General features: G+C 46.1%; 1 protein-coding gene and 1 long non-coding RNA gene across 4 annotated transcripts; one reads left to right on the top strand and one right to left on the bottom strand.

The window, feature by feature from the left end:
- Positions 1-15106: 15106 nt before the first annotated feature.
- On the bottom strand, positions 15107-118246 carry ADCY9 (adenylate cyclase 9). Of its 3 annotated transcripts, none has more exons than XM_081554915.1 (12): positions 118125-118202; positions 117594-117762; positions 115570-117303; positions 52432-52622; positions 42760-42864; positions 41968-42185; positions 37357-37459; positions 34406-34614; positions 33136-33295; positions 32074-32225; positions 24904-24945; positions 15107-19334 (listed from the first exon to the last, which is right to left on the bottom strand). In XM_081554915.1, exons 3-12 carry the CDS (start codon positions 117260-117262, stop codon positions 18143-18145), a joined length of 4065 nt encoding a protein of 1354 aa, XP_081411041.1. In that variant the 5' UTR covers positions 117263-117303; positions 117594-117762; positions 118125-118202; the 3' UTR covers positions 15107-18142. The 3 variants fall into 3 exon arrangements, with proteins under 3 accessions (XP_081411041.1, XP_081411040.1, XP_081411039.1); XM_081554914.1 differs by having other exon boundaries at positions 118130-118202; XM_081554913.1 differs by having other exon boundaries at positions 117594-118246.
- A 125-nt stretch (positions 118247-118371) lies between these two features.
- On the top strand, positions 118372-119094 carry LOC145531731 (uncharacterized). Its single transcript, XR_014072696.1, has 2 exons — positions 118372-118639; positions 118894-119094. It is a non-coding gene; the product is annotated as an uncharacterized LOC145531731 (long non-coding RNA).
- Positions 119095-133476: the final 14382 nt, after the last annotated feature.

Below are 133476 nucleotides of genomic sequence, written 5' to 3'. Positions count from 1 at the left end.
GGCTTCCACTGCAGGGCGGCATATGTTCCATTCCTGGTCAGGGAACTAAGATCCCGCATTAACTGTCCAGCGGCAAAACAAAAATCACCCCAGCAAAGGTGGAAAATACTGATGCTCAGGCCCCCCATACCACCCTCTCTCCCCTTCGATTGGTCTGGGGTGGGGCCCTTTAAGAAGTCCCCCACCCTGCCAACCCTCCCGTCCAGTGATTCCAGTGAACCACCAAGGTTAAGGGGCCACAGAAGCATTTTGATGGTTTCTACGGATGAATTAGGGGCTGGGAGTACACTGTGCACTTGGACTCGGACTTTTAATGCTAGAACCCCCCTGGATGATCTCAGGGCCACTCCCTCCTGCTTCTCTGCAAGAGACGGATGCTGAAGAGCTGAGGCTGGGCCCTGCTCCCAGTCCAGCGGCCCAGGCGCTGCGCATCAGAAACCCCTGCAGGACGCGGGGCAGAATCCTCGCGAGCGCAGGGCGGACTCGCGCTGTTCCTCCTGCTTTCGTTTATCCAGGGACCTGGGACTCAGGTGTTTCGGATTGGGGCCGGTGGGGCCCGCGGGGAGGGCCGGCTCCGGGCACTGTCAGCACTAGGTGGCGCCCGCCGGCCGGCCCTGCCCGGCTCCTGGGAATCCTTGGAGCGCTGGGGAATCCTGGCAGAGTGGCGGGGGGAGGGGGAGAGGGCGGTTCCTCGCTTCTTTTGCAGGACTGTCGGGAGGATCACGTGCCAGAACTTCTCAAGACACAGCCCTTGCCCCGCCTCTGAAGAAGGTGGGCTGTGTGTTAAGGTCGTTTCCTCCAGCCTCATCTAATTGCGGGGCTGGAGGAGGGGTGCGGGGGGACCGGAGGCTGTTTTTCTTCGGGTGGGTTGTTCCTCTCTGTTAGCAAATCTGAAAGATTCTTAGAAGTTTTCCTCCTCAACACGTACCACAGAGGACTGCAGATTGGCAAGAAAATCACATTTTTAAAACACAGGAAATTTATCCGAACCAAAGTCAAGTTTTCTCCACTAAAATGTAAGGAGAGGAGCGTCCCAATGAGGACCGAGACACTGTAAAGCCCCTACCCAAAAAGGATCTAGTTTTGTTCAGGGTTATTTTCATGCAGAGTGCTTTAGGTGTTTTATAACAACTTTAGAACCAGGGAACCATCAGTGTGGTTGCTGTTAACAGGGGCCTCTCCCTAATGCAAAACATCCCAGAAAATCCAACAGCCAAACACTTTTGAAGTAAGGTGTCATCTTGCAGTTCTGAATACTTGAAATATTTCCTTTTGAGAAACTTGAGTTTGCTTTTGTAAAACGGTCTTTCTTTATGCTACCAGTTATTTCTTTTTCTCCCTCCCCGTTATATTTTAGGAATTTCTTCAACTAACATTTATTTTGCCAATTTCTGAGTCAGACCCTGGAAAATACACAATCACAAAACAATAAGTAGTAGGAAACTCACCTACTCCATCATCACAATCCAATTTTAGAACATTTCTATCCCCTAAATTTCGCTGGTGATTAATTGCAGTCTATCCTCATCTTCATCCCTAGCCCTCGGGCAAACCCTGATCTTCCTTCTATCTCTATTGACATTTCGTGTTAATGGAAGTACAGCATATGTGGTCTTTTGTGTCTGGTTTCTTTCACTGAGCATGGTGTTTGCAAAGTTTATCTGTGTTATAGAGTGTGTCAGTGCTTCATTCTTCTTTACGGATGAGTAACAGTCCATTGAATGGATGGGTCCCATTTTGCTTATGTTGATGACATAAGCAAACTAAGCAACTAAGCATTTGCTTAGTTGATGACACATTTAGGTTATTTGTATTTTGGGGCTTTTATGAATAACACATCTATGCGCAGTCACATTCAAACCTTTGTGTAGACAGATGTTTTCATGTCTCTTCTGAAGGCAGCTACGCTCACCACTATACCACCAATGTTGCACTTCATGTCTCTTTGGTAAGTATCTAGAAATGGAAATTACTGGATATTATGGTATATTTATGCTTAACATCTTTAAACACTGTCAATTTTTTTCCCACAGTGGCTGTACCATTTTAAATTCCCATCAGCAATGCAATTTCAGTCCTCCACATGCTTGCCAACATTGATTTCTTTTTGATGATACCCTTCCTAGTGGGTGTGAAGTGGCACCTAATTGGAGTTGTTGTTGTTGTTGTTGTTTTTTTTAGTCTATTTTATTTCTTTTTGGCCATGCCATGGGCTTGTGGGATCTTAATTCCCTGATCAGGGATTGAACCTGGGTCCTTGGCAATGAAAGCACAGAATCCTAACCACTAGACTGCTCGGGAATTCCCACCTAACTGTAGTTTTAACTTAGTTTCCTAATGAATGATAATGTTGAGCATCTTTTCAAGTGCTTATTGGCCATTTGAATATTTTTGTTGAAATGTCTGTTCAAATCTTTTGTCCACTTTAAAAAGTAAATTTTTAGTTTTATTATAATGTTAGATTTATAGAAAAGCTGATGAGAGTACAGACTGTTCATATACTTCACTTCCAGTTTCCTCTGTTACTAACATCTGACATGATTGTGGTACCTTTGTCACAATTAACTGAAGTTCACACTTTGTTGCTGATTTCTTTAGTTTTTACCTGAACCCCCATTTCTGTTCCAGGGTTCCATCCAGGACACCTCGTTACAGTTAGTTGTCATATCTCCTCAGGCTCCTCTTGGCTGTAACAGTTTCTCAGGCTTTCTTTTTAAAGCTTGAGTTTTGATAACCTTAGCAGTTTTGAGGAGGACTGGTCAGATATTTCATGAAATGTCCGTAACTGGGATCTGTCTGATGTTTTTCTTATGATCGGCATGGGGTTATGGGTTCTTGAGCCGAAGACCTTGGAGGTAAAGGGCCTGTTGCATCCGCTCCAGCTGCTGAAACAAGTACCGCAGACCAAGAGGCTTAAACAGTGGTTTATTCTCTCACAGTCTTGTAGGCTGAAAGTCTATGCTCAAGGTGTCCACAGGGCTGGTTTCTCCTGAGGCCTCTCTCCTTGGTTTATAGGCAGCCATCTTCTCCCTGTGTCCTCACTTGTTCCTCTCAGTCCTAATCTCCTCTTATAAGGACACCAGTCATATTGGAAGAGGGCCCATCCCAATGACCCCATTTAACCTGGTTGTTGTTTAGTCGGTAAGTCATGTCTGACTCTTTGCAACCCCATGGACTGTAGCCCACCAGGCTTCCCTGTCCATGGGGCTTCCTGGGCAAGAATACTGGAGTGGGTTGCCATTTCCTTCTCTAGGGGATCTTCCTGACCCAGGGATCAAACCCAGGTCAGATCCTGCCTGCTTGGCTGGCAGATTCTTTACCGTTGAGCCACCTGGAAGCCTTAATCATCTCCTTAAAGATCCTCTCTCCAAATACATTCACATTCAGAGGTACTGGGAGTTAGGACTTCAATATATGAATTTTTAGGGGACACAGTTGAGCCCATAAGCATGCCGGTCTTATCATATTGAGGGTCCATGCTGTCAACATGGCTTATAACTGCCGACTTATCACCTGGATCACCTGGCTGAGGTATGTTGGTCAGATTTCTCAGCTGTACGGTTATTCCTTTGTTTCCATTTTCCATACTGTGCTCTTTGCAGCAAAACTGTGAGGTGCAGCCCAAGCTTCACGACTTTTGTTTCAGCAGTAGAATCTCAGGACACTAAAAGCACACTAAACAGACATATCGGACTTCAGTGAAGTGAAAACTGTGTATCAGTGGACATTATCAAGAACGTAAAGAGACAACCTACAGAACAGGAGAAAATACTTGCAAATTCTGTGTCTGATAAGGGCCTAGTATCAAGACTATACAAAGAACATAACTCAACAACAAAAAGACAGAACTCTAGCTTTTACAAGTAAGTGCTGTAATGAAGAACCATATGCACAAGGTGTTTTGCATGTTTGAGCAGATCTGCAGAATGAATTTCCAGAAGGGTGTGGGATTTTCTGATTTTGCCCACTGTTGCCAAATTGTCATCCACTGAGGGTGAACTGTGGTGCTGGAGAAGACTCTTGAGAGTCCCTTGGGCAGCATGGAGATCAAACCAGTCAATCCTAAAGGAAATCAATCCTGAATATTCATTGGAAGGATTGATGCTGAGGCTGAAGCTCCAATACTTTGGCAACCTGATGCAAAGAACTGACTATTGGAAAAGACCTTGATGCTGGGAAAGATTGAAGGCAGGAGGAGAAGGGGATGACAGAGGATAAGATGATTGGATGGTATCGTTGACTCTATGGTCATGAGTTTGAGCAAACTCTGGGGGTTGGTGATGGACAGGGAAGCCTGGCGTGCTGCAGTCCATGGAATTGCAAAGAGTCAGACACGACTGAGTGACTGAACTGAACTGAGGGTGTACCAGTCAGATCCCACCAGAATTTATTTCCAAACCTACTCTGACATATGCCAACACTGACAAGAATGCCGAATGAAGTGTTATTCATCAAAGCTCCAAACGGGAAACAGTCCAGTGACCCTCAGCAGGAGAATGGAGAAATAAATCACAGCCTCACCAAACAATGGAATAGTACAAAGCAACGAAAAAGGACAGAGTTCTGCTACCCATAAGGTGGAGGAATCTCTCAGGCATGTCAGTGCCCGAAGGAAACCAGATACAAAACAGTGCTTCCTGTGGGATTCCAGTGAGATGAATCACCTGTGAAGTTGAAAGGAAGAAGTCATCTACAATGACAGAGATCAAAACAGGGATTCCCTTCGATGGGGGGGTTTTGATGACACGACACAAGATCGTCTCCTACGCTGCTCAGAATGCCCTGTACTTTGATCCATATGATAGTTAGGTGGGTGTATACCTACATATAAAACTCACTGAGCTGTGTGTGCTTCACTGATGCTATATCTCAATAAAAAGTTTTTTTTTTTTTTTTTTTTAAAAAAAGCACCAACACTGATGTGCAAACAGCAGGGCCAGGGCCACGGGGAGGGTCCTTGGAATGGAGGGTTGCAGAGAGGCCCTGTGTCTCTTTTGTCTCGTCTTGACCGGCTGCTTGCTCCAGGCATCAGGAGGGGAGGCTCGCAGTCTCTCCGCTGCCCAGGACCCCCCAGCAGCTCAGAGGTGCAGGGGTGCTGCTGTCTCACTGCCCAGCCCCACCTCCCCCTGCCCGGAGGGCTCTGCACCAGCTGTGGAGCAGCTGCCTGGTTTATATACAGCCTTGGGCTCCGCATGAAAGGAGCCTCATTCAGCGGCTCCTTCCTCCTGCCTTCAACTCTGCTCCTGAGCTGCCCTCCCTGCACCGCAAGCTTTAATGTTTCTGGAACATTCCAGGTCCCACTGCTGGGCTACACATGGCTGTGGGGGGTGGGGGCGGGATCTCCCCTGCAGAGCCAGTTCCTGGGGCTCTTCTCTCCTGACGTGACCTCAGCTCTCTCAGACTCAGGCCAGGCCCTGGGGTCTTGGGCCCTCAGCTGCCAGGCTGTCTTCTGGGTGAAGGAACACTCACGGGAGGCTGGGGAGCACTCAGTCACTTCCCGGGAAGCTTGATGGTGGTCCTGGCCCCGCCCCTTCAGGATCTCCTGAGCCCCTGGCTAAAGAGGCTGCCAGCCTGTCCCCTTCGCTTCTCCTATGCCTGGTGCAGGTCCCCGGCCCTGGAGCTCCTGGGTCCAGGAGAGCTTAGTGAGGGGCTAGACCCTCCCACCTCACCCACCCCTCTTCCAGTGGGCCTTCAGGAGCCTTTAGTCTTTCCTCCAAGCTCTGTTAGGCCCAAGTCAGTCTTGTTCCTCTAAGCCAGGGTGCTCCCTCCACCACCCCACATCCGAAGTGGGGGCACCTCGCCAGCTGAGCAGGGAAGGAACCAACTCCAGTGCCTTCCGGGGTTCAGCTCAAAACTCCATGAGAGGACCACCTCCGCCCCCTGGGACCACCCCCCCCACACACACACACACACAACAAGGTGTGAAACTCCAGCTCTTCGGTGTCACCAGTGGCAGAACACTTATTGTAGGAGATGTGTTCTGAAAATGGGATCCAGAAGTGGATTTAAAAATCAAATCTACTTTAAAAGCAGTGAAAAAATTTGCCTTCTCTTGCTCTCTCTCTCCCTTTTTCTTTTCTCCCCCCGCCCACTTTCCTCTCTCTTTCCTTCCTTTCTTCTTCCTTCCTTCTTTCTGGACTTCCTTCCTTCCCCCTTCCCTTCCTTCCTTCCTAAACTGGAGGATCCCCTACCTTGGGGGCCGGTCAGGGATGCCAGATGTACGTGGATGTTTCTGGGCTCAAGCTGAGTGAGTGGAGGCCCCCAGGAGGTGGGATCGCCCAGCTCTGTGGACTGAGCAGCCCCGACTGGGAACGGACCGTTTGTTCTGGAGCTGAGGAAGCCCCCTTCTCCGCTGGGGGTTTTCTGTGGCCTGTGTGCCGCCGACTGGTCAGGATCCCCCTTGGGCCTGGCCTGTGTGGAGTGCATGGGGGCCAAGGAGTTATTGGCAGAAACACAAGAGCAAAATTAGCTTTCGTCCTCTGAGTCTGTGGCCGCCGGCCAGCATCTCCTTCCAATGCGAACCTTCTCATTTTCATTCTGGAAGTTTTTTGTCAGGTTTATTGCAAATGAAAGGGAGAGCAGACAGAAACAAAGTGACATTTGCTGAGCTGGCTGGATTGTTTCTAAATCTATTGTGAAGAGCACACGAGTGTGTGTGTGTGTGTGTGTGTGTATGTATGTGTGTGCACCTTTCCAGGGCACTCGCCTTGGTGGGGGCTTGAACTCAAGTTGCAGACGGGCCTTATTTTATGACCAGCCTGGGGTCCTTGTGCTTGTGCCTGTCCCTGTGTGCGTGATACGTGGGCATGAGGCCGACAGATGGCGAGTGCCATTGTCAGCCACCACTGGAAACATATGCAGGACAGATGGGCACTAAATCCACTGGATAATGGAGAATTCTAATCAATTTCATTGGCATCAAAATTTTATGTTCCTGTAACTTATGAAAGCCATGAAATTAAACTGACTGCTTCACAACAGACCAGAGTGAGTAATCTGACTGAAAAAAAAAGAAAAAGCCCTCCAGAAAAACTAATTGATAAACCAAAACTCAGACTAATCCCCTTTTAAAAATAGAGACTGGGATCCTTCAGTCTTAACATTTGTTGCCAGATCCCTTTGGCTATGAGAGTTGGTTATACAAGGTACTTTCCTGTTTTCCGGAAGAAGTGTGGCCTAGGGATGCTGGCTGCGTCTCTCTGGTTGGTGATGGACAAGGAAGGCCCCCATCCCCGAGCACGTGGGGAAGGTCTGGGGGCCACCAGGTGACGATACTAGTGTCAGGAGAGCCACCAGGCCACCAAAGGAATGCTACTTAAAGGAATGCTTTCTGACTTCCATGTTTTCTTCGTGGACAAAACCCTTTTTGCCAGCAGGGCATTTCTTAATACAAAACATCTAAATACCGTTCTCCTCTCCTCCCGTGCCCATCACTTGCTGGCTAGGAGGGTAAGGCTTTTCTCCTAATAGATGGTTGGTTTGAATTTAAAAATGAAAGAAGAGTTCATTCGGTCTTCTCCCGGGAGGTGCGCAGCTTCTCTGTGTATCTTGCTAACCAGCTTCACACACCTGTTCACCCAACACCAGCTAAAACAAAGTCAAGCTCAGATGAAGAGCGACATACTCCATGGTTGGTGCAGCAACCCTGACCCCATCACATGGGGAAAGCACGTTTTATGATTCCTTGGCTGGTGGGCTGTTTTCAGAATACTCTTACAACCCAGGGAATTAGCTGTCATGCGTCTAAGCAAAAAGATTGGGAAACTGGGCCAGTGAATAAACGCTTACTTTGGATCTGTACTACTAATCAAAAAAAAAAAAAAATCGCTGGAAAAAATGAGCCCCTTTCTTCTATTTTGGCTCAAAACAGTCCAAAGAAAATAAGTTTTGTCTCCCTCCTGTCCATGAGCTCAGCTCAGGACTGAATAAACTTCAGCAAAATCACAGCAAAAGCTCATTCTCCACCCCGCCCCAACTCCCTGCATCCTTGTTTCTTACCACGGAGGCCTCTCTGGCTCTTTCTCAGCAGGAGAGACCCCCAGGAGTGGGGGCCACTTCTTTGTCCTCTTTCTCTACTTGCCTGTCTGTGCATGTCCTGCTGGAGGGAAGGGGCTCCTGAACCTTCTGATACTGACAGTGGCCCTTGGGGACCTGGACACTCGCAGCAGCTCTGCATTCTGGATACTTCTTCTCAAGCCAAAGGGAGCTTACGGCAGCCTGGTGGGAAGCAGGCTGGACCCAGGCTGCAGCCCCTTCTCCCTGAAATGCCTGAGTCTGGATTAAATTGGAACAATCGGATTTTGACCCCTTGGGCTGCACGGTGAAGCCACACACTGTGAGCTCTGTGAATGGCACTGCATTAAAAAGAGATCTCAGGAGGGTGGTGGGGGGAGATCCAAGAAGGAGGGGATATATGTATACATGAGGCTTCCCAGGTGGCACTAATGGTAAAGAACCCAGCTGACAATGCAGATGTAAGAGATTCGGGTTCAAACCCTGAATCGGGAAGATTCTCTGGAGAAGGAAATGGCAACCCACTCCAGTATTCTTGCCTGGGAAATTCCATGGACAGAAGAGCCTGGCGGGCTACAGTCCAGGGGGTCACAAAGAATCGGACACAACTGAAGCAACTTCGCACACATAGCTGATTCACTTTGTTGTACAGCAGAAACTAACACAACACTGTAAAGCAATTATACTCCAATAAAAAAAACAAAATAAAATAAATCTCAGAAGTCTCACAGATAAATTCATTTTCTGGTTGATAATTTAAGGTAAGCACATTTTCCACTTGGAAATTGTGCCATGCCTAGAATAAACAAACAACAAAATTTGAGTTAATTATACTGTATTTTAAATTATTTTCCCAGCTTTTCTGAATGTATCACATAATGTTTTTTTCTGATACAGTAAAACATCTGAATATACAATAGATTACAAGGTCTGTAGTGATGAATTAAGATAATGTGCTTTTTAATCTATTTACAGATACAGCTTGATAGTTCACAGATACAATTCTTCCCGTTTTTTGGTTGTTGACAGCACAGAAGAAGTTTCTTACATTATTTTTAAAATGTATAATTAGGCTCCTTCCCTTTATCTGGAAGGAAATGGAGTTCCCCTCTCAGCAGTGCTTTCATCTTGTGGAAAAGAGACGACGGGAAAGTGCAGATGAGAAGAAGGCTAGAAGGGAAGAGAGGAAGAACCACGAACAGGTTCAACAAAACGTGACGATTAAAAAAGTAAACTATCCATGCTCTGGAATGGAAGGACGATTTCCTCCCTTCCATGAGTGCTGTCTGTTCTCCACAAACACGTGCAGTGTGCAAGAATGCCCGTTCTAGGATGGAGCGTGCAACCACCCAGGGCCAAAACGTTGCTGGAACAAAACCGCTGTTGCCCCTTCATGGTGATACAACGAAGTAAACAAGGAAAACACACCCCGGTGACCTGTCAGGACAAAGCTGTCAGGATGGGGTGACACTGCCCTGCCACGTTACAGAACTGGTTTTGGTAGGGGCATGGGTGCATGGATCGAGATGGTGGATGTTGGTTTTAGTAACTGGATCATCTCGGGGACAAGCTCCATGCTAAAACAATGTCTGTTACGAATCATGAAATTGACACAGGGTTTTCTAGAGGATGTTAAGGCTTTGGGTTTTTCACTGGTGCTTGTTTGTGTGTTATTGGTGCTTCGGTTGAATGCAGTGGTGTGAAGCAGGTGCACCCAGAGGCCTCTCCTGGCATAACCCACCGGATGGCTTATGATGTGGGGCAGCGGTGGCCCCCAAGGGGCTGGGCCCCTGCTGTGTTAGGTCACAGAACGCTGGAGTCCCCACTTCGCCAACATCCACTTTTCCAGGTATTCCCAGCTGGTCCTCTTCTCTGTCTCTGACCACCCCCAGGTCCAAGGATAGCTTTGGGGACTCCAGGACCGTGTGTGCCATTGGTGGGGGTCTATTTGGCTTCCACAAGGGCCTGAGAGTCTGGCTTGCTGCTGCCTGGGCCAGCCCAGGACTGGAGGGATGAAGAATCTCTTTGTGAGCCTGGATCAGGCCCCAAGCCCCATCTTGCTGCTCGGGCAGCTTCTTGAGGCTAAAACTGGAAGGGACTGGCAGATGGTCTTCTGAAGGGTGATGGGTGCCACAGGCCTGCCCCAGACCTGACAGCAGCTTGTGCTGAGGGGTTTGCAGCATCTCAAGCTGGGCCAGAGCATGGGGCTGCCTTCCTGTACTGCAGAGGGATGAGAGAGGAAAGCCAGTCTCCTCCTGGTGGCCAGATTGTCTCAGGCACGTGAGATGGTCACGCTGGCGCTACAGAGTTCCTGCCAAAGGTCACCCACGAGGCTGTTGCTATGGGAACAGATGCAGGAGGTCTTTTGTTTGCAATGGTGACAGAAACCCCTGGTTGGGAGGAAGACAGACAAACTTTTTCGGAGTCTCGGTAACTACTGAATGCCGAGTTCACAAGAACACGCCAGGTTTTCTCTGAAAGCACGTGGGTCTGAGTCTATTGTAATTCTGCCAACATAACGGACAGTGGCAGGAGAAGATGAGGAAATTTGGAAATGAGCTGCTGAAGGGACTGAAGCGGCACACTGTATTGGCCACGTAAGAAAAGTGACTTGAAGAATGTGGATCACTGTCCATGTGATTCATGCAGTAAATTCATTTTGTCTCATTTGAAATATTTTGGCAAAAGGATGCTTTTATCCTAAAGTATCTGGATAAGTGCTTCAAATCTCTTTTTTCTTCCAAGTAATTTTACCTTTCTTCTTAGATTTAGGTTTTAGTTGAATCAATTTCCGAAAGCTCGCATAAGTCACATTCTTCAATATTAAAAAATAAACAGCCAACTGAATCCAAAAGCTCTCTAGGTATTATGGTAGATTAGGGTCTTTAGGAGTCTCTGGAAGTCCTTGACTGAAATTTTGGGAAAGCACAACTTGCATGCAATTAATAGAAACAGGAGACCAAGGACAACATTCAGCCATGCTCTTCTGTGCTAAGTGAACACTCTAAGTGTATCTGAGATGCCACCAGAAGTCTTTACTCTTGAGGAAGAAGAGACGTCATTCTGGCAAATCAAAATGACCAAAGACAAGTTATACCAACTCACCATTTTGCCGAGATTTGCTTCCAAAAGGCAAACTATCTGTTTCCTCTGTCCTTTGTAAATAGTCAACAAAGTTGGTTTTGGCATGGAAATTGTGAATTATTTTATAACATTTCAAGTCAAATGGCTAAATAATGTTTTTTTTTCTCTTTTCCCTCTAATACTTCCGTGAAATACTGTTGGAGATGTACATACAGATATATAAAGGCATTTCAAAAACAACATAACATTACATATAATAAATTTATTGTGCAATCAACAGTTTGGGAAAAAATGGATCTTGTGTTAAAGGGACGTGATCTAGTTCTGTTACATTAGCAGGACACACATGACACCAATATAATCTGTGTTTCACATGGACCTTTCTGAAGGCATCCACGTGTTGCAAACTTTGCCTCCATTCCCTGACGGTCTTGGTTAGCAGATAGACACAAGTCCATACAGACACTTGAGTAACTTGAAAACTTCTCCATTCTAAGCAGATACTAGACAATAATATCTTAAACATTCTACACATAATTCAAGTAGCCAGTCTTACAAAAAGAAGGGGAGAGGGAGACAAGGGGAAACGGATTTACCTTGCTAGTCACTTGCTGACCTACTGCCTAATTTCACTATTTAAACGCACAGTGTCTCACCCCACCACCTGGATTCTTTGTTCTTTTCTTGCAAAGGTAGGGGCTGTCAAGCCATGAGATGGTCTAGATTGACAGGGTGATCTGTCTCTGGCTGTGAAGCTGGGAGTCACTGGCAAGGACTGGCTGAGGATGGCCAGCTGCTCAGAGACTCTGAACCTGAGCTTTCAAACCTGTTGAACAGAAGAAAACTCCTCCACCTTCAGTGAGGTATGGTGAGGACAGAAGGGGTTCCAGGTGCTTTGAGTTCCTTGGCAGAAAACTGTCATAGAATGAGAGGCTGCATTATGTGTAGAGGCACATTTGCATATGTGAGAACTTAATTTTGTGGCTGAAGAGTTCCTTTCTTTAAATCAATAAAGCTCAAAGTGTTGCCGTAGGTTTATCTGTACTCCTGAGGTTTGGGAGGGAGGCGGCGTAACACTGAAACCTACTTGGGAGGTTGAAGGTGATGGTAGGCAGTGGGTGGGGGCTGCAGGTAGAGGGGAGGGAGGCACAAGTGTCCCTGGAGAGGAGTGGCCTCTGTGAGACCAAGACCAGAGCTGGGGATTGGAGGCTGCGAAGCAGGGAGGGCTGGAGATGGAAGCCTTGGGCGCCAGGGTGTCTGTGCCCAGGGGACTCCCAGGGGAGCGTGCGCAGCCACGTCACTCCCCTTCGGCTTCTTTACCAGAATCACATGGACAAGTCCAAATGGTTCCTCCTTTCTGTGATCACTCCTCTTGCCCTGTCAACCTACAGGGTAAGAATTTTGCTTGCTGAGAAGATGGAGGAGGTCAGAGGAAGACGGAGGAGGAGCAGCTCTGAGAACGCTGCAGCCCGCTGTAGGCCCCTCGGAAGGAGGTGGGATGGGCAGAGGCTGTGGTCCTCTGACCCCCAACAAGTCCCCGGGAGGTGGCGGGGGCATGCTTCACTGAGGGTGTGGCTCCTGAAAGGCTGCCCCCAGCCTGGTTCGTCCAGGCCAGTGCCTTGTCCTGCCCAGCTCTGAGACCCCAGGTCGCCATCCGGAGAGGCCTGTTTTAAAAATAAAATATACGACCAATGTGGAGTGCCCCCTCCCTCACGGAGGGACCGACACAGTACTGGTGCAGCTGGTTTCTCTGAATGGTACCTCATCTGTTGCCCTTTCTTCACGGAGAGACTGAATACTCCGTGAGACCGTGAACACAGAAATCATCAGTAACAGACAACACTAAAGAGCCACTGTTTAAAAATGTCAACAAGGACAAGGGTGTCTCAGAATTCTTTTCAGTTTCCTTGTGGGATTCCTAATGGGAGAGCTGTCAGGAAAAGCAGTGACTGATCCCAGGGGCTCCTCAAATGGCCTCAAGTGGCATGGTGCAACCACCACCTGAGTGAGCTTTGGCATGTCGTAGGTACTCAGTGCATACTGTCTGAATGTTACTTATCTGTTGGAAAGACTCTGATGAGCTTCGTCTTTATACTGAAAAGTTCTTTGAGTGGCTCTTCAGATATAGTTAGGTAACTCAGACATTAAAGTCTAAAATATAATTGGGTTCGAAATGCATAAATCAACAAGCAGCATTCACCTGTTTATTCACATTTCCAATGGAGAGTCCAGAAATGCGTGGAAACTTCACCCGCAGATGCTTGTAATTAAAAATCACCATCCATCCTGTTATTGCAGATCATGGGTATTTTGGTTTGGATCGAGGAACATGAAGTGAGTTTATTTTTATGTGCATTTTTTTTTTCTCGAGAAAGGAGTCACAGCTTTCATCAAATTATCAAAGGCTTTGTAAGCCGCCCCCCGCCCCGCCCCGCCCCGAAAGATTAGGAATCACTGTTGTTGATGACTGAAATTTCAAGAAGTGCTCAGATTGCTCAGTGTCTGACTGCATAATTCCTACCTCCTTCAGACTTTCAGGCCCAGCAGGGATGTGAGAATTCCCCACATTTGGGTTACGCTGATGTAAAGTTAACAACTCTTTGGAGTCGTGTTATTTAAAAAACAATTTTTACAAAGGAAGAGTATAAAAATAGACACTTGGGGAGATTTTGAGTTTACGCCTATGTGGTGAGCAAGTGTGTACTTTTTCTTAATCACTTCCTCTCGCTATCTGCTGCCCCAGTCCGCTTCCTCTCCCTGGCACTTGGGATCCAACCCAGGTGGCCACCATGACAGATTTCCACAGCAAAGAAAAGCCGCCACGTGTGAGAGAGATTTCAGCTGAAAGAGAGAACTTGTCTCCAGCCCCAGCAAAAGGTCCATGTGACAACCACACTAAACTACACCACCGGACGAGCTGGCGTGACCCAAAGCCCCCAGTTACCCAGAGACACGTATCAGGCAGGACATTCCAAGAGCTCAGAGATCACTTCCCAAGAGACCAGAGAAAAGGCCAGGCTTCAACTTGGGTAAGGTCAATTCTTCGCACTTATTTCAGAACTGTCTCTAAAATGCAAGCTAAAGTAAGGGATAGAATAGATGAAAAGGAAAGTGAAAGTGAAACCACAAATGGTAAAACCTGAGGCTTGCTGTGAGAATTAGAGGTTGCCTTTCGAGACTGTTAGAGAAACCTCTGAAAGTCCCTGGGGTGTCCTTTATAAGAGAGAAAGGCAACAAAGACTGCTGTTCCCTCACCTCCTGGAAAGTTTCTGAAGATGCCTGCAGTACAGATTCGGAGGAAAGAGCACCCTCGTCAACGAGCGCTGTTCTCACGGGTTCCAGTATCACCTAGACGCTGGGTCCCTCCAAGCTGATGAGCAAGGCCTGGGCCACGTCTGCATCCCCCTTCCCTGAGTCGACAAGAGGGTCCTAGTTTTGCAGCTGCACCTAAATACCACCAGGAAAAACCATGGGGAAGGTGCTAACCCCTAGCAGAGCCACCATCTGGCTCTAGGTATGGAGGTACTATGAGCCCCTGTGACGTGTGAAATGGCATGTGTGTTTTCTGGCAAAGACACTCTGAATTTAAACAGATTCTGAACTGGGTTTGTGACCTTCCCTGTGACACAGGCCTCCCAGAACTCTGCAAGGCAGAGGCTATGTGGGCATGTTCTTTTAAAAAACTGACTTCATTTTCTCAGTCAATTGCTTGAGATATTGTGGGAGAAACTCTTTAGGAGGCCTAATAAAATCAGGATATAGTCCCAAGCAAAATTTGTTCTGTAACCCGCTTTTGTTAAAAGTACTTCTCAAAAAAAGTTAACTATAGCAAATACAGTCATTTAAAACACACACACACACAATAGGGTTTTTAGTTGCCTTGTTTTCAAAGTCACAATGTAAAAGACCCGCAAACCCTATTTCAGCCACAGATGGCTGGGAAGGAGGCCTGCTCTAATCTTGGAAGTGGTACCAATCTTGTCAGTGAGGAAATACCAGGCAGCAAATGTTGAGATTTTAAGAGTATTTTAATGTTCATTTCTTTGGGGTGGTGGGGGGTGGGGTGCATTTTGAAATTATCAGGATTAACAATTTAAAGAGGGTAGAGCAAAGGAAAGATGGAGAACTCAAAACAGTTGGTTCTCACAAATTTAATTTCAGATTCTAGGCATGACGTGATTTTCTGAAACAACCACCAAAAAGTGCTTACCTCGAAAACCTAGAAATGCAAACACGGACAGACCTCTGGAAACTACAAATCACGACATCCCACAGAATGGGAAGCACGCGGCCCTTTGGCTCTCAGTGTCAAGTGCAAATGTGCGGGCGTCTCCACAGCACAGTCAGGGTCATGGAGCCGTGGGTAGCCTCCAGGCTCTGTGAGGGTTTCATAACTGATGCTCTGCGTTTGTCTGCATTGGATACAATCCTGTGTGCTTGTTTATATGGATTTGTACATGGAGAATTTGATCAGACCTGAGGCCAAGAAGAAAACAGCGATTGCCTCTCAAAGCAACTATATTTACACACATTCAATTCTGAAGTATTGCTTCCTGCCCTAAGTTCACAGGAGGTATGCCACTCTGAAGGACACCTCTACCAGATCGGTAGCGCCTGAGCCTGCTGCTCAGAAGCCCGTCTGTCTTCAGCAACCGGCTGTGTCGGAGGCCCAGTGTGGCCCCTGCGGACACTCCCTGGTTCTGCGCTGAGGTAGGCTTCTGAGCAGCGGCTGGGAGGGACCCGAGTCACGAGCGGAACACCCAGAGGGAATACCTGCTCTGTTTGCTTAGGAAGGCTTGGGTGTTTTTTAAAGACAATTTAAAGTGTCCTTTGAAGGCTCCTGTTTGCACAATGCTGAACTGGACCAGCGGGGGTCACCACGCTACCCCTGTATCTGCAGCCCCTTGGCTTCCTAGGAATCACAAACAACCTTTGCAGGAGGGGAAGGAAAAAGAAGAGTTTGCAAGGGAGGAAGCGTGTGCAGAGATGAGCTTTGTGGAGCAGAACAGTGGAGAATTCAGCAACGGCCCAGCAGGCCCTGGCCACCACGGTGCAGAGCCTGGAGCCCAGGGGTGGGGGAGCAGAAGGTGAGGGCCATACATGACACACACCTTAATACTGATGGAAGGAACCCCTGACGTGCCCACAACCCCGACGGACAAGCAGAGCATTAGGCAGTGTTTTTAAGAAAAAATACAATTTCTGCGGTATTTTGTAAGAATACATTCTTTAGAAGCAAGAGGTATTGTCACAGTCATCCTTTCTCTGGCATTGGAAGACCAGCAGTCTGACAGTAAAACCTGAAGGCAAATCCCCCTGGATGTGGAGATCCTGGCTTATGACTGCGCTGCTTGGGGCCATCCCAGGCACGTCACTGGGGAGCTGGCTGATCCAAGTCAATACTTCATGGTGCCGGGGAGGGCAGAATCTGTGCAAGTTTGGCAAGGAGGAGTGATAAAGGGACTTGGTGAAGATGCAAAAGCTACACAGAGATTTTCTGGGGACGAGAAAACGCACAGGGCACATCGGTGAAGGCCTCACACAGAGAAGGAGCTAGCCCTCCCCTACCACATGGGCTGCAGCCACCTTAAAAGGGAGGTGTCATGTGACTGTGACAGGACAACTCTGGCCTGAGTTCAAGTCTACATAAACTTTAGACTCAATGTGGCAAAACAATTACAAGGGGGATTATGGGATTAGTAACAAAGGGCACAGAAGCGAGTTCCTTGGGTTTTCTGTACTCCCCCGGGTTCCGATGCCTTATTTACACCTGGATGATTCTGCCCCTACTGACAGTGTAAGAGCTCTACCTAAAGAGGACTGGGGTCCACTCAACAGGCCCGATCCCGCCACAGACAAGCGCTGTGCAGGTTGAGAACGGAAAGGATGGAGGAAGTTGCCCAAAGCGGAGGCCAAGCGTTGCCTTCCAGCCCTGGTGCTCAGACCTGCTTCACACTGAGCCATTCTGACCCAGCTCCTGCTATGGGCAGACCCCATGGGCAAGGGGTAGGAGCAGAGCTTTTGCGTTCAAAGTGGTGGCCAAGGGTGCCCCAACCCAGAGCACAGGCCATGCCTACCGGGGTCCTGCTCCTCAGGGGAGACGGCCCAGAGTGGCTGGAGCTCTAATGGCCCCATCTTCATCCTTCTGCTGTGACCTACTCCCCACCCCAAGCCTAGTTCCCTTCGCTAGAGAGAACAGCCCAGCAACCCTCCCCGAGACACACTCGGTTCCTGATAAATAAATAAATAAATAAATGCAACCCTCGGATGTTTATTTTGCGTTTCCCTCTGGGACGAGTCAGCTTCAAAGATGAGCCCCTCCACTCTGGCTGGAAGACCCCTCAGGGCGGGGGCAGAATGGAAAAGGGCTTTTAGATACCTGAGGCCTGGGTTCACAAGCTGTGAGACCGGTTGGCATTTGGAATCTAGGCCTGCATGAGGAGGAAGCCCTAAAGCTGCTGGGTGTGGGGGGCCAGTGGGTGCAGCCACAGCCCCCAAGGGCCCGATTGCCCTGGAAGGTGCGGGTAGGGGGTTGCCGGCTCCTTGCGGTCCTCAGCCTGCACCCCCAGCACACCGCCCAGTGAGTTACTGGCACTTGATCTCATATTCATGAATACAAGTGTGTGTGCGTGTGTGTGTTTACACAGAAAGGTCAGGTCACTGGAAAAACACTAGTATGTATACAAGAAAAAAAAAAAACCCTCAAAAACATTATATTAGCCAAAAAAAAAAGTGTCTCGTGAGAAAAAGCAATAAAAATCTTATTTTAACCACAGCTTCTGTTTTAACGTCCACCACCACCCAGCGCCACACCCTGGCTGCGCCTCCCTGGACTCCAGGTCGTGCCAGCCCCTGAAGGCACTTGTTCTCCATGCTTCTGACGGTCACACCAAGTTGGGGAAGGGGAAGGAGGCGGATGAAAGTGAACCCTGAATGACTGTGATCCACACAGAAGTTAGGGCTGCAGTGACCACACGACACCACGTCCGGGGATGGGAACGGTGGCGCCTGGACGGACAGAGCACCGCGGGCGGGCTGGGCCGCGTCACGCCCTCTTTGAGACGTTGAGCTTGGTGAGTTCATTGGCTTCCTCCATCACCGCTTCTTCACAGTCGCTTTTCTCTATGGCTTTGCCGAACCGACACCTTTCTTCGGCTCTGACGGGCTCCTTCCAGGGTCTCTTAGCAGATGGGTGAGCGTCCCTGGTCTGGGTGTTGTTCTCGGAACCCGGGGACACCTGGTCCGGGTTCTGAAGAGAAGGCACCAGGTTGGCTATCTCGTCTGTGGGGGAGCGTCCGATGCTGCCATCCACCTGGACTCGGATGTCAGGTGAGATGGACAGCTGGTGCTGTGGCACCAACCCACTGTCCGTGCACTTGGGGTACAGGTAGGTCTTCATCTGGCCTTTGCCCTTGACGTTCACCGTCCCTCGGTAGTCAAACTCGTAGCCCATCTTGCTCAGGACACGGTAGCTCTCCTCGCTGACCTGGATGCGGCACTCCACCCCCGTGGTGTCCATCCTGCTGGCAATGTTGACCGTGTCCCCCCAGATGTCGTACAGCAGCTTGGTGGTGCCGATGACGCCCGCCGTCAGGGGCCCGTGGTTGAAGCCCACCCTGAGCTTGAAGTTGAACCACAGCATGTTGTTGTTGAAGTCGTCCACCACACGCATCATCTCCTTGGCGAACTCGAAGAGGATCTGCAGGTGCTCCTGCGGGTGGCTGCCATCACGGCACTGCGTGGCGTTCAGCCCAGATGCGGCCATGTACGTGGCCCCGATAGTCTTGATCTTCTCGATGCTGCTGTAGTCTGGCTTGCTCAGGAGCTCGTCGAAGTCCCCAATCAGCTCGTTGAGGACTCGGTAGCACTCCTTGCCACCCTCGTAGTTCTCCTCGTAGAACTCGCTGAAGTTGACGATGCTGGCGAAGATGACGCCTCCACTGTCGTGGTTTTTGGAGTAGGTCTGGGACACCTTCAGCTGCTCAGCCACGTGGTAGGGGATGATGTTCCTCAGCAGCCAGTCGGCCTGGTCCCTCATGCTCTGGATCTTGGTGCGGTGCAGGTCCGCCTCCACATCCCCGTGGTAGTGCAGGCGGTAGCTGACTTCGAACTCTCGGTTCAGGAACCAGACCAACAGAAGCAGGAGGAAGAAGACGAGAATCACCTCCTGGCCAATCAGGCTGGCTGGGCTCCTGCCATCGTGAGGCAGCGAGGCATTGCACAGCTTCCTCGTGGAGCTGGAGGGGAAAGAGAGGAGAGAGGGCATGCCTCCTGAAATGTATCTTTAAGGAAAGGTTACTGCCCAGCACTTCCCGGTCTGAGCCAGCCCTGCTAACCAGCATCCTGCAGAGAGTTCTGTGCAGCTCGAACCTTCCATCACCTGCAGCTGCTGAGTGACCTGCTTCTGTTTAGAAAGATGTGGTGAGGTAGAGTCACTCTTGTAAGATTTCTGTATTAAGTGCTCTGTTTTTCAGAAGTCTTTAGCTCTTTGATTTTCAAAATCTTTTCTGTTTTCCCAACTTTCTATTTTGAAAAGTCTCCACCTTACAAAAAAGTTTAAGAGACTAGTAAAGCACACATCTGTACACCTTTCTCCTGCATGCAACTGTTGTCAACATTGTGCTACTTTGCTTTCTCCCCCTTTGTCAATACACACTCCACACGTGTGCACAGGGGTACACACGTGCATGCACACTCACACAGGAACACTATGCTGAATATTCTGAAAGTAAGCTGCAGACACCAGGCCACTTCAGTCCTGAACTGCTCAGGACCTGTCTCCTAAGAGCAAGGCCATCTCCCTGGGAACCACACCACACTGCCATACCCAAAATATTTCATATCCATATACTTTGATACAATCTGCCTGCCCCCTCCTCCCCACTCCTCCGGGTCAGTTCTGTTTTGCCAAAGTCATTTAAGACAACTTTAATATCTTTAAAAAATATATAAAACGTATACTTTTAAGAGTAACATACTGTAAGAAACTCAAACATATTATAAGCAATGGAAAATAAGTGTCTTTCCTATGCGGAGCCCTTTCGCACTATTCTAACCCTTGGCTGTGCTGTCACAACCAGACGCTGGCTGAGGATGCTTGACTTCCTCCATCTCTGGGCTTCTAGGGACAAGGTTGCAGCTGGTATTCCCAAGTGTATCTTTGTGCACATGAAGGAGCCTGTCTGTGGGATAAACTCCTGAGCATGGAACTGCTGAGTCATGTAAAATACCGCACACTTAGAATTCCAGTAGAAATGTCCAAACTGCCCTTCTAAGGGTGGAACCCATTGCTCTTCCTTCTGATGACTGAGTCCGCTTGGTCTGTTCTGTGGCTCCACGCAGTGTGGTGAAGGTGCTGCAGGGCCACAGCTGGCACCCGAGGACTGAGGATAAGCATGGGCTACAGCCTCTTCTAAAGTTTATTCTTTAAACAGAATTTTTTTTTCCACTTAAAAATACTACATACTCAGCATAGAAAAGTTAGGGTAAAAGTAGAAAGAAAGAAAAGATTCACCGTCATTGCACTATCCAGAGGCGATCACTGTTAATGCTTGTTGAATTTCCTTCTCATCCTTCTTCTATCAGCTTACATGGCTGTGATTGCTCCTCTCATGTAAACTGTTCCCTGCTGTATTCTAAAATGCATGGAGCAGGCTGCTGGGTCACTTTTAGGAATATAATTATATACAAAACAGATGGATCCCATGTAGACAGTGCCAGGGCACAGAAAGCTCAATTCTGTAATCAGAGTGCTTTAAATGAGTTTTACTGTTAGCAGTAACTCAAGGATATTAAAAATAATGAAATTGACCAATCTGGCCATAACGCCTTCCATGAAACATTGTCCCAAAAGCCCCAGCCTTAGAGTAATGGCCAGGTTGGCCTCCCCTGAAGAGCTCTGGGATCCTTGGGCAGGTCACGCCACCTTTCAGGTCTGTTTCCTCATGTGTAAACTGAAGATGGGCTGGAGTATGGCTAAGTCTCTACTGGCCCAAGGGCCTGTGCAGAAAGGGCCTGAGGCTGTGTCGTAGAGAGGCCCATGGGCAGGGCACCCTAGGTTGGCATCGGGAGCTTGGCTTTGGGGCATTCCCACCAGTCCCTGAGGAGAGGGGCTCACTGTGCATGGACTGTTTGTACAAACCAGAGTGTATGCTGAGCACTTGCCCTTTTTCCAGAAATCTGGCATTTTGGAACATGCCAGGCAGAGGGTGCTATGTGATGCGCTTCCCTGGCGGGCACTGCACACCAGCTATCACAGCTCATTGCTGGGGGATTAAGCGCGTCCTGCACAACTCCACTGGGAGCAGCCTCTCGAACACAGGCATCTGGTTTCCTCCAGCCTTCGTCTCATGCACCCTTGCTCCCTGATGATTGTGCTTTCTGTCCTTTTTGCTGTAATAAACCATGGTCATAGGTACAACCACATGATGAGTTCTGAGTCCCCCAAGAGAATGATCGCTGGGGGTAGGTGGTCTTGGGGACCCTGACTTCATGCCTAAGAACCAGGAACCAAAAAAGGCCTCTGTGGCAAGATTCACCACACTTCATTTATTTTGCCAACTGTCACTTAAATGAATGGCAAAACATACTATGAATCACAAGCACTAAACATAACTATTTTAGGAAACAGATCCACGTGCAGCCCCTTAAGCCCTCTGGCTGGCCCAGAGGAGGGGAGAGTCTGGAGGGAGGAGTCTTCCCTGCGTGAACTCCTCTCCTTGGCTGAGGAGTTGGCCTTTCCTTCATTTCTCCGAAGGGGTAACACTGAGGAAAAGCCTCTTTATGAGGACATGTCACTGAGGCTTCAGGTCATCTTGGAACCAGGCATCGTAGAATCCAGAGGGAGAAGTGGGCAGGGTATAGAAGTCAACCGCGCTGCAGCCAAAGCCGGCCCATGGCCCGAGCCTGGGATGGGCACGGGCCAGTCTGCTCTGGATGGAGCAGGGGAATGTGAGACATGGGCGGTGGGAGAGGGGGAGGGAATAACGGCACGGCCTGCTCTGGCCTTTGCTTAAAAAGGAGGGAGGTTCAAAGGGGAGAGGATATGTGTATACCTATGGCTGATTCATGTTGAGGTTTGACAGAAAACAGCAAAATCCTGTAAAGCAATTATCCTTCAATTAAAAAGAGAGAGAGAGAAAAAAGGAAGGGTCCTAGTGCACAGACTTGTCATGTCGTGCCCTGGGCTGCCCTGCAGCCAAAGAGAGCTGCCACCAGCAGGTGAGAGAATTACCTCCACTCTACACCTGTGTTTCTTATTCTACTGCAGAAGGGATAATGAAGGCAATAGCTCTACTCCTAAATGCAAATAGTGAAGGTCAGTCCCTAAAGGAGGGATTTGATATGAATAAGTGCAAGTGACAATTAAACAGGTGGACAAATGGAGGTTACAGTAAGATAGAGTAGAGTTCATTACTGTGGAAGAGAGGGATTACAAAACAGAGAGAAACAGAAAACAAAGACCACTGGTCGTCCTAGCCAGCTCAACATAGGATGTGTCAACATTCTGGTGTATTTCAACGCCATTTAAAATCTACGCCTAGGACGGGTGCAGGGACCCAGAAGGAGGCGTGATGGGGAGCTTCTGGGCTGCAGTACTGTTCGACTTCTTGGTCTGGGTGGCAGTTAAATGGGTGTGTTCACTTGTGAAAATTCACTGAGCTGTTCTCCTCATCTAGGGACTTTTCTGTGCTTATGTATTCTACTTCTATTGTCACTTTAATTCTCCTTCCCAACATCTAAACGTACACAGATATTTAATTTTTTAATTATAGAAACAGAAAAAAATTACCACTCACCATTAGATCGTAAGTATTACATATCTTACTTTTTAAAATATATAATGAAAAACCTACCTGTAGTTATAAGACATATGCAATTTTACATAATAAATGAAAAATGAAAAAATCACGAATGCTTTCCATAACTTCCATATTTTAATGGCTGCAATATTTGGGTACATGTTTCATAACTAACTTCTCTTTTACTGACAACTGAACTTGCTGATGAACTTTCAATATTATAAAACACTATAGTCAATATTTGGGGGCATGTGGCCTTTACCAAATGCTGAATTACTTCCTCAGCAGATAAGCTTAAAAAATAGAATTATTAGGCTAAAGGTGACGAACATTTTTAGGACTATTTTTTACAGACTGTCAAGTTACTTTCCAAAATTATAGTACCATTCTGAAAAGTAATGAAGCATGGCAGAAAAAGCATGGCCTGGCAATGAGGGAGACAAGGGTTTAAACACTGCCAGTTACTAGCTGTGTGTTCACAGGCAGGTTCCTTAACTTCTTTTAGCTTCAGCTACCTTATCTGGAAAATAGGGACAAAGTCTCCTAATGTATCAGGTTATTGTGCAGATTCAACAAACCTATATTAAACACCACCATCAATTCATAAATGTCCCATACCCTGGCCTGCACTGGGTATCCACATGGTAACACTTTGAAGGAAAAATTTAGAAGATCAGAGGGAATTTTGTAGCTTAACTGTGCAATGACTTAGGGAGTAGTTTATTTATCTTCTACTATATTTCCTCTTTTGTGATTTTTCTGTCTCTTATCTATGCAGGTCTTAATTAGCTCTTTATGTAACAGCCCCACAAATATTTTTCTCAGTCTGTTGGTACCACCCACTCAGTCAGTCTTATTTTTTTGTGAATGTGGTTCTATTTATTATTTGTAAGACTGGAAAGTTATCTCTGTCTTAGAGACTTGAGAACTGATTTATTTTTTCTAAATATTTATATACTTTTAGACAATTTTTAAAAATTTTGAGTTCAATTTATTTAGAATTAAATTTTGATGTTTATAGTAAGGAAAGGACCCAACATTTTTGTTTTCAAATTTCTAGTCAGTTAATTAAAAATATTTTAGGGAATAAAATACTTTGATTTGTGATATTTCCTTTGTAACAGTCATATATAAAATTAAACCAAATCTAATACCAGAATCCTTTGCTTTTTGAAAGTTCGATTTTCGCTGCTTTGCTTGGATCAAAGATCTATATTAGTACTTGTTTTTGCTAATGAAAGAAATCTGAAGGGGATTTTGGCCTTTAGGGAAAAAGGCAAAAAGTAAAAACAGTGTTCTGCGTCTGTTCTGCAGTGAATGTTAGACAGGCAGTGCCACCCTGAGTGGAGAGAGTTCCTCCCCAGGTACCACTCTCAGCATCGCAGCACCGGCCACCACAGCTCTGAGCCGTGAGCATCAGTGCTTTACCTCAACTCATTCTGTGCCTCCAATAGCAAGCTGTGTCCTAAGGCAAATGCTTCTTCACTGTTAGGGTTAGGAAACTTTTCACAGGAATGCTCCACTGTCAAGAGAGCAGGAGAAACCTGCCTACGTCTTAGCAATCATTCCTTTTCCCAAAAAGATATTCTAAATATGATCTTGCCTGGAAAATCCCATGGACGGAGGAGCCTGGTGGGCTGCAGTCCATGGGGTCACGAAGAATCAGACACGAATAAGCGACTTCACTTTCACTTTCATGCATTGGAGAAGGAAATGGCAACCCACTCCAGTGTTCTTGCCTGGAGAATCCCAGGGATGGCGGAGCCTGGTGGGCTGCCGTCTATGGGGTCGCACAGAGTTGGACATGACTGAAGCGACTTAGCAGCAGCAGCAGCAAATATGATCTGCTATTTTAATAAACAGATATTTTCTGCTTACTCTTTTAAGAGTGCATATGTTGTTGTTTTTATTCAAGACACAACTGTTTTCAGGAAGCTTAGAAATAACCAGCAATAATATAGTTACTCTCATTTATTCAGATAGAGGCACAATGTTAAAAGCTTACCTGAAATTCTGTACTGCATCAAGGTGTGAAATTACAGTGGAACTGAAATTAAAATGCAGAAAACTATGATTATAAAAAGCTAAGAAGGCACTATACAAAGCAATCTGAGAAGAGTTTAAATAAAAACAACTTTCCTATTTTCAAGGTAGAGTTCAAGGTAGACAGTTAAGGATAGTAAATTTTACTTATAATTTGATGCTGTGCGCTAATGAAGAATAACAAAACGGTTAAGACAGTGATGTAAAAGCCTTTATATCAGGACTTCCCTGGTGGTCCAGTGGTTAAGACTCCTCGCTCCCAGTGTAGGGGGCTTGGGTTTAATCCCTGGTCGGGGAAACAGATCCTGCATGCCACAACTAAAGATCCCACATGCTGGAACAAAAATTAAAGATCCCACATGCTGCACTAAGACCCAGCACACTCAAATAAATAAATAAATATTAACAACAACAACTTTATATTAGCTATGGAAGGTATGCACAGTCAACAAAGAGCGAAATCAGGAAAGGTCTCTAAGGCCTTCATTTTGTTGCTAAGAATGCATCCACAGTGTCTACAGGCTGGAAACTTTGGTCATTTCCAGACATCGAAGTCTACTGACAGAGGATCAATTTCAAAAGGCCCTGCTGGAGGTGCTGCTGAATTATTTACTCTGGAAACTGAACTTTGCTATTGGTGGTGCCCAAAGAAATCAAATCCCAATTTTAGGGCACTGAAACCACACATACCTAACAACCTCTCTCTTGGTGCTGCTGGCGAAGGTGCCCAAGACACACAGCCCATCCTCTCCACAGCTTCCTTTGGGGTCACCTTACACCCAGCATCCCGTCAGGCCCACAGATCACCTGAACCTCCCCTCTCCCCAGGGCAAGAGCCCTGACGCTCTGTCCTCCAGGCCCCTAGCCTTGTTTCATGCAAAGGGGACTTCTTGGAGCACCTGAGAGCAGCTCTCCTAGGCAGCACAGGCCAGTGAGGGCTCAGAGTGGCTTACGTGATTACAGAAGCTGCCTTCACAGAGAAGGAAAGTGAGAGCTACACACGAAATTTGAATTTTAAGACTTTGTGTCCTCTTCTCATCCAGTCCAGACATGACTGTGACACTGCTATAACCCACGTGTGTGTCCCCCCAAAGCTGGAAGAGTCCCCCCATCTTCTCAAAGCTAAAAGAGTCCCCCCCTGCTTCATAGGAGTTGAGTTCATGTTTTGTTCCCCCTATGAACAAAGCTACTAGAGGTGATGAAATTCCAGTTGAGCTATTTCAAATCCTCAAAGATGCTGTGAAAGTGCTGCACTAAATATGCCAGAAAATTTGGAAAATTCAGCAGTGGCCACAGGACTGGAAAAGGTCAGTTTTTATTCCAATCCCAAAGAAAGGCAATGCCAAAGAATGCTCAAACTACCGCACAATTGCACTCATCTCACATGCTAGTAAAGTAATGCTCACAATTCTCCAAGCCAGGCTTCAGCAATACATGAACCATGAACTTCCAGATGTTCAAGCTGGATGTAGAAAAGGCAGAGGAACCAGAGATCAAATTGCCAACTTCCGCTGGATCATCGAAAAACCAAGAGCGTTCCAGAAGAACATCTATTTCTGCTTTATTGACTATGTCAAAGTCTTTGACTGTGTGGATCACAATAAACTGTGGAAAATTCTGAAAGAGATGGGTATACCAGGCCATCTGACCTGCCTCTTAAGAAATCTGTATGCAGAAGCAACAGTTAGAACTGGACATGGAACAACAGACTGGTTCCAAATAGGAAAAGGAGTACGTCAAGGCTATATATTGTCACCCTGCTTATTTAACTTATATGCAGAGTACATAATGAGAAACGCTGGGCTGGATGAAGCACAAGCTGGAATCAAGATTGCCGGGAGAAATATCAATAATCTCAGGTATGCAGATGACACCACCCTTATGGCAGAAAGTGAAGAAGAACTAAAGAGCCTCTTGATGAAAGTGAAAGAGGAGAGTGAAAAAATTGGCTTAAAGCTCAACATTCAGAAAACTAAGATCATGGCATCCGGTCCCATCACTTCATGGCAAATAGATTGGGAAACAGTGGAAACAGTGGCTGTTTATTTTGGGGGGGGCTCCAAAATCACTGCAGATGGTAACTGCAGCCATGAAATTAAAAGATGCTTACTCCTTGGAAGGAAAGTTATGACCAACCTAGACAGCATATTAAAAAGCAGAGACATTACTTTGCCAACAAAGGTCCATCTAGTCAACGCTATGGTTTTTCCAGTAGTCTATGTATGGATGTGAGAGTTGGACTATAAAGAAAGCTGAGCACTGAAGAATTGATGCTTTTGAACTGTGGTGTTGGAGAAGACTCTTGAGAATCCCTTGGACTGCAAGGAGATCCAACCAGTCCATCCTAAAGGAGATCAGTTCTGAGTGTTCATTGGAAGGACTGATGCTGAAGCTGAAACTCCAATACTTTGGCCACCTGATGCGAAGAACTGAGTCAATGGAAAAGACTCTGATGCTGGGAAAGACTGAAGGCAGGAGGAGAAGGAGATGACAGAGGATGAGATGGTTGGATGGCATCAACGACTCAATGGACATGAGTTTGGGTAAACTCTGGGAGTTGGTGATGGACAGGGAGGCCTGGCATGCTGCGGTCCATGGGGTTGCAAAGAGTTGGACACGACTGAGTGACTGAACTGAACTGAACATGCCCCCTATCCTGGTTGGGCTCAGCAGTGACAGGGTGGATGGGCTGAGAGGATCCTGTGAGTATGGGGGTGGACCGGGCCAAGCAGAGATTCAACCACCAGCCCCACTTCAAGATCTCTTGCTTGATTTCTGGGTTCCCCATAGCTAACGCTCTCCAGATCCAAGTGGAAAAAGGCCCATCCCTGTGACTGAATGGCTGATGGGGTAATTGTGATGGATTTAAAAGGTTAAAAAGTGGATTACTGAATTTCATACTGTTGGGAAAGAGCTTTATAAAGACCATAATTTCAGAAGGCTGCACACACCTTCAGAAAGGAAAAAGGACACTTTTTTTGCTTAAAGTAATTTAACTGTTCATTAAAGTTTCCTTCCAAATGCTGAATAACAGTGAATTCCCTGAATAAAGTGAATGCTGAATAATTCCAATTCCCTTTTTGATCTTAATTTGCAGAGAACTTGAACATCTCTCATGTCACTATTATTTTATTAAGTAAATTGAGGAAGAACACTCACTCTGTCCATTACTGACCACTGCTTTGGTAATACCCCAAACGCACTATGATGATTTCATCTGGATATTGCGACAAATTAGACCATTTTCTACTTTTGAATTTATGAAAGCAATGCTTCTCAGTAGTAATACCACTCCTAGGGGAGCATTTTGGAGAAGGGAAAGGCCACCCACTCCAGTATTCTTGCCTAGAGAATCCCTATGGACAGAGGAGCTTGGCAGACTTCAGTCCATGGGGTTGCAAAGAATCGGACACGACTGAGCGACTAAGCACAGCACAGGGGAGCATTTTGGGAATACTGGGGTCCCTTCTGGTTGTCAGAATAATTTGGGGAGCCAGGAATGTTAGATGTCCTGCAGAGCACAATGGAGAAATGTCCCATGTAACTTTGAAATATCCTGCTAACCTAAACTCACTGTGAATATAAATAAATGGTTTAATGTGTGCTAACATAAAACATTTTCATAAGCAGTTACACAAAAAGTCCAATGTTTAGAAACAGAAGCTTAATGATTTGAGACATTTCCTCCAAATTTCTGAATAAATTACTTACTATGTGCACTCTGCTGTCCAAGGTAGCATCATATTTCCAACTATATATTTAGTTGAAAAGGTTAAAAGCCACAAAGCCAGTTGCAAATGTGCAACTGGTAATTTAAGAGAACCAAAACACGACTTAATTAGTAGGACACATGGAAAGTAGGAGTCTTGATAGATTCATTAACAAAGGCTGTTTTAAACATAGCACCTATCAGCACCATCCTATATATTTTAATTTTTACATTTTTCATAGCACAGAACAGATCCTGTCCCCAGGGATCTTCACAAAGCTCCTTTTTCTTTTCCCCACATCACCAGTGAGAGAGCTTTGAAGGCCATTTGAGTAGAATGTATTCTTCAATATGTGGAAGGATTTCAAGAGATGTATTTCTAGTGATTCCTCACTGCCCTAACACTTCATGTCATTAGGTGGAGAACTGTTATGACATGGTGTTTATGCATAAGTCACTCGCGAGGCCATCACTCTTTAGTTCCCCAACTTCGACAGTCTGTGGCCTGTCTCGGCACACCGGCCCTACTCTAAGACACCAGAACCAGCTACTTTTGTTCATCTGTGTGTCACCTCCACCTCTATCACTTCATTTTCTTGACAGTGTTGTATGAAATGGCTTCTGGTCCTACTTTCTTAAATTCAAACTTCTTCATTGTAAATACAAATGGCCTTCTACATCCACAAGTTCTGCATCTCTGGATTCAACCAACCTCCGATCAATAATCCCTTCTCCAGCGGATCTTCCCGACCCAGGAATCAAACTGGAGTCTCCTGCACTGCAGGCAGATTCTTGACCAACTGAGCTATCAGGGAAGCCCGGTAGCCACTCCAGTATTCTTGGGCTTCCCTTGTGGCTCAGTGGGTACAGAATCCACCTGCAATGTGGGAGAGACATGGGTTGGATCCCTGGATTGGGAAGATCCCCTGGAGAAGGGAGGGGCTACCCACGCCAGTATTCTGGCCTGGAGAATTCCATGGACTGTATAGTCCATGGGGTCGCAAAGAGTCGGACACAACTGAGCAACTTTCACTTTCAGATCAAAAATATTATGAAGAAAATTTCCAGAAAGTTCCAAAAAAGCAAAATTTAAATTTGCTGCATGCTTACAACTTACAACATAGCACTTACACTGTATTAGGCATCATAAGCAGTCTAAAGAGCTCTGTAGGTTATATGCAAATGTGGTGCCATTTATAGGAGAAATTTGAACATCCTTCAATTTTGGCATTGAGGGGAGGGGTCTGGGAACCAATCCCCTGAGGATACTGTGGGACAACTGTGAGTTCTAGCATGTTACTACTGCATGACGTCAGCTGGGGGTGGTCACCCCAGGAGGCCTACAGGTAAGTACGTATTTTGCTATTAAAAATTATTTCCTTTTTCTTTCCTTTGAATATTACTCTTTGGGCATTTCATCAAGTTGTTGACTTGATGAGGCCGAAAGCTATTTCCTGTTGAGACAGTCAATGTCTGTTGGGGTGGAGGGCATTAGTACTGATGAGAAAGCACAAATGACAGACACAATTCAATAGCAAAACCCAGAAATTTAATTGAAAAACAGGCAGAGGATCTAAATAGACATTTTTCTAAAGCAGACATAGAGATGGCTCATAAGTACATGAAAAGCTGTTCAATATCCCCCTAATTATCAGGGAAATGCACATCAAGTAAAACATCACCTCACACCTATTAGCACAGGTATTAAAAAAAAGATAAGAAGTAACAAGTGATGTTGAAGAAATGGAGACAAGAGAACTCTTATGCACTGCTATGTTGTGCTTAGTCACTCAGTCGTGTCCGACTCTTTGGGACCCCATAGACTGTAGCTTGTCAAGCTCCCCTGTCCATGGGGATTCTCTAGGCAAGAATACTGAAGTGGGTTGCCATGTCCTCCTCCAAGGGATCTTCCCAACCGAGGGATAGAACCCAGGTCTCCTGCATTGCAGGAGGATTCTTTACCAGCTGAGCCACCAGGGAAGCCTAAGAATACTGGATTAAGTAGCCTATCCCTTCTCCAGGGGATCTTCCTGACCCAGGAATCAAACAGGCTCCTGCACTGCAGGCGGATTCTTTACCAGCTGAGTTACCAGGGAAGCCCCCGTGCACTGCTATTGAGAAGTAAACTGGTGCAGCCACTATGGAAAACATTATGAAGGCTCCCCTCAAAATTAAAAATAGAACTAATACATGACCTAGCAGTTCCACTTCAGAAACATCTGAAGGGAACACAAACAGCAACTTGAAAAGACATCTGTATCCGCATGTCCATTATAGCACTATTTACAATAGCCAAGATGAGAAGGAACCTAAGTATCTGTCAAAGAATAAATGGATAAAGAAGACATGGTATATATACAACAGAATATGATTCAGCCATAAAAAAGAAAGAAATCCTGCCATTTGTGACAACATGGACAGACCTTGGAGGTCAGTCAGAGATAACTCAGACTGCTGCTGCTGCTGCTGCTGAGTCGCTTCAGTCGTGTCCGACTCTGTGCGACCCCATAGACGGCAGCCCACCAGGCTCCGCCGTCCCTGGGGTTCTCCAGGCAAAAATACTGGAGTGGGTTGCCGTTTCCTTCTCCAGTACATGAAAGGGAAAAGTGAAAGTGAAGTCGCTCAGTCGTCCGACTCTTAGCGACCCCATGGACTGTAGCCTACCAGGCTCCTCCGTCCATGGGATTTTCCAGGCAAGAGTACTGGAGTGGGGTGCCATTGCCTTCTCCGATAAATCAGACAGAGAAAGACAAATACCGTATAATCTCATTTACATGTATACTCTAAAAACAAACAAAAAAACCCACCATGAATTCTTCAGAGAACAGATTGGGTTGCCAGAGGCAGGGGTGGAAGGTGGGTAAAATGGGTGAAGGTTCTCAAAAGGTACAAAGTTCCAGTCATAAAGTAGATAAGTCCTGGGGAAGTAACATACACCTTGATCAGTTCAGTTGCTCAGTCGTGTCCGACTCTTTGCAACCCTATGGACTGCAGCATCACAAGCCTCCCTGTCCATCACCAACTCCCGGAGTTTATTCAAACTCATACACAGTGGTAACTACAGTTAATAATACTGTACTGTATATTTGAAAGTTGCTGAGAGGGTAACATTTTTTCTTTTTTTGGCTTCACATCACGGCTTGTGGGATCTTAGTTCCCCCACCAGGGATTGAACCTGGGCCCCAGCAGTGACAGCACCGAATCCTAACCACTGAACTGCCAAGAAATTCCCGAGAGTAACTTAACTAGACTTATGGTGGTCATCATTTCACAAAGCACAGAAATACTAAATCATTACATAGTGCACCTAGATACTAATACTTCTGTGTCAATTACGTATCTCAATTAAGAGAAAAGGTGTGAGGGGGACGAAAGCAGTGTCAGGGTAGGTGACCCCCTGCGTGGCGAGCAGGGCTCACATACCTGTCTGGGCACAGGGAGACGTAGAGCAGCAGCAGCAGGGGCCCAGCCCCGACCACAGTGGCCAGGGAGGACCGCATCCAGGAGCTGAGCTGGCAGAAGTTGCAGTATTGCACCACGGCGGTCAGCACGGCCGAGCCCGTGAACACGGTGGACTGAAACGAGGGGAGGGCTTGTGAGGACCCCAGTGCACCTACCTGCCTCCCCTCCACCTGGGTACCCCGAGAGCAGATGACACACTCGTTTATCTGTCCTTCTGTGGAACAGAACATCCTCAGTTCAGGGACAGATCATAAACCATGGGATTAATTAATTACCCACAGTTTTCTCGCTTACAGGTCTCACTGGCACTAAGATTCCTCTCCAACATGTGGGAACCACACACGTCACCTTGGAGGACAGGAAAGGCAGGCTGCCCCCATGAAGCCACCCTGTCATCAGTTCCCTCCCCAAAGCCCATCCTGCAGGCACCCTGCTGCATGTCAGTGGAAATGAAACTGGGTGTGTAAGTATTGAATGCAGCCAGCCTGCCAGCACTTTGTGCTACACTTGCCGGCACCAGAAATACAATCTTACACAGCAGCATGAGTTCACTCTTTATGGGTTTAACTTGGAAGTGCCTTCCCTGACCAACAGCAGCTGATCGAGGTGCCAATGGATGGTTGGTGCCAGTTCTGCAGACTAAGGTTATTATTTTTACTTTTTTTTAAAATGAAGTACAGTTGACAGACAACAGCGTATTACCCTGTATCATTTGGATATATGGGACAGATGCTTCCTCATAAAATGTGTAAGGAAATAACTGACTTGGGATTTGGCGACACTCGGGAGTGGGAGAGGACCCAGGCCCCATGGCGGACTCTCCCCAGGCAGGCCCAGGTCTGACCTCCCAGGCTGCTCCTCTGTCCCAGGCAAGTCTTTTAAAAAGACAAGTTTAGAGGACTGATAGGGTATGGGCCTCTGTGTTTAAATTCCTGTCCCAAGACAGCGGGCTTATTTAAAAAAAAAGAAAAGTGATCCATAAGCCCAGAGGAGCCTGGACACAAAATCACTGCGACTACTTACGTGTATGTTTGTCTCAAATTCGGAGGTGACGTGTGAATACACCGCCAGGGCGGGGAGGGACACCAGGATGGCCCCAATGCAATGGCGCGGGAGCCAGCCGGCTATCCACTCCAGCAGGCGCTTGGTGCACGCCATCACGTCCTCCAGGAAGAACACCATCCTGGGGAAGCCAGGAGAAAGGAAAATCAGGGTTTGGGTCTTTTCAGTGCCCCATGGCCAAGGGCAGGCCTGCACAGGGTGCAGCTAGTCTGGGAGTGCGTCCCCAGCAGCTTGGTGAGGAGCTTGGAGCCGAGACATGGAGGGAGGCAGGCCCCAGAGCAGGGCTTGCTGTGGGCAAGGCAGAGAACCCCTTTGGCAAAGAGCTGAAGGGGCCTCAGGGGAGGCTGGAGGTGAGCATGGAGGGGAGGGGTCATGCACTGGAAGCTTTAGGGCCAGTCTCCCTGTTTCTCTCTGACCTCCAGGGAAGGGCTGTCCTGCTGAGAGCAGCAGGGCTGGAGGAAGGGGTGGGCCTGCAGCAGCGTTGGCATTGGTAGAATCACTGTGAGCTCCTGGGGCTGGGGCTGAACTTGAAGGCAGGTTGGGTGGGTCCTGAGGGCCCTGCCTCCTAGAGGAGCCCTGATGTCTCTTCAGACCCTCTGTCCATTTTTAAATGGAATGTCTTTTTATTATTGAGCTAACATTCTAGACCCTTGTCATGGACACGATTGCAAATACTCTTCTGTTCTGTATGTTCTCTTTAACTTGGGGGTGAAAAGTGAAGGTGCACCACCTTCTTTGAAACATGAAAGTTTTAAATTCTAATGAAGTCCAACTTAGCTACGTTTTCTTTGGTTGCTTGTGTTTCCGTGTCACCTCGAAGAAACAACTGCCTGATCCGAGCCCATGGACTTGGGCCTGTGCTTCCTCTGGGGGTTTAGGGCTTCACTCTTGCATCTGGGAGAGGCCCCTCCCAGGGGCACCCTGCACACCTCCTCTTCTCTCTCTCTGCCCTGCTTTCTTACTCCTTATCTTCCCACTTTCTAAGTATCTGGTTTGGGAGCTCAAGGGACTTAACTGGTGGTGTCGAGGCCGCAGAGGACACTGACCTGCAGGTAAGGCGGGGGATCCCCTGTGCGGAGGGGTTCGTGAGGGAGGAGCCTGTGAAGCAGGGCTGGGGCAGGGAAGGGAAGAGGACCATCCAGAAATGCACTCATGGAGCCGGCTGGCAGTTACACCAGCAGAGGGAGCTGAAGGCTAACATCTGGGGAGCCACCCGCAGGTGGGCCTTTACCTGACGGAGACCACAAGGGACAAGATCTCCAGCAGCAGGGCAGCTCCGAAGACTGCCAGGGCGGCTGGTGGGGGCGGTGTGGAGGCGGCCCCGTACTTCAGGAAGCAGGTGATGGAGAGAATCAGAAACACTGTTGTCGACAGAAACACATCCAGGAGGGAGCTGAAGGTGGCACTAGCAAAAGTCTTCACAGGAGAATTCTTTATAACCTGTGCGGGAGGTGGTGGTGGGGGAACGTTAACAGACACTGCTGGATGTACCCACCTGGAGGAAGGCAATCCAGGCGGAAAACAGTGGATGTCTGCTGAGCACTTGCCTCCCGCGGACCAGGTGAAGGGTGAGAAATGAATGCTTCACACAGCTGTCTCCCTACTACTACCCCCGGCCCAACAGTGAGGAAACTGAGGCACAGAGAGGTGCAGAAATTTGTCCAAGGTCACAGAGCAGCTGACTACAAACCAGTAAATTCTCAGAGGCGTGTGACACGCTGAGCCCAAAATATGCTGCTGACAGGAAAGTCACGTGCTAGAAGCCAGGTCCCAGACTCGGGGCTTCATGACGGAAGCAGAAGGTGGGGCTAGAGCAGCAGCAGGTCAGCAGTAACAGCGATGGCAAGAGTCTGCTCTGGGCCTGGGTCTGCACAGGGTGCAGGGGGGAAACAATGCCCCGGGGGGCTCACAGCCTAATGGTGGGCAGATGAGGGTCTGAGATGGTGGTGTGGTCAGTGTGACAAAGCGACATGCACGGGGTATTAGGGAATCACAGCAAGGGGGAAAACTGATGACAAAGCCAGAGTCCCAGAGAGAGGCCAGCCCCAGGCACCAGGTGGCCCCTTGCGGGGAACGGCCTCACTCCACGCTCACACAGTTCTCGAGGAGGAAATGCTCCTCGTCTCGGGGCACAAGTCAGAGGCCAAGGCGGGGGGCCACCCGAGGTCACACAGGCGAGGAGAAGCCCGGCCAGGGCTATGGTGCCTTGACCACGTCACCCACTGTCCCTGGGCCTCATTTCCTTATCTGGGAACAAGGATGAACTCTGAGCCTACACCTTATGGGCGATGGTGATGCTTCATTGGGAAAACACTGAACACAGTGGGGGCCTAAGTGGGGACAGCCTGGAGCCTTCCGCTGCTCCTGCATCCCTCCCATCCTCTCCACCCTGCCCCAAGTTTTAGGGGCAGCACTCCACCTGCACCCCAGACTACAGGCTCATCCACTCCCGTCACCTTCTATGGCTAGGCCACATGACCTTTACACAGCACAGTCTGATGGTGCCACCCCCTGTTTTGGATCTTTCCCAGCTCCCCTGGCCTTTGGCATAATGTCCACCATGCAGGAAGCTGCCCACCTGCCACCTCCACCCCATCTGCCAGATGAAAGCGCCCCCAGATCACTGGAAGTACCCAGGCTCCGTCTCATCTCCAAGGTTTGCAACTGCTGGCCCCTCTCTGGAACGTTCCTTCCTGGGTTAGTTGCCAGCCCTCCCACTAACATGGGCTTCTTCTAGGCCCTCAACCTGGGGTCAGTGTGCTCTGAGGGCCTTTTGGGACCCAGGGGTCTGGGTTCTGACTTCTGCCAGGTTACTGCTTCCCCGAGAGCGTCTGTCATCTCACCGCCTCAATCCCAGGAGCAGGATGCTCAGGGAGCATCTGGTGACAAGAGAGGTGGGTAGCCTGTGCCCACTGCTAGGGAGGCTCTGCATTCAGCACCAGGGTTGGGGGGTGTTCCACTCTAGCGATGGGGTCTCGGCCTCTCAGCCTTCCCTGGACTTGGCTTTCTTTTGGCAAAATGGGGATAATCGTAAACTTGCTTGAAAGGCTGCTGTGTGGACTAAATGAGATGATGTTCTGCTCTCCAGGCACCAACCAATCGACTCAAAAGTCCACACGAGGAGCCCCGCCTTGGGTGTTCACAGGTATTCAGGTCCCAAGAGGCTCATGAAACCCAACCCCACAGGCATGACCCACCCTGTCTGGTTCACCAGGACTTTCAGGTCTGGTCAGGCCATGGATGCAACAGATACTAAGGGGTGATCCTCTGGATGAACAAATGGAAGTCGAAGGAGAAATCCTTTTGGCTCTGGGCTGGGAGGGTATGTGTTTTTGACCTTGTAACACAAAGCCGGGTTAAGTCTGGGAAGACTGTAAGGGGCTGGCTGCTTGTAACTCAAACCAGGCTCTAGGCCCCTGCGTCTGTCCATCATTCCCATCAAGTTCCACCAAGCGCTTGCAGGTTTGGGGACCAGACACCACATAGAGTAGACAGTAAGAGATGGGCTTCTGCCTCCCCAAGCTGAGAGTCCAGGGAGGGAGGCATATGATTCAACAGTCTCACAAGAAGAGGTTTCAAAACGGGATTCCAGCTGTGAAGATACAGTGTAATGGGGGGGAAATCCAGTCTGCAGTCAGGGACTGTTTCTTGGAGGAAGTGACATCTGGGCTCAGCATTACAGGATAGCAGGAATTAAGGCAAGGGAGGGCAGTGGAGGGGAGCTCAGCCCTGAAGCATCTGGGAAAGCCCAGCAAGGTGGCAGGCCTCTGATTCTTGTCCCATCTCAGTGCGAAGAAAGCCGACAAGGAACAGGGAGAGAAGTCCTGCTAGAGAACAGAACAGGTGGGGCTGGAGCCTCCCTCCCCATTCTAGGCCTCCAGGGGCTGGAGCACGGCCAAGGAGCCTGGGCACCCACCACCTGAAGGGGAAGGAGACCAAGAGGTGACAAGCTGAGCTGCTGTAGAGAGAATTAGGGTTTTCTCCCTTGTGGTGATAAATTCACACACTGATGAAATTCAGGGCTTACGTACAATTCAGGGCTTACGTACAGACTGTGGGAAATCAAAATGAGCCTTCTATTTCCTGTTGCTCAGGAAAATGAAAAAAGGCTGCCCAAGCACAAGACGAGAACTACTGAGTAAAACCAGCATGTCTTTAGTAAAATTATGAGGAAACACACACCTCTTCTTGATAGCTGGTCCTGTAGGCCCGCTCAAGCTCCGGATCCAGGAAGTTCAAGCTGAACTGGTTAATGGGCGGCTTAAAAAAGTAGTCTTTCATTAGGCTAGAAGAGATGATAAATGCAATCAATCAACGTGCAGCACAATCGTCACATTTATTCTATCAGAGGATCACGGTTAGCTACTGAGATGCCATTTGTGGAGCGTGTCACAAAGGCTGAACCTGAAAGTCACTGCACAATAGACATTGCTCAACCACCCCTTTAGAAATCTCTGGAAAGTCCTTCATGCTTCTACACAGAATCCCATATCAGGCTGCACCTCCATGAAAGAATGCCCATTCACCATAAATATAACACACAGTATTAGAACTGTGCTTTTGAAAAGATCTTCTGGCATCCAGAATTAGAAGGAGGCGACAGCCTTTTTTGTTCCATGAAACGCTCCCCTCTGAAGGACCAGCAGGTCCCTGCACAGATCGTGCTTATGTTGATTCGGAGGCTTCCTTGCACACATAATTCAGAACCGGCTGTCCTGTCACTCAGAGCACTGACAGTAATTACCACCGTCACCGCTAACAGGTTGTTATCACAAAATTGTGTTTACAGTCAGTGTAATTTTGGAGCTACTGTCACATATGCAGATTGCATGTGAAACCTGAAAAATGATAATGCTCAATGATTTTAACAGCAGAGAAATCAACCCTGCTTTACGTGGCTCTCTCATTCTTTTACGGATGGCTAGCAAATAGTCATATCCTTTTTATACTGCAGAAAATTACTATAAATCTAAAGGGATGTTAATATAATTTTAAAAGGAAAATATAGCTGTGGGATGTCTCTCTGCTTCACACAGTAACTACCAGAATTATTAAAGCAGATGAAATACACGAAGTGCCTTTCAGGCACCCAACACACAGTAAGGGTCACTGCACTTCCTCCTTTCCATGCTCAGACTGGACTAAGTGTGAGATTCCTTACTGGCTCTCAGGCTCAGAAGAGAAAAAAATTCACCCCCAAATGTTGACCCCCCCCATCTTCCCTTTCACTTGGTGAGTGTGGACAGAGGGAAAAGCAACAAAGCAGCTACAAGGAGGAAACCTAATGGCTTTATTTCTGCAGTCAAGAGGCAAAGTGAAAGTTTCTCTGTCATGTCCGACTCTTTGCAACCCCATGGACTATACAGTCCATGGAATTCTCTAGGCCAGAATACTGTAGTGGGTAGCTTTTCCCTTCTCCAGGGGATCTTCCCAATCCAAGAATCAAACTGGGTCTCCTACCCCTGGTGGCTCAGCTGGTGAAGAATCTGCCTGCATTGCGAGAGACCTGGGTTCGATCCCTGGGTTGGGAAGATTCCCTGGAGAAGGGAACGGCTATCCACTCCAGTATTCTGGCCTGGAGAATTCCATGGACTGTATAGTCCATGGGATCGCAAAGAGTCAAGAGGCAGGATCCACACTGTAAGCTGTGCTGCTCATTTGAGATGAATACTGGCCCATCCCATTTCTGGAAACAGGGATGAGCTCGTGTTGGATCAATCCTCTCTCAGATAGCAACCACACACCCTGAAGTGTTAGTCACTCAGTCGTGTCCGACTCTTGACAGCCCTATGGACTGTAGGCTCCTCTGTCTATGGGATTTCCCAGGCAAAAATTCAGGAGTGGGTTGCCATTTCCTTCTCCAGGGGATCTTCCTGACCCAGGAATCGAACCCAACTCTCCTACATTATAGGCAGATTCTTAACCATCTGAGTCACAAGGTAAACCCTGAACAAAATATAAAAACAACTAGAAGGCACTGGCAATTGGACTGAAGCAGTAAGAAAATGGAGCTACACTTGGAAGAAGTTGAATTTGTGGAGCTTTTTTTCATCTGCAGAGAGCCATTAGTCAGCACCATGTGTAGAATGGCTAACACTCAGATAGTAAAGCTCCAGTCTCACTGACTTAGAAAACCAGGAGATAGAGCTCAGCATGCCCACAGGTGCAAAATGAGGTTGGACATCCCAGAGGGAGAGGACCAGAGAAGGGGGAGCCCTACATTCTGCACACAGGCTCTGCTCCCATCTCTGGCAGACCCTTGAAATGCACATGTGTGTGGCTGACTCCAAGCAGCCTAATAAAGGCAAAAAGAACAGCTGCTGCCCACCTCAGGGGAGACAGAGTTTTGGGTTTGAGTTCAGATCAGTTATCTGGCTGCTGAAACAAACAAAAAGTTGATACTCTTCAAAGGAATGTAACAGAATGGAGAGTTTTGTATACAATGTGCACAACATAATCCAAAATTACTAGACAAGCAAGGAAAAGGAAAACATGGTCCCTCCTCAACAAAAAGCAATCAAAAGAGACCAACCCGAAGTTACCAACAGGTTGGAATTGGAGGTTGTTGTTTATAATGTATATATATGTAACATGTGAAAACCACAACATAAAGGATGAGAGGAGAGTTAATGTACCTATACTGATATAAGTTTTCTACATTTAAAGTGAAATGATACAATATTAATGATAGGAAGACTACAAAAATATAAGACAGCCTAGAGAAACCACTTAAAGAAAAATAATGCAAAGAGGTATGGCTAAAAAGAAAATATATTAAAATATAATAAAAAGGCAGATATTGTCAGAGTGATTTAAAAAGCAAGACCCACAGGAGATGTATTTCAAATATAAAGACCCAGGTTAGAATTTTTTTAAATGGAAAATGATATAGCATGCAAATAGTAGCTAGAGTGACTGTTAATATCAGATAAAGCAGTCTTCAAGACAGAGTATTACTAGGCACAAAGACAGACACTTCAAAATGATAAAAGGATTAATTACCAGGAATATATAACACTCATAAGTGTGTATGTACCTAAAAAAGAGCTTCAAAATACTTGAAACAAAGAGACAGAGACACAGACAATTCTGTGAGACAGATACAGACAATTCCATAATCATAGCTGGAGATTATTATTATCTCAATAATTGATAGAAATAATAATAATCTTATAAATTATCTCAATGACTGATATAAAACCAGCCCAAAATTTCAGTAGAGACACATGATCTGAACACTGCTGCCAAACACCTGAATCTAATTGAGGTTTATGGATCCTAACATTTTGAGAATGCAGAGTATTCATTCTTTTTAAGTGTGTATGGTACGTTCACCAAAACAGACCACAGGCAGAAATCACAGAACAAGTTCTAATGAATGCAAAAGGAATGAAGTCACATAGTGAGTGTATGCCTTTGACTACAAAGACAATCAATCGAACATTAATAACTAACATATCTAAGTACCATTTTTCACTAAAAGGAACCAGGGCTCTTTGGAGAAATAGCTGATGCCTGTGCTGGGGCAGGGAAAAGATAAAATGAGCTGTTGTGCTGGAAAGTAAAAAATGGCTCAAAACAAATGAAAGAGCTATGTCAAAAGGACACAAGAGCCAGCCTGAATGGGGGCTTCCTATGGCCAGATTCAGGATGACTAGGGCATCACACTCGTTAGGACAGTGATCAATGATGCCCTGTTAGGTAAAACAGGACTCCATGTGGGTTTACATGGATGTCTATGTCCATACATGGAGAGATTAAGTGGTAAGTGGGGAGAGGCTGTTCACTGCAGAATGCCAAGTGTTAAGTGGTGAATGTGCCGTCAGTGCTGAAGCAGGACAGTCACCATGCTGACCAGCACAGTAAGGACTATTACAAGCAAGAGTCATCAGTAGAGATGAGTCAAGTGAAGTGTGATAAGGAATGGGATCTCTACATGATCCCATGGGTTGCTGACTAGTCACAGGGAGAAAACAGCAAGCACAGACTGGAGAAGCTGGCGACACTCGCTCAGCTGATCAATCTCACTGCCTGACGAAGGTCATCACAGGGGCGCCTCGGGCCTCTGGGTCTGGGGCCAGAGAAGACAAGTCCCCTCCATTGGGTGTGGACACACCCACAGCCCGGACAGAATCCTGAGAGAATGTCACACAAATTCAACTTCAGGAAGATTTTATATAAGAGCCTGTATATAAGAGCCTGGCCTGCATGCTTCAAAAACATCAGCATCTTGGAAGATGAAGGATGGCTGAGGAACTGCCCCCAGACTTGAAGATAGAAGAGGCCTGAATACCATGTAACACAGCACGTGACCCTGGACCAGGTCCCGGACCAGAGGAGAAGATGTGCTGTCGGGGACGCAGGGGGCCACCCGACAAAGCCGGAACAGGAACTGCAGCCTGGGGGAAACACCTAGTCAGTGTCAGATTCTCTGAATTTGGTAACTATGATCATATAGGAGAACACCCCGTTCTCAAGAAATACAGTTTTAAGGGGTAGAGAGCACAATGTGTCCAACGTATTGCAAATGGTTTAGAAAAAAAAAACAACAACACATAACTTTCACAGGGAGAGAAAAGAGGATGCAACAAGCACAGTAAAATGTTAAACATTGGTAAACTGGGTATAAAGGGAATAAAGGGAATCCTCTGTATTATTCACTGTTAGTTTCAAATTATTGACACACTGACACTGGAGGACAAACACACGGGGGGCGAGGGGACTCAGAAAAGCAGCGGCGGGAACGGGGGCGGGGGGCGGTGCTTCTACCTGCAAATCTTGGCTGCATCTTACCTGTCTTCCTTGATAACATCAACAAAGTGGGCATCCGTTTTCTCCCGGATATTCTTGAACCTCAGTGGAAGGAGAGCCGACTGATCCAAGCTCACGCCTGCCCACCTGCCCTTCTCCTGTAAGATCTCGCACAGAGAGGTCTGACTGTTGGTGAGCTTCTCCTCCGGGGGAGGGCTCAGAAGTCCATTTTGCGTTTTGGAGCTGGGTCCTCCGGAGGCCTGCATCAGGACAAGCGGGGCAAACGCAGAGGCTGGCACGTGGGCCACAGTAGTGCCGTCCCCCCGATGCAGCCACACCAGAGGCCCCTGGACTGTGCCCCACACGCTGCAACCTGCACCTCCAGGTCTCTGTTCTAACCTGAGCAACCGTCTGCTTCTCTCCACTCCCCCAGCTCCTCCGGGCAACCAGGACAGTGGTATTGCAGGGAGGGCCAGTAAGGAAGTGGGGGCAGACCGAGGCTCTGGAGTTTCTCTTCTCTCACCCTGAGGATGCCCCTCTTCTCCTCAACATCCACCTTCCACCAGCTGCTGAGTCCAGCTGCCAGCCCACAGACCCTCCCAAACTCCCCTCAGCCACACACCCTCAGGTCTCATTGCTGTCAAGGAGTCCCACCAGGTCAGCATCCATCCTGCTCTTTATCTGTCTGTCCAAAACTCAGAGGACTAGAAGATGTGCAGCGATGTCACCCAGGAGGAGTTACCCTCGGAACTGAGAAGCTGACCCGACGGGCCGTCCCCTCTGGTGGGCACCCCGGGAGAGGCGCTAGCAGGGACCAGGGCCGAGAGCCGGTACCTTGGCGCTGTTCTTGGTCTCCTCCTGACAGCCGTTCTGGACCGCTCCACCTTCTGCACCAGCTTCTGACTTGGGAGTGAACGTGATTCCGCATGACAGGCAGGTCTACAAGGAGAGCACAGAGCGTAGAAGCTCACTCGGGCAACACAATCTCACTACGCAACTCAGATGAGTCCGCTGCTGTCGCAATCTGTCACACAGGAAGGGCGCCACCCAATGGAAAGTTTACTGAACGTCTCAGGACGAGTTACAAAGGAACAGGCAATGTGAACATGGAAACACATCCACACAAAGGCCTGTATGTGCATGTGCCCTAACAGCTGCTGCTCTTCAGCAGAAACAACTCAAATGTCCATCAGCAGGTGAGTGGATCAATGAAATGAGGGATGTCCATGGAACGAAACACTATTCAGCTCTCCAAAGGGATAGAGCCTTGATATACACGACAAAATGCATGAACCTTGAAAACTCGCTCAGTGAAAGAAGCCAGACACAAGAGGCCACGTATCGTAGGACTCCATCCGTCTAAAATGTCCGGAAAAGGTGACTCCACGGAGATGGAAGAGAGACTGTTGGTTCACAAAAACGAAAGGCATAAGGGGATGCAGAGTGACTTGAATGGGTGTGGGGTTTCTTTTCAGGGTAATGAAAATGTTCTAAAATTGACCATGGCGATGGCTGTACAACTTTATAAACACACTAAAAACCACTGAATTAGATGCTCTACAAGGGTGAATTGTATTGTATGTCAATTATATCTCAATAAAGCTCTTGTTAAACTAGCCGCTAACCCACACTTGAACCCCAAGCGAAGATTCTCAAGCTCCCTGGGAAGGTGGGCTGTTCTCGTAAAGCAGAGGGATGAGCTTACAGACCCAGCCCTTCTCACATGTTTGCAGAAATTAGCTGACCTCGAAAAGACCCAACACTGCCGGGTATAGTATTGATACCACACAGGGAATATAGCCTGTAGTTTACAATAACTACAAAGAGAAGATAACCTTTAAAAAATGTCAGCTGCTATACTGTACACCTGTAATTCTTGCCTGAGGAATCCCATGGACAGAGGAGACTGACAGGCTGCAGTCCATAGGGTCGCACAGAGTCGGACATGACTGAAGAGACTTAGCATGCACAACTTATATCATATTGTACAGCAACTATACTTCAATTTTTAAACAAGTACTGACCGGGATAGTATTGTGTTGGCCAAAAAGTTTGTTCAGATTTTCATACCATCGTGCAGAAAAACCCAAATGAACTTTTTGGCCAACCAAATAGAAAGGGCAGGGCTTTCGTTTCTCATAAACCAGAGTTCAAATCCCTTTTCTTTTCTGGGGGAAACTGTATTGATTCTGAGTTTAAAACAAATGAAACAGAAACCTTAGAGAAATATGTCTGCCCCGATGGAGATGTTCTCATATCTTGACATTCCCTTGATCTCTGGGGGGAGCCCCTTGTGCTTCATGAGGGTCTCACCAAGAAAGAGTGGGTGGGTTTGATCCCCTGCCCCCTAGACACACAGCAACTTGAACTATTTGCCAGCTTTGTTTTAATTGGATTAAAACACCCTACATACTGGGTTTTGTCAAGCATACAAACACCCCCTGTGAAATGTTTGCTAGATCATTAAAAGCCTGTCTCTCCCCTTGAGCAGCTGTCGGCATCTCTGACCCCAAGAAGCCCTCGCTGGGGGCTCTGGGGGCATGCCTGAATTGAGCAGCTGACATGCAGGGCAGCCTCTCTGCAGGCACAGTGGGTCAAAGCCACTGTTCTGATGACAGTAGCTGCCATGACATGGAGACACCTCAGTGCCTAGGACGTGACAATGCACCCTGTCAAGTCCTTATCCATACAACACCCGTGGTCTCGTGTGCCTGATCTCTGTTAATCCTCCTGTCGCTGCTGCGAGGCAGAAGTGACTGGCCACAGTGGGGGTCAGACTGCAGGGCTCCTGATCCCTGACCACCATGCAGCAGCCTCTCTCTGCCTCCTTTCCTAGCACAAAGGGGACCCAAGAATAATCCTAGCACTTTGATCTCCTCTGCTTCATTCTCCTGAAGTGACCCAGGCAGTTATAGCTACCTCCTGGCTCCATTAAGTGGCACCAAGGGAAGCTTCACCAAGACCAGCTAAGGTCCCCAGGACAAGGGACTGTTCGCACCGAGGAGTGTGCTGGCTGTTGCCCAGGAAACCCAAGCTCCCCTGGAGACAGGCCAGGAGCAAGCTCTGCATCTTCCCAGATTACCCCTCTCCTGCCCCTGTCTGGGATGAGAGCTCTGGAGGGAAGGTTGTAACTATTTCACTAACATACCTGAGTGCCTCTGTATTTGTTTTTAAGGCATTTCAACACACACACCCTATATTCTCTTTAGAATGTATGGCACAGAGCTATAAGATAGTTTTTTCTTCAAGGCTACTTCTCTTCACAAGATAAAACCAGCTCTAAGCCAACAGCTGTCGGCGGGGAGGGGGACAGGGAGCCCTCTCTTCTGAGAATCAAGGAGGAAACATGAGGAAAGTCCTGCTTTGCCTGCTCAGTCTCAGCAAGCCTCCTAGGACCAGGAGAAGTGTCCCTTGCCTCCTAAACTCGAGACTCAGGTAGAATGTGGCAGACAGGAGCACGCATGTAGCAAGAGCACGCATGACCCACAGGGGCCTGTGCTGAGTCCTCACAAGCACCTAGGTAACACTGTGATCGGCTCATTTCCCACCTGAGGGCACTGAGGCACAGAGAGAAGGGACTGGCCCAGAGTCACAGGTGCAGACCCCAACCACACATGTGACATCTCTGGGTGAACAGGGGCTGTCTGCCATGTGGGGCAGAGGCTGCCCAGGCTGCAACCTGCCACAGGAGGGCCAGGCACCCTCTCTAAGCTAGAAGGGTCGGCACAGGCATGCACACTCCCAAATGGATGACTGCTGATAACAAAATCCTAGAGAAAATAGAAGCCGAATATTAGAGGACGACAGAAGCAGTAATTATTACAGAAAATGAAAGGCATCCAGAAGTGGTAAGAACAGCAAGTAGACAGCCTGCAAATACTGGGGGCAAAGTAACAAACAAACGAAACACACATCTGTAAGAACCAGGCGCAAAACCTCCAAGTCATGGAGTGCAAAACTCTGGAAACCTCAGTTTCTAAGCCCTAAATGACCACTGAGTTTAATGAACGAGGCTGATAAGGCAAGAAGAGTGTCATTGTGCTGTGATGCAGTTCCATCAGAAAGTCAAAGTAAGAAAATATTTGGTATTTGGGGAAATTCCCTACATGTGCAATACTCTACTACCTGATGATGCCAATTAAATGAGCTTCCCATTTCAATTCACATGTAGTGTAGTATATAACAATAATAACTGCATTTATAACAAAACAATACAAACATAATATTTTACATGTGTATACCTAATGTTTTACTTTGAAACAATTTTAGACTGAAACAGAGTGGGAAAGACAATTCAGGGAGTTCCATACGTCCACCCCAGCTTCACCTAAAGTTAGTATTTTACATGAACCGTAGTCCAGTTATCAAAACTAAGAGCTTAACATTGGCACCGTACTATTAACCACGCTGCAGCTTAAAAAAAAAAAATACTGATTTGTCAAGATTCATTCCACTATTTGCAACAGATTTGCTTTCACTGCATATATTTTACTTCATTTATTTATTTATTTTGGCCATGGCACATGGCATGTAGGATCTTTGTTCCCCAACCAGGGATCGAACCTGTGGCCCCAGCCGTGGAGTCCTAATCTCTGGGAGTCTTAACCACTGGGCCACCAGGGAAGTCCCTGATGCAGTTTCCATTCAGATGTTCTTTTCCTGTTACAGGATCCCATGCACATTTAGTCTCCTCCAGTCTGGGATGCTTTGATGAGTCCTGGCCCTTGAACTTGGATTTATCTTATGTTTTCTCAGAAGTTTATGGAGGTTTGGGGTTTGGGGGAAGAATCCCACAGAGGGGATGCACTCTTCTCTGCACATAACATGCGGTGGTGGGGGTACACAACACAGTTGGTTTTATTCATTGTGATGCTAACCAGGTGGGCTCTGCTAGGTTTTCTACTGCCAAGTGACTCTTCTTCCCTTTATTTGTTCATTTATTGGCTGAGCTGCACAGCTTGGGCCATCTCAGTTCCCTGACCAGGGACTGAACCTGGGCCAAGGCAGTGAAAGTGCAGAGCCATAACCACTAGGTCATCAGGGAACTCCCTTAATATACTTCCCTTTAAAATGAATAACTACCTGAGGGGAGAGGCTTGCAGGCTATGCAAATGTCCTGTTTGTCCTTAAACTTTCATCCACTTCTGTTAGAACTCACCAATGGATCTTGCCTGAAGCAATTATTACTGTGATGCTCTAAAGCTGGTTTTCTTTCTCTCGTTCTTTTTATAATCTATTAGCTGGAGTTCTTCTACAAGGAGGAGCTATCAATTTATATGTGATGTGCTTCCTCCTAATTGAAGGAAACATGCACATGACTAAAACTATAGACGCAACTTGAAAAGTCCTTAAAAAAAAAAAAAAACTTACTTTGCATCTACATTTCAGAGCCAGCATTCAGATTACTATTTACTTATTTGTACAGCAGCTTCATGGAGGTACAATTCACATTGTATCTACCCAACTCACCATCTAAAGTATATAATTCAATAGTCTTTAGTATAGTCACAGAATTGTGCAATCATCAACACCAATTAACTCAGACAACTATTTACAATAAATACTTAATGTCTAAACTGATGTGGGTTCGATCCCTGGGTCAGGAAGATCCGCTGGAGGAGGAAATGGCACCCACTCCAGTATTCTCGCCTGGAAAATCCCATATGTGTATGGGATTTATGAGGAGCCTGGTGGGCTATAGCCCATGGGGTTTCGAAGAGTCAGACATGACTGAGCACTCATGCACAAACTACACACACAGACAGAGAAACAGAAAAGTCTATGACTTTTTCCATCTATTGATACAATGAAATAAAAGACCCTTACTTCCTCAAACTGGATTGAGCCTATTCATAATGATTTCACATATAAATAACAAGGAGATAAAAGAGGTGATCATTTTCTTAGTCATTTAAAAAGCCACGTCAACTGAAACAGCAGGGGGCCCCAGATGTGTGCGTGCATCAGTCGTGTCTGACTGTGCAACCCTATGGACTCCAGCCCGCCAGGCTCCTCTGTCTGTGGGATTCTCCAGGCAAGAATACTCGAGTGGGTTGCCATGCTCTCCTCCAGGGGATCTTCCTGACCCAGGGATCGAACCCACATCTCTTGCCTCTCCTGCATAGGCAGACAGATTCTTTACCACGAGAGCCATATAAGTACAATATAACCCTTATGAGCTGGAACAGGTCCTCTCTGAATCATCCCTACATGGGCAAATCCACACCACTAGCCTCATTACCAACTGCAAATAGAGAGAAAGGCCCTGTGAACACACGCCCTGGCTTCTGAATAAGGGATTAAGGCAAATGCACAAAGACCAGCCAAGCAGATGCCTCCCAGAGAGGCCTTTCAGAGGCAACATAAGATGCTCTTACAGCTCATGGGGCTCAGTGGGTGAGTGCCAGTGCTCTAGGGGACCCCCTTCCCCACAATATGGGATGCCAGGACCTTCCTGAGCAGCATCGCTCACAGCCAGTCACGCAAGAAGCCAAGGCCTGGGTGTGAAGGGTTCCCTCTGACCTAAAACCTCAGGGCCGAAGCCCTTGACCTCTGACACCACTATTGTTTCTTAGCAGGTCATCACCGTACTCAGACTATTTTATGAAATATCAGGTGGAAATTCTCCAGCTGTGAACTGGGTGATAACTTACAGACACATGGGGTATGAGTGACAGGAGCAGAAAATAAGAGCTTTGCAGGCATTCACCTTGTCTCTGTTCAGTTCTGCCCAGGCTTCCAGTGCAGCCCTCAGTCTAACTCTGCAGAGTTACAGGTCTCTGTGTGTCATTAAAAAGTTAAAAAAGCCAAAAGGAAGCTGTACTTATCTATGTCATGCCAGGCACCGTGCTAGGCACTCAGGAGAAACTGAAGTTATATAACACACGGGCCCTACATGCAAGGAGCTCACAGGAAGGTGCATAAGAAATGAAAGCACATATTTCAGGTTGCGTGTGTTATAACCAAGCAGTACAGACTAACTGAGTTAGACTTCAGAGACAGGGAGGTGGCTTTACTAGCTAGATGAATCACAGGAAACTAACGGGGCTGCAGGGCAACAGGAAGAGGGGAGTCTGTGGGGACAAGGAAGCAAGCGCATCACAGGTGAGAGGCGTGACAGGACCAGACATGTGGATTTACTCCCCGAGAGTTTATGGAACCCCTTTCCTCTAAGTCCTTGGTTCTTTCTTGAAACTGCAGCTGAGTCACTCTAACACCGAGTTCCCCTGCTGAGTTTATGATCAATCTCTCTATCCAACCTTACTCCCTTTCCTGTGCCCTCTGACCTCAATGCTGGGCTAACTGAACACGCCTCAGCCAGCATCAGGAGACTAAGGTGTTGCTGACAGTATCATTAGCGTGTTAAATTGCTGCTGTCGGCGTCACTGTCAGGTCGCTTTTTCCAGGGCAAGATGAGCCACAGACCCCCAGCCATGGGCCACCAGGGACCCCAGGCCAGAGAATCATGAACCAGAGCCATCCTGACTCCTGAAACCACAATTAAGAAATGCCACAGCACGATGACTAACTCCAGCTTCACTAGTCTTCCCTCTTTAACTCAAAGACCAAGCGGGAGTGGGTCTGAGGCTCGTCTCCTGCCGTATTGCTTGGCACCTGCAGATAAGCCCTGACTGCTGCAGACAGAGGAGTCTTTGGGCTTGGTTATAGGACTCCTTCCACAAGACAAGCGTGCCCCCAGAAGGTGCAGCTTGAAAGAAGAAATCTGCGCTGAAGAAGTCAGAGAACTCTGCACACCACTTCGCTCTCTGGAGACCTACCCATGCATGTTACCGTGCTAAAGCTCTGAGAAGGCCTAGAGCAAAGAGACACTTTCAGTGTCACTTAACCCACACTGACTTGACCGCAGAACACTTTTTCCGTACTTGACACATATGCCACCCTGAGAAACTACTGCTCAAGGGAACCTACTTGGAGAAACCCTCTCTATGACAGGCTCCTTCAGCTGGGCAGGGGTCAGAGGGATATAGGGAGATAGAAATGCCCACAGGAGCCAACTCTCGATGGCCAGGGTGGCAGCAGCAACCAAGGGAAAGAAGACTGTTGACAGAGAGAGTCTGCAGACCCTGGGAAAGAATGATGATCCAGCAAATTAGAAAAGCTCACGGTAGTGCAGATGACACAGGCGACAGGCCAGGGGCCCATGTGAGGCACCCGCCCACTCGTAGAAGGGATCCTCCCAGGGACCTGGGGCCCAGTGAGTGCTAGTGCCCTTCTGCATCGTTCAGAGACTCCTACCAGAGGGGAGGCCTTGCCTGTCAGGTGATAATCTACATGTTCTTTACAGCAGACCTCAGTTTTCTGCCTTTCAAGTCTAGGATGACAGTTCACAGCGACTCACTCAGGTCCCCGGAGAGTATGACTCTCAGTCGCATGCCCTGGCCCAACCGACGCCCAGGAACCAGGGTGCAGAGCAGGATTGTGAGGAGGGACTGTGAGTGGCAAATCCTGGCGTGGAGACCAGGCCTCCTGTCTCCTCCTGCTCCTTCCACTCCGTGAGTCTAGGAACGCTACCTTCAGGGTGTCCTTGTCTCAGGATGGGGATGTCCTGTTACACTCCCAAAACTAATCTGAGAGGATACTTCGTATGCTCTCATCATGCCCTCCGGAAAGGGGCACAGAGGTCCTTCAGGGATCACAAGATTATCTGGGAAACTTACACATGGCAATAGAGTATGCTAAATTGCTTTTGCCCAACCAGACCCAAAATATGTAAGTATGTAAGTAGATTCATAACTAGAATAAGAATGTCGGGAGGACAGAGCACCTTCCTAAGGCAACTGAGTGCAGAACTGCTGTTGCTAACGCCGCAGGCATGTAGCGCGGTGAGGTCCATGAGGGCCCCGCCCTCACATCACACACGCGCACATCATCTTAACTGGCACACAAATGCAATGAAGCGTTTACTTCTGGCTTGAGCTCTGTTTCTCTACTTGACTGCAGCCCAGTTGGAAGCCTGAGGAAACAGTTTCTCCTCCGGTAAGAAGGCCGCACTTGGAAGCCACGTTTTTTTTCACTCCCTGCTCTTCCCAGCCTGGCCTGTGCTTGGGGTCTGAGCTGCGGGGTGGGGTACGAAGGGAGCTCCTCTCTCTGACTCCTATGAGACAGCAGTCCAGGCAAAGGAGCTGGCTCCAAAGTGTGCAGGCATTGAAGAAACCTCTGCCACACCCACTGTGACACACCTGTCAGAGAGCGTGGGGGAGGAGGGGGGCTAACAGCCTATCCTCAGCAGGTGTGACTGTACCTTTCCCCTCCTGCTAGGGAACATGGGGCTAGGCCTAGAGACTGGGGCTGTCCCCCTGGGAGGAGGGGGTGCTCCTGGCATCCAGTAGGGGGAGGCCAGGGAGGCTGCTTAGCATCACACAGTACACAGGACACCCCTGTCACAAAGAGTTCTCCATCCAGAGTGTCAAAGGAGTCGAGGCTGAAGCTGACACCAGTGGTGTCGAGACTGAGAAACCCTGCACCGAGTAAACAAAGCACACGATGAAAATGATGCGTGTGTGGTCCACAAACCTGAACATGGGAACCACACACGGTATCTGGAGGAGAGGCACCACGGAGTCCAACACAGTGAAATAAGCTGGAGACTGCAGCCAAGTGCCACACCAGGATACACCAAGACCGCTAGCTTTCACCTGTGTTAATGGGTGAGGACACGCGGGAACACGCTGGGTCACAGCCACACCGGCAGGCATCGTCCTGACCACATGCCACAGTGTTATTTGAGGGCACAAAACAGTGAAGTGAAAAGGTTTTAACTGTCTCTTTAAAAAAAAGAAAGAAACAGTAAATATGTAAACTGTAAAAATAAACAAAAGGTACCACTGCAGTGGGGGAACTACATCAACCGAGGAACGACTCACATATTACAGTGATTTCGCAGGCTCACAGTCCATTGTGTTAATTCCTTGGTGGTTTGTTAGGACAGGAATGGGTGCAGCCATGCAGCCACCAGGCGATCTCTGTCCCACTGATGAACTATTAGAATGTTCTTGGTGAGCCTGCACTCTTCTAGTGAGCTATACAGCATGGGCTTTACCCACACCAACAAAACTTAAAATAGTTATAAAACACTGGATTTCAGGAGACATATGAGTACTTAAGAAAGTGGTCTCTGAAATAAGACACGAACTAGGCCTCAAAGCAAGATGCTGGGAGAATCACCTTGACTATCATCACGTTTCGTGAGCTTTCAGAAATCCCCCCAAGACATCGTAGTTCATAGAGAAAGAAAATAGTAACTCAAGTTAGAAGCAAGTCTACGTGTAAAAAGAAAATGGTGGTGCATAAAATATCATAAAAGCAAAGATACTAAAAATGCAATATGTTGCTAACCTTATACTAAATTTTTAAATGTTAAAAAAAAAAAAAATGAAAGGGCATTCCAAGTCTCTGCCACAGACCTAAAGGCTGCTTATTATTTCACATGTTCTACTGCAGAATTAATATCATGTTTTAGAAGTAGGAAAAAAAAAAAAAACTAACCTTAAGGTTATCAAAGGTTTTGACAGTCTGCGCCAAGTCACTGACACTCCCTGGCGACGCTGTCCCCTGTCCCCTAGGGCCTGAGGACACCCGCGAGCCGTCAAGGACCTCAAAGCCAGAAAGTAAGGCCTCTGAACAGCTGCAGTGAGGCTCCTTCGCTCTCTGACCCGCTATCAGGTATGTCTTCAAACCTATGGATAAAAATTACAGTCAGCACAGGTGGACACCAGCCGTGGTCGAGACGCAGCTCCGTCTTGCTCTCTATGCGGGACACTCTCCTGGAAAGTTGAGAGTAAAGTGAAAATGAGAAAAGGTCATATTTTTACTACTGCACCCGTGAGCTTCCCAGAGACACACAGCTTCACAGAGAACACCCGCCTGCAGGACACACCGTGTCTTCCAGCTGTGTTTCCTCTGAGTGGTGGCAGCTCGTGTCACATTCTGGGGCTGAAATGGGGGTTAAAAGTCCCTCCTTGGAAGGGTCTTGTGGCCTCTTTCTGCCAACGGCGGAGCCCACTGATGGTGGACCCTCTACAATTCTGGGGTTTGTTTCTATCTGTATTGTTGCTCTTCGTATTGGCCACTCTAGATGTGAGGGTCATTACAGACCGCGTTACCTACGTCAAGGACTGCCAACCACCATGAAGAGGGAGACCAGGATGTGCGCCATCGGGGAACTCAGCCCTCCCTCAATTCACATTCATCAAGTTTCTATCGGAGAAGGCAATGGCACCCCACTCCAGTACTCTTGCCTGGAAAATCCCATGGACGGAGGAGCCTGGCTGGCTGCAGTCCATGGGGTCACTGAGTCGGACTCGACTGAGCGACTCCACTTTCACTTTTCACTTTCATGCCCTGGAGAAGGAAATGGCAACCCACTCCAGTACTCTTGCCTGGAGAATCCCAGGAACGGGGGAGCCTGGTGGGCTGCCGTCTATGGGGTCGCACAGAGTCGGACACGACTGACGCGACTTAGCAGCAGCAGCAGCAGCAGTAGCAGCAGCAGCAGCAGCAAGTTTCTATGGGATCCAGACATTCATGGCAGGAACATCAGCCTATGTCAAGCTGCCATCTATGTGAATTTTATTCTCTTACCAAATCCCCATTTAAAACAAATGAAAAAAGCTGGTTAAGTGGATACTTAGCCTACAACTTTACAATGCCCACTAAAGGCTGTGGTAGCAGTATACACTCCCACGGGAAGCTGCTGTGACAGGTGGTGGGCCCTGCCCTGGGTGTGCAGGACTATCTGCTGGGAAGGTAACAAGGAACAGCTTTTCCAGATGGAACCCAAGGGCTTTCTGAAAAAGAAGCAAGCCTGACTGAAAGAAATCCATTGTTAGTCCTTACTGGAATTTGACCCAGACTGTGAATTTATGAAAGGGGGTGACAATGTGATTTATTCAATAAATATTTATTTTAGGCCTGGTGTATGCTGTACACAGAGAATAAAATCAGAACAAAGCAGGGTTCCCATCTTAAAGAGTTTAAGCTGCAGCAGAAGGCGGTAAAGAAAAGCCATCATGGAGACACTCAATCAAGAGGTGGCCAGTGTCTACACTTCTGAATCCATAGTTTCTCTCAATCAATTTATATTTAATAAATACTCTAAAATTAATCAAATGACCCTGGGACTACTTCCTCAATAATCCTTAATCATTTTATAGTTAAACCATCTCGCCACTTCATCTTTCTTTCTCTCCCTCCCTCATTGTAAAATACTGTATGGTGTACTTTTTTTTCTCATGTATGTTTCTAAGTCAACTCTTCTGAGAATCTGTTAAAGACACTGAGGACTCCTAAAGACACCCAGGAGTGCAGCCAACTCAGAGGTTGGAATCCAAAGACTGAGATAAATAATTTTAGATACTGACTGACTCCAAGGAGAGTGTTAAATGCTCACTCTTAACCTGAGGTCCTGAACTTCCATGTATTTTTTCCCCCAAAAATATACAGCCCAAATATGTATAGGATTAGTCACAGTCCTGACTGACTGTGCATAAACTAGAGAGGGACGTTAACTAGAATACCTCTGCCCAGGGATGCAGGGCACAGCACCAGCTACACAGCACGAGCTCTGACGCCTGCCTTGCGGGGGACACCCCTGAGGCTTGTTGCTGTTCTCGCTCTGAATTGTGGCTACCGAGCTGCCACTCGGTAGCAAACGTGTATCAGGAGCCTCTGTTTATGATGCACTGTGATCATGCTGGGGGGGCAAGTGTGAACACAGCGGCCATGGCCCTCCCCATACAGGGCGGCTCCTGCAGGGGGACCTTGAGAAGACTCAGTGGTTCAGGGAGGCCTCCTGGGTGACGTCTCCTCCATGCTGAAGAAGACACGATAAAGAAAGGCCAGCCCCGTGAGAGCCACTAGGACCAGGACTGGGCTGGGGCAGCCATGGTCAGGCCATGGATGTCGGCAGAAAAACTGGGGAAGTGGCCTCCAGAAAGGGAGTGTTTGGCGGGCAGAGGCGGGGATGGAGGTGAGTGTCACGTGGCTGGAACAGAGGACGTGTGGGGGAGAGGGGTGGTCACAGAGGAGCTGGAGTCCATGCTCTGTGCTGGGCAGGACAACTCCAGGAATCTTCACACTGGGGCAATGGGGAGAAGGTGGAAGAAGCAGGCAGGAGACTGAGGAAAATCCGGGGAGCCCTGGCCACAAGTGGGTGCGGAGGGAGTCAGGGGACAAGGCAGGTGGGAGACAACTGCGGGGGCAGAAATCTGCTCCCCAGAGTGTGGGGCAGCAGGCAAGGCTTCACGGCAGGCAGGTGTGATGGGTGAGGGCACGTGGCTTCCGAGGGCGGGGGAGCCCAGGGGTTCAGGCTCCGTCCCTCTGACACATGTGACTGGGTGAGACACTTCATGGCTCTGCGTCCCGCTGAGAACAGGACTCACCCCACAGGGCTGACTCAAGGATTAAATGATTAGCACACGTGCGGCCTTCACAGCAGTGCCTGGCACACGGCAAAAAGTCAGTAACATTAGCTACTATTATCAACCAGTGTGTTTGGCCTGCTTATCGCTGGGAGTCTTTTTTTACGCTCCTTCTGTGTACAAAAGCATTTGGAGGACTGTTAAATCAATAACTGCTCCAAATTTTCTCCTAACTTGAATTTTCCTCTGGGGAGCCCCTAGTGACCAACCTGTATTAGTAACACAGCAGCCCTAGTATTCCAAAGGACAGACACATGGATGTGTGACCAAATCAGTGACCAAATTAAGCAACTTTCAATTTATGCTTCAATATGAAAAGTTTAAAGTGAAACCTTCTGCTGAAATCGGAGTGGCAAGTGTGATACAGCCAGGCCGGATGTGAACTATCCCAGGGAAGGTACTTGGTCCAGGTGACTGGGCTGCAGCCCCTTTAAAGTCTTCAGTCAGGAGAGGTCATAAGACATAAGGATTTAATGAGTAACCACACAGAGAGAACCAGGGGTCCAAGTTCGTTAGGACGGCTCTCTTTGAGTGGAAGGTCAAAATAAGGCAGCTGAATTATTTATTTTCTTACGTACAGTGTAAACAGGAGAACAATTAATAAGATTTCTTATATTCTTTCCTGGTAATTGACTTTGAACCTCACCAGCGTGGATGCCTTCCATTGGCTTAATTTCATAGCAACTAGAGAAGGTACCCGGAGCTTCCGACGGGCAGAACTGTCATCTGTGGCTGCATGTGCTCAAGAGGCTGACGTGGTCAACAATCTTAACTATAGCATCAATTCTTTGAGGAGAAAACCTAAGCCTTGCACACAACTCATGTCTAGTTTTCGTGAGCTGAGTGTAATTTGAGTGCGTGCCAACGTTCATTTTGGAAAAGAAAGACGATTCTGGCCTCTTTATTTCGGTCTTTTTCTGCAGGACTTTTGCTCTGGAGGGGATATCCCAACCCAAGAACCAAGGACATGAGTGTCAACCCGAAAGAAAAGAGGAGACTAATCAGGAAGGAAAGAATGCCTGGAGGAGTGACCTTGGGAGTTAAGAGGCGTGACACAGCAGACGCCTGGGAGCTTAAAACAATAAATGTAAGGGGAGGCCATTGGTTTGGGCTAATTCATAACCAAACAGTCTAAAAACTCACTTCACTTTGTAAAAATTTTTCCTCCTAACTAGGTCTGTGCTGACCAAGTAGCACGAGGATTATTTAAACTAAAATGCAGTCAGTCAACACAGAAAATAAAGACTAAAAGTGTTCAACCTTAATCTACCAAATAACCAGGGCCTACAAAATTATAGATATTTCATAACTATCTATTGCTTCTGCTTAAGAAGGCCAAAAGTTTTGGTGGGGGAAAAAAAAGTATTTTCCATCTTGTTAACATCAAAACATTGTGGATGGGCCTAAGCCCTCTCTACTCCTACAAGAAACAATTAATTAATTGCAAGGAGGGGATTCATCCTGATTGTCGCAACACTTGACAATAAATCATAAGTTCTCAAGATAGCAAATGGTTGTGGGTGAAACTTACCCTCTTCTTAAAAAGTGAAGTGCTGGGCACTGTGCCTACATGGCTTGATCTTGACTACACTTTAGCCCAACCCACAAACTCTTACAAGAACACACATGTGCACACGCTTGCCCCACACCTGCTCCTGCGGCTGGCGTCCCCTGTGCCAGCCTCCATTTTTTGCAGGAATGGGTACATGTAACGGCCAAAGGTGAGTGACCAGGCAGTCACCTGGTGACCACGTTCCCGTGAGCTGTCTTCTGAACTTTCTTACTTGGCAAGAGGAAGTGCTACCCTGCTCAATGTTGGAAACCAGTGCAGGGAGAGGCCAGTGTAACCACCTTCAAAGACCCACTCCCTCCACCTCTAAGAAGCTCCCGAATTAGGGTTTAATATCACACGTCTTCAAAAGCTACAAAATGAGTTCTTTGAAAGACAGCATTTGGCTGTTTATGGAAACAGTCTGCCAGGTACTAACCATCTCTTTCATTCATTGGCTCATTCTCACATTCACTTACCCAGCAAACAAAATATTTATTGAGTAACCTACTGAGGGCAGGGACCTGGGCTGAGTGTTGAAAGAAATGGATAAGAAAAAGGACTGCTCCAGTGTTCGCAACAGTGCAGATGAAAACTGTGACCTAAAATGGAAATACAAGTCACCTAATGATGACCCACTTCACAGGGCTGATGTGAGGATTAAAGGAGTCAGTGCTTCTCCTCAGGGCAGCTCCAGGAGCACTCAAGAGGAACTCAGAGTAGACCGAGGAAGGGCATGCAGTAATGCTCACGAAGAGTTAAATGGGAGGACAGGAGGCTGGCGGTGAGGGTGAGGACAGTGACCACCGACAGGAAGAGAGAATCATGTGAAGTCAAGTCTGTGCTGGCAGGAGGTTCGCCAGTGACAAAAGGCATATTTACAGTGAGTTTGAGAAAACAAAAGGAAAGTGAAGGTCTATGATAACTATTCTGGAATACTACATATGACAGAATTTAACAATCAGAAGAGACTACGAAACAAGACAGCTAGAAGGAAAGGTGTCAGGAACTAAGACGAACTGACTACTGCTGCTGCTGCTGCTAAGTCGCTTCAGTCGTGTCCAACTCTATGCGACCCCACAGACAGCAGCCCACCAGGCTCCACCGTCCCTGGAATTCTCCAGGCAAGAATACTGGAGTGGGCTGCCATTTCCTTCTCCAGTGCATGAAAGGGAAAAGTGAAAGTGAAGTCGCTCAGTCATGTCCGACTCTTAGCGATCTCAAGGACTGCAGCCTACCAGGCTCCTCCATCCATGGGATTTGCCAGGCAAGAGTACTGGAGTGGGATGCCAGTGCCTTCTCTGGAACTGACTACTAATGAACTGTTATTCACCTAACAGTGACCCTGAGTGGCCATCAGACATAGGTGAGCATGTCAGGTCACGTCTGTGGCAGTTACAGGAGACACAGACTGTACTCTTCCCCCTAGAGACCTGAGAAATACTAGCTAATTTTAAGATTTTAACTTAGTAGTTAAACTAATAGTTTAAAAATTAATTTTAAGAGTTGCAGATTTGCACACAGGACACAGACAATGGAAGATAGGTTCTAGAAAATAGATAAATAGGAGATTTAATTTAAGATCTGGGAATAAGTGGCAGCTAAATAATTGAAAAATAAAACCCCAAAAGGGGAATATATTGAAATGGAAATAAAGCTATAGGACACTAAGTGAAAAAAGCCAGACACAAAAGGCCATGTCTGACATAATTCCACTGATGTGAAGTGTCCGGAACACGGAAATCCACAGAAAGTAGCCTAGTGGTGACCAGAGGTCTCGGGGTTGAGGGATGGGGAGTGCCTGTTAATGGGCCAGGGTTCCCTTTGGGGGAAAGGATGAAAATATTCTAAAGTTAGATGGTGGTGACGGTTGCACAACTAAGAATACTCTAAACACCACTGACCTGTATACTTTGGAAGTGTGAACTGTACAGTATGTTAATTATACCTCAGTAAGGCTGCTTTTTTTTTAAACAACAAAAACTACATGAACATCAAGATGCAACAGTCCTGAGATTTGGAGGAGAAATGAAAAAAAAAAAAAAAAGCCAGTAAGAAATACACTGTCCTTGGTAATTCAAGGTAAAGGAGTGGGCAGTAGCAGGTGAAACAAAAATATTACAAAGAAAGGCTTGGAAGTAGATAACACAGTAGAGCTAGGATGGAAAAACATATAAATAAGAAATAAGGCTAAACAGCCTTGAAGAACTAAAAATTCAACATGGCAAGAGTTCAGAAGTCTGGGAGAGATTAAACAAAACACAACAGAAGTTTGACCTTCACGAGATATCTCCAAGAATCAGCAAATTTGCAACACTCATTGCTACAGGCCAGTCCAGAAGAGCTGGGCTGACACCCAGGTTGTCTTCCTAGATCACTGACGCCAACGCCCCCCAGACAACAAGAGCTCACCACTCTGCACAACAAGCCTGCCTGAGCAGCGGGGCCGCAGCCTCGCCACGCCATGGCAGATGGTGGGGCTCTGCCAGCCCCCCAGCACTGCCGCTCCCCTCTCACCCACCAGGACCTTCATCTGCAGAGGCAGGGGAGCCACTACGGAGACACTTCCCAGGAGTATCTACAGCTGGGACGGAAGGCAACGCTGACAGCTTCACGCTGACTCACCTGGAGACTTCATCTTATGCAAAAACCAAACCCCACAGTTCTTCCCACTCCTGACTAGCCTTTCCTAGGAGTGATGGCGCGGGGCCGTCACCACCTGTTCCTTCGTGGGAATGTTTATGCAGGCTCTGGCAGGCTCCCAGATCACACTTCCAGCACAGTCACACGCCTGCTGCGTGTGTCCTCACTTTCCAAGTCAACCAGTTTTCAGGTCACATCAAAGTTTTCTCTCTTTCGATGAGTGTTTTGCATACCAGCTGGAATGCCGCCAGAAACGGTTTCCCAGATGGCATTTTCTTGCCAGAGGCAGACTTGCGCAAGCCCAGAACTGGGAAACCCCAATCTCTACTTCCTGATCAGGAAGCAATATCGTCTTGGACATCTCCGGCTTCTCTAATTTCACTTCAGCACTAGAGGTGGTCTTTCTTTTTCAGATCTTTCTCAGCTGTGTTTGTGTGGTCTGTCCTTGATAACCTGAAAAGTGTTGCCAGGCAACAGAAGAGAGGTCGAGAGCGCACCCCTCCATGGGGTAGGGGGTCACTGGCCGGGGGTCCCTTCTCCCATGCTAGCCTCCCACTATAATTCCTGCCTCGAGAAAACCACAGCTATGATGTAGACTCCCAGAGGCAAACTGAAAGTGAAACCAAGGCAGGGAGTAGTGAGTGCCCACCTGTGAGAAGAGGTCAAGGGACAATGCAGGGGGCACATGGACACGCAGAGATGCGACTTACATAAAAATGTGGCCTGGAGCTGCAGGAAACAGCCTCTCATGCCCAAGAAGGGTGGATGAACCTTGACAAGTCCCCTCGTCTAAGGGTGGAGAGTGGGGCTTTACTAAAGGAGAGGCAGACCCAGGCAGAAAGCCAGGGGCTCAGACTTCCTGGGAAGTGGGGGCAGACACTCCAGCAAGCAGGTCCCTACACAGTAGAAGTGCTGGCCCAAAACCCCACAGCTGAGTGCATGGACAAGAGGAGGCATGAAGAGCAGCTGGCGTCACAGGAAAGAAAAATGTGTTATTCCCAACAACACCAAAAAATGGGCTTTCTGGGTGGTGCAGTGGTAAGGAATCCACCTGCCAATGCAGGAGACATGGGTTCAATCCCTGGGTTGGGAAGATCCTCCAGAGAAGAAAATGGCAACCCACTCCAGTTTCCCACCTGGGAAATCCCATGAACCGAGAGCCTGGTGGGCTATAGTCTGTGGGGTCACACACAAAGAGTCGAACACGACTAACAGCTAAACCACTATCTTAAAAACACAGAAATACAGTTTGAGGAGCTAATGTAAACTGTGGTGACAACAGTTGAGAATACCATATTATATAACTGAAATCTATTAAGTGACTAGAACTTAAATGTTCTCTCACACACAAACACAAAAGATAAATACATGAGATGATAAACGTGCTAATTAACTAGATGGGGGAATCCTTTCACAACATATTCATATATCAAATTACAACTTATACTTCACATATCTTACAGTTTTATTTGTCAATTATACCTCAATAAAGCTGAAAAAATTTAAGGAAAGAAAAACCCACAGAATTGTACCAAAATATTCACAGGGCAATAGAACTATGGAAAACACTCTCCATATTAGATTTTTTCTTATTTACTTACTTATTTTCTTATTTACTTACTCCAGTTTCCCTCCTGGGAGCTCTTGTGTTCCTATTCCTCTGTGTTCCCGCCTGTTTTAAATAAGCATGAGGTTTCGAATTTATGACAAAATTTCTTAGACATAGAAATATGTAAGGAAAAGTAGGCTGGAGACTTGGAGTCCCTCCAGTCCAAGGAGCACAGGGTCACCTGCACCATCCAGGTCACCTGCAGGCCTTCCCCACCCGATTCCTCGCCCCCACCCCCACAGAGCACAGAACCATCCTGAACGCCAGGGTCAGGGGCTCCTCCCCAAGTGTTTCTTCAGGTTTTCACTAAGTACGTATGTAATGCTAACAATACTCAGCATTAATATATTTTTTTTGCCTTCACCTAAATATTATTTTATAAGTATTCTTCTAAAAGTTGCTTTATTTGGTGTAGCAATATGTTTGAGAGTCATCAATACTGAAACATGTGATTCACATTCATTTATTTTCAACACTATAAAATGTCCCACTGGATAAATACATCATTAGTCAATAAAGAAAACCTCCAAGTATTACATTAATTAACACCAATGATAAAGCCTGTGCTCTCTTAAAAATGAGAGAAATATGATATATCAATAAAGACATGCTGAATGCAAAAATGCCACTGATTCAAAGGATGTGTCATAAATATACATTTAAGAAAGAAACGGAACTTGTGAAGAGAAATGGAACTAGTTAAAAGAAAAAAAAATCAGAAGAGGAGCTCAACGATGGAAGAAAAGTTGCCCCCAAAAGGTCAAAGAAATCCAACTCAGCTAAGATGGCAGGCCAGGCACCACAAAACCGTACTGAAATAGAAAAAAACAAACTAGAGAAATGAGAGGAACTCCTCAGACTGTGAGTTAAGGAGGCTGAGGCGACAACTCTGTTTCCCTGGTTAAGAGACCCCTTGGGGCTGCTCTAGAGTTAGGTCACGTGCCTTCCACTCTTCAGCCACGCACAGCTGGGCTGGGAGGAACAGGAGGAGAAGGTTCCAGAAAACTGAAGAGGCTTTCAGAGGGTTGATGAGATAATACAGGAAGAGTACTACTGGGGTGTGTAAAGAAGGTAGCCTTGGCAGTCCAAGAGAACTGTCTTTGATGAAGGAAATGTCCTACAGCCATCGGTTCAGGAGTCACAAGCCACCAAGCACTCAAAATGTGGCTGTACGGGTGAAATACTAAATTTCCAATGTTCTCTCCTTATAAATTATAGATAGCTACATGTGGTTCGCTGCTACCACCACTGAACAGTGAAGATCTAAATCCTTCCTTATTAGAGAACCAGAATGAACTGGCAACAGAAAACGCCTTATCTTTATTAACTAGAGAAGAGGTATAGGATTTAAATTTTTTTTTAAATAGCTGGAGAAAAGAGGAAAACTAAATGTGAAACCAGTATGAACTTTTTTATAGATGACATTTAGTAGCAAACACAAGGGGCAAATTACTCTCAACACCAAGAGCAGCAATGGCAAATTGGAAAAGCAGGGTAGAAATAGATACTATATAGAAACAGAAATTGACAGCAAACAAAACGGTAGGCAATCTTTAAGAACAAAAAAACAGGAGAGCTTGGAAATTTACTTCATGATTCCTAAAAGCAGTTAGTAAAACACTGAGCTCGGTGATCTTTCACACTCATTAAAAGCAACACATGTAGTAAAACACGCCCTTGAACAAATGACCATCCGGCAGGGGGTGGGTTCTCTGACTGCAACAGCCTGAATGTTGAATTAGGCACACAGCCATGATGTTAATGGGTTTGTCACAAGCGGCCAAGGCCAGGCCAGAGGAGGCGTCTCAGGAGCCGTATTGCTGACCGGCCCTTGCAACCCCAGGCAACTTGTGAAGCAGGTAAACTGACCCTGGTCACCTCGGCCAACCTCCCCTCTTTCTTTTCCTCCCAGGTCCCCTCTGTCCTGTCACCTGCTGGCTGAACGTCCACTGGTGCCCAAGGAATCAAGGGTCCCAGGGGGCTGTGATATCGCCATGACAGGAGAGAGGGGGGAGCCCCGGGGACTCTCACGAGGCAGCTGCCCGCAGTGATCAAGGAACTCACCCTGCAGCTGGCTGACCTGCATGGTGTGCCTTCCTGATGCAAATTCGGTGACAATATCTGGTCCCCCGTCATAGCCCAGAAACTCTGGGGTCACCAACAGTCAGGCACAGATTCTGCCAGGCACCGCAGGAAGGGACCTCCACGCCAAGGGCAAGTCCCAGGTCCCAGTGTAAAGCTGAGCTTCATCTGGAATCATCATGAAACACAGCATTCCCGCTGGATCCTCTGAAATACTTTAAGTTCCTTGAGGACCCGTACTGACACCTTCCAGAGACCGGATGGTTCTCAATCTGATCCACCCCAATGGCCCTATGTTATCTCATTTTTACTACATACTTCCCTTGCAGTGTCCTCTATTACTTTTCTGAATAAAATTAAATTCATGGACAATACGCAACCTTCACCACCGAGATTGTCAGCCACACCTCTACCCATCTCCTACTGTGTGGCCTTGTGTCAAACAGCCTTGGGACACACACAGCAGGGAGTGCCCAGGAAAATGGGTGCCGGGCCACGGCAGGGCCCCTGCCCCACAAGCTGCCAGAAGTCCTGCAGTTCTCGTCCCACACCTCCCCCTGCCAAGGGAGAACCAGCTGAAAGAAACAGAAAAGACTGAAAAATTCCACGATGGAGAATTGATAACCTGAAAGACTGAAAAATTCCACAATGCTGCATACGCATCTATTACATAATTGTATATATAATGTGTGTGTGTGTGTGTGTGCATGTATGTGTATATCTGCAGCAATTTTAAAAGGAAAAGATTCTGAACTTATCCTCCTCACTCCTTCAGCAAATAATGAGCTCCTGAGATCTGCCAAGCATGAGGCAAGGCCCACTACATATGCTCTTAATACCGTACATGGCCTCTCCCTTACTCATCTGAGGACCAACAGCACTGGCTTGAAGGCCTCGCACACGCGGCATGCAAACACGTCAGGAGCTGACCGCGCCCCTGCAGCAGTGGCTCATTCACATGGCATGAAAATCAAGCGAGGACAGAACAAAGCACTGAAAGTACTGTGCTTTCTCTCAACAGGAACAAGAAGTCACTTGTCTACTGATTCTATCTGAGCAACCACTATATGCCAGGTGAACGCTAATGACAAAACCGTGTGCAGCACAGACCACTGTCCCTGACCCCCTGGAACCAGGAGTGAAGAATAAACAGTCAGCTGCACCACACTCGAGCAGAGCGAGGGAGGATTATGGCCTGGGTGAGGCTGGAGCCGCAGGCAGGGTTGGACCCAGCGGGCGCAGCCTGAGTCAGCACGGGAAGACCTCGGCAGAGTTTTAAGTGTGGGTGCACACAGCCCAATTTTCTCTGTTTTTATTTTCATTTTAATTTTTTAAAACTTTTAGTTTGAAGTAGTTTTAGACAATACAGAAAAGTTACAAAAAGAACTAGGAGTTCCCTTCTATTCCTCACCCATCTTGTCCTAGTGTTACTGTCTTATTGTGCAACGTCAAACATAGAACAAGGGGAGGGAGGTGGGAGGGGGGTCCAGGATTGGGGGACACATGTATATCTATGGCCAATTCATGTTGATGTATGGCAAAAACCATCACAATATTGTAAAGTAATTATCCTCCAATTAAAATAAATGAATTTAAAAAAACATAGACCAATAATCAAGAAAAGGAAATCAACGTTGGTATAATATTGCTAACTGGGCTACAGAGTTTATTCAAATGTCACCAATGTTCGATCTGATTTCTGTTCCAAGACCCTACCCAGATCCTGGCTGGCTGGGACAGGTGAATGGCTGGAAGGTATCGAGAGCCAGCAGCAGCTTACCCTGATGTTGCTGCTGTGACCCAAGCGGAGGGTCAGAGTGGCCCGGCCTGGGGTCACTGCTGGGTGGAAGCAGGCAGATTCATGACACAACTTCCAGGCAAAAGCCACAGGCTGGACGTGGGGGTGAGGAAGGGGAACAAGGCTGACTCCCCATGTTCCACCTTACTCGCTGGCTGAGGAAGACCGGGGCAGGCACGGGTTTGAGGGGAAAGATCAGAAGCTCAGTTCTGGACCCTTTAATTATAAGACGCTTGTGAAATCCCCCAGCGAGGACGTCAAGGAGGCAGTCACACTGTCCCAATCAGATCCAGATCAGAGATGAGATGTCCCTACTACACCCATAGATGACCTCTGATGTCAAGAAGTGGTGGGGGAGGGAATCCAGCAAAGAAGTCCAAGGAAGAAAGTCAGACAAACAGGATTCTGAGGAAGCCAATCCAGAAAAAGGAATGGGCCACTCTGTCAAATGCTGCTGAAAAGCCATCCTGGGGTGGGCAGCACAGAGACTGGCAGTGCCATGCCAACCAGGGATGCACCTGGTTAGACTCGGTGGGTTGAGTGGGGAGTGGGGAAAGCACATGTCAATCCTTCAGAGAAGTGTGGTCATGATGTGTGGCAGAGAACTGAGGTGATATGGCATTCTGGGGGGGATCTGTGCTGGGCAGAGGCACTCAAGAAAGCTCTAGCTGACGGGGTGGTCCAGGAGAGTGGGGAGGTTAAAGGCGCAGGGAAAGGAAGGCAGCTCAAGGAGCAATGCTGCTGAAAAGGGGAGAGAAGACAGAACCCATAACTCAAGTGAAGGGGCTAGGGAATTACCAGGAGGAGGCAAACATCTTCTGTAAAAGGAAGAAGAACCAACTTGACGTAACTACTTGTAGGCTTTTCGGGAAGGAAGTGGGAGCGGGCACAGGACTCTCAAGGTTTGGCTGCGGCTGTGGGGATGTCATGTCAGGTTCAGGCTGGCATACACACTCTCAAGGGTGGGTACCTGGAGTCATGAAAGTGACAGTGCTACCAGCCAGACAAATGGCAGGGGGGGCTGGCTCTTTCAGGACAGCACTTGAGGGCAAAGAAAGAGCAAAGGCACAGGTGACGTATTTAAGTACCTGATGAATAAATATAGAAATGAATGAGTGAACAGACGAGTTGACGTGCTAATTCGCCAACTGACAAACTGAAGCCTATTTGAAGGTAGAGTAAGAGACAACAGGAGAGAGAACTAGTGTGATGGGCTGTGGATGCCCAGAGGTGACGTGGGCAAAGGACTCTCGCAGTCAATGGTGAAACAACAAATAATCTATTTTCTGTAAAGGCAAAAGGGTCTGAATAGACATTTCTCCAAAGAAGATATACAAATGACCAGTAAAGCATGTGAAAAGATGCTCAACATCATTAGCCATCAGGAAAACGCAAATCAGAACCACAATGAGCTATCATGTCACACCCATTAGGATGGCTATAATTTAAAAGACAGACAATAACAAGTGCTGACAGGGATGAAGAGAAACTGCAGTCTTTATACACTGCTGGTGGGAAAGTAAAATGGGACAGCTGCTGTGGAAAACACACTGGCAGTTCTTCAAAACGCTAAATATTTGAGCTCCCAGTGATTCTACACCTAGGTATCAGCCCAAGAGAAATGACACACATGTCCACACAAACACTTGTGTACTAATATCATAGTAGCATTATTCATAAAAGTCCCAAATGGAAACAACCCAAAAGTCCATCAACTGATGGTCTAGACACACGATAAAATATTCAGCCACAAAAAGGAATGGAGTTTTGATCCATGCTACACCATGGGTGAACCTTGAATCTTATGCTAAATGAAGGAAGACAGTCACAAAAGATCATATACTATATGATTCCATTTCTACAACATGACCGGAAGAAAAACAAGGGGGAAGGCTTGTTTTACAGGAATCCAACAGGTCTTACAAAACTACATCAGTTAAGTAGAATATCAACAAAGGGGCAGACAAATATTAATAGATGAAAGGGCAAAGTGTTCAGGAACAGATTCACACATATGGACACAATTTATGACAAAAGCAACACGGCAGAGCATGGGGAAAGGATGGCCTTTTCAAGGACAGTGCTAAGCTCTGAGTGGATACCTGTTGCTTCCTTTACAGCCAGCCTCAATGTTCTAGGCTGGTAAATATACACGTGGAAAGCTACTCAATATCATTAGCCACTTAGGAAATGCACACTAACACCACGAGCTGGGACTTCTCTGGTGGTCCAGTGGTTAAGAATCCACCTTGCATTCTATAAATCAATTATCCTTCAATTAAAAAATAAACAAATTAAAAAAAAGAATCCACCTTGCAATGCAGGGGACATAGGTTCAATTCTTGGTAGTGGAAATATGATCTCAAATGCCATGGAGCAACTGAGCCTATGCACCTCAACTACTGAGCCCAAGTATTATAACAAAGATCTTGTGTGCCACAACTAAGACTCAGCACAGTCAAATAAATAAATATTTTTTTAAAATTCATACTAGATTGAACCACATGAAATTGCCAGAATTTGATCATTGGGATCTCTAATCTCATAGTAAAAAGGCAAGACCATAGTGGGAGAAAACATTTGTCTCACATATCACTGACAAAGGATCAGTAGCCTGAATATAAAGAGCTTCTAAAAATCAATAAGAAAACCAAACAAAACCAAACCAGACCACTCCATGGAAAATAGGCAAGCTACTCAAGTACACACTTGACAAAAGAACAAAACCAGATGGCTGGCTGACGTAAGAAAAGGTACTTGACCAAGGAAACGCGAACCAAATCAGGGAATCACAAGTTAAAGCTACCAACAGAAACTTCACACACCAACCAAAGTGGCTAAAGCCAGACAGATTGACAGTGCCCGTGAAGACATGGGGCAGCATGAGCTACTGGTGGGAGAAAAAATCAGTAAATTCGCAGTTGGGTGTCAACTGTCTACTAAAGTTGAAGATACTCATATTCTATGACCCAAGACTCCCATTCCTGGATGGCTATTTACCCAAAAGAAATGCATGCAAGTGTCTCCAGGACACAGCACAGACGTGTTTGCAGGAGTTCAGCAGGAGTCAGGATGGACCAGCCACACGTCCATCAACAGGACAGACAGAGACGGCAGTACAGATACAGAGAGCACTTCATAGCAGTGAGGATGCACAAACAACACCATGATGAACGTTTGGATGGCCCAACAGGGATGAACCCCAGAAGCATAATGTGGAGTGATGGAGCAGCTTCAGAAGAGGACATCCTGCAGATTCCGTCTGTATGAAATGCAGACACAGGCAAAACCAGTTGATGGGGCCAGAAGTCAGGATGAGGTCCCTGCAGGAGGAAGGAGTGAGCACTACTGAGGGGCACACAAAGGGAGGTTCAGGGGGGCTGGTAGCATTCCATCTCTTCCGAGTGCTGGTTGTGGAGATATGTCCACTTTGTGATAATTCTTCAAATGTATGCTTACGAGTCATGCATTTTTATTTATGCAAATTATACATCAAGGTGGAAGTTTGTTTTTAAAAACAGGCATCCAAAATCTTCAAAAATGCCAATATCATTAGAGACAAAAAAGGCTAGGAAATAGTTCTGGGTCAAAGGAAGCCACACAGATGTGGAACTAATGAAATGAACAGTCCAATCCCTGACTGGACCCTGAATGGAAGTAAGAAAAGCTCTGAAAGTTACCACAGGACAGACAACTGGGGACAACTGACTGTGAACAATATATATGTCTGGAGCACTGTGTTAATGTTAACATTTCTTGATGTGATAAGTCTTTCTATGCAGGAAAATGTCCTCATCCTTAGGAGACATATGCTAAGGAATTTAAGGGGGCAAGGTCATAATGATTGCAACTTATTCTCAAATGGTTCAGTGGCTCAGGAAAGAATAAAGAGGAGATATACACATACACACACATATGTGCACATACACACATAAATACATATAAAGAGCATGTGTTATACACATATATAAAGGACATACAGATATATGTGTTTGCATAAATATATACATACATATATTTACGGACCAAAATAAAACAAATTTGGTAAAATGTTGAGTTGGTGAATTCAGGAGAAGGGAAAACTAGTGTTCATTACACTATTCTTTCACCTTTTCTGCAGGTCGGAAATTTTTCAAAATAAAAACTGGGGGGAAAAGCAAAAGGGAACCAAAAATCTGGCAAAACCAAACCACCTAATCCAGGTGTTTAAGGAGGCACTCTTGGTAAGAAAGGGCTTCCTAGATGGTCTTAGTGGTAAAGAATCCACCTGCCAATGCAGGAGATGTAAGAGACCCGGGTTTGATCCCTGGGTCAAGAAGATCCCCTGGAGGAGGAAATGGGAAATTCTGGAATGCTGGTATTCTTGCCTGGGAAATCCCATAAACAAAGGAGGCTGCTGGGCTACAGTTCATAGGGTCACAAAGAGCTGGACACGACTGAAGAGACTTAGCACATACACACACACTTGGTAAGAAAACCACAAAGAAGAGAAGTGGCCCCAGGAGAGGGCAACACCATAGTTATCTCAGGCAGGATGAGAGAGGTTGGGGGCACGTGGGCAGTGGCAGAGTTCTCTTTTTTAACTTGGTCCAGAAAAACAGGGTGGACACTTTAATCAGGTTGCAGGTGTATTTTATGCAGTCTTCTGTAGCTGTGTCGTTTCATGATTTTTACAAAGCTGTGGTTTTATGAAAGAACAAAGAGACTGAGCAGAGTAGAGCTGTGTGTGCAGTGTGAGAAAAGCAATTATAATCGAGCTGGACGAAGAGAGACCAGCTCGGTCGCTCAGCTCCAGCTCCACAGCCTCTGCCACCACACTTTGCAGGCCTCACTGCGTAGCTGCGTCTGGCGTGGCAGCTGCTGGCGTGGTTACATGATCATAATAGCATTACTGCCTCTTTGCTGCCAAATGTTCTCACAATTTGGTTGCTATGAAAACACACCTAACTTACACTGAAGGATGATTTATTAAAGGTGTTGCAAGATGGTGGGTTGCTGTGTTTTGTTTTGTTTTTTTATGAAACAAAATTGTTTCCCAGCAAGTCATTTTCCTGTAAATCACAAATAAAAACTTAGCAAAAATATTTAAAACTCCCATAGGTTTTGGTTCTTAATTCTCTTCTCCTGACAGTGCCATGAAGATAACTAGAAACAAAATGTTTATTGTTTACAGATGCCTTGGAATTTAACTCCAAATGAATTAGTCACTAGACACATTTACTGCAGAGCTAAACCTGCAAGATTCCATGTTGAGGACAAACCCTCTCCACACACAGATGGAGGAACCCTCCACAGCCTCTCACTGAAGTCACTACCGAGAAGCGACAACAGTACCTGTGTTCCATTTCAGCTCACAGACTCTAGCGCCAAACTGCTGGGGTTCAGGACTCTCTACGTGCAGCCTGTGGCGTCTCAAGCAAATGACTTAAGCTCTTCGTGCCTCTGTGTCTTCATCTGAAAGGACATAACACCACCTACTTGACTGGGCTATTCTGAGGATTACATGAGTAAATGCACACAGCGTGCTGAGGGTCATGCCAGGCACATACAGATATCACACAAGGCTTTGACCAAAGACCATCTTCACATGAAAGAGGGCAGTGGCGGCACACGGAAATAAGCCTGCGGAACCGCCACACCCAGAGAATGCAGCCGGAAGCCGGAAGCATCCCTTGTGAAGGCATGGGCTCTGGGGGGTACACACCACTCTGGAATCTGAGAACGCGGGTTCTAGCATCAGGTTATATGGCTTTAAGTACCAGTTCCATCACCTTAAAACTACCTGTTGTTTAACACTCTTGCCCCAGTTGACTCGTTTGTAAAACTGGAACACTAAAGGTTGCGGGCTTACAGGGCAGTTGTGAGGATTAAAATAATGTATGGAAAATGTCTGGCACGTAGTAAGCACTCAGGAAATGTTTGTTTCCGCTACTGTCACACCAGGATATCTGCAGTCTGCAGCCTGAAACAGTACAGAGAGCTGTGCCCCTGATGCTGGCCTGTTAGAACGTCATGTTACTGTTTGGTCAACAGCGTGGATGAAGACACAGAAAAGTTGGTTATCACAAATGTGGATGGGAGGACCAACCAAAGATGCATGGGTGTCAGAGGACCTGCTGTCCCGCCGACCAGAGCAGCCAGCAGGTCAGGACCACACACTCCAGGCCCCTGCACTGACTTTGTGAATGGGAGAAGAGTGTGGCTGCTGCTTCACCTCTTCCTTCCAGAGCTTGTGCAGATCACATCTTGTGGCCCAAGCTGAACAAACAGAGATCCAATTGTGTATGGACAGCCAAGCTGACAAGTGAGTCCACTACAGTCCACCCCTGTCGACTTGGCACCCATATATACACATTCTGTGTGTATGTGTGCGTGTGCGTGTGTGTGCGTCTGCACCGTGTGACACGCAGGATGTTAGTTCCCGACCAGGAATTGAACCTGTGCCCCCTGCAATGGACGTGCAGAGTGCTAACCACTGGACCACTGGGGAAGTGCCAACATGCACTTCTTTTCAGCCACAATTAATGAAGTCAATGGTAAAATTGGGCTTCCACCTGACGTAATGCAACCATCCCTCTTACAGCCAAAACCAGGCTCACCCTCTCCTCCAAAGAGAATCTAGGTTCAGGACGTTAGACGGTCCACTTAGCTCAGATTACGGTGGTCTGTTGTCTCATTGCTGAGGCTTTCTCTCTTTCTTAACCAAGAAAGCCTCTTTGGCAGGAGCAGGGAAGTTACAAGGTGATACTCTCCTGCTCTGGGTATCTCTGCTTTGAAAACAAATGCCTGGTGAAGTTGCTGGGTACTATTAGATTCCTGGTTCCTTCCTTGAAAAGGAACTGCTCATTAAAATGACATTCAATTAAGCAAACATTTAAGGAGTGTCTACTGAGTGCAAGATATTGATTCCAGGTTAAAGTATTAAAACAAGCCTTTCACCTGCTGATTGAATTGTCTTTAATAACTATACCTGTGTAGTACTTTTCATTTCCATTACCTCATTTGATTTTCCGATGAGATAGGTGAAATAATCCTGCCTCCAATAGAGACGAGTGGGGGGGTTGGCAGGGGCAGTACTTAACCATCAGGGCCAGGTTTAAGCTGGAGGTAAATATCCACCCAGAACGTCAGGATGGAAAAGACCACGTAAGATAAGGCAGAAAATAAAGGCTCAGAGAGCAACATACGGAGTATTAAAGACCAGCAGTATTGTCATAATTCTCCAAGGACAGAGGGCTCCACTAGGACCTCACTCTCACCAACAAGGGAGCTGCCTCTACTTACCAATTTCTATGTTTCTATCCATATTTTTTTCCTTCTAAACAGCTAGACTCTTATCTAAATTTTTACATTTATTCCCAGACTCAAGGAACACTTGACTGCAACAGCATATAACTCTGAAATCACAAAGTACTAGCAAATTCCATCTTCATAGTCTATCATTTTACTGCTGTGCAAGTACCAAAAAAAGAAAATGATGTGTAAAGGAAAAGCTGATGATTCATAAGTTTAAAGTTTCTTTTTGTTTTTATTTATCTGAATTCATTTTATTTTTATTTTTTGGCCATTCCACACAGCTTACAGATCTTAGTTCCCCAACGAGGGATCAAATCCACACCACTGCATTAGGAGCTTGGAGTCTTAACCACTGGATGGCTGGGGAAGTCCCTGAATTCATTTTTAAAAAGAAAAAGGAAAAAATATAGGACATCCCCCTACTATTTTTAGATTATTTTATAATCTTACATACAGGCAAAGTATCATAAGAAAAGGAATGTACCAACGAAACAAAATCAAAATCTCATTCTCTTCTTTTCTGATAATTTGGAGTCTTTGATTCTTCCCCTAGAACTTCTGCTCATTGTAAGAAGGAGCACATTAATAGTGTTGCTAAAAAACCTGTGTGACCTAGGGCAGGGCACAGGAGTTCTACGGACCTCAGTTTCTCCCTTAAAGAAAAAAAAAAAAAGACAGTTTAACTAGAATCACCTAAACTACAAAATGCCTTTTACTAAATCTTTTTTAAAAGGATTTATAAAACTAATAAAATTCTATGACCTGATGGAGGCTTTTTTGTCCAAGACAAAAGGAAATCTAAAACAAGGCTCCTGGATAGTAAGATCTGTTTTAGAGACTTGGACTTCTCATAAACCTATGTTATCAAACTGTTAACAATGTAGCCACCAGCAACAGCACAGCTCAATGTCAACAAACATACTGCATTTAATCCTGGAAACAGGTATGCAGCTGTTTTTCATGGAAATCAGTTTTGTCTCTGGCTAGTCACAGATCCCAGGTTAGAAGGCTGATCTGTGTGAAGCACGCAGAGTGTCACTTTTGAACCTTAATATATTTAAATACTGTCCCTAGATTGAGCCGGCATCTAAGTCCTACCAATCTTCCAGGACCTCATCAGAGGCCACTCCAGCCCTTCGGCCAGGCAGGTGAACTCTCCATCCGACCCTGTCACCCCTGGAACAATCTGTCTCTTCCCAGACAAACACTCCTCTCCCCAGCATTCCAGTGACTGGCTCCCGGCTGCCCCAAAGGACTATAAATTCTCTGACACTGCACTGGCTCTGCATTGTTCATGAAGCAACCACACAATAAACATTTGTTAGAATAAACGCCTATAAATTAATACAATCTTCTTAATTTATGGGCACAAATACAAATTATAAATCTTTATAAGTGACTCTGAACAAAGCCCTGAATTGAAGAGCCCAGTTCCATCTTTTAGACCCTTTGACAATATTTGAGGGGAAGCTGAGAACAGAAATAAAACCAAAATAAAATGGTTACTGAGAAAATATCAAAGCCTAAGTAAGAAGAAGCAGTTTGGGGACTTCTCTGGGGGTCCAGTGGCTAAGACTCCGTGTTCCCAGTGCAGGGGGCCCAGGTTCAGTCCCTGGTCAGGGAACTAGAGCCCACATACCACAACCAAGACCTGGAGCAGCCAAATAAATAAATAAATAAAAAGAATAAGCAGTTTGTACTCTTTTATTTAAGGAAGAACCAAACAATTTTGCTTTCTAATTTTCTTGCTTAATGTTAGAGAGGAAAAAGACCTCAGATGATAACTAGCTTTGAAAATCTTTATGACTTTGTGATTCATGTGAATGATGAAACTGAGGCTAAGCTTTAGGTAACTGTCCAAGGTCACCTTAGTAGTAAGCGTCAGAGTTTAGCCTGAACCAAAGCACATAGGTTTTCCTGTATTTCCCATGGTTATGTTAATAGATATACTTTGTGAAGAGACATGTGTGAGCACCGCTACATTGTTTATATTAGCTTTGTAAATAAGGACAAAACTGTATCAGCCAGGCAACTTTTTTGCTTGTGTGTGTTCACAGGTATGTGTATTTTTAAACTGAATGATATAAAGGGAGAAACCAACAATGTTTCCACTCATGCAGAAGGAATCCATTTTAAAGGAGAGAGCTAGTGGTTATTTCCAAGGCCATGTTAAATGCCTATACTTCATGGAAAAGGGTTGAAGTTAACTGTTCTAGTGCCCTTTCACTGAAATCTAGGACTTCACTTTCTCTAGCAGAGCTGGAAAGAAAAGAAGAGTCTCTAAAAATTCCAGGCAAGTCATCAGTGTACATAGTCTTAAACCAAGATTCTTTACTAGTCTCCTTATCAAGGTAGTATTTCTCTCCAGTTAAAGACCAGGGGATTTATATATCTGTTACAAAGTCACTATGTAAAAACATCTTCAGGGTTGGGTTTTTTTTTTGTTGTTTTTTTTTTTTGCGGAGGGGAGGGGGGAACTGGATTGACAAAGTGGCTTTCTTTGCAAGCAACTCACTTCTGTGTGGCCCCCGAGACACCGGTGTTCACTCAGGATGGAAAGGGAGATGACATGGGTAGGTACAATCACAGGTCTTTACAGCTCTGCCTGCGGGAAACTGAGAAGTTGCTCTGGGCAGGAGAGTTTCCGTGTGAGAGCAGCCAGGTAACCACAGTCCTATCCCCTCCAACACACACTTCTTTAAACATAAATAGCATTTGGACATCTTTCATTCTTAGCTTTCAACACTGCACACACGCAGGTTCCAGGACTGGCAGATGGCCTGCTTTTCTGATCAGTGGGGTGGGAGATGGGTCCAGGGCTGCCCATAGACTTTGCTGACAGTGTCTGAAAACCATACAGTGTACGCTCAGAATACAAGAGAAACAGACCTTGGTTCTGGAATGAACTCACATCCCCTGGTATGTCTGCCATAGTTTAAATTGCAGATCCATCTAACCTCCCCCTGGACCACTCACTGCGTGCCAAGGGGGCCTCGTGGCGGCGGCTCTCAAGTCGTACTTCTGTGGTCCTCCGCCCCACCCTGACCCACTTGGATCTGTAAGGCCGTCCTCCCCTTGGCCCCAAGGGAGGACTCAGTTCTCTACCAAGCTCCTCCCAGGCGGAATTAGGTCTGAGGCTGGGAAGCACACAAGCAGAGATCTTTACGTGGGTTTCTATTCCCTGCCATTTTTCAGAGATAAGGAAATACTTGACGATCAGAAATTGTCAGACAGACATAAAAAGAGATTTAATTAATCAAAAATACTCCTTTAAAGTTGTATTTGCACTGCCATTTTAAAAGGAGATAACACTAATAACACTAGAATGAAGTCTCTATTAAAGGAGAGTGACTGCACATTGTTCAAATCTCAATTACCTCTTTGTTCGACGCTGAAGAACCATCCTCAATGAGTTATACACACTTAATGCGACACACAGCAGTTCATCTTTCTGTCATGTTCTTGCCCTTCTGTAGCTTATGCAACTTCTCTTTGTTCAACAAATGGTGGTACAATGCCAAGATGGAGTTTACTATGAAAACCGAGCCATTAAAACCTACCTAAGAATAACACACCACTGCCTTCTATGATTTGAAAAGGTGAAAGAAATGTCAGCACACCTTCAAGCACAGCTCAGGCTGGCACCTCACCCCACCTGTAGAGGAAGACCAAAATGGGAGCAACAGGGCCGTGGCCACGGCCCAATCCCTGCCTTCCAAGGGCCCACTTCTGTCATTTCGAGATACAGTAGGAATGCCCTGAAGTGAGGAACACGTGTCATTATCCACCGCCCTCTCTTCTTCAGAGCATGACTCGGTGTCCTGCACAGAGCAGGTGTTCAGCAATGCTGGTTTCCCACCGTTCTCACCGATCATCCTCCACCTCCAGCAGAGCCGCTCCAGCCCCCAGCTCCAACCACTCACAACCCTGGGGCTCTCAAGGAGCCATGTGGGCAGGGCTTTCGGTCACTCACGGGATAAAACCCAACACTGTCCCCATCAAATGAAGGCCCTGGTCTCCAGATCATGACTTGAAGCCCAAGCAAATGACAAGAAACTCCCTGGGGCCATCAGGACTCGAAACGACCGAGGGGCCTTTGTCAGTTATGATTCCAATAAGGAAACAGTAATCCCAGATCAGAAAGGTTCACATACACGGAAGCAGGGACGGGGAGAGCAAAGGTTGGGAGATGGCAGCACTCACCGCAAGGCGTTACCGATGGGAGCCGCCAGGAGAGCCACTGCCAGCGTGCCACCCACCACGTGTCTGCTCCCCATGCCATGGACTACTCAGGGACCGCTCCTCCGTCTCCCACAGCTGAGCAGAACCTAACCTGGGCCACGGGAAAGGACCAGGGAAATACAGCTCCAGGTGTTCCCTGTCATGAGGGCACCGCTGAGGGCAAGCACCTAGCTGACCACTCAGCCAGGCCCAGGCACTCCGTTGGAGTTGAGCACCACCAGGCATTCTTCACCCTATCAGGCCCAAGCCAAGCTCAAGGATATCAGCTAACAAAACACTGGACATTTTCTGCCAGATCATCCTCAAAAACAGTCACTGGAATCTCTGCAGTAACTCTCTGAGCCACTTCTGTGCTTAAACTGAGTGCAGAGAGAATCTTCCTCTGATGCTCCAGGAAATCCAGCCCACACTTCAACCCAGCTCTGCCAAGGTGCTGTCATCTCCACGGGCCCCTCATCAGCAGCGCCAGCTGACTCTCCCAAGTGTCAGCATCTTTGGGGTTGACTGGGCTTCCCTGGTGGCTCAGATAGTAAAGAATCTGCCTGCAATGCAGGACCCAGGTTTGATCCCTGGGTCTGGAAGATGCCCTGGAAAAGGAATGGCAACCCACTCCAGTATTCTTGCCTGGAGAATCCATGGACAAGAGGAGCCTGGCCAGCTACAGTCCAAGGGATCGCAAAGACTCAGACACGACTGAGCGACTAAGCACAAGACACAAATACCAATGCAGACCTTTTGCCAACCTTATGCTAGAAATGTTCTGTTCAGGGAAACACTATAAAGAACGTCCCTAGACTAACAGTATGTCTTTTTCAGGCAAGAGTTAGCCTTAAAAGTATATGCAAGCAAGAGTTAGACTTAAAAGTATATGCAGGTAAGAGTTAGATTTAAAAGTATATGTACTGCTTGCTGGCACAGGTTGGAGGAGTCTGCCCAGTACTGGAGGCACAGGTAGGTCCTGGGCTGGGGAGTAAGTGCCAAGGTCTAGATGACCCTGTCTGTAAGGCCGGTTACATATGAGGGACTGATCAAACAAATGTATCACAGATGATGAGAGGAGAGAGGGAGGACCAGGGAAATGGAGAAAGAGGAGATGAACCATGTGACCAAACTGTAATTGTGGTATGAACATTGTCGGTCTTATAGCTACCTCAGTAGATGAAGAACTACAAATGCATGTGTGCACATATGCATGTATAATATGTACATCCTTATGCACATGTTTGGAGGGGAGTATACACATGCACAACTTTCCTAATTATATCCAATGAAAAGGCTTAGTTGCCATAATGTCCCCGCATGTGCGTGTGTATGTGTGTGTTAGTTGCGCAGTCATGTCCAACTCTTTGCAACCCCATGGACTATAGCCTGCCAGGTTCCTCTGTCTATGGGATTTCCCAGGCAAGAATACTAGAGTGGATTGCCATTTCCTCCTCCAGGGGATCTTCCCAACCTAGGGATCAAACCTGTGTCTCCCACATGTCCTGCATTGGCAAGCGGATTCTTTACTGCTGAGCCATTAGGGAAGCCCCCCCCCCAAACTGTCCCGGTAGCAATGCACATACACAGCACTCAGAACTTGGTTTCTGAAAACTATTTTCTTCTCAAAGGAACCAGAGCCTATTGGAGAAATGACCGATTCCAAGGCTGGGGAAAAGAAAGACCAGGATACACCTGAATGTGTTGTGCCAGAAGAGGAAGGATGTACTCCAGGAATGATGTAGACATGTCAAAAGTACACAGTGGCTCCCACTGGCCAAATCCGGGACAATCTGAACATCAGAGTAGATAGTGGCAGAAACGGATTATAACCCGATGAATAAAGTAAGATCTATGTATGAGTCTGCTGCTGGAAAGAGAGGGAGTGAAGAAGGAATAAGGCTTCACCTTACAGAGGGACATCAACCAACAAATGCAAGATAAACCATGTGATTAGAAAATTGCCATTTGGCCACCAATGCACCAGTTAATTCAGGTAAGACTCATCAAAGGATGCTGAAACTAGTGGGTAAAAGCTGAATGAAAGACAGTCTCGCAGCCTTACATAGCCTCAAAATATTTCTTATCAAGTAGTTATTCAATAATTACAAAATGCTAATTAATTTTGTAGCGAAGAAACCTGCCAGACACCTTCTCAACCAATGATAACCCCTAACTAACATCTGTGGAGATGGGACAAATCAAAATTGTGTGCCCTTCCACTGACACACTTAGGAGGATACAGCCCACTTCTGCAGTCCTGTCAAAAACGTACAGCCTGAATTTCATCATGAAGGAACACAGACAAAACCAAACTGAGGGACATTCTACCAAAGTAACTGGCCTGTTTTCTTCAAAAATGTCAAGGTCATGGAACACAGAGACAAGGAACTGTTTCAGATTGAAGATGACTGAAGAGCCATGACAAGTGATGTAATGTGTGAGCTTAGACTGGCTCCTGGGCCTATAAAGGAAATGACTGGACAAGTGACAAAATGTGAAGGGGGACTGGGAAAGACATGGTGACAGTGTTCATTTCCCGACTTGGTGGGTGTACGGTAACTACACATAATGTGTCCTTGTTTTTAAGAAATACACAGGGAAGGGACTTCCCTGGAGGTCCAGGTGTTAAGAATCCACCTGCCCATACAGGCGACATGGGTTAGATCCCTAGTCTGGGAAGATCCCACATATCTTGGGACAACTAAGCCCATGAGCCACAACTCCTGAAGCCCATGCACCCTAGAGCCCATGTTCCACAACAACAGAAGCCAACACAATGAGAAACCCACACACCACAACTAGAGCGTAGCCCTCACTTGTCGCAACTGAAGAAAGCCTGTGTGCAGGAGCGAAGACCCAGAGCAGCCATAAATACATACATAAGAAGAAAAGAAAAAGTATACAAGGAAGTATTTAGGGACTCTAGGGACTCTTGTCTGCAATCTGTCCCCAAATGGGTCAGAGAAGAAAAAAAAAAGAATGTGTGTATGTGGTTTGGAGAGAGACAAATGTGGCAGAACACTAACATTTAGGGAAACTGGACGAAGGGCTTCAATGGACCCCAGAGACCCCAACCATGAAGTTCTGGTCACAGCCACCAGGCACAGCTCTTAAGACGACCCACTCAGGCTGACCCACTGGACAGAAAGGCATGTCAATAGTGCCCTTCTAACTGAAAATTCTAATCAATGACATTTGATCATCAATGCCAAAAGTGGAGACTAGGACACCACAACCTCCTAAGAGAAAGGCTACATCGCATATCTCTGAACCCCGCCCCCACGGCACATTTAGGGTCTTGTAAATGCTCAAATAGTGCTCAAACAATGTGTGTTGAATGCAAGCTCCCTGTAGTGGACTGAAAAGTGTCCCCTCAATTCATGTCCACCAGAACCTCAGGACATGGGCTTATTTGAAAACACGGTTTTTGCAGATGTGATTGTAAGTAATCACATAAGGTTCACAGTGAAATCACACTGGATTAGGATGGGCCCTAATTCTGATGAGTGTCCTTACAAGAGACAGAAGAGAACACACGGAGACCCAGAGTAAGCCGTGTGGGCTTAAGATGGCAGAACGCTGCATCTACCACCAGGGAGCACCCAGAATGGTCACTGGCCCCAGGAGCTAGGTGACACGCCTGGGATGGGTTCTCCTGAATCTCCAGAAGGAACCAACTGCCTACGCCCTGACTCTGGACTTCTGGCCTCCAGCACTGTACGAGAGTAAATTCCTGTCATCAGAAGCCACCCCATGGGTGGCACTTTATTGTAGCAGCCCTGGAGAGTGAATATATGACTCCAAGAATATGTAAAATGGTTTTGTGAACAATACTAAAATCTCACTTAACATATTTACATAATTAAGGTAAATCATTTGACATATTCATACCTCAGCTAAATGACTATGACATAGCACCTTAGGCCACACATCACATAAGCACTGTTTCTTTATGACTCTTTACGAGCTGCTCTTAATCTGCTCTGGAAGAGTGGAGACTGTCAGAAGTGTATGTTTTATTTATTTTTTAAGAGACAAACTGATTTCTACATTACTGACAGCCAACTATATGAATAGCACAGTTTCAGACATTCTGACATGTTACAAGTAAACTACAATAAAAAATTCCTAGAATAGGGGTGAAAATGTGGGAATAAACATGATATTTAACAGCTGGGCATTCCCAGCCATGAATCACACCACACACAGCACGGTGATAAGAGAGGACTGGAAAGAGTTAAACAACGTAGGGCTTATGCAGAAACACAGTTGCTGTCCTTGTAGTTCAGTCAGTGAAACAAAAAATAATATTGATGTCTGAGAAGGGCTTTCGATGGGAACAGCAGCTCACATTCATCAAGAGAGCACTTGCCCTTCCTGGGGATCGTTTCACGTGGGGCCGCGGGTCTATTTATAACGGCTGGCATCGGGAGCCACAATGGGCGATTGTATTGTGCAGCTGTTTGTGTGTATCAAGAAGGGCAGCCGTGGACAGCCTGCACTTTGATGTTTCCCTTTTTTGGAGATTTAAAATAACATTTAAAAAATTGCCAACCAGCAAGGTCACAAAATATTTTTGGATGGCACGGGAATGAGCGCACAGTCGTGGGCCCTTCAGACTGGTGGCCTGGGACTCGGCCAGCGAGCCTGATTGCACAACCTTCCGCCAATGCCAACTTTGTGAGTTATTTGCCTGGGAGCACTCACAGACTGTTCCTTCCTGGTAAAGAAACTGCACTGGACACATCTGAGGGTCTCCCTGACAGGGAAGACCTGACAGAGCAAGGATTTCCTTGGCAGCCTTATTTCCCGCAGCAACCACCCCCTCTAAGCCTCTTTGCTGCCCTTACCCTGCAGCTCCCCCAAAGCCTGGCCCCCTGGCTGAGTTTTCTCTGACACACCACGTATTTCCCTAAGATGTGTGTCCACATTTTGATGCCCTCATCCTACATGTGTGGTCCACAAAAGCAGAGAGAGGCAGAGTGTCTGTTCCCTTCCCTGATGGATCTGCAGAACTGAGACATGGGGCTGGCCCACACTATATACTGAGTGTGTCCCTGTGAAGTGACTTAAGTAGCAGACAATGGTTTCAGGAAGCACATGGGAGTCCTGAGGACCAGGGTCAGGTTCCAGAATTCTCCCCCAACCATAAATATTTGGGTTTTGTTCACATACGCTCACAGATGCAAAAACAAAAATGGACTTCATACATACTTGATGTCCTCAAACTGGTAAACTGCCAACAAAGACTAAAACCTCACAGGGTTCGATTCTGAAATCATATTCATTCCAATTGTGTCTCTGACACTATTCGGATCACTGCTTATCCATTGGGCAAACCCTGCTGGAGGTGTCGGACTCGGGAGGCACCGGTGCTAATGAAAAGCATGGCCCCAATTCAGCGAGTGTGAAAAAACATCAACTAAGGCAAAAGCACACTCCACTGTGCACAACAAATGGCCCGAGATTTTAGTCTTTTTTGGGGTCTTACAGCGTATGCATCTCCCCAGGTGGTGCAGCGGTGGCCATCGCAGGAAACACGAAGAGACACAGGTTTGACCCTCGGGTCAGGAAGATGCCCTGGAGTAGGAAATGACACCCACTTCAGTATTCTTACCTGGAGAACCCCATGGACAGAGGAGCTGGCGGGCTAACAGTTCATGGGGTCGCAAAGAGTCGGACATGACTGAGCCACTGTGCACACACACACAGGATGGGAGACACATTCTAGACCTGAGGTTCACTCCACAGGAAGCCACTGTGTGTTTCTGCAGCAACATCCAAGTGGTCACAGTCACTCCAGCACCACTCCACAGCAGTATATCGTGAAAACTTGATGAAAAGTAAAAGTGAACATCATTCAGTCATGTCTGACTCTTTGCGACCCCGTGGACTATACAGTCCATGGAATTCTCTAGGCCGGAATACTGGAGTGGGTAGCCTTTCCCTTCTCCAGGGGCTCTTCCCAACCCAGGGATCAAACCCAGGTCTCTCCCGCATTGTAGGCAGATTCTTTACCAGCTGAGCCACAAAACTTGATTTTAGGTAAATAAAATTCAAGTCACCACTGGGAAATTCTGGAAGGTCAGGAAGAGGCAGAAATCGGGGCTCCAGTGAAAGGGGAGAGGGCACAGGCAGAAGGGGGAGAAGAGTGAGTGGGGACATGGTGGGGGCTGTCCTGGGAGCTTCTGCTGAGCCTCCCTTCCACGCTGTACAGGTACAGCCAGACTCAGAAAGCTGGTTCTACTCAGCAAATTCACAGGTGAGGAAGTCTTTAGAAATGCTTCTGGGGTGGAAATTCATTAGCAGAATAAAAGTGTGGCTTCCTAAATGTGAGTAACTCCTTATCAAAGACACCTGAGGAACGATAAAGCCCCTGCAGGTGGTCGGCAAGATGGCTGGCTTGCTGAGGACCTCTGGCAAATGGTTTTGAAGCCACTTCTTAAGCCTCGCTGTCAGGCACTGTTTGAAAGGCACTGGCAGGGAGCTCTCAGTCAGGGCTTGGGAATCTGAAAGTCGACAACTGAGAAGCAGCCGGTCAACTTCCCTCACAGATTCCTCTTCCCCCACCCACAGAGGTCATCTTCAGAAAAATCTATGACATCCCGGGTTCATGAATAACTTCCTCAGCATCAGAGCTCAAAACATTTATAGACCCACTGCCTCACGCACAACTATCTTTCTACCTGCACAAAATTCTGTGGCTCCAAAGCAAATGTAAGGGGGGGCGAGGGGGGATGCAATAGTCCTCTCAGGAGTCAGAACCAGCCCTCACTGTAAAAAGCAAAATTCTAACCTCAAGATTGGTCTCCTGGGACCACCGGGAGGCAGCGAATGATCTACGAGGGCCAGACCAATAAACACCCCAGCTGATCTCTGCATCAGCAACATTCAGTGCCACACCTGCACACAGTGAGTCCCCAGGAAACCTACTTCCTTGTTACATTCGAGCATGATGAAGGCCAGAGATGTGCAGAGCTTTACATGTGTTTTTATTATCAGTTCCCACTGACAAGCAGTCCACACACACACTCCCCCGCCCCACCCAGTCGCTACCCCTGTGATTTCTGCAGTTGCCACACCTGAGCTGCTGCAGGCGTGGGGTCAGACAAGCGCCAGTCTCGAAGCCCTGCTGTGAGGGTCACGGTTGGTGCTGGTGCAGGGCTGGTACCAGCTGAGTTCGGCCCAAGACTGCGGTTCTTTCAGGTCACCTGCACTGGTGAAACTCACCTCAATCTTATTCTGCTACTATTTTATGTCTATCATAGGTCTTGGCAGATAAAATAACATGATTTTTAAAAAACTGATGTTTGGGGCTTCTTGGTGGTCCAGTGGTTAAGAATACACCTTGCAATGTAATGGACACCAGTTTGATCCCTGGTCTAGGAAGATTTCACATGCTGCGGAGCAACTAAGCCTGTGCCTCGCAACTACTGAGCCTGCACTCTAGAGCCCATGAGCTGCAACTACTGAAGCCCACGTGCCTGGAGCCTGTGCTCCACAAGAAAAGCCACCGCACTGAGAAGTCTGCGTACCACAACAAAGAGTTGCCCCTGCTCACTGCAACTAGAGAAAACCTGCATGCAGCCACAGAGACTCACTACAGCCAATAAATAAATAAATCTTTTAAAAAATTGACGGCTGTTTTCTCATTTTAAAGGCAATAAGTATATTTCTGCTGGAAACACCTAAAAAAGTGAAAAGTGTAGTGTAATGGAAAAATAAAGATGATCAGCAACCCTAACTGGAGAGATCAACCACTCTTAACTTCCTTACTTCTTTAACACCATTTTTAAATAGTAGCTTTAATTGAGATAAAATTCACACCTCATACAATGTACCCATTTAAAGTACAAAAGTCAGAGACTTTCAATGTATTCACAGAGTTGTGCAACCACAGGCATGGTCAATGGAGAACATTTTCACCATCCTGAAAACAAGCCCTGCGCCCTCCAGCAGCTTCTATGTCCTATGTTCTATGTGCTTCTATGTCCGCCTGGCCTCGGGCCTCTGCCATGTGCTCCAGTAACGGCCCACTCCTCCACCCCTGTGCCCCTGCAATGGCACCCCACACACCCTGCCCAGGAGAAAAGTCTCGGCTCCACTCAGAGGTTTAACTAAGCTGCTGTGAGCACAGAAGGGGCCCCATTTTAGATATCCTCTCCTATCTGAAGGAGAAGGCAATGGCAACCCACTCCAGTGTTCTTGCCTGGAGAATCCCAAGGACGGTGGAGCCTGGTGGGCTGCCGTCTATGGGGTCGCACAGAGTCGGACACGACTGAAGCGACTTAGCAGCAGCAGCAGCTCCTATCTGATTCCTCATTAGTAATAAAGCACATCAACAAAAAGATGATGATGAACAAAAGGGACAACAGGAGGAGAGACAGGGGAAGCATCTGCTGCTTGCTCCAAAGTCCCAAGCGCTACAGCAAAGCCCATGACACAGAGAATGCTACTACCTCCTTTTCAAGGCCCAGGACAGCAAGGACTGCTACCAGGTTCATTGCAGAGGCGGGAAAACCAAGGTCACAGAGGCTTAGAGGACGGAGAGTTGAAATCTGAACCTTGAGCAGCATGATGCCAGAGCTCAGGCCCTAACCCTGCTCTGCGTCCCCTCTTCTTTCTGAGAACTCTCTAAAATGCAGTTACGCCAGAGTGACATCACAGGGGACATGACTGATAGGCACTTTTCCGCAGAGCCTGGGAAGGCTTGCACTCTCAGTGGGATAAAGGGCAGCGGGGCGGGGACACAGCAGAGAGGGGACCAGGCAGACGAGTGCTGTGAAAGGTGCAGGCAGAACCCGAGTTACTCACAAGACACAAATCGCACCAATCTGAGTATTCTGTCCTTGCTAGGAGAGGGCCCCTTGTCTCCTTTTAGTCCAACTAATTATTATTGATTAAGTTTATCTCCTTGGAGCTAAAAGAAGTCCCTGAGTTAAAAACCACTGTGGCAAAGGGTAAGTGAACTGTGTGGAGGCGGGATACAACCAAAAGCACGATGGCTAAAGCAAGTCTTTGGTCTGGAAGCCACTCACTGGCCTATCAGCAGAGGCTGTCTTTAGGGGAACAGGGGATGCTTTTCATTTCCACTCTATACACCTCATGCTGCTGTGTTTTTATAACTAAACACCACTTAGGACCCTGGGGGGGAAAAGATACAAAAAGACAGCTTGGTGAAAGGGGAGGGAAGGACAGAACTTCTGGAATAATAAGTGAAAAGCTTCTCCAAAAGCAAGGCAAAGAACTGGATTATTTGTCAAAAGCAACCATTTCAGGAATGGAAATCAACCAAACAACAAAGCAAGAAGTATTCACTCAAAAGAGAACTACAGAACCTTGCATTAGAGCAGTGAGGATCCACGGCATTCTAGCCCTGTGGTGCTCCTACCCCTCACCCCAGCTCCATCACGGTGTTGGATCCACCAGGGCAGGACAGGCTGTGAAAACTGGTGTCTCCACTGCTGGAGGAAATGACTGATGTGGAGTAGAGCATATGCCCAGGGCACTACCATAAACAACAGTGATCTCGGAAAGTTATACAAGGCCAACATCTCAGAGAGCCTTAGGTTGCAATACTGATTAGGGTAAGAAATAGCTAGTAGACTAGCCAAAAATACATGAGATAGATGCTAAAAACAAGAGAGCTGTAGTGGACAAGGGAAAGCTCTCACTTGTCCCTGGCATCCTGAAAGGGTGCACACATGCAGGAGAGACCAGAGAGGGCCCTAGTTATCTATTCATCCCTGGCTGAAGCAAGGTGGTGGCCTAAAGTAAACCAAGCTAGACCTAAATGGCCTGAATCTTGCACATATTCCTCAGTGTACACACAGATTCACTGCAAAATGACGAAGATCTGCCAGTTTAAGGTGTTTAAACATAACTCTGAACAATCACTGGCTGACCATTAAGCTATGCTGACTTAGGGGCAACCCTTAGGAATCTGAGCTTAAATATAAAAAGAAGAAAAGAACAGGATCAGCAGCAGCTGCACACTGCTAGGAAGACATACTCTACAGAATTAATCCAAGCAAGTCAAAAAAACAAAAAGCAATGAAAACAAACCTGGATTTTTGTCAAGGGTGATCAGAATCTAGAGTTGTTATATTATATGAACTGAAATATCCAGTTTAAAAAATAAAATTTGAGACATGCAAAGAAACATGAAAGCATTATGAACTATACTCAGGAAAAAGAGCCATCAAGAGAAACTCTAAGGGGGTTCAGATACTGAACTTGAAAAAATTCAAAGTAACTGATATGAATATGGTCAAAGAAATGAAGGAATCTGTGTTGAAAGCAAAAAGGAAAGTATGAACACAATGATTCACCAAATAAAGAATATAAAAAGAGAGAAAGTGAGAGAAATTATAAAAAGGAACCAAATAGAAATTCTGGAGTACAAAAGTACAATAAATGTAGTAGAAAATTCACTAAAGGCTCAATGATAAATTTGACGTGGAAGAAGAAAAAAAAAATCAGCAAACTTGAAAGTATCCAATATGATGAAGAAATAAGAAAAGAATGAAGAAAAATGCACAGAGCTTCCAAGACATGAGGGATACCACCACCAAGAATAACAACACGTATGTAAAGGAAGCCCCAAAAGGAGAAGACAGAAAAGAGCACAAAAAATGTTTGAAAAAAAGGCCAAAACTCCCCACATTTGATTTTTAAAAATTGATCTTCACATTCAACAAACTCAAAGTAAGTTCAATAAACTCCAAGAAACACAAACACAAAAAGATCCACTGGACTCAGCACAGTCAAATCTTCAAAAGCCAAACACAAAGACAAAAGTCTCAAAAGCATCAAGAGAAAAATGTCATCACATAAGATGGACCCACAAAAAGATTAACAGCTGACATCATATTAGACATGATAGAAACCAGAAGGCAGTGACAAAATATGTTCAAAATGCTAAAAGGAAAAAAAAACAACAACCTGTTAACCAAGAATTCTATATCCAAAAAAACTATACATCAAAAATGAAGTAAAAATAAGGATATCCCTAGATTCCAGACACTGAGAGAATCTGCTGCTAGCCCTGCCTTACTAATACTAAAGGATATCCTTCAGTCTGGAAGTCAGCACCAGATGGCAATCTGACTCTACACAAAGAAATAAAGAGCACCAGTAATGGTAATTGCATAGATAAATATAAAAAAGTTATAAATATTTTCTTGCCTCCCCCCCCCACAGGTAATGGATTTAAAAGACATGAACATAGAACAATAATTATAGACCTTTACTATAGACCTCATAATTCAGTTACATAAAGATGTAATATATATGACAATAATACCACAAAGAGGGACACAAAGGAGGGAAGAGGACAGAGATTTAATGGGGAAACTTTCTATATCTTATTGGAAATGAGTTAGTATTAATCTAAAGTAGATCATGATGAAATGCTTACTGTAATCTCTAACCACTAAAAATATAACTCAATAAAAATCTTATTAAACTTAAATTTAATTCACTTAACATTAAATTTATGGATTAAAATAGAACCTTAGAAAATATCTATTTAACACAAAAGAAGACATAAAGGAGCAATAGAAGAACAAAAAAAAAAATTGTGAGACAGAGAAAACAAATAGCAAAATGGTAGACATAAATCCAACTATATCAATAAATACACTAAATTTGAGTGGGTTAACTACTCCAGTAAAAGCCAAAGACCATCCAATTGGATAAAAAATAAGAACAAAGCAACAAGCATTTACTGTATATCACAAGGAATTATATCCAATATCTTATTATGACCTATAGCAGAATGTAATGTGCAAGGAAAAAAAACTGAATTGCTATTCTGTACACCTGAACTAATGCAATATTGTAAAACTATATTCAATAAAAAATAAATTAAAAAATTTTAAGTAAAATTAAAACCCAAACATATGTTGGCTACAAGAGACATAAATAGGTTGAAATAAAATGATAGGGAAAGATACTATGCAAACAAAAAAACAAGAAAACTGCAGTCACTATACTAATATTAGAAAAAACAACTGTAGGACAAAAAATTTTAGGCAAAAAGAGAAAATTTTATAATGATAAAAGAATCAGTTCATAAGGGAAATATAACAATTATATACACATAAACACTTAAAACAAACCCCCAAAATACATGGAGCAAAAACCAACAGAAGGGAGAAACAGACAACTCAAAATAATATTTTAATTGATATAACAATTAAACAGAAAACTAGCAAAGATATATAAGGCCTGAACAACCAACTTAACCTGACATCTACAAAACACTTTCAGCAACAACAGTGAAATACATATTCTTTTCAAGTGCAAGTGTAACATTCTCCAGTGCAGACAATAGGCTAGGCCAAAAAAATAATTAACAATATATTTTAAAGGATCAAAATCACGTAAAGTGTGTTGTCTACCACAATGTAATTAAACTGGAAGTCAAGAAGAGAAATTTGGGGGAGCCTCAAATATTTGGAAATTAGAAAACATGCTTAAATAATTCAAGAATCAAAGAAGAATTCACTTCAAACTGATTGAAAATTAAAACACAGAAGATCAAAATTATGGAATACAGCTGTGGAAAGTACTGAGAGGGAAATTTATAATTTTTATAAAAATCCTGGAGGGGAAAAAAAGAAAAGTCTCAAGCCAGTAATCTAAGCTGCCACCTTAAGAAACCAGAAAGAGCAAATTAAACCCCAAAGAAGCAGAAAGCAGACATGAATAAATATTAAAGTAGAAATCTATGAATTAGAAAAAAAATAGAGAAAATCAATGAAACTGAAAGTTCATTCTCTGATCAGAAACAAAGCAAGGATGTCCATTCTCATCATTTCCAGTCAATAGTGTACTTACTGGAGGTTCTAAGTTGTGCACCATGGCAGGAAAAGAGAATTTTAAATATATTAATAGATGATTGGAAAGGAAGAAGTGAAACTGTCCTTATTCACATATGCCACGATCCTGTACAAAGAAAATCCTAAGGCATCTACAAAAAAATCTACTAGAATATGTGAGCTTTAACAAGTTTACAACATACAAGATCAATATCCGAAAACCAACTGTATTTCTACATACCAGCAATGAACAATCCAAAAATAAAGAAACAATTCCATTTATAACAGCATTTAAATTAATAAATATTTAGGGATAAATTTAATAAAGAAGTACAAAATTGTTGTATGCTAAAAAACATATTATTATTGAGATATTAAATAACATCTAAATAAGTGGAAGGAGACAGATACTGGTTCTTAGATTGGAGCAGTCAGTATTGTTAAGATGGATTTTCTCCCCATACAAAGCTACAGATTCAACACAATCCAGTAAGTTTTTCTTATAGAAATGGACAAGAATGTCCATGAGTAGATAACTGAAGCTCAGTTATGGGTACTTGAGTTCATTGTACTGTTGTCTTCACCTTTGTATGCTTGAAGTTATCCATAATATAGCATTTTTTATCTGTTAAAGAAAAATTAACAGAACTTTTTTCTGCTAGATGGGATGCTTCCCAATTCATGAATCATCGAACAAAGCCAATGAGATCTCAAAAATTAAACAAAAAAATTAACAACTAATTCAGGGGCTGCCTTGTCACTCTTCATCCTCTGCCTACATCACTCACCTCTAGATTGATTATGGCTCCAAGTCCACTCTTAGTACACATGGCTAGTGGATGGATGGGTGGGGAAAACTTCAGAGGGCAAACATACAGAGCAACAAAGGAATGATAAGGGAAAGATCGGAAGCATTAGCTACAGCAGTTCCTGTGGTCTAGTCAGTCACCAGGCTTAAGTTTTTGGCAGCTTCCAGCCAGCCACTCCACAACCACACGTGTTAGTCTCTAATGACCCATGTGCTGGACTGGAAGCTACTAGAGTCTGTTACAAAACGCCCCTCTATTGTTATGTCAATCACACCATAACTTACTTGGATCTGAGCTAGGTACAAATTAGTGGTGCTCTAAGATCAAAGCATCCAGGGTTTTAAAGTTGTCACTTCACTGCCCCGCCCCACTCCATCCTGTCTGAAACACCTGCGTGTTCCTTTCACTTTCTATTCCCAAGTGCACACTATAAAGCCCTCGCAGAAAGGGAAAGTAAGCTGTGTTTTAGTTTCCTCCCAAACATTTGGTGCTTTCCAATTTTCTTTCTTTTTTCCCTCATGGAATAATACTTTACATTTGCCATGCATTATTCATCTCCTCTTAAGATCCTTACAACACCACCACAACAGAGACAGGGAGGGCATTAAATCTGAAATAATGGTGAGGTCCAATGTCACATAGTAGCAATCAGCCTCCTGTACAGGCCCATGACTTCGACAAGTGGGACGTGTTTTCTACTTCTTGCTGCTGCCTCTCAAGGCATGGGGGCACTTCCAAGCAACTGATAAGGGGCCTGTTCCAAGGATGGGTACGAATTTGCCTGAGTATCTGTGATGGGCAACTGGGAAGTTACATCTACATCTCTTCATGAAACGTCCTCAAATTTACAAAAATGTACACTCTTGAAGTTTTAAAAAGTATTAAGTAGCTCAATTACAATACATAATATCACGTAAATCTTTTGTGTGGAAAAAAACACTTGGTTTTCCCATCTTGATCAACAAACTCCTCTTTGCTGCTTGACTAGATATTTTTTCGTATTTTATTTTTTAAATTTTATTTATATTTTTGGCCATGGCTTGCGGCATGTGCAATCTTACTTCCCAAGAATCAAACCAAACCCTGCATTGGAAGCTCAGAGTCTTAACCACTGGACTGCCGGGGATGTCCTTTGACTATATTTTAATTTTCTCTCCCTAAGCTAGATCCAATAGTTTTACTTTTTAATGCTAGAGATCATATATCCAATAACATTTCCATAAGCCCCAAGAAGAAGGTGAATATTAATTACTCTTTAGAACAACAAATAATTCATATCAAAAAACTTAGTTTCAAACAGGAGCAATTTCAAAACTGCCCAGTTAAACATAACCTTGCCCATCCCAGCTTTCTTATTTACATATAATTCAAAGAAAATATTTGCTTTTCCATAAATTTCCATTTTCTTTAGATGCAGGAAAGATTCTTTATTACATCAAAGCAAATGCAACGTTACTAGTTCAATTTCCTTATCTGTTATATGACTAAACTGAAAATCATCATCCAAGACAGAATCAAGAGAAAATTTTTGCTGATGCCTAGCTCTTATGAAAAAGAGTTTTAAAAACTAACAACTTATTTTTTTAATTAGAATAATGAGTGGGAGGGGAGGGGATGAGAAAAACGCACCCCAAGTTAAAAACTTGAACTCCTGCCCTAAGTGCAGGTTTTTTTAAAAACTGGATTTACGAAATAGATCGAAACAGTATTTATAACCAACATTACTTCACAAGCAGAATAAAAACACTAATTTTTAAAATCCTTCTTCTTGTACCATGGCTATTTTTATGTTGGCCACGCAAGTCACTTCCTCTCTCCAGGCTTCTAACAACGCACATAATCTGACAGTATTACACACACCACAACTCCACTGCAGACCAAGATGGTTCTGGGTCAAACCCAAGCCTTATGGTTCAAATTAGGATAGTTATCAAATTAAGATAGTCTGGCTCAACTGAGTCATCCTGCACACAGGCGGCTGAGTCAATTTCAAGGCTAAGTGCCTGCTCTGGGGTAACCCTGCGCATCCCAGAGGGCTGTACTTAGAGTCTGTCCTAAACATAATTGGGCCCCTAGAGTAATTCCAAAACCAACGCAGCCTCCAGGTGACCCTGGGGAGCAGGTTAAGTCAGGGCCCAAGCTGATCAAGAGGATGGGCTCTCCGCCGCTGGCAGTGAGATGTCACTTCCCAAGACGCACTCTCCTCCATGAGCTAATGCACGCAAACATTTACTTTGTAAATTTGTACATCTTCACTAAGTGGGGCTTCCTTGGTGGCTCAGATGGTAAAAAAGTTCACCTACAATGCAGGAGACCAATCCCTGGGGGGAAGATCCCCTGAAGAAGGGAATGGCAACCCACTTCAGTATTTTTGCCTAGAAAATTTCATGGACAGAGGAGCCTGGTGGGCTACAGTCCATGGGGTCGCATAGTCAGACACGACTGAGCAACTAACACACTTCGCTACACGAACAGAATCAAATGTCTGAACCTGTTTTTGGTGACTGAACTAACTCCACAGTTACATCTTTGGTGAAAAATTAATTCCTTCTTTCATTAAAAAGGCTAGAGAGAAAAAAGGTAGCAGAAACATTTTTTTCCTCTTTCGCTTTTGAAATTTGAAAGTGTTTAAGATGTTTTCTATTTGTGGGGAAAACCAAGTCTTTGGATATTATGATTTATAATTCAAGCTACTTAAGAAATAAAGAATGTATAGAATGTGATATTTTTTACCCCAGGACAAGTTCACCTCTGATCCACACCCAGCGTACAGCCAGGGTTTATTCTGAATTCACTTTTCCTCACCTATGCCTTCCATGCACATTTCTACCAGTTTGTGCTAAGTTGCTTCAGTCGTGTCTGACTCTTTGCAATCCCATGGAGTGTAACCTGCCAGGCTCCTCTGTCCATGGGATTCTCCAAGCAAGAATACTGGAGTGGATTGCCAGGCCCTTCTCCAGGGATCAAACCCAAGTCTCATAGGACTCCTGTGTTGGCAGGCGGGTGCCACCCAGGAAGCCTTGTTTGGCGGCAATGAGCACTTAAGAAATAGGTCAGCATTTCCTTTATTACTATTTCCTGCACTTTACATCATCCTTTCTTTTCTTAGGGAGAGAACACACACACCCCCCAGAGCCATATGTTACAGTAACTCTAAGCAGAGAAAAGGCACATGTGGAACCTGTCCGTGTCAGTTCAGTAAAAAGAAATAAGAACTATAAGCACTGAAAAGGAAAGGATTTTAAATTTATATGAATCTGTACCAAGAAAATCTAAAGACTGGGTGAGTTTTAAACATCACAACAAATAAGCATTCAGTTAAGAGACCTGTTACACAGAAAAATAACTTTATCAGTTTTAAAGTGTCATATGAAGTGGTCAAGAATCCGCCTGAAACGCAAGAGAAGGTCTGCATTGCAGGAGACGTGTTTTCAATCCCAGGGTCTGGAAAGATCCCCTGGAGAAAGAAATGGCAACCCACTCCAGTATTCTTGCCTGGAGAATTCCACGGACAGAGGAGCCCGGTGGGCTACAGTCCATGGGGTCGCAAAGAGTCGGACACAACTGAGCACACACATGCACATGAAATTAAATACACACTCACCACACAATCTAGTAATTCAACTCTGATGGATTTAACCAAGAGAAATGGAATTATGTGTCCATGAAAGACCTGTGAATGTTCATAGAGGCTTTACTCATCACAGCCAAAGACTAAGAACAACCCAAACAGCCATCAGCTGATGAGTGGGGCTTTTTAATTGTGGTAGATCCATCCATACAAGGACTATTACTTAGCCATAAAAAGGAACACACTTTGGATTTATGCAACAACATGGATGAATCTTTTTTTTTAAGTTACTTATTTATTTGGGTGGCACTGGGTCTTAGTTGCTGCATGAGAACTCAGCAGCATATGGGATCTAGTTCCCTGATCAGGGATTGAATTCAGGCCCCCTGCATTGGGAGCTCAGAGTCTTAGCCACTGGACCACCAGAAAAGTCCCTGGATGAAATCTTAAAAGTGTTATTCTAAGCAAAAGAAACTTGTCCATTAAACTATGGCATACACTAGATTCTGTGATGCATCCTGATTTGAGGGATGTCTGGAAAATGCACCTCTCAGCATCACGATAAGTAGTAGGACAAAACTGGAAACAATCTGAATTTCCAACAAGGGAGATTTCCTGGACAAGTCATAGTACACCCCTGTGATAAAAGTTTACAGTCATTTAAAATGATGATATAGATGTATATAAAGATTAATAGTGGAAAGATGTTCATGACCTATTAGGTGAACAAGTAAGTTATAAAACAACATGCTTACTGTGACATCATTTTGTTGAAAGATAATTATTGGTATGTATGCCTGAACTGAAAAGGTCTAAAAGCTTTGTACTGAGAGGTTCACAGTGGCCATCTCTGGGTGGTAAGCATTTTTTTAATCTTTTGTTTGCTTTTCTGTCTTTTTTGAAGGCAGACCACAAACATGTTTCATTTTTGTTATTACAAATATGTAAGTATAAGATATCCACCCACCTGGTCATCTAAGTGCAAGTCTTCAAATGTCACACAACTCCTTAAAGATGCAATACTGACAGGAGGAAAAAGAAACATGAAACCATCTAACAGCTCAGGCAGAACACCGTTACACAAATCATGGTCATTCGTTTCAGATATCACGTCCTTACAAATAAGAATATGTAAATTAAAGAGATGCACGGGAAATCTAAATAAAATAGCAGAAGTAGAAAACCCATATTGGATGACATCAATTTTAACCAAGAAAAAAAATCACTGCTTGTACCTCAGGATGTGAAGGAGTTACAGTCTTATAAAGAGGTCACTTCAGGTAATGGGTGTTATATAATTCTTTGTTTTTATCTTTTCATTCCATTTTTCATATAAAATTAGTTTAATAGAGGCAAAAAATTAAGACTTTCCAGAACCACATTTAGCATTCCATAGGTCTCTAACATTACTCTCGAAAAACATTCCATGTAGAAACAGCCAACAGACAGCACTCTTTCCGCATCTTCTCTACACTCCTTACTTCACAGTTTTGTTTTTCTATAACAAAAAACAAACAGCAAATGTCACACAGAAATGCCTATGCAATAGGGAAATGGAGCAAGAAGTCTCTTTCATCTCTGTGTGTGCTTTTTTTTTTTTTTCCCCTATTTTCTGGTTAAAGAAAACATTTGCAAGTTCATAAAAACAAGGAACTAAAATTAGATAGACGAGAACTGAACCTTGACTCACAGTAGGGAAAACATTATTTTTAAACTGCGAAATATTTATAGGCCTGTGTTCTATGGAAAAGGAAGACAGGCGTGCTAATGTATGTCGACGGAACAGCCCGGGGCCAGGACAGGAGGCTCAGGAAAAGAAAATACTTTCACTGTGTGTTTATATTCCAGGGGCCACTGGCACTTCACGTATTTTTTTTTTTTTTCATGGAATACAAATTAGAACCAATAATTGCAGAGTATTTGAGAACCCTGTTTCAATTAACATTAAAGAAAATGCTGTAAACAGCTCACAGCCCACTGTGGAACCATCTTCACCTCCTCCTGTTGCCATCCTTGGGACCGAGAGTGCTCCCCAGCTCCGGAAGAACTAGCTTTGCTCTAGACACTTCATCATCCCTACAGGACAACCAATACTTTCCAGAGCTCCCGACAAAAGTTTAAGAAATATGTTTGTTACACAGGTTTTTTTTTTAAAAAAAAGAAAAAGAGACAGAGGTGAAATCTAAGACACTTAGCAGGTGACTATGAAGGAATATATCTCTTACACATTAAAACCACATTCATTGTGACATTCATAGCACCATTCAAAACCTTCAAGAGTGCTTTACCTCTCACCACATCAAGTCTAAATGTCTTCCTTCATTCATTTACACCCACGGGGTCAGTGGCAGAGCACCTGCAGTGAGCCCCCATCCAGAGGGGGAGGAGGGTGGCTTGTCTGCAGGGGCCAGAGGGTCAGAGCTGATGCCAGGGGCGAGGAGAGTGGGGGAGGGGGAGGTCCTTCCAATCTGCGGGCTGAGGAGAGGGGCGGACTGCACAGAGGACCTGCCCTTTGAAAAAACTCAACCAGTGAGGGTGCAGGCTCAAGGCAGAAAGAACTGTTGTTCTTTCAGGTCTAGGGGACTGGATCCATTTGGGGGAAATGAAGAGAAGACATGCAAAGTCTGAGTTGGTTGCATGATCCAGTTTCACAAGTTTCTCCTAAGAGCAAGCACCTAAATTTTCATCTTAAAAACACTGTGTTTTCACTGAAGTCACAGCCTTAATGCTGTGCATCCCTAAGGGCCATTTTCTTTCTTCAGGCCCCACCTCCAACTGTTCTCAACAACAGAAGCCTGATATTCTTTGGGGGATCTCCCATTTGTTCCGGAAAGATACCCCTGGCCCCAGTTGATGAAGCAAGTTAAGTCCAGGCCAACAGGGTCTCACTTCCCTTCTGGTGACTGGTAAGATCATGGACATGGTCCTGCTTTGTCCAAAGGGACCTGAGGGAGGTCTGCTTGGGGACACCAAGGAAAAGTTTCATTGCTAATAAAACAAGACATGCATGTGAGGGAAAGGCCCTCTTCTTTGATGGATGTCATGTGTCACCTGGAATGTCTGCAACCACCTTGTGCCATGAGGGAAGACATCTCCCACACAGCAGGGATGGCAGACAGCAAAGACAGACAGCACCTGGGCTCTTGAAAATATCATCAAACCTCTGACTTAAGCAACCCTGGAACTGTCACACTTCTTCTTCCATGAGATTTTTAAAAAATTCCTCTATTTCTAGCTACTTTTAGTTGAAGTTAAGTGAAGTGAAAGTCACTCAGTTGTGTCCGACTCTTTTGCAGCCCTATGGACTATATAGTCTATGGGGTTCTCCAGGCCAGAATACTGGAGTGGGTAGCTGTTTCCTTCTCCAGGGGCTCTTCCCAACCCAGGGATCAAACCCAGGTCTCCTGCATAAAGAATCACAGATTCTTTACCAGCTGAGCCATGAGGGAAGCCTAACTTTTAGTTAGGTCTTCATTAGTTCACACACTATTAATTTGAAACCATCTTCATTTTACTTGTAAGCTTTTCTACATATGTTTGCCTCCCTTATGAAGTAGGGAGTTTTCTATTTTATGCTGAAGCTTTGTTTTATTTTGCAGCATCTCCTCTTCTTTACAGAAAGCACAAGGTAAGAGCTCTGGCAGCCCCTTACACAGTTCAGGGAAGGCATTCAATCTGGTGGACATAAGTGTTTCAGGTCCTGGTAAGAGGTACACACTGTGATTCCTCCATGGCTATGTAAAGCGTCACATGCTATAAGATCCTTCACTCTACACTACCCTCCTTAGCAATCTTGTTCCTATTAACTAGGCCCCTACATATCTTGAGTTCATGGAGGAAATGCCCTGGGCAGTAGTTAAAAATATTCTAACCCCTAGAAAAATACACTATATTCCCCAATGTAAACTCAACACATTGGCACTGAGCTTATAGACCAGTCTCATGACCAGCATGAATCAGTCATCTTAAACTTCTACAACTCAGAATGCTGATGGAAATGAAGGTTCCGAATGACTGAAATGGTGAACCAGATACCCCTGGAGCCCATGGATTCCTCCCAGGACTGCTAGCTCTCCCAAGAGGCTGCAGCAGCACTATCCACCTCATCCCCCTCTACTGTGCAGAGATGAGCTACAAAACCTCTCTACTCGTGGGCATCATAATCCAGCTGCCCTACAGGGCATTCCAAGCCGTGCAAAAGGGCAACTTCTCAGGGGGAGCAATCAACACACCTTGAGGCGGTGACACCACTTCCCAGGGTCGGGGGCCAAGGTGGCACTGGAGCATCTGCCCACCCCACCTTCTAAGCAAAGGGCCTCCACCTTTACCCTAGTCACTACGGAGGTGACCCTTGCCTCCTCCTCTGTCCCTAAGGAGGAAGAGTCATTTTCTGATTAGAAACTCACTTTTCTCTTCTTCTGCCCTGAACAGGACTGATGCTTGGTAACACTGACAAGTTCACATACTCTTTCTTGTTTTAACTACGTAAAAACAAATACAAACGAACTATGAACCAATGACCATGTTTGGGAGCTGAGCTCTTTCGGCGGCCAATGTTTTTTTGGAAAAGCGTTCTATATTAAGGCCATGCTGTGGGAACGCTGCACAGTAGTCCGCATCCCCAGCTAGAAGGACAGCTAACGGGAGTGTCCAGGCGGCACAGGAGGCCCCCGGCTCACTCGACCCATGAAACCGGAGGGGAAGCCTGATTCTACCACGCTGTATTTACACAATTTGGATTCATTCGAACAAGAAAGTTCCTAGAGCTGTTTAGGGCTTCTTTTTTTTTGGTCAATATTTAAATAGCACTTTTTTTTTAAAGCTTGCCCTAGATACCAACTGGAAGTTGCTGAATTCAGTGCCAGCCCAGAGGGGACAGTTCAAACCCATATGTTTATCAGAAAGAAAAGACCTCTAAACACGTGTCATCTACATTATCCTTTCCCTAATACCACAATACTAGTCCAGCTCACAGGGAACAAAGTCATGATTTCAATCAGGACCCCTCATTCATCACTACCTATTCCAGCTTGGCTGTCAACCTGGAGGATGTTTGCTGAGACATCCGATTGCCAGATGTGACTCATAACACAGTCCTTCTTACAAGTTTCTCATTTTAAAAAGTTGCAGAGGTTTGTCCAAAAGCTAAACATAGAGTTCCTCTATGACCCAGCAATTCCACTCTTAGGCATATACCCAAAAGAACTGAAAACATGTGCTCAAAAAATAGAAGGTTCATAGCAGCACTATTCACTGGAGTCAAAAGGTGGAAATAGCCCAAATGTCCATCAGCAGATGAGTGGATAAACAAAATGTGGTCCATCCACAGAGTGGAGTATTCAGCCACAGAAAGGAACGAAGTTCTGATACATGCTACAACACGGATGAACCTGGAAATTATTATGCTACGTCAAAGAAGCCAGAAACAAAGGCCACAGATGGTCCATTCACATGAAGTATCCAGCATAGGCAAGTGCATGGAGATGAAAAGTAGACTGGATGCTTGTCAGGTGCTGGGGAGAGAGGGGCATGGGGAGCAACTGCTTCATGGATCTGAGGTTTTCATCTGGAGCCATGAACACGCACTAGAGTTGGAGGTGATGGTTGTGCAACACAATGAATACACAAAATGCCACTGAATTGTCAACTTAATTTTATGTGATGTGAATTTCATACCAATTTTTTTTTAAAGTGAACAGAATATCAGAAAACTGTAGGATTACAGCAAGGGGGTGGGTGGCAGAACAGAGCCCTAGAACGTTCTCGTGGTGCAGGAAGTCTGGCATCAGTTTACAAAAGCAGCAGGGGCAGCATCACAAGGCTTGGGAGCCAGTCAGCTTTACATAAATCCCAAGTCCCTACCCAAGGACTTTCCATGACAGTCTTACAACAATTATCGTTATGAAATGTCGACCCCCTCCTCCCAGGCTCTGGGCAAGCAGCTCAGGATGCCCCATGGAGAAGCATGAACTGAGCTCTTGATCTGTGGAAAATACCTTTTTCTCTACCTGTAAAAGGGGACAAACGAGTTCAAGTGCTGCGCCAATGGTCTTAAATCAGCCACAATATTAACGAATGTCTCTTTGGAGAGATGAACGCACCTTCTGCCCACTAGACACAAAATCACTACCCACAGTGACTACGCCCTCATCCTGCTCCACTCATTCGCGCAGCCCCCCACTGTGTGTGAGCACCCGGAGCTCACGGCAGGAGAGAGGCATCAGCAAAGGGCAGGCGGGCGCCAAAGACGAAAGGTAAGCTCCACCCAGGTATGAGGGAAGTCTGTAACCAACATTACCATCGACTGCATGGGTTTCATCGCTGATGAAACAGGTTGTGGGGAGGGGAGCAGGGTGAAAACCAACATCTACTGAACGCCTACCACACACCAGGCACTCTTACATGCACGATGGCACTGGACTGATTGAAGCTAGAACCTCTCAGGTCAGAGGACACACTTCCCTAAAGAGAAAACCAGTGCTCAGATGGCATATGATAGCACACTGACTACCTGGACAGTTAAAACGCTGACAACTCGTCCTCCTACAGATGGAGTCTACCTTAGTTTTTAACCTCAGAGAACAACCTTACTGAACCAGAGGGCAGAGACATGGGAACATAACCTGAGGAGTGAGATATGAGCACGGATCAGGTAACTTTGGGGTTGCCTGGGCCTGCGCTGGGTACCTGGGCCCTGGCCAGGCCCTTTGGGAAGAACAGACCATTCTAAAACAAACCACCATAGATGAACCTATACTAAAGGCCAGACGACTAAATCTGGGGTATGCAAACCCAGGCACATCTTCAGCTTAAACCAAAAAGGAAGAAACAAGGCCTCTCCTTCCTTGGAAGTGGATTCGAGGACACCTGACACACACAACTGCTATGCAAGGAGCTATTCTTACCAAATGTTTCTTGGGAAAGTCTGCAAAGTACTTTCTCAAAATTCTGGTAAATCTCAACAACAATCAACACTTCCCAAATTTGACGGTCACATTTTACCTTTACAATACAACCAGTTATAGAATTAACGGTTAATGAATTCTAATGAGTTCATTATTAGTTATAGAATCTAGTCTATAATTCCCATTTTCTATTTCTACACACTCAAAAGAAATCTACTTCAGTCTTGTGGAAAACATGCTCCATTTATGAAGGCACAGATTTGATTCAAATTTCCCTTTCTCCTCCCCTTTAAAAATATACTAAAAATAACTGTCATAACATCTTACTCATCCTGAACTCTGTACCTGGCAACTTATTCAGAATATAGCTGACAACCAAAAAAATCACACAAAGATGGAACTCAGTCTTTTTAATCAAAGTATATCTGCAGGGTTAATGAGTTTGGTTATTTGGGGTTTTTTTAATGGAATAAAATGAAAACCAGGACCAAATCTGTCACAGGAAAGCATACTGATAGCTACATTAGCTGATAGCAAGAGAGCAAGCAGAAAAAGTATTTAAAAACATAAGAACTGGAAAAACAGAACAATCTTAGTTTATCTACAGTAAAAAGCAAAAATTCCTATTTTTATAGGCAAAATGCTGTATCAATAAAAGCCAAACAACAAGCAATAAAAATAACTGAGTCAACAAGAAAATTAAATTTTATTTGGTATATTTCATTTTTATGAAGATTAAAAAAAGTATTTCATACATTTCAGAAACATAAAACCAAACATTTAAACTGCTTAAAACAGGAAAACATCTGACTGACTATAGAGGAAAATCCTCAACTCTTCAAAACACTCGACAAATTCCAAAAGATTTACTATATTTGATATTTATATCTAACAACATATCAAATGAGGCTGGTTTCAAAGTCAACCACATGCTACTCCCAAAGCTGTCTATTCGGTAACTGGCTGGGAGAAAGGAAGAGCATCAGAGAATTTAAAATTTAGTAAACCCAAATCAAGCTTAGAAAAGAGGAGAGCTGTTTAAAAAAAAAAAAAACACACACTAAGCTCATTACGTGAAGCATTTACATTAAATTATGTTTCAGCAATAAATCTCATTTAATCATCTTTCAGGAAAACTTTAAACACTAGTGAAAATGAAATAGCTAAATTTTAGTCAAGTTATATTATTAAATAATAGAAGATACTTTTATCTTTTCTATTTGTATTCAGTTTGACTGTTGATTTCAAAAAAGGAATCACTTTTCCATCAACTGATGAATGGATAAACAAAATGTGGTCTTATCCATACAATGGAATATTATATGACCAAATAAGGGGATGAATTAATGACACAGGTACAAGTGAACCCTGAACAATATGCTCAGTGAAAGAAGTCAGACACAAAAGGCCGCATATTGCATAATTTCTTGCGTATGAAATGTCCAGAATAGGTAAATCCACAGAGACGGAAAGTAGACTAGTAGTTGCCAGGGGCTGGGAGGTTTAGGGGGCAAATGGGGATTGAGTGCTAATTTGTGCAGAGGTTCATGTGGGAGTGATAAAAATGTTCCAGGGACTTCCCGGGCAGTCCAGTGGTTAAGAACCCATGCTTCTGGAGCTTCTCTGGTGGCTCAGTGGTAAAGAAGAACAGGAGACACAGATTTGAGCCCTGATCAAGGAAGATCCTACATGCCGCAGAGCAGCTAAGCCCAATGTGCCACAACTATTGAGCCTGTAATCTGGAGCCCACGTGCTGCAACTACTGAAGCCTATGAGCCCTAAAGCCCGTGCTCGACAACAAGACAAGCCACCACAATGAGAAGCCCATGTACTGCAACTAGAGAAAAGCCCGAGCAGGAACAATAACCCAGCACGGCCAAAAATAAAAATAAATAAATAATTAAAAAAAAATAATAATCCATCCTTCCATTGCAGGGAGCACAGGTCTAATTCCTGGTTGGTAAACTAAGAGTTCTCATGCTGCAAAGCACTGTCAAAAAATAAATTAAAAAAAAAAAGTTCTAAGATTGATTATGGTGATGGTTGCACATATCTGTGAATATACTAAAAAAAATCACTGAATTGCATACTTTAAACGAGTGAATAGTATGGCACAGTATATGAATTATACGTCCAAAAAAGCTGTTATTTAAAAAAAAGAAAGGCTCAAAATCATCCACCCTAAGAACTTCGTTCATATTCCTTGTTCAGGAAAGTTCCACACACCATAAGCAATGTTGTTGAAAGAAACAGGAACCTTATTGCAAACTGGAACGCCTCCAGAGCAGTATATGGAGCTGGAAATTTAATAGCTACTAAATAAAGCAACATCATGACTGGAGCTATGAAAGCAAACATTTCCATTTGAACTTCAAATGGCTGAGGGACAAAGTTGTTATCTTAGGATCGTGGGCTCTAAGAGTGTTCATAAATCACCATTTCTTTCAGGAGCCAGAAAGAACACAGGGTTAATTAAGTTATTCCAGCCAAGAAAGTCACTATGAAATGTGTGTGAGAGACCAGAAAAGTCCTTTGAGATGTTTTGCTTGCATGGTAGTTCCACAAGTTTTTAACCTCCTGCAATGACTGACACACTGAGTCAGGCGCTTTAGTCAGTAGAAAACTTATGACTCCAGCAGGCTGTGAATAACAGCTTCTCTAAGGGAAGCTACAGTTTCACAGGTTGGGTCTTTGTTGAGGTGAAATTCTCTTTCAGGTCGGATGACACACGTACCCAGAGTCAACGCTAACTTTCAGGACAGAGTAGTACAGTGTTTTTCCTTTTTACTTTGTTTCACCAACCATTCAGATCACAGAAAATGTCATATTTCTTTCCGTGAGCTGCTTTGCAAGGCTTTGCTATTTTGTAAGAGAGATAAGAAAACCATTCAAATCTTTTATAAATCCTTTATAATGAAATCCAAGGGTTTCCTTTTATCACTGTGACCTGTGATTTCTAATTAAGAGGCCTAAGGTAGACTCTTCCTGGGTGTATTAATTTGGGGCCTACTGAAGTCACAGTAATTACAAAGTATATAGGATCTTGGCACCCTAAATATACAGTCAGCTGATCCAGGAACCCACTTCGGGAGCAAGTGAGTCTTTTATTAATGGAATAATCGGTAAGCACATTATTAACCCAGTATTTGCTCTGTTCTATTAGGGAGAAACTTGCCAACACAAGTGAAATTCATCTTACTGGCAACTAACCTTCCAATCTCTCTCCCGAATAATGTTCGAACAGGAACTGAAGCACATTCTTTTACTATTATTTAATCACTTCACATTTTCTCCAAGCCATTTCCAAAGAATGTCTCAAATTTTCAAAATCAAATTGGGTTCCTCTAATGATACCCTGCTTTATACAACAATTGTGATCCAAAAAAAAAAAAATGTGTAAATTACACTTCTATAACTCAATCTTTATTTACTTATATTTGAAGGAAGTAAAGAATCCTTTAGAACATTAAGAATTTCACCATGCCCTGCAATTTAGTGGTTAGGTAAATCTGAGTTTCCATATGCTAAATTTATCTAAATGAGGGTTCATAGTTTAAACAAGTGGATGAAGAAGAAACCAGTTCCTCATATGAAGAATGTGTACTGTGTTCCAATCACAGAAGCTCAGTTGTTCTTAAAGAATGGTGGGGAATTTAAAGCACATTTAGTTCAAACTTTACGCTTTACAAACAGGAGGAAACTGAGAACCAGAGAGATTATTTTCCTGAAAGTGCTTATCTAGTTAGTGGAGAAAACATTTTAAGATGAAAAGCTAATTTACTAAACAAATTTATTTTTTGAAATAATAAGATAATTCAATAAACATACTTTTCTTTCAGAAACACTCCCCTCTCCTGGTTTTAGACAGCTCATTCACAAAATAAAAATTAATGACCATAAGAAGCATTTCTCATGGAGAAGATAATTCATTTATGAAGTTACAGAATGCAGTGTGACCCACACTTGTGATGTTAACACTTGATGATAGGGCAAAACTAACTAAATTCACATGCAATAGTCTCTTCCACTTAAAATGTCAAAGCCTTAATGGGATATTGTATGTTGATATCCATAAACAAGAAAATAAAATCACCTGCATGTGGGTTTTCTTCCTCTCTACAAACTACATGGTAAAAAACCAAAGTTGATATTTCCCACACGATTCAAACACAAATATAAACGATCCAAAAGCTTCTTTCAGTAGCACATTTTTCCTTGGAAGGAAAAAAAGTGAATAGAATTTAATAGTATTACATAAAAATCCTGGAAATTATGCACAAAGATTATGCTGGAGCTTTGCCCAAAAAAGGATATGCTGACTTTCCATGTGCATAAATGATAATCGAATAAGAATTTTAAGGAGCTACAGTATTATTAAAGATAAATATACTTAGTGAAATCTCTGTCTTAAAAAGCTTAATAATTATTCCCTAAACTAAGCCATTCAACCCCACATTTCCTGGGCCCTGAATAAACACTTGGGTTTTCAATCCTCTGCGCTCCTGCTTGGCAGCCTTCCCCATGGACCCGGGAGCCCAGGACTGCCCCCACTCCCCACCTGCGGGCTGGTCCACACTCCCAGGCACTCTCCCATCTTGTCCTCTAGGGCCTTTAGAGACCCTGCTCACAGCCTCTACTTAATTAACCACACAGCTATTCCTGGAAGGCCAGTTGCTGCCTTCTCTCCACCTTCCATGCAGATGTCTGGGGCGTGGTTTTGCACACATGTCTGATGCTGGGAGAAGGCAATGGCACCCCACCCCGGTACTCTTGCCTGGAAAATCCCATGGATGGAGGAGCCTGGTGGGCTGCAGTCCATGGGGTCGCTAGGAGTCGGAGAGGACTGAGCGACTTCACTTTCACTTTTCAGTTTTCACTTTCATGCATTGGAGAAGGAAATGGCAACCCACTCCGGTGTTCTTGCCTGGAGAATCCCAGGGACGGCGGAGCCTGGTGGGCTGCCGTCTATGGGGTCGCGCAGAGTCGGACACAACTGAAGCGACTTAGCAGCAGTAGCAGCTGATGCTGGGAAAGATTGAGGGCAGGAGGAGAAAGGGGTAACAGAGGATGAGACAAGTGGATGGCATCACCGACTCGATGGATATGAGTTTGAGCAAACTCAGATTGTGAAGGACAGGAAAGCCTGGTGTGCTACAGTCCATGGGGTTGCAACGAGTCGGATACAACTTAGTGACTGAACAACAACACCCATCTTCATTCATTCATTTGTTCATGTCACAAATATTGAGCCTCTGCTGTACACCAGTTATATTTCCGGCACCAGGAATACAGCAGTAAATAAAATACGCAAAAATTCCTGCTCTCAAGGCATATTCAAGCTCGGTGGATACAGATCAGAAGTCAGATGCACATTACTACACAGCATGGAAAGGTGAGTGGCGGGGCATCGTTCCAGAAGTCACCATTCAGAACAAGGGGCAGGGGAAGGGAATTCCTGGAGCTGGGCCTCCCAGAACTTTCCACAGCTGTCCTGGGAGATGGGGCTTGAGGGGCAGGGGGCATGAGCTTCAGTCTGCAAACAGGTGACCTACATTTTGGTCTAGGATTCCTTTCATTTTCTTGTTCTTTATCCTTATTTACCAACATTTGAGGGCACCTGTCCTTCAACAAGCATTAGTGGGAAGATACGGGAGACAGAAAGCTGTGTTGCTCTGTAATTGTCAATTGTGAGAATGTAAATTAAAGCTTCTGAGGAGCTTGAAGAAGCACAAACCATTTGTTCAGAAGTGCTCTTTCTCCATATAAACATGCATATACTATTAATTTTCTTTTCAAAAAGGGAGAGGGTAAAGCTTAGCTCAGTCTCACTCAACAAAAATACCAGACAAACAGAAATAATAAGATTTTCATGCCTATAATTTCTCTAATCCATAAAAACGTTATGAGGTAAGTACAAGAGCTCTCAGACACTGCCAGTTTGTATGAAAAGGACTCAGGGGCTAACTCAAAAGGGTTTTCCCAGGGGGCCAAGAAGGGACAATTTGAGCATCCAAAAAAAAAAAGATATCTGTAATGGAGTGAAATACACCAAAGAAGCTAAAATCCAAGAGTTTACATTAATTCTTGAAAAAAAAGCCACCAGTCCTCTTCAGAGGATGTTAAGAAACCAAGTCAGCCTGAAAACTGGTGGACAACGGGAAGGAATCAAGCAAATGAAACATAACCTTCTAAATATACACAGATTCCAAGATCCTAGGATTTCACAATGGTTGAGATAATAACATGCCTGAAAACATTGTGTGAACAGGAAAGAGCTGAAGGAAGAAAGGTATAGCTGTTTTTCTGTTGCTGCTGCTGCTAAGAAAATGTTCCCCACTTTCAGTAGTGCTAGTTAGTGAATCTAATCTCTACTGAGTACTATGTGCCAAGTACATTTCTAAGTACTTAATATTATTTTCTCCTTTAATCCTTACAACAATTCTGTGAAGCAGGTACCAGTGTTTTCTAATACAGTCCTTTGGGAATAAATATTGGCTCCACCATTTGGTAACTTCTCTAGCTGGATGACCACCAAAGGTTACTTAACCTTTAACCTCTCAGTACTTCAGTTCCCACACCTATAAGGAGATGGTAAGTCTCCCTACCTCCGGGCCTTTTTGTAATAAGATCAGCAAGTTTAGACAGTATTTGTTTAGGTGATTATTTGATTCGTATCTATTTTGCCTTCTAGGCTGTAGGCTTTTAAGAGGGCACCGTGTTCTATCTCCAGAATCTAGTCCAGCCATTGCAAATAGTTAAAAAAAAAAAGTCACTGGATGTTTATTGAATAAATAAATGAGTTTACAGCAGAACACAGCAGAGCTGAATAACTAACTGGTACAAATCTCATCCAATATCTCCAGAGTCCCAGAGGTGAAGATTTTCCCATAATTTCTCAACTATCAAGGGTCATGTTGCCTTAAGTACCTCTAAGCTCTGGGGACAAGAAGCAGCCCAAGAACAATACTGCCTGAACTCCCTCGAGCTCTCAGTAATGAAGCTGCCAAACTTGGCAGCTACAGTTTAACTAGGGCAAGTTATCCATGTTTTTGTATTTTGGACACTTGCCCTTTTTCATTCAAGAAACTGTCACAATCACAGTCCCTGGTGTGTTCTCGGTTTCAGTACCCAATTACACAAGAGGTGCACCAAGTAGAGGGCAGGAAAAAACACGCCACTGAGTGCAATATGGAACGTGATTCCTCAGGCAGAAGAGTTGGTTATTGTTTACTGAAGACCTTTTGCAGTCATGTCACTATGCTAATAAGTGCTTTATTTGAATGATCAGCTCATTCATAGTCTCCCAACAGGTCTCTGACAGAGGCACTGTCGTTCCTGGCTTCCTTGGGTTCCAAGGTTCAGAACTGAGAACTGATTCCAAATGTATGGGAAACCAAAACCCACGCACCGACCGCTATACTATTCCGCCAAAGAGGGAGCTCGACAAAAATAAATCAAGAAACAAAGCTGACGTTCTTTATCCTGACCTCTAAACACCAGCAGCAGGGACTTGGCAGAGTCACAAAGGATTTTTTTTTTTTTTGAGAAAAAGGAAATGCATGAACTGAAGTCACTTGCTACTTCCACAATAAATGTCACACGTCCATCCTAATTCCAACATGAACTCTGCCATCTACATGAGAATGTGTCCAGGGAGTAGGTACAAACTCTCACTCTTCCTTTCTTATCACTCAGGGAAGCAGTTCTCAAAGGGCGGTGTGCAGACCCCCAGGGGTCCCTAAGACTTCTGCAGGGCATCTGTGAGGCCGAAACTATTTTCCTACTAAGACATGATTTGCCTTTCTCCGTGTTGACATTGGGCTTCCCAGATGGTGCTAGTGGTAAAGAACCCCGCTGCCAATACAGGAAACACAAGAGACACAGGTTAGATCCCTGGGTGGGAAAGATCCCTGGCTGGAGAAGGGCGTGGCAACCCACTCCAGCATTCTTGCCTGGAGAATTCCATGGACAGAGGAGCCTGAAGGGCTTCACTCCAAAGGGTCGCAAAGAGTCAGACACAATTGAGTGACTCAGCACACACGCACGTGTTGATATTGGCCTTGATGATTCAAAAGCAAACGTGATGATACAAAGCCGACATTCTTCATCCTGACCCCTAAAGAGACTGCTGGTGCCTGACCATGAATCTGGGCAGTAGCACCAAACTCTCCTGGTCATTAACCAGCTCTGTCGCACCACACACTTCTAGAAGGAAAAAACAGTCATTTGCACTTAAGAATGTCCCCTGATAAAGCAGTAAAATCGAATAATCATGTTAAATGTTGAGTGTGTTCTGCGGGATGAGGTTGGAATGCACCTACAACTCTGCCCTAAGAACCAATGTGACCAGTTGTTCCCAAAAGCATCTATGCTCCTGTTTGGGCTGCTTTTTTAATAGCACATCATTTATACTTGACGCACAGACTCTGGTCATTCACTTGAGTATCTGGCAGACTGTTCCTAAGAAATGAACAAAATAAGTCTGTCCCTTCAACAAAAACAACTGAAGAGTATTTGTTGCCAAGGATGCAACTCAAACTTTCAAGGGAAAACCAGGATTTTGGAACACTTTTATCCGCCACTGTGAAGCTGACATCGTCCTAATATTTAAAGACTTTATGTCGACATCTGGAAGATCTGCATAACTCAAGAAACCGTGATGTTCTAAATGACCAACGCATGATGTTACAAAGTCACACTTAGGTAAAAGTTCATTCAAAAATCCAAAAGGGTTTTGACAGCAGACAAAAAACTGATTAGATATTGCAACTAACCGTCAATAAACACTACTTCTTGGGTGTTTGTACAGTACCAAAGAAACATATCCACAACTGTCTAAATGGCTATTAAAATGCTCCTCCACTTTCCAACTATATATCTCTGTAGAGTCAGATTTTCCACACATTCTTCAACATACTGCAACAGACAATGCCAAAGCAGTTAAGAAAATCCAGCTGACAGGCTTAAAAATGGCTCATATGGTAAATTTTTGTTATGTTGTATGTAATGACCATATTCTCACAATATCAAAATCTAAACAGAAATACCAATACTGAAATCACCAATCAGCAGAGAGATGAAAATTTAGGCCCATGTGCATACAACACAGAAAATTCACTGTGTTCTTCTTTTCAAGATTATCATTCCACAGCAAAGTCCACAGGAGACACTGACATAGGTATGCAGGGTATAGGGTATAGGTAGAAACACAATTATTTGAAGGGTGGTTAGTAGATGAAAACCCTGAAATTTCTTTACCTATTGTATTTGCTTCTTTTCAATTTTTTCCTTTCTTAGTTATCCTGCCTGAAAAGATTACTCTCCTCCCTTCATTCCACCTGCAATTCAGCAAACCATATTCTTAACTTTCTTTGCCAGAGGCGAATTTACTCAAAAGCTGGTCCTCAGGATCAACAGCTGTGTGCTCCTTCTGGAAGCCATATAATTTGGTCTGAAGGAGTCTGAATAAACTGTCATCAGGGGCTGCTTGAGCACCAACTCCACAGCTGTTTGCTGTCTCCAATCCCAGATGTCAAGTCAGATTTTCTGCTTCATCTTTGACTCCTTGCTACTTCAGAGGCTGTTGGCTACGTGCATGAGAGTCTGCTCAAGGAAGCAGGCAAGCATGGAGTTTCTATTCAACACAACTTAAGAGGGGACACCGAGAGGTCAGCCATGGGCAAGCTCTACAGTGGCAAGTTGTTGTTGTTCAGTCACTAAGTTGTGTCCAACTCTCTGTGACCCCATGGCCTACACCAGACTTCCCTGCCCTTAACTATCTCCTGGAGTTTGCTCAATCTCACGTCCATTGAGTCAGTCAGGCCATCCAACCATCCCATCCTCTGTCACCCCCTTCTCCTCCTGTCCTCAATCTTTCCCGGCATCAGGGTCTTTTTCAATGAGTGGCAAGGGGTATGAGCTAGGCTAGGGACAAGCTATCAAGTGAAGCCAGGGGTGCAAGCAAACTGCACCCCGAACTAGTACATAGCCAAGGATCCTAGCTGTAGCTGGCAGGGAACCAGGAGCCCAGACTCCCAGTTTGGGACAGCTGCTGGCAGAGGCTGAAGTGCTGAGTGTCTCTGCCCACTGTCCGATTGAGGGGAGACCCTAGACAGGGTCTAGATAGGCACTCTCCCAAGTGACAGCAGCACATGGTGCAGGAGTCAGTCACTGAAGTGGCCAGTGGGTGACCATCTCTCCCATGTACATCAAAAGGTCTTTCCCTGAGCTGCTCCACAAGTCCAAAGCTTGGTTTAGAGGGAAAGTCTTATTTTGTTTAGCTTATAACAATGCAATATTTTTGATATTCCCTCTATAAATACACAACTGTTGGTGTAGATTTAGGGTGACTGAGCACCTTTGTTTTATCTCCCTAGATCAATAGTTAAGGAGGGAAAATAAGATGTCTGTAGGTATTTTCTGAGTTTCACTTCCTTTGTGACTCTCTGCCTATGAGAGGAAAAGTTGTAACAACTGACAGTACTCATCTTTTTCGCTTGTGGCCCAAGACAGAACACAACAGCCAGTATCCTCTTGGGCCCAGTGCTGCTGCTGCTACTGCTAAGTCGCTTCAGTTGTGTCCGACTCTGTGTGACCCCATAGACGGCAGCCCACCAGGCTCCCCGGTTCCTGGGATTCTCCAGGCAAGAGCACTGGAGCGGGTTGCCATTTCCTTCTCCAATGCATGAAAGTGAAAAGTGAAAGTGAAGTCACTCAGTCATGTCTGACTCTTCTTGACCCCATGGACTGCAGCCCACCAGGCTCCTCTGTCCATGGGATTTTCCAGGCAAGAGTACTGGAGTGGGGTGCCACTGCCTTCTCCACTTGGGCCCAGTGGTATGTCCCAAACGGAGTGGAAGGACCCTTCTTCCCATCACTCAAACATTTCTTCCGAATTTTTAATAATAATTGCCCCTCACTTTCTGGAGCATTTTCAAATCCTAGTCTTCTGCTGAAAATTCTTTCAACCTTCTCTCTCAGTGACTGGCCACCCTCTCTAAAACACAGACACACACACATAGACATACTCTCCATAGTCTCCTTCCTGCTTTATGTCTTCTCCTTAGAACTGAACACAAAACAAACTATCTTTTACTTTTACAAAGAAGAAATTTTTGTGTTTTGTTCACTGCTGTATCCACAGCTCCTAGAAATGTGCCCCAAACAAAATGTTGAATGAATGAATGGACAAGCCAGGGCTTCCTGGCCTATTTCATATTCTACAACTTGATCCTGCACTTTCCATTTACACCACAGATTTTTCAAAGGCCTCTCACCCATTCCTGATGCCAAACAATCCCCACATCAATTCCAGAAACCTGAAAAGCCTCTCAAACAATCAAACCCCCGCCTGCCCCCGTCCTCTGTTTAAATGTGGCTGTGGGTCCAATCCAGTTGATCTGACTACTGCTCACATCGGTCACCTCATCTCCATTGCCATTCTTGTTACCTTGGTCCAGGCCACAAGGATTTACTGGAATGGCTCACTAATCTCCAACCCACATTTCCTAGAACTGAAAGAGTAAACTTTCTAAAACTGCAAGTCAGAGCACCTAACCTTCCTGCCTAAAGCCCATCATGGCCCCCCATTACCTGTAAGACTGAACCCAAACTCCTTCCCAGGTAATCACAGCTGCCCTTGTCCTGATGAACTACTTAAACTGCCCAGTCTGCCAAGAAATGTAACCCCAAGCCTTTGCCCAGGCTTCCCTGGTGGCTCAGACGGTAAAAGAATCTGCCTGCGCTGTGGCAGATCTGGGTTCAATCCCTGGGTTGGGAAGATCCCCTGGAGGAGGGCATGGCAACCCACTCCAGTATTCTTGCCTGGAGAATCCCATGGACAGAGCCTGGCGGGCTGCAGTCCATGAGGTCGCAAAGAGTCGGACACAACTGAGCAACTAAGCACAGCACAGCAAGCCTTTGCCCACGCTTCCCCCACTGCACTGAATGTTCTTTAATCCCCTCGAGAGCCACTGCTTGACCTCAAGACCCACCCCGGGTGCATGCACCTCTCTATCACATTCCCAACTCTGTGGACTCGAAGAACGTTTACAATCTGCAAGCTCACCCAGGTCAGGAACTATCATGACTCCACCTGTGTGTCCACAGGGCCAGGTGACATGAGAGAACTTAAAGATGTTTGAGGGGTGAGTGACAGTGCAGAAATAACGACAGTCCACTTTCCACAAAGCCCATTCAGACAGACTACAGAGCAGCAGCTTCCTCCCACACTGCCAGGCTAGCGCTGGAACCCCAGTTTACTCCACGGATCTTCATTTCTACAGAGTCCTCAACTGGGTATTTTTAGCCCCAGTATCAGAAAAGGGGACGAGAGGAAAAGCTAGCACTCAGCATTGCATAGAGAAGAATGCCTGCCACAAAACCAAAGATGGGCTAAAAGGAATCTTATGTATATAACCTTAACTCCTTTTGTGGGAAGGATCTTCTACAAACTATGCTAACATCTCAGCTGAATAGATTTGTATAGCATCAGGAGAAGTGAACTATGCAGTTTAAGAAAAAAAAAGGTCAGGAAGTTGTGTAGACATCCTCTATCACTGGGGTCCTGTCCAGAGGGTTTCAAAATGAGCTGAATAAAGCAAAAATCATGGTCTCAGGGAAACTGTTAAAGAAGAGAATATTATATTTTAAAAACTCACCAGTTTGGCTAAGGCTTCTATCTTTCCCCATCCTCCATCCAGTGCTAAAATCTTCCCTTATAAATATACAGTGTACACAAATTTAAAGAAGAAATTAATTTACCAAATTTACACTATGTGGGTTTTTAAAAATTCACTCTAGCTTTTTTTTGGGGGGGGGGCGTGGTGTCAGTGTCTTTGAGACCTTTGATCTGTAAGTTAAAAATAAAATTACACATAAATAAACAAAAATGGGTACTGCCAAAGAGTCAAACACCTGGCAATTTCCAGACATAATGATTACATCTGTCTTTAGTTTTGAAATTCAAGTAATACACTGTTCAGAGAATCACTTACAAAATTGCTATCATCGTCATACTTAATCTAACATAGCACAGTGCTGCTCCATTCTCTGGAATCTGTCCCATAATCCCTGAGGATAGAGAGGGGACACTTAGATCCTAAAGGTACCAAAATGTCAAGCAAGGGTTGCATCCATACCCCACTCCACTGGCATCTCCAAACTCCAGAGCAGGGGCCACCGTCCTACAGATGAAGACACTTGCCACAGTAACTGCAGTTTCTGACCTCATCAATGTAGCACTGCAAGCTCTCTGCTGGCGTTAAGTCTGACTCTGTGTCTGACTCTGTGCAACCCCATGGACTGTAGCCCACCAGGCTCCTCTGTCCATGGGATTCTCCAGGCAAGAATACTGGAGTGGGTTGCCATGCCCTCCTCCAAGGGATCTTCCCTACCCAGGGATTGAACCTGTGTATCTTGTGTCTCCTGTATTGGCAGGGGGGTTCTTTACCACCTGGGAAGCCCTCTTCCCTGGTCTACAGCACTGCTAATAATGCTGTGCAAAACTAACACAAAGGAGAGGCAGAGAGAAATTTGAGGAGGACAAAAGGAGAGAAAGTATTTAGCAGAAAGCAGACACAAAGCTCTCTAGGCAGAGAGAATTATCAGGTGAAAATATTCTTCTATTCTGCCCACAAATTCCTCAACTGTTAGCAAAATTAACAGAACAAAGAAAGATCAGGATAAGGATAAAGTACCCTCACCAGATAACAAATAAGTAAATGATATGGAGAACAAAGGAAATATCAACTGAGCACACAGGCGGTGTGACAATCCATCCAGGCCCTCAAACTCAACCACTTACACTGCAGATTTACACCATTACTTCTCCTGTCTCTGGTTTAAGATGTTACTTCTCCTTCTGAGTACTCCCTTTCCAGGGAGTACTCCCAACGTGGGGTACCACAAAACACAATACAGCTTTACAAATGTTGGCTTTTAAAGATCAATGTTATTGTCTCTACATACTTCCAAAAATAGATGTTCCCCTTAACATGAAGACTTTAGTAAAACAGAAGGATTTTTTTTAAAAAAGGAGGGGAGAGGATGTTAGTTATTTAGAATTCTTACTTTTGATCCCAGTTACTTATAAGTCATCACTTCCCAGACCTCAAAGATTTTTGCCCTAAGTGAAAAAAAGAAAATTAAAAGAAGCAGCTTGGTGAAAAAACAAGAATAGCAGTAAGGAACTTAAGACAGGGAAAATCTGAGGAGCTGGGGGAAGAGGTCTAAAGACTGCTCTGGGTATATGTCCCACTTTCAAATCACCTGGTGGTTTGAGAAGTTCAACATTCTAAAATGCTTCTGTCTATAAGGTAAGACAAATACCATGATTAGAAACCATAATGAAATAAATGAAAGTTGAAAGCTGAAAATGCAAATATTTAAAAAAAGAGACCTAGGCAAAAGGCAGTGTGCACTCGGGGGTACATAATTTCATCTAATTCTCAAGGGTCCTGCAGGACTTAACCAACTTCTTTATTCCAGCAAAGTGAGGCCTAGAGAGGAGAACGGCATAGAAAAATGCTTTGATGGGGCTTAAGGGCAACCTAATGGATCACAAAGGCAATTTCTCATGGTGCTTCCAAGTTCTGATCACTGAAGGACTCAGATCCCCTCACACTCATTGGACCTGCCCCAGCATCTCAGAAACATTAACAGCCGGCTGGCAGGCAACACATTTTCAAAGTTCTCCTTCCTTCTAAAGGTGTCATCTAGGTCAGCACTGTCACAGTGAACAGACCTGTGATATCTGACTCACCGGGGGAAAAGTCCCACTGGCCCTGGGAGACAACTGATCTGCCTCCAGATACTGATACTGGAAAGAGATTGTTTTGTTTTTCCAACACAAACGGGATAGGGGAGGGAGATGATGAGGCAAAGAAATGCACATACCTTTCAACTGGTCAGCAACAACACTTTGGCCAAGGCGTTCGGTAACTTTTCCATCCTCCATTTCGTACCGGTCATCTAGGTATTTTGCGGTGGCCTCGGAAATGTGAACCTTGCCAGCCACTCCCAGCTGCTCCATGAGATTGGCCAAGTTCACATCATTGGACCATACATCAAATTTAAACCTCCTCATGCCCAAGATGCCACACAGGACGGTCCCCGTGTGAACCCCAACGCGCATGTTCACCATCTCTTTCTTCTCTTGGCAGAACTGCTCAATGGCTCTTATCATGCCCAACCCCATCTCGATGCAGCAGTAGGCATGGTCGGCCCTTGGCTCAGGACACCCAGCCACACAGTAGTAGCAGTCTCCCAGGGTGCTGATTTTCTCACATTTGGTCTCCTCGCACAACTGGTCGAAGCGGCCAAACAGATCGTTGAGGAGACCCACCAGGGCATGGGCAGACTTATTGGCACTCATCTTGGTGAAGCCTACGATATCTGCAAATAAAATACTGACTTCTTCGATCTGCTGCATCTTAAACGGGCGGAAGGCAATAGGAGCTTTCTGGATGGAAGACTTCTTCTTCCTGTTCTTGGGGCTGGAGGTGGTGTGCCTTTTGACAGAATTCTCGCTCTCCTCGTCCCCCTGTTTCATCAAGTCATCAGCTATGATTCTTGGCATCACAGAATGAATCATCCTCTCTTTCAGGGCTTTTTCCACTTCCAGATCCTTTCCGTGCATAATAGACTGGCCCACCTTGAGGAAGGTGCTCCTGGATCTCACCTGGGACATGATGAACAGGTGGATCCCGATGGCGTGAATGCAGAGGTGGAGCAGGGCCCGGCTCAGCAGCTCCCAGTGCAGGGCCTCCGCTCCAGATGAGGGAAAGCAGGCTTCGTCTTGGAAGTGATAGCCAAAGGTCTCAAAAAGAACAGAATAGGCCACTCCCAAAATCAAACTCAAGTACAAAGGTAAGTGCATGACGGTGTAGAGCAAAAAGAGCACTTCGATGCACATGGAAAAGCTCCCCACTTGAGATAAGCAAGTGTCTGTGGGCCTGGCGGCCCGAGTATGATTGAAGCTGTCAACTCGTCCTGAGAGGGGCGTCAAAACCTGAAACTGGGCACCCAGGGTTAGGGCGAACACCAAGAGGGTGAGAACCAACGAAGTCCACACGTAATGGCGGGCGTACAACTTGGTGAAGGTAAACAGAAAAAAGCCCACACACACCACGAGGAAGCACAGAGCAGGGGCTACCATGACAATTAGTTTCGATTTCATGTGGACCCCAAAATAGATGCTCCAGAGAAGGCAGGCGAAGCCGATGTAGAAGAGCGCATACCGGAAGCGGCGCTGGGTCTGCGGGAAGCAACGCTCCATGCAAGCCTCCTCCAGGTTTACGGAGTCGAACTTGGGGTCCCACCACCGGCTGGAGGCCCGTTCGAATAGCTGGGGCAGCTTCTTCCTCCTGCGCAGACGGCCTCCGGCGCCCATTCTCCGGGGGACCCCTCCGGAGTCCCCGGAGCTGCTGCAGCTGGAGGAGATGCTGTACTTGCAGTGCTTCGGGTGGCTGTTGGAGGACGGCTGCTTGGGGTTGATCCTGACCCGCACGCTGTTGCTGTCTCCGCTGGAATCACAGCTCACCTCGGTGCTGTGATGCTGCAGCAGCTGCTGGTGGGGCGGGGAAGCCATGTTGCCGAGCTCGGAACCCTGCTGGCCGGGGTCACGGGGACCTGTCGGCGAGACAGCCAGAGTCAGCCCGGGGTCTGTTCCTGCAAGAACGCGCACCTGAGGGCAACCAGCCCTACCCGCTTCCTCAGCGGGGGCCCCGGCGGTCTACTGGGAAAGCCACCGTCTGCTCACGACGACTGGGGAATGTCTGAGCGCCGCTCCACCGTTCCCCCTCGAGGCCGACCGCAGCCACCGGGCCAGACCGGGAGCACCCGGGGGTCCGCGAGCGGCCGCCCCCGCGCCCGTCCAGCGCCGCCCGAGCCCGCAGCGCGTTTCCTCCGCGCGCACTCGCCTGCTCCGCCGCCCGCTCCTGAGGGAAGTCCAGCCGAGCCTTCTCACGCCGCGGGCCGCTCTAGCAAACACAGCTCTCCCGGCTGCGGCCGCCGGCCCCTCATGCTGCGCACGGAGCTGCGCCTCAGCCGCGTCAAGGCCGGCGGCCGGACCCCCGCCCCCGCCCCGCGCTCGGCGGCCCCGCGAGCGGCGGGCGGGCGGGCGGCGAGGCCCGGCGCCCCGCGCGAGTTTGCGGAGCCCGCGGCGCTGCGGCTGTCCCCGTCGGCGCGGCCCGTCTAGCGGGGCCTGACCCGGCCGCGACGCCCCTCTCGGCCTCCGGGGCCGACGCGGCGGGCGGGGATGCCTCGCGCCCCAGAGCCGCCGGGCGGCGAGCGCAGGGCGCGGCGGTCGCGGGCCCCTCAGCCGGCGGCCCGTGCGCGGCGCTGCCGCAGAGCCCGCTCCCGCGACGCCGACCCGGGACGCCCGCCCGCCGCCTGGGGCCGCCTCCTGAGCTAGAGATGCCGCCCCGGCCGCGGCCGCCGCCGAGCCCCGCGCTGCCGCTGCCTCATGTCGGAAGAGCCGCCGCCGCCGCCGCCGCCGCCACCATCATCTCCGGCCCCCTCCCCCTCCCGCTGTCACTGACAGACTCGCGCCCGCGCCGCCCCTCGCCCCGCCGCAGCGCGCACGCGCGGCCCGCGCACGCCGCCGCCGGGTCCGGGGCACGCGCACGATGCGCGCGCCGGGAGGACAGGCCTGCGGGACAGGGGCGGGCCGTGTGCTGAGGCCCCGCCCTCCGCCCTGCGCCCGGGGCCGCGTCGCGCCCTGGCCTCGGGCTGCTGGCGATGCGGGGGCTGCGGACGCCGCTGAGAGACCGTTGTTCCTCGCAGGTCGGCCCGCAGACCCGCTCAGGGAAACCTGAGGGCATCTGCTAGTTAACGAACTGCTGAGGTGCGATGTTTGGGAAGTGAAAATGTTTGCCCTCACGCTCAGCACACCTTGTTTATAAATGGAAGTTTGCAACTATTGCCTGTGCCTGAAGGGAGGCTTCCCTTTCTTCATAAGCAATGAGCAAGTATCACTTGGGACTCGAGCCCCTCCCTCCCTGAGCGTGTTTGGGGCGACCATCGCGGTGCAGTTCGAGCCCCAGCCTCTTCTGGCCCATCCGGACAGACTCCCAGTAGGCCGTGGTTGACCCTGGAAAGTGGTGCCACTGAGACCCAGCTTCTGCAGCCCCAGGGAGGGCTTCCCCAGGGAAGGAAACCCTTTCCCGTCCTTGGGTCGTCTCCCCCTCCCCCTGGACAACTGTTTTTCCCTTTCCACAGAGGAAGTTTTCAAAGCAACAGTGACCTGGTGAGCACTGTCTGCAAGGTGAAATACAGCCCTCTGCCCTCCAGGGCACCAGTCCTGACTTTGTCATCCACACACCTCACAGTACCTCCTGCCAGTCAGCAGGGTCTGCGACCACATTGCCTCACCAGGTTTCACTGCTAAATTAGAAAATAAAGTAAAATGCCGTTTGTCTGTATGGTGGAATATTATTCAGCCATGAAAAGGGAGGGGTGGGCTGATTCACTGCTGTAACCTGGGTGAATCTTGAAAACATGATGCTAAGTGAAAAAAGCCAATCAGGAAAGACTTCATATTGTACAATTGCAGTGTATGAGATGTCCAGAATAGGCAAATCCAAAGAGACAGAAAGCAGATTAGTGATTGCTGGGGACTGGTGGTGATGAGAATGTTCCCGAACTACAAGGAGGTGGCAGTCGCACAATACTGTGAAAGTACTCAATGCCACTGAATTGTACACTTTGAAATGGTTCAAATGGTAGATTTTATCTTATGTGTATTTTATCACAATAAAGGAAAAAGAAAAACAAAAGGAACACAGTAACTTTGCTGTGATATTTCTACAAAGAGTGAGTAACCATCTAATCATGAGAAAACATGAGACAGACCCCAATTGAAAAGTGTTTCTCCCAAGGTATTGACCAGTACACATATAAAGAGTCAACGTCATGAAACACAAAAATACACTGTCACAAATCACAGAAAACTAAGGGATACAACAACTCAATGGGATGTAGGATCCTGATTTGGAACCCAGAACAGAAAATGCCGTTTTAGGAAAACTTGAATAAGGTCTGTAGTTTGGTTAATGGCATTGAGTTGTGAGATGTTGATTTCCTAGTTTGGATCATTGTACTAATATGACTGCATGTGTGTGTGCTCAGTCGCTTCCAACTCTTTGCGATCCTGTGGACTGTAGCCTACCAGGCTCATCTGTCCATGGAACTCTATGCAAGAATACTGGAGTGGGTTGCCATGCCCTCCTCTGGGGGATCTTCCCAACCTAGGGGTTGAACCTGCATCTTCTGAGTCTCCTGCACTGCAGGCGGATTCTTAACTGCTAAGCCACCAGGGAAGCCACTAGTTTAATTAGGTACCATGGTAACATTAGGGGAAGCTTGGGTGTAGGGTATAGGAGAACTCCAGTACTTTTTGCAACTTTAAAATTATTTCAAAAATAAAAGTCATAAAAAGTTAAAAATAAACATAAAACCTTTATTGAGCTTTAATGATGTGCCAGGCACTCTCACATATTCCATTTTTTGCAGATGAAAGAAATTGAAGTTCAGAAGAGCAGTAAGTGAAATAAGCGTAGGAAACTTACATTGAGCGAATGTGGTGTAAGTACCAGAAGCCACTGGACGCTTTCACTTGTGACCTTTTTGGTCCTCACCACAACCCTCTGAGGTAGATATTATTGTCCCTATTTTAGAGATGTGAAACTGGGAGCTGGAGAGTGACATGCTCAAAGTCAGACAATGGGCTAGGGACATATTCAGATTGAAAACCAGATCAGAGTCCTGCGGCCAAGAAGCTCTGAGCAGCCAGGTACCACTCTCTGTGAGCTTCCAGGTAGCCCTTTAACCACCCCGCTGCCTCCTCTGTTGACCAACCTAGCTGGACGCCCTGGAAGACAGTGCTAACTGTGCACTACTGCCCTCCATTCAATGCTATCCTGCACTCCCCATTTCTGATTTCCTTCAATAATCTGAAAGTTGGCCTGTCTGCGCTTTTCCTCCTCTCTGCAAATCATTTCAGTCTACCCACTGTTGCTGGTGACTTTGACGTTGTAAATCAGTCATGTCAGGTTTTTAGACACCCACCTTCTCTTTTGTTTGTCTTCTGGAAGCAGTTAGGCAACATTCCCTGCTGTTGAAACCTATAAACTGTTAGAGCATCCTCAATCTCCAGGTTAGGGCTTGAGTCATTCCATAAACCCTTGAGATTGGGGACAATGTGCCTGGCATTATGTGTTAGGTCCTGGGTATATAATGATACCCATCTTCCCCCATGGTTCTGCTGCTGCTGACTCTGTGCGACCCCATAGACGGCAGCTCACCAGGCTCCGCCGTCCCTAGGATTCTCCAGGCAAGAATACTGGAGTGGGTTGCCATTTCCTTCTCCAGTGCATGAAAGGGAAAAGTGAAAGTGAAGTCACTCAGTCGTGTCCGACTCTTAGCGACCCCATGGACTGTAGCCTACCAGGCTCCTCCGTCCATGGGATTTTCCAGGCAAGAGTACTGGAGTGGGGTGCCATTGCCTTCTCCGCCCCCATGGTTTAGCAGGTAACAAATCCACCTGCAGTGCAGGAAACAAAGGAGACCCGGGTTCGATCCGTGGGTGGGGAAGATCCTCTGGAGAAGGAAAAGGCAACCCACTCCAGTATTCTTGCTTGGACAATTCCATGTACAAAGGAGCCTGGCAGATTACAGTTCACGGGATCACAAAAAAGTTGGACACAACTTAGTGACTAAACAACAGCAAGCAAGTTGCTTTAAGTACATTTTAAATCCTGGAAACATTAAAAGCTTAGAAACCATCTTTTCCTCCTTACTTGAGTTACATGAAGGCACAAAGACATGAGGTATAAATGCATCCAGACACAGATAAACACCATGTGAATCATAATACAAACATCTTGGGTTCATGAAATGACTATATGGTTAGCAAGAGGCTGGTGCCCAGGGCAGCGAGCGAACCCAGTGTAAGGCTACACGGAGCAGAGATCACAGCTTCCTGAGATTTAGGGAGGTCAAGGACAGAATGCTAGTTCCCAAGGCCCAGGCAGCATTGCCAGGACAGAATAAAACCTCATTCCTGGGTTGCTCAAGTATTCTGAGAAGGCGGAAGTCCTGTTATCGCCTGTGCTCCGGCCACGGGGCCCTGCAGGGAAGAGGGGCCAACCTCACTCGACTCAGCGCTCAGAGCTGGTCTTCCTCCTGACACTTTATCAGCTGAGCCTGTGGTCACAGTGCCATTTGCAGGACTGTAGTCTGGCCTCTGCCCCACCAGGGACGGTGACCATGCAGGAGTGCCCAGGCTGCCAAGACAGAGAGCCGGTAGGTCTCCTTCCTCTCTGGCTCGAAGTGGAGTCAGAGAGGCCTGGCTGCAGGCAGTTCTGGACTTTAGTACTTCAGAAATGCTGCCCTCTCCCAACAAGCAGGGAAGTGGGGGAAGGCAAGGGTGAGGAGGGGAAATTCCTCGAGGACTGGCAAGTCCCGGTGAGGCTGAGGGAAGAGGCCAGAGGATTCTGGGACAGGCAGCAGGATGGTGTGAGGCCAAAGCAGTGGGCCCGGCAGTGGGACTGCCTGACTTCAAACCCCAGCTCCACAGTTTGCTGTGCAACCTTGAGCTAGTTACTTAACCTCTAGGAACCTAATGGCCCTGCTCTATAAACTGAGGCTCAGAATAGTACATACTTCCTACAGTCACTATGAGGATTAAATCATACAAGCCAAAGAACTGGTATGTCAGCCAGTTCGCACCAGCACCATCAGAGATGACCCTTGCGGGAGGGTGTGAAGGTTAATTTCATGTGTCAACCTGTCTAGGTCATAGTGTCCAGTTATTGGTCAAACATCACTCTAGGTGTTGCTGTGCAGGTGTTTCTCAGACATGCTTAGTAACATTTAAATTCACAGCCTCTGAGTCAGGCAGACCACCTTCCCTAATAAGAGTGGGCCTCACCCAATCAGTTGCTGGCCCTCAGAGAAGAGACCAAGGTCCCAAGAAGGGGAGGGAATTCTGCCTTCAGACTGCGATGTCCACCTATCTGACTTTCCAGTTGCTGCCTCCCCCATGGATTTCCAACTTTCCGGTCACCACAACCTCCCTCTGTAAACACAGATCCCATTGGCTGTTTCTCAGGAGACCCCAACTGACACACCAACATTAAGTCTTCCAACCCGTGTTCATGGCTGGGCAGCTGGAGGGGGGGCCTCCTTGTGAGGGAGGAGGCCTCACTCAATCACGGGAGAGAAAAGGACGTCTGAGCCAAGGAGGTGCCCGCTCTACCGGGGGTTTCAAGGGATGGGAGGCGAACGTCACCATCTCACAGAGGAGCCTGAGGCTCTGGGCTGAAGGGACTTGTTCAGGGTCACCAGCTAGGAACAGAGCTGCTGGGCTTGAGCCCAGATCTGCCCACTTCACAAACTGCGGGGCTTCTCCCATCAACCAAGTGAACAGCATCCATGGCGGGGGGCCTCCTTGTGAGCTAGGAGGCCTCACTCGATCACGGGAGAGAAAAGGACGTCCTTGCCAAGGAGCCGCCCACTCCACCGGGGGTTTCAAGGGATGGGAGGCGAATGTTACCACCTCACAGAGGAGCCTGAGGCTCTGGGCTGAAGGGACTTGTTCAGGGTCACCAATTAGGAAAAGAGCTGCTGGGCCTGAGCCCGGATCTGCCCGCCTCATAAACCCGGTGCTTCTCCCATCAACAAGCGAACAGCATCCACAGTGGGGGGAAAGGGGTTAGCACGTCAGGGAAGGGGGGGGGTGGCACGTGGGGAACAGAGAGAGGGTCAGAGAAACCACAGGAACCCAAGCCAAGGAGACAGGGAGGGTGAACCCAGCTCTGCTTTAGAGGGTTGACTGCATTTGATTTAAAGATGCCCTGTTTGGGCTCAGTGTCCACTCTCCCCTGCATCTCCAGCCTGCTGCCTGCCCTGCAGACTTCAGGTTTGCCAGCCCTCACAATCATGAAAGCCAATTCCTTAAAATAAATCTCTATGGATGGGTGGACAGATGGATAAATAATTAGATGGACTGAGGGATGGATGGACCTAGATATATAGATATGTGACTAAGCACAAGCACGAGGAAGGATAGACAGATCTGGATCCACCCATTTACCTTACCTATCTACCTACCCATCTACTCATCCGTCTGCTCTATGGATGGTTCTGTTGGTTCTGCTTCTCTGGGGAACTCTGACAGTGGGGGCAGCAGAACCAGGGCCCAGGAGCCTTAAGGACAAATGTCCCAGAGAGAGGCCTGAGCAGGTGGTCTATGCCCAGGAGGTTGAGCAGGCCAGCTGGGCAGGGCAGAGAAGGCGTGAGGCAATTAAGCGGGACAGGCAGGGTGGGGCCGTGCTGAGGGAAGGCGTGTGGGTGTGGGAGTGGCCCTGGCCGAAGTAGCCACATACAGAACCCATCAGCAGACACTCCCACACACACACACACATCAATCTGCTTTCACAGGTGGAGCCAGGGCGGCTGCAGAAATGTGCCTGGGAGGAGAAAGGAGCCTACCTCTCCCGTCCAATAATGTCACCATATAGATGATGGGACCAATGATGTCACCTATAGATGCAGAAGCATCCCTGCCTGAAGGCATCACGGCTCAAAGTCAGGAAGAGGCAGAACGGCTTGGGAGGCAAGTCTGGGAGGCTCTCTTTGGAATCTGGGCTCAGCTGCCAGGCATGGACTCAGCATCCAAGAAGGGACTCTCTGCACATTGTTGAAGCTCAGGCGATTCCAAAGGTAGGGGCTGGTGTGAGAGAACAGCCTCCTGTAGACGGAGGCTCCAAAAGGCTAGAAGTGGGAGCTGGTTTCACCCAGAGCCCTGCTCACAGCCTGGGGCAGAGACACCATCCCCACCAGATGCACTAAAAGCCGACCCTGGTTACACAGGGCAGCTGGACAGACCTCACGCCCCGTTCACAAGACAAAATGGTATGGTGGCAAAGTGGAGTCCGTCAGTGCCAGAAGCTCCTCTGTTCTTTATTAAAAGGGTTCCTGTGGCTGGCTGGACTTCCCTGATGGTCCAGCGGTTAAGAGTCCACCTGCCAATGCAGGGGACGCAGGTTCAATCCCTGGTCCTGGAAGATCCCACATGCCTTGGAGCAACTAAGCCCGTGTGCCACTATTGAGCCTTAGCTCTAGAGCCTGGGAGTTGCAATTACTGAGCCCTCATGCAGCAACCACTGAAGCCCAAGCACTCTAGAGTCTGTGCTCCACAACAAGAGAAACCACCCCACTGAGAAGCCCACGCACTGCAACTAGAGAGTAGACCCTGCTTTCTGAAACCAGGGAAAGCCCACGCAGCCACGACCCAGTGCAGCCAAAAATAAATGTTCAAAGGCATTCTGCTGGGAATGGACGCTCTGCCTGCCCTTTCTAATAGCTGCTGTAATATCATATGCTTGCATCATTCTTTCTCCCAACAATATAAACGCCAAGATAGGGCAAGCACAGAGCAGGTCACCAAGCACAATGGTTTAGAATGTCAGGGCCAGCGTTTTGTTTCTACATGGAGGGCCCAGCAACACTGCAAAAAAATGCTCCTGCTCCAAACACCTAACAAGAAATATTTTTTTATTCCGGTAAGGAAAAAACATTATACTTAACCATTTCAATCACTTTTCAGAGAACAATTCGATGACATTAAGCACATTCATATTATTGTGCAGCCATGACCACCATCCAGCTCCAGAATTTGCTCCTCTTCCCAGACTGAAACTCGGTCCCCGTTAAACATTAAGTCCCAATTTCCTCCCTGACCCCAGTCCCTGGTAACCCCTATTCTACTTTCTGTCTCAATGAATGTGACTGTTCTAGGTGTCCCATCTAAGAAGAATCATACAATAGTATTTTTTTTTTTCCTTTTGTGTCTGGCTTATTTCACTTGGTATAATGTCTTCAAGGTACATCTATGCTGTAGCGCACATCAGAATTTCATTCCTTTTTAGGGCCGAATAACGTTGCATTGTTTGTATGTACCACATTAATTCAATGTACTGTACTTTGGAAATTAATCACTTGTTGTTTGCAAATATTTTCTCCCATTCCTTAGATTGTCTTTTCATTTTGCTTACAGTTCCATTTGCTGTGCAAAAGCTTTTCAAATGTCAAAGCATTTTTTAAACTTTCAGCAAACTAGAAATGGAAAGAAACTTCCTTAACCCAGTAAAAAGTACCTACAAAAAAAAATCTATAGCAAACCTAATATATAATAGTAAAATGTTAAAAGTAGACCCTTTAAAAATAAGGAAGGACAAAAATCTTTCTCTGCTTCTTTTCAACTTTATTCAGGGTATTCCAGTCTGTGTAATAAAGCAGTTAGAAAAACAAAAGGTATAAGATTGAAAAGGAAGAAACAAGCCTGTCAATCAGTCATTCACAAATCTGTAGTCAGCACCTACTCTGTGCCACACACTGTTGTAGACGCTGGCAGCTTAATAGTAGGGGAAAAGAGACAAAATTCCTAACCTTATGGAATGTATATTCAAGCCACGGGTGGGGAAAAGCTAGACAGTGAGCAAGACAAATAAAGAAAATTTTGTAGTCTTCTAAAAGGTGGTGAGTGTGCTATGGAGAAAGATAAAAGTGGAAGTGGGCTGGCCGGGCTGTGAGTTGGACTAGCTCAGGGAATACCACTCGCTTCCTCATCTGTGGGGAAGGCAACCCTAAGATTACACAGAAGGCGTGCTGGTCAAGGGATTATGGGATTGCTACAATTTTTTAACAGGGTAACCAGGGTAGGTCTCACTGAGAGATGCATGTTTGGGTAAAGATTTGAAGAATGTAAGGAGTGAATCGTGGGGCTTACTGGGAAGCAGTGTCCTAGACAGAAGGAAGAATCGGCGGTAGGAATTGGTGGAGATGGGAGCCCGTCTTGTGGGTTTCAGGAACAGAAAGGAGGCCCTGGGGATTTAGCCAGGGAGACAGAAAGGTCACAGGGATTAGAAGCCACCATAAGGACTTGAGGTTGTACTCTGAGCAGGATGGAGATCTGGAGAATTTTGAAAAGAATTGAGAGGAGTCATGTAATTTGTCTTACATTTTTACAAAAGGGACCCTCTACTCATTTGTTGGGTGTGGATTATAAGAAAGGGCAGAGGCAGGAAACCCAGCTAAGAGGCTATTTCAATGGCCCAGATGTGAAATGATGGTCATTCAGCCCAGGATAGTAGCAGTAGACAGAGTTAAAAGTGGTGAGGTTCAGGACTTCCCCAATGGTCCAGTGGTTAAAACTCCGCCTTCCAATGCTGGGGGTGCAGGTTCTATCCCTAGTCGGGGAGCTAAGATTCTATACGCCCAGTGCCCAAAAAACCAAAACATAAAAAAATATTGTAACAAATTCAATAAAGACTTTAAGAAAAAATGGTCCACATCAAAAAACCTTCAGAAAAAAAAAAAAAGTGGTAGATTCTACATACATTCTTACAGTACAGCCAACAGGACGTGCTCATGAATCTGATCAGGAAAAAGGCGTCAAGCTAACTCCAAGATTATCAGCCTGAGCAACTGATGGGAGGAGCTAAGCATGTGACTCTTTGCAACCCCATGGACTGTAGCCCACCAGGCTCCTCTGTCCATGGGATTCTCCCATGGAGTGGTTTGCCATTCCCTTCTCCAGGAGATCTTCCCGACCCAGGGATCAAACATGGATATCCTGCATTGCAGGCAGATTCTTTACCATCTGAACCACCAGAGAAGCTCTGGTGATAGAGAAGACATTTCTGGAAAAGGAGGGCTCAACCCTGGTTGCTTCCACTGTTCCCATGAAAGTGAGGGGCTGCAGACACTTAAAAACTCTCCATCTCAATTTACACTCAGCGGTGATCTGCCAGCCACATGGCATTAAGTGCAGGTATAATGGGCTCCCCAGGCAGCCCCTTGATTTGTGTTGGTCAGAAGTTAACTGGCACCCAGCAGGCAGTCTGCTTGCTCAAGTCAGGAGCAAATCCCATTCACATGTCAGATTACTAGTAAGAGTGGAAAGAAGTGATTATCATGTGAGGTTTCCTTGGTGAAAGCAGATGTAATTTTGGGCTTTCTTCTCATTGGCAATACTGCTTTGACAATGGTTTATTCTGAAAGATTATTGTGAGTCTTGGAATAACCATGGAATACCCAGGACACTTTTAAATTCTTTGTCTGATTGTCGTGTCAAAAAGCCTGGTGAGCAATTCATCAGGTTGGCTTGACTCCCAGGGTTATTCAGGGAAAGTTTTACTGAGCCCCCACCATGTACCTCCATATTTTGAACTGAGTTACAGCGGGTGGTGGAGAATTCATCACAATACCAATTCGCTCACTGTGTGATTATCATTTCCTTAACACAACATCAAAATATCACACTTTTATATTTAAATGATTCCATTTATAGCCAAACGCTGCTGTCCATTGTGCTCATCTATTGGCTGTGGCCAGAGCCTTCATGTCTGCTGTGCTATACATCACTGGGCACTTTTCTCAAAAACTCATAATCCAGGAACCGAGGTAGCAGCTTAGAGCCATGTTCATCATTACATACACAGACTGTTAGAAGATGAGTGAGCTACAAGACTTCCCTGATGGTCAGGTGGCTGAAACTCCGTGCTCCCAATGCAGGAGGTCGGGTTTGATCCTTGGTGAGGGAACTAGATCCCACATGCCTCAAGTAAGAGTTTGTATGACACAACTAAACATCCCACATGCAGCAATGAAGATGGAAGAGCCCACGTGTGGCAACTAAGACATAGCACAGCCAAATAACTATATTTTTTTTAAGAAAATGAACCAGCTAGGGGTGTTTTTGTTTTTCTGCTAGTTTTTTTTAAAAAACTGTATTTGTCAATGCCAACAGAAAAGTCATTTGGACCTTGGTTCTCTCCCCTTTACCAGGTGATCAGTTTGGGTTGTCAAAAAGTGTCCACCCCTCTGTTATCTGTGTTCAAGGAGAGGAAGTCTCACCTTTCAGTCTAGAAAACTCCCATTCAGGCAGCTGGTCCCTGGCCGGAAGCAGGGCTAGAAAACGCACACACAGGAGGGAAACTAGTTGGTACAGAAAAGCCGGCAGCCCACCTCTGTGTGCGCAGTTTATTCCAAGACAAGGGGTTGGTTCAACACCTCGGAGTCCCGAACACACTCTCCCACCCCTGGGAGGGAGACATCAGGAAAGGACAGCCCCCCAAAGCTGGGCCTGTGCAAAGCCAAAGCACATGAACTCAGGCTGTCCCTTTTCTTTCTGTGTGTCTGTCTCCCTCAGTGAATGGACCCCACTTTGGCCAGACCCAGCCAGCAGACTCCACCAGAAATGAGATGAAATCCCAGCTCTGAAAACTGCCACATGAGCCCTTGGGCAAGTCGTTATTTATCTCTCTGAATCGCAAATTCCTCTTCTGTAAAATGAGGATGAGCTCTGCCTTGTCCTGCTCACAGAGTTTTATGTGACCCAAGAGGAAAAAGTAAATGAGAAAATGCTGTGTATACAATGATGAAAATAGGCTGGGAAAAATGCAATGTTATTCTTGTTAGTCTCAGCTCTGCTCCTGACAGTGAACACTTGTCACTCTTGGACAAGTGACATAAGATCTTTAAGTCTAAGTCTCATCTTTTTTTTTATGTTTATTTATTTATTTTATTGTTCATTTGGCTGCTCCCTGTCTTCCTTGTGGCACAAAGGATCTTCCATCTCCACTGTGGCAAGTGGAATCTTTAGTTGAGACGTGGGGTCTAGTTCACCCACCAGGCATCGAATCCAGGCCCCTGCATTGGGAGCACAGAGTCACAGCCACTGGACCACCAGGGAAATCCGTAAGTCTCCTCATCTTTAAGGCAGGGAAAAGATTACCTGCCTCAGACAGTTAAAATAGGGTATCAGATACATAGGGATCATCGGAAAAGCAAGAGAGTTCCAGAAAAACATCTACCTCTGCTTTATTGACTATGCCAAAGCCTTTGACTGTGTGGATCACAATAAACTGTGGAAAATTCTGAAAGAGATGGGAATACCAGACCATCTGACCTGCCGCTTGAGAAACCTGTATGCAGGTCAGGAAGCAACAGTTAGAACTGGACATGGAACAACAGACTGGTTCCAAATAGGAAAAGGAGTACGTCAAGGATGTATATTGTTACCCTGCTTATTTAACTTATATGCAGAGAACATCATGAGAAACGCTGGACTGGATGAAGCACAAGCTGGAATCAAGATTGCCAGGAGAAATATCAATAACCTCAGATATGCAGATGACACCACCTTCATGGCAGAAAGCAAAGAAGAACTAAAGAGCCTTTTGATGAAAGTGAAAGAGGAGAGTGAAAAAATAGGCTTAAAGCTCAACATTAAGAAAACTAAGATCATGGCATCCAGTCCCATCACTTCATGGCAGATAGATGGGCAAACAGTGGAAACAGTGACTGACTTTATTTTTCTGGGCTCCAAAATCACTGCAGATGGTGATTGCAGCAATCAAATTAAAAGATGCTTACTCCTTGGAAGGAAAGTTATGACCAACCTAGACAGCATATTAAAAAGCAGAGACATTACTTTGCCAACAAAGGTCTGTCTAGTCGAGGCTATGGTTTTTCCAGTGGTCATGTCTGGATGTGAGAGTTGGACTATAAACAAAGCTGAGCACCGAAGAATTGATGCTTTTGAACTGTGGTGTTAGAGAAGACTCTTGAGAGTCCCTTGGACTGCAAGGAGATCCAACCAGTTCATCCTAAAGGAGATCAGTCCTGAGTGTTCATTGGAAGGACTGATGTTGAAGCTGAAACTCCAATACTTTGGCCACCTGATGTGAAGAATTGACTCACTGGAAAAGACCCTGATGCTGGGAAAGATTGAGGGCAGGAGGAGAAGGGGACGACAGAGGATGAGATGGTTGGACGGCAGCATCAACTTGATTGACATGGGTTTGGGTGGATTCTGGGAGTTGGTGATGGACAGGGAGGCCTGGCGTGCCTCGGTTCATGGGGTGGAAAAGAGTTGGACACGACTGAGCGACTAAACTGAACTGAATCAGATACATACATTCATAGGTGAGGAAAACTATAGTGTTATTGTTATAAAACAATGAAAGTTATCAAATTGTTTGTCACTGGAAAAGATCCTTTGGAGAATACTTCTGTTAAAAGTAAATGAAAGGGACTTCCCTGGTGGTCCAGTGGTTGAGACTCTGTTCCCAATGCAGAGGGCCCAGTTTCGACCCCTGATCAGAGAACTAGATCCCCCATGCTGCAACTAAGATCCAGCACAGCCAAATAAATAAACAATTTTTTTTAAATGTAAATGAAGGACTTCCCTGTTGATGGAGTGGATAAGAATCCGCCTGCCAATGCAGAAGACATGGGTTTGGTCCCTGGTCCAGGAAGATTCCAGGTGCTGTGGAGCAACTAAGCGCATGAGCCACAGCTACTAAGCCTGTGCTCTAGAGCCCAGGAGCTGCGACTACTGAGTCCACATACCACAGCTACTGAAGGGCATACACCCGAGAGCCCGTGCTCTACAACAAGAGAAACATCACAATGAGAAGCCCCCGCACCACAATGAGGAGTGGCCCCTGCTCGCCAAAACTAGAGAAAGCCCTCTCAAAGCAATGAAGACCTAGCACACCAAAAATAAAAGGTAAATAAGTAAAAGCCTTAAAAAAAAAAAAAAGTAAATGAATATGACAGAAGCAGTACAGGCCTATAACATGAAACTTAAAACATATTATAAACCAGAAAGTAAACTGACCATACTGTGGTCTGCTGTCTATACTCATAATTGAAGGAAATGCTAAATATCCACTAGGAGTTAATAAAAATAGAGATGTAACTTTTTCCCATCCAAACAAAACCCATAAAGATGGATATAGAATGTGTAGTTCCTGGCATACAGTAGGTGCTCAATAAGGGTTAGTTATTATAATTATTAGTGGACTGCCAGGGGATGGGCTTCCCTGGTGGCTCAGATGGTAAAGAATCCACCTAGAATGCGGGAGACTTGGGTTGGATACCTGGGTTGGGAAGATCCCCTGGTGGAGGGCATGGCAACCCACTCCAGTATTCTTGCCTGGAGAATCCCATGGACAGAGGAGCCTGGCGGGCTACAGTCCATGGAGGGTCGCAAAGTGTCGGACACGACTGAGTGACTAAGCACAGCACACAGCCAGGGAATGTGCACATAATTCAAAGGCTCTCCATTACGCCTCCTATGTGGACTTCCTCTCCCTTTTCCCAGGGCCCAATATTTGGCTACCCCTACTCAGCCTTGGGTTTCCCAGGTGGTGCCAGTGGTAAAGAATCTGCCTGCAACGGAGGAGACCCTGGTTCTATCCCTGAGTCAGGGAGCTCCCCTGGAAGAGGAAATTGCAACCCACTCCAGTATTCTTGCCTGGAGAATCCCATGGACAGAGGAGCCTGGCAGGCTACAGTCAGTGGGGTTGCATAGAGTCGGACCCAACTGATTGTCTGAGTGCTGAGCACTCAGCCTTCCAACAGTCACAACTGACGACTATGCAAGATCTGAGAAATGGACTCAAGCGGAGTTATCAGTGGCCAATGAAGCCCCTTACGTCCCTTCCCTTCCCTTCCCTTTCTGTCCTTGGGCTCTATCACATCTAAGTCATCCACATTCGCCACCCATGAGTGTGTGCGATACATCTTCTGTGGACAAAAAGGACCCACTGCCTCCCAAACTATCTCTCCAGGAAGTGGGAGGGATGGGTCTGGGCTAAGACAGTGCCATCTCCATGGCAACAAAGCAAACTGGCTCATCCCAAGGGACCAGACTTCTGACCTGGACCCCAACACAGGAAGCAACGAAAGAGTCAGCCTTGGGCTCTCACAGCCTGGGCACCCACCCTCGCTGACACCCCAGGCTCCACCCAGATCCTCCGCCCTGGGTCCCACACTCCCAGCCACACTCAACAAAGAGGCTAGGCTGGGGAGACCTAGGGCGCCAGACACACCCAGATGTTCTCACCACTCCCCGGAGCCAAGACACCCTGGCTGAAAAACAGAGAAGTGAAACCTATAAATAACCAGGGCTTGTTTCCAGGCCTCCAAGTTCTCCCACCCTGACCCATCCAGTGCACATGTGTGTATAGACAGAGGTCTGTAGATGACAGACACACGGATGACACAGGAAGAGCTCAGGAAAATGCTCGACACACACTTTCTCATTTAATCCTGTCGAACTGGGCAGAAGTGTTTTACTGATGAGAGAAATGAGCTTTTACAGAGGCCTAGTTAATTCAGCTGAGGTCACCAGCTGACAGGAGACTGAGGTGAAGCTGGCACCAGATTTGAAAACTCACTGGGCACTGAGCACCTCACCTGAGCTCCATCGGGCTCCCCACTGTCTCCCAGACTCACCAGACAACATCAGGACCCCATGCCTGCGCCCAGGGCTGGCCCCCACTGGCACAGCGTCCCTGCCCTCTTGAGACCCTCCTTACACAACAGGCTAAAGCCAGATCACTGTCTCAAACACCAGGAGGAACCAGTCAGTTCTTCCTTGGTTTCCACCAGAGCACAAGCTTTGCTCATGGCATCAGGGGTTCATGGGCCGAGTGTTCACCCTCAGAATTCAGGTCTGGAAGAGGAAGCCTGGGACTGGATCTCTGAATCTTCAAGCTTAGGTTAAGGGGCTCAGGTAGAGCTGGCAGCTGAGGGAATATTGGTTGAATAATAGAGCAAAAGCAGCAATGTTTTCATCTGCCAAATGTTAGCTCACAGTATTATGATTATATGCTGTGCTTAGTTGCTCTGTTGTGTCCAACTTTTTGCGACCCCATGGACTGAAGCCAGCCAGGCTCCTCTACTGTTTTAAAAACTTAGGACACTGATCAGATTACATGCACA

This window comes from Giraffa tippelskirchi, chromosome 13, assembly GCF_054371585.1.
Source record: "Giraffa tippelskirchi isolate mGirTip1 chromosome 13, T2T-mGirTip1v1.2.pri, whole genome shotgun sequence".
Lineage (NCBI taxonomy): Eukaryota > Metazoa > Chordata > Mammalia > Artiodactyla > Giraffidae > Giraffa > Giraffa tippelskirchi.
Note: the sequence above shows the minus strand (reverse complement) of the source record. Positions and strands in the feature narration are given on the sequence as shown.

Bases quoted from the DNA above. Each gene is read 5' to 3' on its own strand.
- ADCY9 (XM_081554913.1), bottom strand. From the start codon at position 117,262: ATGGCTTCCCCGCCCCACCAGCAGCTGCTGCAGCATCACAGCACCGAG. The intron at 52,623-115,569 runs GTATGTGCATTT...TTTTATCCATAG, and splicing joins TGTTGCTGACCAGTTGAAAG to GTTTGAAGACATACCTGATA. The intron at 37,460-41,967 runs GTAAGATGCAGC...CATCTCTTCTAG, and splicing joins GATGTTATCAAGGAAGACAG to CCTAATGAAAGACTACTTTT.